The sequence below is a fragment of the Crinia signifera genome, chromosome 1, assembly GCF_055691185.1.
Source record: "Crinia signifera chromosome 1, ASM5569118v1, whole genome shotgun sequence".
NCBI lineage: Eukaryota > Metazoa > Chordata > Amphibia > Anura > Myobatrachidae > Crinia > Crinia signifera.
In genome coordinates this window covers 264404017-264548195 of record NC_139217.1, presented here as the reverse complement: position 1 = coordinate 264548195, position 144179 = coordinate 264404017, and the positions used below count along the sequence as shown (strand labels likewise).

The window sequence follows — 144179 nt, the reverse complement described above, 5'->3', positions numbered from 1 at the left end:
GTGGTCCGAAGATATGGGAGTCACATGGGGAGATATTGGGGCTGTATGGAGGATGTTTCAGGACCTCCCATTGAAATTTTGCCAGCAGGCTAAGGGTCTTATTGGCCACATGTCACCTAGCGTTGTCCTTGGGCATCACTATCCCTTTTGAGAGCTTGCCTCTGCGCTTGTTTTTAATAGCCTGTTTCAGCCTCAGCAATTGTCCTGCAGTACCATACTATTGTTAATACGGTACTGTGACAGCAGGCCGTAAAGTGTAAACGGTTGTCACAACTGAAGGGCTGGATGAAGTCGTGTGGTGTGTAGCAACCGGAGAAGGACCAGAGGAGGAAGGATTAAATCGTGCAGGTTTAATAATAGAATTCATAAATGGAACAATACACACTTGAATACTTTCTTTAAGTGGCAGTTAGTGATAAATAATAATTGAGCCAGCACGGCACTTTGAAAGAAGAAAAGTTCATTTAAATAATGACAGTTCAAGGCACTGAGGACGGCAGGCTAGGGTCTTGAAGAATGAGAGGATCCGGAAAGAGAATGTACTTGATGGTATGAAGGATCCTTGAAGACTGAAAGAAGATGGATGATGACTGAAGAATGAAGAATTTGCTTGGAAGCAGAAGACTTGAAGAGCGAGGCCAGGGAGCTCAGGGATGCAGGCAGGAACCAGACTGTGGAGAGAACTGGCAGCGATGGGGTTAAGCAGAACCTGGATCAACCACAGAGCACTGGAAGCAAGGCACCAAGTCAGGAGAGGTGAGTCAGAGAGCCGGAGTCAGCTGGGAGCTGTGAACGCCTCTGGAGACTCTTTGCACTGACACTGAACAGGCCTAGGCAGATCCCCTATATCCCTAGAGGGCGGCTGCCATTGGCTGTCAGGTCAGTATGGGCGGAAACCTCAGACATGAGCCAATCTGCTATTTGCCCTTAACCAAGATGGCGGCGCCGGCCTCCCGGCGCCCCTACAGCACACACCGCTACACTTGCCGGCGTCCCACGCTGCCTGCTGCCCACCAGACTGCCGCTGCCTGCTGCCGCTGACCTGGAGACCACTACACGCTAGCCGACGGCGGGCGCGGACGGGTGAGTAGTATGCCCGCCGCGCACCACCGCGGCTGCGTGTGACAGTACCCCCCCCCCCTTTCTGGGTGACCCCAGGGCACCTACGCACCTTGTGTGGATTCCTTTGAAAGAATTGTCTCACCAGACGGGGAGCATGGAGGTCTGCAGCATCAACCCAGGAATTCTCTTCAGGACCGAATCCAAGCCACTCTACCAGATACTGAAGATGGGTATTGCGACAACATGAGTCGATAATGCGCCTCACCTCGAACTCTGTCTCTCTCTCTGAGCCAATCTTGGGCGGCTTAGGCACCTTCTTCTGATATAAGTTCAATCTCAAAGGCTTCAGAAGAGACACATGGAAAGAATTCGATATCTTCAAGGAAGAAGGGAGCTGTAGTCTGTAGGCCACCGGATTAATCACTTGAGTGATTGGGTATGGCCCGATGAACAGGGGAGCCAGCTTCATGGAGGGTAACCGAAGGCTTATATGGCGGGTAGACAGCCATACTCGATCTCCAACCTTCAATCTAGGAGCCGCTCTTCTTTTTCTGTCCGCCATCCTTTTATATCGAGCGGATGCTTTGAGGAGAGCGGTATGAACGTCTGACCAGATTTTTGCAAACCGTTGTAGAGAAGAAGCAGCTGCAGGGACATCGGACAACGATAAATCTGAGAACTCTGGAGATCGGGGATGTTTGCCAAAGACAGTAAAAAGGGAGTGGTGCCGGAGGATGAATGATAGGAATTGTTGTGCGCAAATTCCGCCCAAGGCAGAAGGTCTACCCAGTCGTCTTGAGAGGAAGAGATGAACAAATGAATGAAGGCTTCCAAGTCCTGGTTGACACGTTCTGTCTGTCCGTTGGTTTGTGGGTGGAAAGCAGTGGAGAACTTGAGCTTGACTTGTACAGCGGAACAGAGGGCCCTCCAAAACTTTGCGACGAACTGTACTCCACGATCGGATATAATCTCTTTGGGCAACCCATGGAGTTTGAAGATGGTGGAAATGAAGAGCTGAGCCAAAACTGGAGCGGATGGAAGGCCTTTCAATGGGAAGAAGTGCACCATTTTAGAAAACCGGTCAACTACCACCCAGATTGTCACGATCCGAGCTGTCAGACAGACTTTCCTACCGGCTAAGTGCCTCCGCAGGTTCAGCTTGCGGTCCAGACGTCATCCCTGCCAGCGTCCTGTCTCCCAGTGACAGTCCCCAGTGCACGGCAATCCACCTGTCCGCCGCCATTGCTCCCAGTATCCAGCATGGTGTGCACAAACACACTTTCCCGCCATAGCAGACATGGGGGCTGCCAAGTTATTCCCAGTCACATGTCTGTGTTGTCCAATCCTGTTGGTTCTGATCTCCCTGTCATACTTCCTCGGCCAATCCTGGCCACCCAGTGGGGATAAGTATGCTGGGAGCTCTCAGAACCATTGCTAGTGCTTCAGTTGTCTCCAGTGTATGGTCAGCTGTCCTTGTCTCCGTGCAAGTGTATTTATCTGCTGGTGTTGTCTTCCAGGCTGCAGTGTGTTCCAGGTTGTTCCATCTCCTGTGAAGTCCAGGTTATTCCACCGCCTGTGATCCTGCCTCTCAGCCCAGCGACCAAGCCTAGCTCCGGGACTCTGGTCCTTCCGATGCTCCAGCATCATCCACCATCGATGTTGCATCGCTAATCCGATATTCCGGATCTCCTGCTTCCGTCCGTCATTCCGGACCCACAGTCATCTCCCGTCCGTCAATCCTGGACCCACAGTCATCTCCTGTCCGTCATTCCGGACCCACAGTCATCTCCATATCCGATATCCGGATCCGATGTTCCACCATCGATACCATTCATCATATCTGTAAAGTATTGCAATCTGCATGAACTGTCATTATTCCTGCATACTTTACTGTCTGTCATTATTACAACCATCTGCAAATAAACTCCGGTTGTATTTTACCTCTGACTGCTTATTGGCTCTGGGTGCACTGTCGCGCACTCCATGCGCAAGGGTCCTCTCCAACCTTCCCGGTTCAGGTACCGGTCCAGGTCCCCACCGGAGGTCTCAGTCTCGTCGACTAAGCCCCCTGGTGTGACAGTAAGCACTAGTCAAATGGATCCAGCCGCAAACCAAGCTTCTCCACCCAGCCCTGTACAGCAACTGGCTGTTCGCTTGGATCAGCAAGAGGCTGCGCAGAGCCAAGTGATTCATTGTCTGCAAGATCTGTCTTCCCGGCTGGATAAGCTACAGACCACTCTCAGTGGCCCTGAGCCTGTCAGAGAACTTTCAAGTCCAGTTCATCCTCCTGTAGTGGCTGCTGCACCTCGCCTTCATCTGTCTGTCCCCACCAAGTATGATGGGAACCCCAAGACCTGTCGAGGTTTTCTCAATCAGTGTGAGATTCACTTCGAGCTGCAACACAGCAACTTCCCTACTGAAAGGGTCAAGATCGCCTATATCATCTCCCTCCTGTGTGGAGCAGCGTTAGAGTGGGCGTCTCCCTTATGGGAAAGATCTGATGCCATCCTGTCCAATTACAAGGACTTCGTGTCAACATTCCGGCGTATCTTCGATGAGCCTGGGCGATCAGCATCTGCCTCCACTGAACTCCTCCGTCTCAGACAGGGATCCCGCTCCGTCGGGCAATATCTGGTCCAGTTCCAGATTCTGGCGTCTGAACTCTCCTGGTGTGATGGGTCCTTATACGCAGCTTTCTGGCATGGCCTATCCGATCGTATCAAGGATGAACTCGCTACCAGAGACTTACCCTCAGGTCTAAGTGACCTTATTTCATTGTGTATCAAAGTAGACCTACGCTTCCGAGAAAGGGCTGTAGAACGTCACAAGAGCGCTCCAGTTAAAGTGCCAACTCCTCCGCCTTCTTTACCCACTGCTCCTGCGGTCCATTCCAAAGAAGAACCAATGGAGATAAACCGCTTCCAGGAGAACGTCGACGGTTGGCACAGCTCTGCCTGTATTGTGCCGATCCTGCACATCAAATTTCTGCATGCCCAAAGCGTCAAGGAGAACTCCTCCTCCTAGCCCGTCAAGGAGAGGGTAGGCTAGGAGTAATTAAGTCCTCTCCATCAGCAACTGATTGTGTCCTTCCAGTTTCCCTACAAGTTGGTCAGCATTTCAAGACTGTCTCCGCACTTCTTGATTCCGGTGCCGCTGGCAACTTCGTTACTGCAGAACTGGTCCGCAAGTGGGGGTTGCCCACTGAAAGTCTTTCCAAGACTGTCTTCCTTACTGCTGTGGATGGCAGTAGGATTCCTGATGCGACAGTCTCCCGCAGAACTTTGCCACTTACAGTAAAAGTGGGAGTCCTGCACACTGAACTTTTGTCCTTCCTGGTTTTACCCCGAGCCACTCATGCTCTGGTTCTGGGTTTACCCTGGCTCCGTCTTCACAATCCTCGTCTTGATTGGAAGACATCGGAAATCCTTTCCTGGGATCCTTCCTGCTCCGGTACCTGTCTCCAAAAGGTACTCCCAGCTCGTCATTCTTCAGCCGATGCAGCAGACCTTCCGCCTCTTACCTACCAAGAGTACTCAGATGTATTCAGCAAGTCTGGCGCTGATGTCCTACCTCCTCACAGACCGTGGGATTGCCCTATCGAACTTATCCCAGGCAAAGAACCACCCAGAGGTAGAACCTATCCTCTCTCTCTTCCAGAGACTCAAGCCATGACCAATTACATCAAGGAAAATCTGGCAAAGGGATTCATCCGTCCTTCGACTTCTCCTGCTGGCGCAGGATTCTTCTTCGTCAAGAAGAAGGATGGAGGCCTACGTCCCTGCATTGATTATCGCGGCCTCAATGACATTACAGTAAAGAACCGATATCCGTTGCCCCTCATCACCGAGCTGTTTGACCGTGTCAGCGGTGCAACCATCTTTACGAAACTCGATCTGAGGGGTGCATACAATCTCATCCGCATACGAGAGGGCGACGAGTGGAAGATGGCGTTTAATACCAGAGACGGCCACTATGAGTACCTCGTCATGCCCTTTGGGCTCAGCAATGCCCCAGCTGTGTTCCAGCACTATGTCAATGAGATTTTTCGGGACATTCTGTATCGTCATGTAGTTGTATATCTCGATGACATTTTAATCTACGCCAATAACATCACAGAACATCGTTATTGGGTCAAAGAGGTTCTGTCCCGGCTGCGAGCTAATCATCTCTACTGTAAACTGGAGAAGTGTGTCTTCGAGGTGAAGTCTATACCCTTCCTAGGGTACATTGTCTCCGGTTCCGGTCTTCAAATGGATCCAGGAAAACTGCAGGCCATCCAAGATTGGCCAATTCCCTCTTCGCTGAAAGGTATTCAACGTTTCCTGGGTTTTGCCAATTACTACAGAAAATTCATTCGTAACTTCTCTTCTATTGTGGCTCCCATCACTGCCTTGACTAAAAAGGGGTCTAATCCAGCGAAGTGGCCGGCAGAAGCCATCGAAGCCTTCCATCTGTTGAAACAGAGGTTCACTTCCGCTCCTGTTTTAAGACAACCTGATACCACCTTGCCCTTTATTCTCGAGGTTGATGCCTCCTCCGTGGGTGTCGGGGCAGTCCTCTCGCAGAAAGCGCCCGATGGTCATCTTCATCCCTGTGGGTTCTACTCCCGTAAGTTCCTGCCTGCAGAGCGTAACTATGCCATCGGCGATCAAGAGCTCCTCGCCATCAAGTTGGCATTAGAAGAATGGAGATATCTTCTAGAGGGCGCTGTTCATGAGATCACAATTATCACAGACCACAAGAATCTTCTGTATCTCAAGTCTGCTCAATGTTTAAATCCCCGTCAAGCCAGATGGACACTTTTCTTTTCCAGGTTCCGTTTCAAGCTGTCGTTCTGTCCAGGGACACAAAACCGAAAAGCTGATGCCCTTTCCCGCTCATGGGAGCAAGAAAGTGAGTCTAAGTCCACACATCAACACTTTATTATTGATCCAGTGGCCTTCTCCGCAACGAGAGTTTCAAATCTCACGCCCCCTACAGGGAAAAGATATGTAAAGCCAGCTCTAAGAAAGAAGTTGCTCTGTTGGGCACATTCTTCAAAATTCGCTGGCCATGCAGGCATTCAGAAAACTTACGAGTTTATCACCAGGTCCTACTGGTGGCCGTCCCTCAAACAGGATGTACAGGACTTTGTCTCCTCTTGTGCTAAATGTGCTCAGCACAAGACCAGCCGTCAGTCTCCTCCTGGGCAATTGATGCCACTGTCAGTGCCACATCGTCCTTGGACGCATATCTCTATGGACTTTGTAACTGATCTTCCAGAGTCTGACAAGTTCACCACCATCTGGGTGATTGTTGACCGGTTCACCAAGATGGCTCACTTCGTTCCCCTCACCGGCCTTCCGTCAGCTTCCAAGCTGTCCCAGCTCTTCATCAAAGAGATATTCAAGCTTCATGGGCTGCCTCTTGAAATCATCTCCGATAGAGGAGTCCAATTCGTAGCCAAGTTCTGGCGAAGCCTGTGCTCCCTGCTTCAAATCAAGTTAAAGTTTTCCACAGCCTACCACCCTCAAACCAATGGCCAAACGGAGAGGGTGAATCAGGACCTTGAAGCATTTCTCCGCACATATGTCTCTTCTTCCCAAGATGACTGGGCTCAACTCCTTCCATGGGCAGAGTTCTGCCATAATAACCAATATCATTCTTCATCAAATGTCACTCCATTCCTTGCCAATTATGGGTTTCATCCTCGAGTTCCTGACTTCAGTCTGCAACCTGTGTCCTCTGTTCCAGCGGTCGACACGACCATCCGGCAATTCGTCAAATCCTGGAAGCTCATTCGTTCTTCACTTCTGAAGGCTTCAAGCAGGTACAAAAAATTTGCCGACAGGAAACGCAGAGTGTGCCAGCCCTCCGTCCAGGAGATCGTGTCTGGTTGTCAACTAAGAATCTTCGATTGAGAGTGCCATCGATGAAGTTCGCTCCCCGATATATTGGTCCTTTCCCAGTTGAGCGAGTCGTCAATCCAGTAGCTTACAAGCTCAAGTTGCCGCCCTATTTGAAAGTGCCAGCTACATTCCACATTTCGCTGCTCAAGCCGCTGGTCTTGAATCGCTTTCATTCCAAGCTCCCCAAGGCTCCTAAGGTTTGCACCCAGCGTGGAACAGAATATGAGGTCAGTAAGATCTTGGACTCTCGCATCCGATATGGTCGTCTGCAATATCTGATCGATTGGAAGGGCTACGGCCCCGAAGAGCGATCATGGACCAATGCCATCGATGTCCATGCTCCCAGACTCATCCGGGCGTTCCACTCCAAGTTTCCCCGCAAGCCTAAAAGGTGTCCTGGGGCCACCCTTAAAGGGGGGGGTGCTGTCACGATCCGAGCTGTCAGACAGACTTTCCTACCGGCTAAGTGCCTCCGCAGGTTCAGCTTGCGGTCCAGACGTCATCCCTGCCGGCGTCCTGTCTCCCAGTGACAGTCCCCAGTGCACGGCAATCCACCTGTCCGCCGCCATTGCTCCCAGTATCCAGCATGGTGTGCACAAACACACTTTCCCGCCATAGCAGACATGGGGGCTGCCAAGTTCTTCCCAGTCACATGTCTGTGCTGTCCAATCCTGTTGGTTCTGATCTCCCTGTCATACTTCCTCGGCCAATCCTGGCCACCCAGTGGGGATAAGTATGCTGGGAGCTCTCAGAACCATTGCTAGTGCTTCAGTTGTCTCCAGTGTATGGTCAGCTGTCCTTGTCTCCGTGCAAGTGTATTTATCTGCTGGTGTTGTCTTCCAGGCTGCAGTGTGTTCCAGGTTGTTCCATCTCCTGTGAAGTCCAGGTTATTCCACCGCCTGTGATCCTGCCTCTCAGCCCAGCGACCAAGCCTAGCTCCGGGACTCTGGTCCTTCCGATGCTCCAGCATCATCCACCATCGATGTTGCATCGCTAATCCGATATTCCGGATCTCCTGCTTCCGTCCGTCATTCCGGACCCACAGTCATCTCCCGTCCGTCATTCCGGACCCACAGTCATCTCCCGTCCGTCATTCCGGACCCACAGTCATCTCCATATCCGATATCCGGATCCGATGTTCCACCATCGATACCATTCATCATATCTGTAAAGTATTGCAATCTGCATGAACTGTCATTATTCCTGCATACTTTACTGTCTGTCATTATTACAACCATCTGCAAATAAACTCCGGTTGTATTTTACCTCTGACTGCTTATTGGCTCTGGGTGCACTGTCGCGCACTCCATGCGCAAGGGTCCTCTCCAACCTTCCCGGTCCAGGTCCCCACCAGAGGTCTCAGTCTCGTCGACTAAGCCCCCTGGTGTGACACAGATTACCGTATGCCCTTTGGAGGGAGGAAGTTCGCAGATAAAGTCCATAGACAGGTGGGACCATGGTTCTGTTGGTATGGCTAGAGGTAGAAGAGGACCGGCAGGGGACGTTCTGGAGGACTTATGCTGAGCGCATTTTACACAGGAGGCAACAAAGCTGGTTACATCGCAACGAATGGTAAGCCACCAGTATGAACGCAACAGGAACATTAAGGTCTTTTGTGCCCCCGTATGCCCTGCAAAACGGGAAGCGTGTGCCCAGGACAGCACTCTCTTGCGGAGATTGAGAGGAACGAAGGTCTTGCCTGGTGGGGGTGAAGGCTGGACTGTTACTTGAGCAAAGACCAGCGGATCGAGGATTGGTCGAGGCGGAGTCTCAAGGTCTGCTGGGGTTTCGAAAGAGCGTGAAAGAGCATCGGCCTTGGCATTCATCGTCCCGGGTCTGAATCTGATTTGAAAATTGAAACGTTCGAAGAACATGGCCCAGCGGGCTTGACGAGCTGTAAGACATTGGGCGTGCTTGAGGAATGAGAGATTCTTATGGTCGGAATATACAGTGATTTTATGTCGTGCCCCCTCCAGGAGGTACCGCCACTCCTCCAATGCTGATTTGACTGCCAGTAACTCCTGCTCCCCAATGGGGTAATTCTTTTCCGCTGGAAGAAACTTCTTGGAGAAGAAGGCACATGGGTGAAGTTCCTGGTCCTCCCCTCTCTGCGACAAGATTGCCCCTACCCCTTCTGAGGATGCGTCCACCTCGAGAATGAAGGGTTTGTCTAGGTTTGGCTGGAGAAGGATTGGGGCGGAGATAAAAGCATTCTTTAGTTGCTGGAAGGCTTGAGAGGCCTCAGGTGACCACTGACTTGGATCTGACCCCTTACGGGTTAGAGCAGTAAGAGGTGCAGCAAGGGTGGAGAAGTTCCGGATGAAGCGACGATAATAATTTGAAAAGCCCAGGAACCTCTGGATGCCTTTGAGCGTGGTGGGGGCTGTCCAGTCTAGGATGGCTTTTACTTTTTCTGGATCCATCTCTATCCCAGTGCTGGAGAGGATGTGGCCGAGGAATGAAATGGAGGTGACCTCAAAGACGCACTTGTCTAGCTTGCAGTATAGTTTATTTTGGCGAAGACGCCGCAGGACTTCAGATACTGTTTGACGATGGAGATGGAGGTTAGACGAGAAGATGAGGATGTCATTGAGATACACCACAATGGAATGATACAGCAAATCTCGAAATATGTCGTTTACAAATTGTTGGAAGACGGCTGGAGCGTTGCAAAGACCAAATGGCATCACCAGGTATTCGTAGTGGCCGTCTCGGGTGTTGAAAGCCGTCTTCCACTCATCTCCAGAACGGATCCGGATCAAGTTGTACGCCCCTCTTAGATCCAGTTTAGTAAAAATAGAAGCCCCTCGGATCTTGTCAAAAAGTTCGGTGATAAGGGGTAAAGGATAGCGGTTCTTGATCGTGATATCGTTCAGACCCCTGTAGTCGATACACGGCCGGAGAGTTCCATCTTTTTACTTCGCCGCTCCGGCTGGCGAAGTAGATGGGCGAATGAACCCTTTATTCAAGTTCTCACGAATGTAGTCAGACATAACCTTGGTCTCAGGTAGAGACAAGGGGTAGATGCGGCCCCGAGGTGGACACTTCCCAGGCATCAACTCAATCGGACAGTCCCAGGGACGATGAGGCGGCAGGGTATCGGCACCTCCCTTGCTGAAGACGTCAGAAAAAGAAGAATATGGTGTGGGTATCGACAAGGGTGAAGCTGGTGAAGACGAAAGACTGGGGCCTCCCTCTTCTTGAGGATTAGTTTGATGGAGTGGAATGACACGAGGCATGCAAGTAGTTAGGCAGTTCGTACCCCAGGCTTTGATCTCCATACTGGACCAATCAATATGAGGATTGTGTTTAGCAAGCCATGGTAGGCCCAGGACTACCTGGTGTGACGACTGAGGAAGGACCAAAAACTCTAGAGTCTCTTGATGTAAAGCACCCACGAGAACCGTCACAGGATTGGTTTGAAGAGTGATTTGCCCACTGCTGATGCGACTCCCATCTACTGCAGTGAGGACCAAGGGATGGGCCAAAGGTTGCACCGCCAAGGAATGTTGAAAGACGAAAGAAGAAGAAAGGAAGTTTCCAGCCGCTCCGGAATCTAGTAAGGCCTGAATCTTGATTTTCCCCTGAGGGCACACAAGGGTAACCGGAATGGTGGAAACCGTTGAGGAGGGAGATGAAAGCAGGACTCCTAACCTGACCTCCCTCGGGGAGGTTAGGAGCGGTCGTTTCCCGGACGCAGTGGACAGGAAGACAGCAGATGAGCGGAAGAACCGCAGTACATGCAAAGATTCTCTCGACGTCTACGGGATTTTTCTTCTAAGGAGAGCCGGGAGCGGTTGATCTGCATGGGTTCATCTGGGGGTGTAGTTGTGGAGGAACCTGGTCTAGGAACAGGAACAGCGTTGGTGGTGAAACGAGAGCGGAGACGATCGGAGCGATTTCTCTCTAGTTGACGCTCCTGCATCCGTAGATCTACTTTGTTGCACAAGGAGATGAGTTCAACCAAAGTAGCAGGAGAGTCACGGGTAGTTAATTCGTCCTTGATACGACCTGCCAGCCCATTCCAGAAGGCGGAGACGAGAGCCTCTTCGTTCCATTTTAATTCCGAAGCCAGAGTCTGGAACTGCACAACATATTGTCCCACTGATCGACTACCCTGGCGAATCCTCAGGATCTCAGTAGCGGCAGAAGACACTCTGCCAGGTTCGTCGAAGATGCGACGGAAAGAGGTAATGAAAGCTTCATAGTCATTGAGCAGGGGATCAGCGCGTTCCCAGAGAGGGGACACCCAGTCCAGAGCTGACCCTGCCAGGAGAGACACAATATATGCCACTTTTGCCTTGGAGGTAGGGAAGTGAGATGACTGTAAGGTGAAATGAACATCGCATTGGTTCAGAAACCCACGGCATCCCTTCGGTGAACCATCATATTTGCTGGGGGTTGATAATTGCATATGATGAGGAACTACGGGTCCAGGTATAGGAACAGGAACTGGAACCTCTGGTGCTGCAGTCACAGAAACTGAGGGAGCCGCCTGGGGCGGAGACAAGGCCTGAAGAAATTGAGCCACTTGGCGTTGGGTAGCCTCTACTTGCTCCAGACGAGCCACGATGCTGTGAAATGCGTCCGCCATGGAAGCCTGTTCTTCACCCGACTCCATCGGGTCAGTACAAACTGTCACAACTGAAGGGCTGGATGAAGTCGTGTGGTGTGTAGCAACCGGAGACGGACCAGAGGAGGAATGATTAAATAGTGCAGGTTTAATAATAGAATTCATAAATGGAACAATACACACTTGAATACTTTCTTTAAGTGGCAGTTAGTGATAAATAATAATTGAGCCAGCACGGCACTTTGAAAGAAGAAAGTTCATTTAAATAATGACAGTTCAAGGCACTGAGGACGGCAGGCTAGGGTCTTGAAGAATGAGAGGATCCGGAAAGAGAATGTACTTGATGGTATGAAGGATCCTTGAAGACTGAAAGAAGATGGATGATGACTGAAGAATGAAGAATTTGCTTGGAAGCAGAAGACTTGAAGAGCGAGGCCAGGGAGCTCAGGGATGCAGGCAGGAACCAGACTGTGGAGAGAACTGGCAGCGATGGGGTTAAGTAAAACCTGGATCAACCACAGAGCACTGGAAGCAAGGCACCAAGTCAGGAGAGGTGAGTCAGAGAGCCGGAGTCAGCTGGGAGCTGTGAACGCCTCTGGAGACTCTTTGTACTGACACTGAACAGGCCTAGGCAGATCCCCTATATCCCTAGAGGGCGGCTGCCATTGGCTGTCAGGTCAGTATGGGCGGAAACCTCAGACATGAGCCAATCTGCTATTTGCCCTTAACCAAGATGGCGGCGCCGGCCTCCCTACAGCACACACCGCTACACTTGCCGGCGTCCCACGCTGCCTGCTGCCCACCAGACTGCCGCTGCCTGCTGCCGCTGACCTGGAGACCACTACACGCTAGCCGACGGCGGGCGCGGACGGGTGAGTAGTATGCCCGCCGCGCACCACCGCGGCTGCGTGTGACAACGGTACTGTGACCAGGGCCGGTGCTAGGGTGTCCGGCGCCCCCCTGCAAACTATATATTTGCGCCCTCCCATATTCAATAAAGGGACAGTGCACACAAATAAAGGGTGCAGTATCCTAAGGAAGGGTCATAGATGCACTATAGTACCACCAATTTAATTACACCATAAAGTAGCACAATTTAAATTCACACATGGTGCCTCTGATTCACAATACACCACACAGTAGTGTACTGGGCAGGGATAGGGGGCAGATCCTGGGCAAGGATAGGGGGCAGATACTGGGAAGGAGGGGGGGGACAGGTGCTGAGCAGGGAGATGGGGGGGGGGACAGATACTGGGCAGGGATGGGGAGACAGATGCTGGGAATTGAGAGGGAGGACAAATGCTGGGCAGGGAGAGGGGGAGGTACTGGCTAGGGAGAGGGGGACAGATGAGGAGAGAGAGGCTGCAGAGAGGCAGGAGCTACAGAGACAGAGGAGGCAAGGTGCTGAGTGCAGTAACTTACAGAGGAAGCCATGTTCTGTGGGATCCTCATGCTGCTTTCACACCGCAAAACCTGCTCAGACCAGGTATTTTAAATGGTTTTTGAAACGGGTCAGAACAAGTTTAACCCCTTTCACACCGCATGTAAATAAAAAAGAGGGGGTATACAGCGCTGGGTTATTCTGAATGATGACCAAACACAGTTTATATAGTAAAATACAAATACATTTATTTCACATACAACAAATAAAGAGAGTACTCTCTAAGAAAAAAAATATAGAATACATATACTTAAAAAATATATATTGCGCAATGAATAAAAAAAAAGGGGGGGGGGGGGGGTTCAAATATAGTCAATGCCAGCACTTAGCTCCAGAAAGTGAATGAGGTAGTTCATGGGCCAATAAATTGGTATGTAGTTACCACCATTAATGGTCAAAACATCAGGGTCTCATCTGGGGACCTGGAGATGGTTCCGGTTAAATTCCCGGCTTGTCGGTCCAATGTGCCTCGGGTGGAATAGAGCAGGAGTGGTGGGTGGATGATGGAATGACCACCGCCGTGAATCACTGCCAAAGGAGGTGTGGACCTGTGCCTCAGGTGGAATAGAGCAGGAATGGTGGGTGGATGATGGAATAACCACCGTCGTGAATCACTGCCAAAGGAGGTGTGGACCTGTGAGGCCCAGGATGGTGGAAGCTGGCTCCGGGATGAGTTCACTGCTGTGGAGCCTGGTGCAAGGTGGTGTTAGGCTCTCGATTAGGGCCCAGGTGGAAGGTAGGGCTTCAGTTAGTGTCAGGGTCTTTGATATGGCTCAACGCGTTTCGACGTATCAGCACGTCTTCATCAGGAGCAGTAATGTAGTAACAGTAACACCACATGTAAATACCTGGTCTAAAGCAGGTTTGCGGTGTGAAAGCAATACAGTGAAAAGCGGTAAAGCCGGAGAGACAGTCCGACACAGGCAGCAGCAGCAGCTACCAGCCAATCCCTTGTCCCCCTATACCGCAGCCCCTCTCTGCCAGCCAATCCCCTGTCCCGCTATACCGCAGCCCTTCTCTGCCAACCAATCCTGATGTGCTGATGTTGAGAGGGACGGCAGCGGTGCAGCTGATGGAGAGCGGGCAGGGGGGCGCATGGTGAGGTGATTGGGGGCATCACCTCACCATGCGCCCCCCTGCCCGCTCTCCATCAGCTGCACCGCTGGCTGCTCTCCGTCCCTCTAATCATCAGCACACCCTGCGCTGCTGCCTGTGTCGGACTGTCTCAGCGCCGTCTCTCCCACCAGCACAGAGGGCGAGGAGGCAGCGGGACATCCACGTCATGCTCCCGCTGCCCGCACTCCGCTGCTGCCGCGCTCCGGAACCGGTGAGTCAGGGCAGACAGCCGCCCGCCCCCCAGCCCGAGCCGCCTGTCCCGCTCACCTCCTCGGCGCAGGACTGCGCCGTCAGCAGTAGGTGCAGCCCCTGCTCTCACCCCGGGAAGGGCAGGACACAGTGCCCCAGCGGACACTTGCAGGGACCCCCTGCCCCCAGCGCAACCATTCCCTTCCCTGCGCTGGGGGGGGTAAGAGTACCGTTTCAGACACGTTCTAGACACCAAATAAACGGGTCTGAAATGGGTAGGACCCTCCATATTTACCGTTTCAAAAAAACTTTTTTTTTGGAAACGGTAAAATCACTCAGCACCTTTCAGACCGCACACATTACCGTTTTGAAACGGTAAAAAAACGGCAATATAACGGTTAATATGTGCGGTCTGAAAGGGGCATCAGTGTTCCAGGGGTCAGTGGAGAATGATAGGCTCCACCAATCAGGGGTTTTCTTCTAATCGGTATGTGCCAAGCTCCTCCAATCACTGCTCGGCACATGCTGTCCCGACCCTGATGCAGAGATCAGGGGGATCAATGCCCACATAAGTAGTGCCCCTTAAATGTAATGCCAACAGCGCTGCCACTTAAAACACTCACAGTAGTATTGCCCCTTATACATAACTCCCAGTAGTGTTAGTTAGTGCAGATGGGCATCTGATGGGCAAAAAGAGGGGGACAGATCTGAAGAGAGAGGGGCAGATGCTAGGGAGAGAGAGGGGGGTTTAGATGTGGGGAGATGGGGTACAGATGCTGGGCAGGGAGAGGGGGGCAGATACTGTGCAGGAGGGGGGCAGAGGCTGGGCAGGGAGAGGGGGCAGATACTGGGCAGGGAGAGGGATGACAGATGTTGGACAGGGAGAGGGTGGCAGATACTGGGTGGGAGGGGGGACAGATGCTGGGAAGGGAGATGGGGGACAGATACTGGGCAGGAGTGGGGACAGGTTCTGAGCAGGGAGAGGAAGGCAGATACTGGGCAGGGATAGGGGGGCAGATACTGGGCAGGGATAGGGAGTCAGATCCTGGGCAGGGATAGGGGGGCAGATACTGGGAAGGAGGGGGGACAGGTGCTGAGCAGGGAGAGGGGGGACAGGTACTGGGTAGGAGTGGGGACAGGTGCTGAGCAGGGAGATGGGGGGGACAGATACTGGGCAGGGATGGGGAGACAGATTCTGGGCATTGAGAGGGGGACAAATGCTGGGCAGGGAGGGGGGGAGGTACTGGCTAGGGAAAGGGGGACAGATGCTGGGTAAGGAAGGGGTAGTACAGATGAGGAGGGAGAGAGAGAGAGGCTGCAGAGAGGCAGGAGCTACAGAGACAGAGGAGGCAAGGTGCCTAGATGCAGTAACTTACAGAGGAAGCCATGTGCTGTGGGATCCTCTGTGTTCCAGGGGTCAGTGGAGAATGATTGGCTCCACCAATCAGGGGGAGGGGTTTAGCACCGCAGTGAGGAAAAATGGTGCAGACCAGGACTTCCCCTGCTGGTGCTGCTGTCCTCCTGAGTGTCCCAACCCCACTGCTGCTGCTTCTCTCATCCCTCTCTCCCCTCTGCTGCCAGCACTGCTGCCTGGCTGTCACACACTGTGACAGGCTATTTTCGGAAAAAGTGCAATTTCGTCCATTTTATTGGGGGGAAAAAATCACCCAAAAAATATTGCATCCTATTAAATGTCACCCATATTGTATAATTAAAATGGTATGTTACATTACAAACAAACTAAAGCTAAACTAATTTGTACAATATTGTGCTTACTATCTTCTGCCTTCTCTTCAAAGGCATCCTCATTGGCATCTATGGGGGTGTTCTCCATTTCTGGATGGATGCTGGCTGGTTCCAGATTGAGAGGTGAAGGGCTCCTCCATGGCTTGGAGGATGGGGGACAGGTCTTTGAAGAGGGATAGAGGTGGAATGGGGGATGGAGTTTGGTTTTGGAGGTGGGGGGGGGGGGGTATCCCAGTTGGATGGATATAGAACACATGTATTCTGTTGCACTTTACATAGAGTATTTGGCCATTTACATCAATTCCTGCCCATGGGGAGCTTTCAATTTCCATCCCTACTACATGTACACACATGTACATTCTCGTTAGGATTGATTTTGTTTGGAGCTAATTAATCTACCAGTATATATTTGGGTTGTGAAAGGAAACCGAAGAACCCAGAGAAAACCCACGCAAGTGCAGGGAGAATATACAAACCACACATTTAGGTCCTGCCCTGCGTAATGTGAATAAACAGCAATACAGAGTGCTATTATATGAATAAGGAGCAATAGAATGTTGTATAATGTGAATAATGAGCAGGAGAATGAGGTGTAATGTGAATAAGCAGCCATACAGTGGCCACACCCATATTTGGGCCCTAGAGCCTACAGCAGAGGTGGGCAACAGGTGGCCCGCGGGTCGGATGCGGCCCGCGAGATGCTTAGGTCTGGCCCGCCGCACTGACATATATTACTATGACAAGCGGCCGGACTATAGCCGCTTGTCAGCGCCAGGAAAGACCTAACATAAGCTTTGCATTATGATTACTTTTTCACTGCTGCCGCCGCCGCCGTTAGTGCCTGCCACGCACAGCATTACTGGGAGCGTGGGAGGGGACGTGATGACGTGGCAGCCGCCTCCTCGCCATTGGTTGGCACGGCCGCGTCACCGTGTCCCCTCCCACGCTCCCAGAAATGCTGTGCGCGGCAATCACAGACGGGCATTAACAGCGGCGGCGGCAGCAGCAGTGACAAAGTAAGCATACTGCAAAGCTTATGATGTCTAGACCTCATCAATAGAGAGGCAGGGGGAGGCTGGATGTTTCACACGATGAGGGCACATTAAATCTCCCACCACCCGTCTCCACTCTGATTCCCCCTACTTGTTGCCTTTATACAGTGCAGCACAACTTCCTGTGGTAAAACATCTCCACCTATGGCCATTTATTGATTTTTCCTTTGAGCTATAATGATGATTTTGTGAAAAACATATTTGCCGGTGTGAGGTGTTGGTTGTGTATTTGAACTTCAGTGTCAATGTGCCGCCGCCCTCACCACAAAACTAAAACACGTACAATGTTCTCCATTGGTTTACTTTTGGTTGGGTGCTGTCATGGCCAGAGTGGTCTATTGCACTTGCCTATGTTTATGTAACTGCAGTCTGTTTTCCAGGTGTAGCATGAGGAGTGCCAAAGCTCTCGCCTTTTGGGGAGAGCTGCGGTCCCCCCGAGGACGACCCCGAGCCGCAAGGCGGAGGGAAGTCCACTGCGGGTCTCTCCAAACCATGGGGTGCGGAGGACCCACCGTCCTAACCCTTTCGGGGGTTGAGGAATGAGGGTCTCTCTAAGCTTCGGCGAAGAGGACCCACCGTTCCCTATTTTCCCCTCTTCGGCCTTATGGTTGAGAGGGGTTAGGGGAAAAACGGGGCCCGTCTCCTCCGGGAGATAAGCCCACTCGAACGCACGGCCCCCTTTGCACGTGTTTAGGCACAGCACTGGTGGTAGGGAGCACACCTCGGGCTCCTGAGTTTTTTCAAACTCATGAGGACAGTTCTACTGGTTTGCTCAAACAGCACAGTTACAGAATTAGCTGAGGTATGAGGCTTACCTCATACAACTTATGGGCAGCAGCCTGTGTGCCCTGTCAGTGACTATGGAGTAAAGCTTCTAAAAATTAAAAGAGGTAATGTTGCAAACCATAGCAACCAGATCCTATAATGTCTTATTGCATCCTAGAAAATGGTAGGTGATGTTGCCAATAGCAACCATTAAAATTGTCTCTTAATTTTTCGAAGCTTAGGTAAATCTACCCCTATGAGGCATGTATTTGCGTAAATCGTTCTGGTAGGTCAGTATTTCAGTATGTATAGATGTATGTATAGAGGTGTATATATATATATACACACCAGTAAATATTCGAGGGCCGCACACATAATATTATATATATATATAAATATATATATATTTATTATGTGTGCGGCCCCCCAGCCAAAATAGTTGCCCACCCCTGGCCTACAGTGTGCATTTTACCTATTTAAAATATTGGAGTGGGAGTCCAATTCTTTTGTTGGCAAGGAACAAAAAATATTGGATTTTTCTTGGCTGAGGGGTGTTGCTGTCTGCTGCTGTGATCTATGCTGCATGATGGGGGCTGTGCTGGGAGAGGAGTGCTTGGTCAGTGGTGAAAATAGTGGTGGTGTTAGGGGGTACCAGCCAAGGGCATCAAATTGGTTAGGGACAGGTCTGCTGAGCAGTGATGACAAGATGTTGTGAACAGCCTTATTAATATTTTTCGCAGAAACATTCATGCCCCATGACTTCGTTTGTGCGAGGGAATCCCTACTTAAAAGGTCCTGGATGTTGGGAGGTATGTTGTACATCTATGAATCAGGCCTTTGAACATTTGTAAACTTGGCTTCTTCACAACTGTGTTGTGTTACGATCACCTTCTAGCAACAGACGCACATAATATATAACACTCATATATTATATATAACACACAAATGTATATATTATTTATAACACTTACTTACACATATCATCCAATACAGACCTGATTGCAGGGCACATTTTGTTTGCAATTGAACAAAAACACGTGCATTGCAAGTAGGAATGGATATCGTTGCCATCGATGGTTGCCATCAATGGCAATAGTGCAACTGGCCATCAATAGCACTAAACTGCAATGGATGACCATCAATATTTTTACCTATCGATGGTCATCCATTGTGTTTGACTGACTGGCCTGTGGGCCAATCAAAACACAGGGGCGGAGCTTCACGGGGTCGGGGGTGGAGCTATGCTCCGTACCCCGGCACTTTAAAAACAAACCAAAAAAACCCAGCAAAACAAACGTGTTACTGTGCCATCGATGGAGGGAAACCATCTGGTTCTCCCCCATCGATGGCAAAAGTATTCAACATCACCCATAATCCATCGATGATTTTGAATCATCGATGGTCGATGGCCATCCCTAACTGCAAGTTGTAGAGAGAGAGAGTTAAGGGGTATATACACATTGAGATGTATGCTAAACATTTGTGCTGAGCAATTAGGGTGTTCGATTTTCTGGAGACTAGATCGCCCATAGACATGCAGCAATCTGTGCTATGTGATTTTTCTAAGCAAATTAGCTATGCTGTTGTCACTCCTGGGGTCTGAGTTGAGATGACGAAGACCTCAGGCATAGGCTCAGACCGATGAATTAATCGGGGAGGCTTGATTAGGCTTTTGTACATGAACCCATGGTATGACACGGAGTAAGCCCAGATGCAGGATCAGCATGGAGGAGACAATTGATAAAAGTACAATCACTTTATTAAAGCTCAGAAGATGGTAACAGCAGTGAAGATTGTACTCAGCAACTTGCAAAAGGTAACGTACTGTAGGCACACAAGCAGTTATTGGCAAGACAATGACTGTAATGCAGCAATGATGTTAAAGGTGCAGTGTACTGATGCAGTTGTTGGTTACAGATAGAGCCAATAAACATAACAGGTGCAGAGAGTACATTACTCGGGGTTGCTCTAGAGCAGCGGTTCTCAAACTGTGGGTCCTGACCCCAAAGTGGGTCCCGACTTTCTCAGCATGGGGTCGCGACTCCATGTTGCTGACCATCAGGCTGATGACTTTTCTAATCTCAGCCAGTGATTCAAGGAGTCTGAAAGATCTGTTGAATTGTCTGTTATTTTGGCAAAACGAGGGCAGCATAGGCCAGAGTGCAGTTAAGAGCCCGGGGATTTGGGGGTTAAACATAGAAGCAATGCAGCACCGTGCAGTGTGATGATTCACAGGCAGGTTAGCATGTGGGGTAGCTGGGCCAATCAGCAGCAAAAGGGGAGGCAGCTTATGCAGGGTATTTAGGGTCCAGCTCTGGGGGTAGGAACTTCCTCTTGGAATCCGGATCTGACTGGGAAGCCTGCAGGGACCGAAGCTAAGTACCGCTGTCATAGTGCATTTATTCCCTCGCAGCCTTACCATGTCCGGCCGCCCCAAGAGGTCTGCGCCACCTCCCCTGGTGGTTAGCAGACGCCTCCCACCCGCTGGTCACAGTGCCAGCGCGCAGCGGCGGGAGGGGAACTAGCAGGACGGCCGCGACCGCGTCATCGCGGGTGCGCGCGCCGCCTCCTGCAGCCATGGAGCACGGGGGACAGGCTTTCCCCGTTCCCGGAGGCAGCTCCGCGGCCCAGCAGGGCTCTGCTGCAGGCGGGGAGCAAGCTGCTTCCACCGCGCACCGCGTGTGCCCAGCCGCGAGCAGCGCGGCTGGGGACAGCCTTGTGGCGCCATCTGGTGGCATGCCGGCGGCTGTGCCGGCTGTCCACAGTATGGACGGCACCCCGCGCACCTCAGACAGCGGGGAGAGCTTTAGTGGGGATCATCATGGGGGCTCCCCAGGGCCGGTGGGCGGTCACTTACACGGAGGGGGGATGGGGGGATCCCTCCTAGGACTAGTACCCCACAGACACAGGGGCAGGGTAGCCCGCTACAAGTGATCACCGGGGGCCCTGCGTGGAGCCCTCTGCCAGTGCCCATGGGGGGTCAGCGGGTCACAGGTCAGGGGGCACTGGCATCCCTAGCAACCATCATAGCCCCGGTGGGGGGGTCGCTCCGTCCCTTGGGCTGGGACGGTGGCCACGCAGGCGCGTTCGTCGGCATCCGGCTAGAGGGCGGTGCCGCGCCCTTTCAGGACTGGCAGGCCCCGCAGCAGCAATGGCAGCAGGGCCAGCCACCCTTCCATATGGCCCCTCAGGGCTTCGTCGGGGCTCCGGCGGGTCACGGGGGCCCAAGGGTTCGGTCACGCTGGGTTTTGGGCGGGCCCGCAAGCCTATATGCACCCCCCCTTCCAGCAGCAGCAGCAGTGGGCATTTCCCGCCCCAAATGCAGGGGGTTACCCTGGGTATCCCATGCCAAATCCACAGTATGGGCCCTACGCTGGGAGTCAGCCGGCCCCTTTCCCTTATTTCCCCCAAGCAGCAGGGCTTGCGGGGGGGTTTCCTGGGGGGTATTTCGGGGGGACATGGCAGGGCGCTAGTGCCCCAATCAACAGGTCCCAGGAGGGCAACAGCAGTCGTTTCAAGGGGGGGCATACACGCACCCCAGCATGTACCATCAGGCTCCCCAGGTCAACCAGGTTTACGCGACTGGGGGCTCGGGGAGTCCAAGTACAACAGCAGGGGGGACGGGAAGGGTGACGGGTTCAGGAACTGGTCCTAACGTTGCCCATTTGTCTCCCGAGGTATCCGCAGCTGGAGGGACGAGTGTCGTGTTCGGAGGGTCGTCTCAGGAGGACGACACAGAACGGCCCAGGAGGGCGGCGGAATCTCGGCCAGCAATGCCAGTGGTGGCACCAGCCCCAGGCAGGGGCTCAGCACCCGCTGCCTCGAGGGACGAGCACCCGGCTTCAACGTCCAGGCCAGAAGCATCTACTTCTGCAAGGCCGGTGGCCACACTGCGGGCAGACCCCGTGGTCCAAGGCGAGGCTTCAGGTGACGGTGAGCATGATGATTCTTCTGAGTGTGCATCCTCCTCCTCCCACTCGTCTGCTAGCAGTGACGAGTCCGGGTCCCCCAAGCGTCCGCGCAAATTAGCAAAAATGGTTGCGCGTGCGGTGGCTAAGAAAGTGGGGGGCACTAAGCGCGCTAGGAAGGATGCAGAGCAGGAAATAGTTCCCCCGGCAGGCGATATGGTCCATTGCACCAATACCGCCGTGTCACGGGGCCTGCGTAAGGGGGTGAAAGACAAAATCAAGAGGGGAAAGTTTGTCGACTTTTTCACGCTAACTGTCGACATGAAAAAAGATTTTGAAGCAGCCAAGAAGGCGGGGAGCAGTAGTGAGGCGGCCTTCAAAGGGTTCCACAATTGGCTTAAGCGTTTCCTGGTTTTCTCCTCCTGTTACTTAAGCACCCGGCCAGGAGAGCACGTGAACGTCTTGCGTTACCTGTTTCTGGTAAACGAGACGTTCATGGACTACAAGAGTCACGCGTGGCGGAATTATGATGAGAAATTCCGCCTCGCCCACGCGGGGTCCAGGGTCATGCCCATGGGCTGTAAGCACGTGGAGATCTGGCTTGAAGTCATAGGGAAGGGGCAACATAGTTCCGACCGCTCAGACAGGAAGCCATTTCCAGCGTCAAAACCCGGTTCCAAGACCGGCGGCAAAGGGAAGTGCTTTTCTTTCAATGAAGGCAAATGTGACAGGGGCACCAAGTGCCGCTTCCGTCACGAATGCAGGGGGCACCCGTCCAAATCTTGCAGGTCGGCCGGCAAGGGCGGTGACCAGGGTGACGCCGGCGCTGGGGGAAAGTAAGGCCCCGTCCCCAATTGTGGTAGAAGCGCTAGCCCGCAAGTTAATGGGTTACCCCAACAGGGCAGACGCAAAGTTTTTATTAGATGGTTTTAGTTTCGGTTTCCCCCTTCCCATCCCCGAGGGTGTCAGAGTTTCCGCTAGCAGGAATCTCAAATCCGCCAGGGATTTCCTCAAGGTGGTCCGCCAGAAGGTGCAGGCGGAGGTGGCCCTGGGCAGGATGGCGGGCCCCTTCCAAGGGGACCCTCTTCCAGGCATGTGTTTTTCCCCTCTCGGGGTAGTCCCTAAGAAGACCCCGGGAAAATACAGGCTGATACAGCACCTGTCGCACCCCCACGGCGAGTCGATAAACGACGCCATCCCAGACGAATTTTGTAGTGTACAATACCAATTATTTGACGAGGTGCTAGGCATAGTCCGGGTTTTCGGCCAGGGAGCCCTTATGGCCAAATTAGACATCGAGTCCGCTTTTAGGCTCCTGACCTTGCACTCGCATTTGTCTGGGGCCATTACATAAGGGGCAGGTCAAAGTCGGCTATGGCGGCGGCTTTGGCGGGGATCGCTTTCCACGCCCGTCTGAGAGGCGAGCGCGATCCAACAGGGTCATTTATTCTAGCGAAAGCCTTAAGGGGCTGGGCGAAACAACGGCCAGTGCCTCCTGACACTCGTCGGCCGATAGATGAGCGCATGCTGGGGGATTTAGTGGCCTGTTTAGGAAAAGTGGCCGATAACGCTTTTGAGGCCGCGCTTTTAAAGGTTGCTTTTTCTTTCGCCTTCTTTGGGGCATTCAGGATTAGCGAGTTGGTAGCCGCTAGCAAAACTGCCCAGTCGGGTCTGCGGTCTGAAGATGTGGTTTTCCACGAAGACCATGTTATGTGTAGGATTCCAAGATCCAAAACCGACCAGTTGGTGAGGGGCAGTTGGGCCACACTGCGAGCCAGCGTGGACCAAGCCATATGTCCTGTAGCATTAAGCAGAGATTATGTGTCCCGCAGGCCGGTTTCAGCCATGCAGTTTTCGGTTCACGCAGATGGCGTGCCCCTCACCCGATTTCAGTTCGGGGCTGTATTTCGGCGGTGTTTAACCGATTTAGGCCTGCGGGCACAAGACTACGGGACACACTCATTTTGCATAGGGGCTGCAACATGCGCAGCGGCGGCGGGGCTTCCGCCTTCTGCCATACAGAGAGTCGGGAGGTGGAAGTCCTCGGCTTATAAAAAATATGTAAGATTAGATAAGATAGATAAGGTAGATAAGTTGTAGTATGCGCCTGTTGCGCCAGCCGAAAAACGTCAGTTTACAATCGGTTCTGGAACGGCTAGCGTTCTGGAATCGACGGTGTGAAGTGAATTTTTTACTTTTTTCCTTCGAGGTAGAACTAATTCAATTTGGCTGTCACCAAAGTTCACCGGAGGTTTTTTAAGTTTTTCACCTTCCCTTGGGCTGTATTTTTGCATTCTGGTTGTGTTTACAGTATAGTTTATAATGATGTTAACGTTAGGTTTCTTCTTTTTCAGCCCCCTCCCTTTCCTCACTGCCTCGGGGGATAGTTTGGTTCGTGGGTCACTCCTATATTTTTTAAGCGACCAGGCATCCCATGGCCGCCAAGGCTTCAGGCCTCCTGCGAGCTGACTCAGTTCAGTGGTTTGGGGTTAGGGGACTCCAATGGGGTGGGCTTTACAACCTCCTGGTCACCAAGGCCCGCAGCTCAGGGCGCCCCGACATGCTGATCATACACCTAGGGGGCAACGACCTGGTTAAGACTACGGGGCTCTCCCTCATTTGCAACATAACAGCAGACCTAGAGCGTATTGCGGCTCTTTGGCCAGGGTTGCAGATAGTGTGGTCCGACATTGTCCCCCGTTTTCATTGGCGGGGCTGCAGGAATGCAGTTGCCATGGATAGGGCAAGTTGAAAGGTTAACCATGCTGTTTCTCGTAGGGTACACGCCATGGGAGGTAGAGCAGTACGGCACCCCACGATAGTCAGGGAGTCGGCCCATTTGTTCAGGTCAGACGGGGTTCACCTGTCTGACGCGGGCATGGAGGTTTTCCTGGGGGACATCTTTTCTCGTCTAACTCAGCAATAGGGCAGGCATGTAGGTCTAGTTTGAGGGGTGGCGGGCCTCGGCCCCGGGCGACCTTGTGTTAGTGTCTTGGGAACCTCGGCAGTGGCGAGAAGGCGCTCTCGACCTGCAGTCGGGTGAGGTGTCAGGTGGTCACCGTGCGGTATTACCCCCCCCTTGCCAGGACGGTGGGCGAGTCCCGATTTGAGCGGGGACGGTGGGCACTTCCTTGAGGTGTCCGCGCCCTACCTTAGAGGGGGCGGGGAGCCGTCACGGTGCAGGCTGTACCTTACGTAAGGGGTGTGTTTGTTAGATTGGAGCGATGCAGTTGCTGCCATTGGCATACACCTCTGACTGGTGCTGGTCTCAAGTGCTTTTTTGGCCATCCCTTTGATAGACAAACAAGGGTCATACCACCTAAATAAATAACTTGACCATTTTAAACTTATGCCATGGTTGTCTGAGTCTTATTTTTAGGTAAGGTGTCCGTGTGAATTATTTATAGGCATTTAAGGTAGAGGTAACAACACAAGGCAACCAACATAATCCCTTGGGCACCTTAGGCACCTTAGGCAAAACGAGGGCAGCATAGGCCAGAGTGCAGTTAAGAGCCCGGGGATTTGGGGGTTAAACATAGAAGCAATGCAGCACCGTGCAATGTGATGATTCACAGGCAGGTTAGCATGTGGGGTAGCTGGGCCAATCAGCAGCAAAAGGGGAGGCAGCTTAAGCAGGGTATTTAGGGTCCAGCTCTGGGGGTAGGAACTTCCTCTTGGAATCCGGATCCCCACCCTCCCTTCCCTTTTCTCTTCCTTCTCTCTGGTGCGCATTGCCTACGGGCTGTCCAAACAATTGGTAAATTTAGTTTTAGTTTAAAAATCGGCGAGAAGGCGCTCTCGACCAGAAGTCGGGTGAGGTGTCACTTCGGTGGGCACTTCCTTGAGGTGTCCGCGCCCTACCTTAGAGGGGGCGGGGAGCCGTCACGGTGCAGGCTGTACCTTACGTAAGGGGTGTGTTTGTTAGATTGGAGCGATGCAGTCGCTGCCATTGGCATACACCTCTGACCCATGGATGAGAGATGCTTTTATTTTCACATGGCCTCTTTAAAATGGAGGAGAATGCCATTTATTGAAACGTGCAGAACTGGCGTCCAGGCTCCATGGGCCCTCCATTTACCTGCATTGGTGGTCTGTATCGCAGCTCTGGGGCCCTTCATTTCCCCCCAAGGGTGAAGAGACTCCTGGTGGCCCTTAAATTCTTCCATCTATGTCGTCCCTGAGGAGGGAGGCTTTAGTGCGACCCCTGGGCTCCTCCTTTCCCACATTGGCGGTGAATGTGTGGTGTCGGTGCTCCGGCACCCCTGCGATTTGCGGTATCCGTGATGGGGGGGGTGCGGAGGTGGCAGGACTCCGGGGGTACCACTAGTGGTGGCATCCCATACGTCCTGTGCTACTATACCCCCCCATCGGCGGCGTGGTGACGGAGCTCCTGGTGAACTGCCACCTGTGGCACCCATGCGGGGGGAGCTGCGGCGGGGCTCCAGGACCCTCTTTTTTTTGGGGGGGGGGGGGAGTCGGCGGCCGGACTCCTCCTTTCACCCATCAGCAGTGGAGCTCTGGGTGGCCAGTGATCCGCGGCGTCCCAGATGGTGGTGCAGCAACAGGGAAGTAGTGCCCATATCTGTAAGTGCCCATACATCACCTCAATCGATTGTCATTTCAGCTGTCACTTCTTAATTTATATATTCATAATTTAATAGAAGAAGAATACGAGAATGGGACGCCCACACATATAAAAAATAACTGCAGATAATTACAGATTTTTAAACATGTTTAAAAATCTGATTCTGCAATCCCAGTCAGTTTTTGACCGGGATCGCCAGAAGGGGGAGCCCACACATTAAAAATTAATTGTGACAATCATCTCCAGGACAGAGGATTGTCACAATTAATTGCTGATGTATGGGGCCCATAACTCTCTTTATTACATTTGCCCCAACTGCACAGCGGGCGATCATCAATACACTGCACATGGGTCTGGGTTTGCCAGCGATTAAATCCTGCAGCTTTTTACCTTTACTAGCCGTCTGCAAAGTGATTGACAGGAATAGGGTTACCACCTTTCCCCTTTAATTCCGGACACATATTAATTACACAGGTTCTGTGGAAGTTTAAAACCAGGTGAAATGGAGTCTTGAAGTCAGCCAGCCACAGAACCTGTGTAATTAATATGTGTCCGGAATTAAAGGGACTAGGTGGTAACCCTAGACAGGAATCATCCAGTATCTGGTGGTGGTAACCGACCATTTAGTGGGAGTGGTAACAAAAACACAGGTATGACAGAAAAAACATTAGCCTAAGGAAATGCAGGCGTGCCCAAGCATTTTAGTGGAGGGTGTGTGACAGCTCCCACCTTGATCAGGCTGATTTCATTGCAGCTGAATAAGTCCCTGGCTACTACTAGCTTGCCATGAGTAGTGACCAGTGGAAAAATCATTAGAGCATTTTACGAGTGGTTTTGGACATTTTCACTCAGTTGCGAATTCTTCACTAGCCGTATACATCTATTCGCACAGCGTGAACATCAATTTGTAAGGCAGGATTTCACCTGATCGCTGTCCTCTGCTAATTCATTCAGCAGCGATCAGGACTGAATTGAGACCCATGTTTCTTACTTTTGTAAAGTGACTTTGAGTCGGTTGTGACCTATTAGATAAACAGTGTCTAGATAGATAGTCAATAGGTCTACCCCAAAAAGGTTGACAGGGTCAAAAGGTTGAAAGAGTCTAAAGGTTGACAAAGTCAAAATGCTGACATGGAAAAGGTTGACACCGAAAAGGTCGACAGGGTCAAAAGGTAGACATGATTTTTTCACATATTTTCTGTGTCAATGTCGACAACTGTCTATATGGAACCCAAATGAGTGCAACGCATACCATCGCATGACTTGCTTCGCTCGCCTAGTTTCGGGCTCTGTGCCTCGCTACGCTCAGCACTACTGAATTCTCCCTCTGTGTATCATGGATGGTGAAGGAAGTACAAACCAGTTAAAAAAAAATCCTGAAACACTCATGTCGACCTTGTTATGAGTCATTATGACCCCTTCAACCTTTTGACCCTGTCGACCTATTGCATGTCGACCTTTTGGGTAAGACCTATTGACTGTCTGTCTAGGCACTGTAGATCAGTGATTTTCAACCTTTTCAAACTCGTGGCACACTAAACAAGATTTCTAAATTGCCAGGGCACGCCATCATAAATTGTAAAACTAGCACACCAAATGGTAGCAGCTACATCCCCTTTGCTGGGAGCAGGGGCGTAACTACCATAGGTGCAGGGGGTGCAGCTGCTATGGGGCCCAGAGCTGAGGGGGGCCCACTTTGCCTGTCAAAGTATCATATGATGTATAAATTTTTCAGTATTAGGTGATAAATAGGGGTCCATACAAACTTTTGCTATGGGGCCCACATGTATCTAGTTACGCCACTGGCTGGGAGGACATTTCCCATCATGAATTGGGTCCACGTCTTCTTGGAGGGGGAAAGCGAGCCACCATGCTCAAAGCATAAACCCTGTAAGGGCATCAATCAGCATCCACCATCACCTGACATCACAAATAGGTCTTTTCGGCAAAGGGAAATTAGTCACAAACCATATCAAGCAGCAAGAACCCAAAAACAGACAGTATTATTATAGCTGATACACTGCAGAGACTCAAAATATAAGTCATCTGTGCGTTTTGTAGTAACACAATGAATAAATAAATACAGTATTACCATGGAACCAGTGGTCGAAGTGGGGCGGTATACGGGGGTATGGCATACCCCCACTTTAATCTGAAGATAAAAAAAAAAAGTTTTTTTTCCCCCTCAGGATGCTCTCTGATCACTCAGCAGCACATATTGTGCTTTTGTAATACCCCTGTACAACGGGGCAGTCTGGCAGGGGACGTTGATGGACAGGGGGGTGTCCGAAGGTGCGCACTATATTCACTCTTTACTTTTCCATACCCCCACTTCAAAATTTCCATACCCCCACTTCAAAATTTCCACTTCGACCACTGCATGGAACCATATAATACAAAGTTCTATACAGTCCAGAAAGATCGCCATGCAAATCTGAAATCAGGAGACGTGCATTGTGGCTAACTCAAAAGTGGAGTCTCCGTGTTGGGCTGCGTAAACTTTATAGCTGGACAACATTGACATACCTGCTTGTTGGATGAGCAGGGGTGGATGGAGGAGCGTGGATCCACCTAGCGCTACAGCAGCTGCCCCACAAGTCATGCAACAGAAGGGCGGCAGCGGCTGATTCCACTGACAGCGGTGGTAGCTGCACACAAAATTTATGTGGCGGGCAGCTTTCCACATTTGTTTACCAAAACAGGTGTTTTTCAAATTTTACTATACACATAGGGGGTTATTCTGATTCACTCGCAAAGGCACAATCACTCTCTAATGGACAAAACCATATGAACTGCAGGTGGGGCTGATAACATGTGCAGAGAAAGTTAGATTTGGGTGGGAGTGTACTTCAAACTGATATCCTAGATTGCAGTGTAAAAATAAAGCAGCCAGTATTTACCCTGCACAGAAACAATAGAACACCCAAATCTAACTCTCTTTGCACATGTTACATCAGCCCAACCTGCAGTGCACATGGTTTTGTCCATTAGAGGGTGATTGGGGTGCCGGGCGGCTCCCCGACAGTCTGGATTCCGACAGTCATTCCTCCAATGTCGGAATCCCGACTGCTCCCTCGTGGGGGTCCACGACCCCCATAGAGGGAGAATAAAATAGTTGGCGAGCGCAGCTCGCCACCGTGCCCGCAGCGGGGCGAGCCTGCAAGGGGCTTCATTGCGCTCCCCGCGCTGTGCAGTCGGGATTCCGAACATCTGACTAATGACTGTCGGAACCCCGACCGTCGGGCTAATATACCACACCCGGGTTATTGTGCCTTTGGGCCTTATTCTAGTTCACTCTTTCTGACAAAATCCTTCTTAGATGGACAAAACCATGTGCACTGAAGGGGGGCAGATGTAACATGTGCAGAGAGAATTAGATTTGGGTGAGTTATTTTGTTTCTGTGCAGGGTAAATACTGGCTGCCTTATTTTTACACTGCAATATAGATCTCACTTTGAAGTAAAACCCCACCCAAATCTAATTCTCTCTACACAAGTAACATCTGCCCCCCTGCAGTGCACATGGTTTTGTCCATCTAAGAAGGATTTTGTCAGAAAGAGTGAACTAGAATAAGGCCCTTTGCCAGTGAACTAGAATAACCCCCATAGTGAGGCACCGTGCCCAAGGCATGGTGAGCGAAGCGGTACACTTATACAGTATTCATGTCGACATAGACATCAAAAGAACGGTATAAACTCACGTCGAACTGTTCCATGTTCACCTTTTCCATGTCGACTTATTGCTTGTGTCGGCCGTTCGACCCTGTTGGTCTATTGGACTGTCGACCAATAGTGGTCGACCTAATGACTGTTGACCTTTTTATTATTGACCCTATGACCCATACTCATTGGGCGGTATTCAATGAGAATACCTGCGAGATGCAGCGAATCCTTCTTTGGATTCGCTGCACATTCGCCATGTTCCGGAGCCTCGCAGGCTCCGGTATTCAACGTGTCAGGGGCTCGCTGCCCCTGACTGGTGAATATGAGCGAATGCGGCAGGGAGCCTGAGGACGGTGGCAGGCAGAGAGAAGTCTCTCTGCCTGCCCCAGAACGTTTGTGGGGGGAGGTGGGCTCCCCGGGTGCCAGGCAGCACAGGCTGCCCCCGGGGGTGCCAGCAGGGGACCGTATATTCACTATACCCGATCGTAACGATCGGGTGCAGTGAATATATGAATATGTATATATATGAATATGTAATGAGCGGCTCGGCTCTGGCGCCCCCTGCTGGCTGCTGTGTAAAAAAAAAACAAAAAAAAACTATTTTTTTTAACCCCTTCCCGACATTTGACGTATATATACGTCATGACTTTAAACTGTCCCCGCGTCTATAGACGCGGTGACAGTTTAAACATGTCTGCTGTCCCTGACAGCAGACATGTCCCAGCATGTCCAGGGGGGGCGGCGATGCCTCCCCCCCGTCGGCAATCGCTGTGATTGGCTGTTCAATGTGAACAGCCAATCGCAGCGTTTTCCTGTGTTACCGGCGAATATGACGCTCGGTAACACAGGTGTCAATCACCGCCGCGTGTGAGGGGGCGTGAGGGGGTCACCGGTGATGACCACACCTCACCCCACCTGCCCCCAAGGCTGTGATTGGTCCGTCGGACCGACGGACCAATCACAGCCATAGCGCGTTATTTAAACTAATGGGGACTGCTCTGCAGACGCCATTCCGGTCTGGAATTGCGTGCAGAGCGGTCACCGGCCAATCTGTCGTGATATACATACCTGATCCTTGCCTGATCCTTGCTGATACTTACCTGATCACCGCTGGTAGCGTGCTGCCAGCAGCTGGATGCTTCCTGGATCTTGTCACTTCCTGTGTGCTGCTGCTGCAGTGTCATAGAGTGACAGATAGTGAGAGATAGTGAGAGATAGTGAGAAATAGTGACAGAGAGTGATAGAGAGTGCTATATTTTGTGTCTGCTGCACCCCCTTTTGTGCTGATCAGTATATCTGTGCTGATCAGCAACTTTTTGGGGGTGCAGGGGTTATTTTTTTTATATATATACCTGTCAGTTGCACCAAAGCTTGTGCTGCCTGTGCAACTGACTGCTGCCCCCCTGCTGCCCCCCCCTTTTGTGCTGATCAGTATAAATTAACTGATCAGCAACTTTTTGGGGGTCCAGGTTTTTTTTTTTTAATATATACCCTGTCAGGTTGCACCCACAGTTGTGTGCCTGCTGCCCCTCACTGCTGAGTGCTGTGGTTTATTCTTTTTAAATTGTTATTACACCCACGTTGCTTTTGTGGGTGTCCTGTGGCCGCTGAGCGCTGATCAGTGACGTACATCACTGAACAGCATTTTTGGCACAGGGTTGATATAATTTTTTTTCTGCAGATTTTTTAAATTGTTTTTTTTTTTGGAGAGTGCTGTGGTTTATTCTTTTTAAATTGTTTTTACACCCACGTTGCTTTTGTGGGTGTCCTGTGGCCGCTGAGCGCTGATCAGTGACGTACATCACTGAACAGCATTTTTGGCACAGGGTTGATATAATTTTTATTTTTTTGGATCAAATTCCTGTTGCCTTTGAGCGCTGTTCAGTGACGGACGTTACTGACCAACATCTGTGCTCAATTTTTGGCGCAGGACCTTTTTTTTTTTTTTTTAACCCCTTCAATTTTTTTTTATTATTGGGATCAAATTCCTGTATAAAGTATTTTTTTTTCTGCACTACATACACACTACACACTACATACCCCCTGTGTTGAAATAAAGTTTGTACCCCCCCTACACTATACACGTGTTGAAACATTACACTTACAGAAACACAAAAATAAAAATGTCATCCCAAATGTCATCCCAGTCATCCAGAAGAATGTATTCAGCGGAGGAGGCATATGCCATGCTTGCCTCTGACTCTGACACAGCCAGTGATGCAAGCGGGGAATTTGAAGGATTCGTCTTAAGCTCCTCTTCCTCCTCTAGTGATGAGGGACCCCCTCAAAGACGCCCCCGTAGAGCAGCTAAACCCCCCCCCCAAATGATTGATCCCGTATGGACCCCACCACCAGACAATTTTGAGCCCCAGGTTCCTGAGTTTTTGGCCATCCCAGGAATCCAATTTGATTCAACAGGTTTTAGAGAAATTGACTTTTTCAAATTATTTTTCTCTGATGATTTAATAAATTTAATGGTGGACCAAAGTAATTTATATGCCCAGCAGTTTATTGCTCAAAACCCCACGTCATCATTTGCTAGGTGGACCCCTGTAGATGCAGTAGAGATGATGACGTTTTGGGGTCTGGTGTTACATATGGGCATAGTAAAAAAGCCAGAAATTAGGCAATATTGGAGTACAGATGTTCTGTACAGCACCCCACTTTACCGTATGGCCATGACTCGGACTCGTTTTGAGACAATCCTTAAATTTTTACATTACACCGATAATGCACAGTGCCCACCCAGAGATGATCCCACCTGTGACCGGCTATTCAAAGTCAGGCCGGTCATTGATCATTTCAGTGCCAAATTTGCAGAGATGTACATCCCTGAAAAATTTATTTGTATCGACGAGTCCCTTATACATTTTAAAGGAAGGGTTAAATTCCGCCAGTACCTTCCCAATAAGAGGGCAAGGTATGGCATAAAAATGTATAAGCTGTGTGAAAGCACCTCAGGGTACACCCACAGGTTTAGGGTATATGAAGGGAAGGACTCAAGAATTGAACCGCCAGAATGCCCCCCCTCCCTCGTAGGTGTTAGTGGAAAAATTGTCTGGGATTTAGTGCACCCCTTCCTGGATAAAGGTTATCACCTCTATGTGGATAACTTTTACACTAGCATCCCCCTGTTTAAGGCCCTTGGTTCAAGAGGTACAGCAGCTTGCGGTACTGTGCGCAAGAACCAAAGAGGCCTCCCAAAAACGCACATTGCCCAAGTACTGAGAAGGGGTGAAAGCAGGGCACAATCCACCGAAAATATGTTGTTGGTCAAATATAAGGACAAGAGGGATGTCCTTATACTGACAACAATTCATGGAGACAGTACCACCTCCGTCCCTGTACGAGGTACCAGTACCCACACCTCAAAACCTAATTGTATCCTAGATTACAATAAGTACATGGGCGGAGTGGATCTTTCAGATCAGGTACTGAAGCCGTACAGTCCCCTGCGGAAAACAAAAATCTGGTACAAGAAGCTGGCCGTGTATATCATCCAGATGGCACTATATAACGCTTACGTGCTATTCCGTTCTACCAGCCAGAGGGGGACATTTATGCACTTTCAAGAGGAAGTCATAAAGGGCCTAATATTTGGGAACCAGCAGGCAGAGGGCCCCAGTACTTCTAGTACTGGCCCCCGTATTGTACCAGGGCAGCATTTTCCTAACGAAATCCCCTCCACTGCAAAAAAGGGCAGGACACAAAAAAGGTGCAAAGTTTGCTATAAAAAGGGAATAAGAAAGGATACTATTTTCCACTGTGAAACTTCCCCCGACAAACCCGGCCTATGTATAAAGGAGTGTTTTAAAATATACCACACATCTATGGATTATTAGGTTCATCATTTCACCGTGCTTCGGGGGTCTTGCTAATGCCACATAGCACCCACCATTCATTCCACCAGAATCTGAGCTGCAAAATCCAAAAATCACTCCTTCCCTTCTGAGTCCTGCCATGCACCCAACTGGTATTTTTTGGTCACATATGAGGCATTGCCATACTCGGGAGAAATTGGGGCACAGATATTGGGGTGCTTTTTCTCCTTCATACCTTATGAAAATGAAAAATTTTGAGCCAGAACTGCATTTTTGTGTAAAAAAATTTAATTTTTCATTTGCACAACCCAGTTGTATCAAAATTGGTGAAACCCCTGGGGGTTTGAAATGTACACTATACCCCTAGATGAATTCCCTGAGGGGTGTAGTTTGCAAAATGGGGTCACTTGTGGGGGGGTTCTACTGTATTGGTGCTTTGGGGGTCTTGCTAATGCGACATAGCACCCACCAACATTCCACCAGAATCTGTGCTGCAAAATCCAAATATCACTCCTTCCCTTCTGAGTCCTGCCATTTTTTGGTCACACATGAGGCATTGCCGTACTCGGGAGAAATTGGGGCACAGATATTGGGGTGCTTTTTCTCCTTCATACCTTATGAAAATGAAAAATTTTGAGCCAGAACTGCATTTTTGTGTAAAAAAATGTAATTTTTCATTTGCACAACACAGTTGTATCAAAATTGGTGAAACCCCTGGGGGTTTGAAATGTACACTATACCCCTAGATGAATTCCCTGAGGGGTGTAGTTTGCAAAATGGGGTCACTTGTGGGGGGGTTCCACTGTATTGGTGCTTTGGGGGTCTTGCTAATGCGACATAGCACCCACCAACATTCCACCAGAATCTGTGCTGCAAAATCCAAATATCACTCCTTCCCTTCTGAGTCCTGCCATTTTTTGGTCACACATGAGGCATTGCCGTACTCGGGAGAAATTGGGGCACAGATTTTGGGGTGCTTTGTCTCCTTCATTCCTTGTGAAAATGAAAAATTTTGAGCCAGAACTGCATTTTTGTGTAAAAAATTAAATTTTTCATTTTCACTGCCCAGTTGTACCACAATTGGTGAAACCCCTGGGGGTTTGAAATGTACACTATACCCCTAGATGAATTCCCTGAGGGGTGTAGTTTGCAAAATGGGATCACTTGTGGGGGGGTTCCACTGTATTGGTGCTTCGGGGGTCTTGCTAATGCCACATAGCACCCACCATTCATTCCACCAGAATCTGAGCTGCAAAATCCAAAAATCACTCCTTCCCTTCTGAGTCCTGCCATGCACCCAAATGCTATTTTTTGGTCACATGTGAGGCATTGCCGTACTCGGGAGAAATTGGGGCACAGATTTTGGGGTGCTTTGTCTCCTTCATTCCTTGTGAAAATGAAAAATTTTGAGCCAGAACTGCATTTTTGTGTAAAAAAATGTAATTTTTCATTTGCACAGCCCAGTTGTATCAAAATTGGTGAAACCCCTGGGGGTTTGAAATGTACACTATACCCCTAGATGAATTCCCTGAGGGGTGTAGTTTGCAAAATGGGGTCACTTGTGGGGGGGTTCCACTGTATTGGTGCTTCGGGAGTCTTGCTAATGCGACATAGCACCCACCAACATTCCACCAGAATCTGAGCTGCAAAATCCAAAAATCACTCCTTCCCTTCTGAGTCCTGCCATGTACCCAAATGGTATTTTTTGAAACACATGTGAGGCATTGCCGTACTCATGAGAAATTGGGGCACAGATTTTGGGGTGCTTTTTCTCCTTCATACCTTATGAAAATGAAAAATTTTGAGCCAGAACTGCATTTTTGTGTAAAAAAATGTAATTTTTCATTTGCACAGCCCAGTTGTATCAAAATTGGTGAAACCCCTGGGGGTTTGAAATGTACACTATACCCCTAGATGAATTCCCTGAGGGGTGTAGTTTGCAAAATGGGATCACTTGTGGGGGGGTTCCACTGTATTGGTGCTTCGGGGGTCTTGCTATTGCGACATAGCACCCACCAACATTCCACCAGAATATGAGCTGCAAAATCTAAAAATCACTCCTTCCCTTCTGAGTCCTGCCATGCACCCAAATGGTATTTTTTGGTCACATGTGAGGCATTGCCGTACTCGGGAGAAATTGTGGCACAGATTTTGGGGTGCTTTGTCTCCTTCATTCCTTGTGAAAATGAAAAATTTTGAGCCAGAACTGCATTTTTGTGTAAAAAATGTAATTTTTCATTTTCACTGCCCAGTTGTACCACAATTGGTGAAACCCCTGGGGGTTTGAAATGTACACTATACCCCTAGATGAATTCCCTGAGGGGTGTAGTTTGCAAAATGGGGTCACTTGTGGGGGGGTTCCTAACTTTTAGCATCTTATGGTGCCTAGAAACCTACATGGTGCCTAAAAAATAATCTCATAAAAAGGAGGCTCCAAAATCAAGTAGGTGCTCCTTCTATTATGAAGCCTGTGGTTTGGTCAACGTGCACACTAGGGCCACATATAGGATATTTATGAAAACAAAAGAATTGGGGGAATCAATTTTTAGTCACATTTCTCTAGTAAAATCTACTGTTTTCCTTAGAAAAATGTATTAAAATTGAAAATCTGCAAAAAAAATGAAATTTTGAAATTTCACCTACACTTTGTTTTAATTCCTGAGAAACACCTAAAGGGTTAACAAACTTCCAAAATGCTGTTTTGAATACTGTGAGGGGTGCAGTTTTTGAAATGGCATCATTTATGGGGGTGTCTCACATACAAGTCCCTCAAAGTCACATCAGAACTGAACTGGTCCCTAAAAAAATCAGTGTTTGAAATTTTCTTGAAAATTTGAGAATTTGCTATTCATATTTTAAGCCTCCTAGTGTCCAAAAAAATTAAAAGGAGGTTGAAATAATGATGAAAACATAAAGTAGACATATGGTCTATGTTAGTTATTAACTATTTTGAGTGGTATGATTATTTGTCTCACAAGCAGAAAATTTAACATTTTGAAAATTGCTAAATTTTCCATTTTTTTACAACATTTTGGTATTTTTCACAAAAAAACACAGACTGTATCGACCCAAATTTACCACTAATTTGAAGTACAATGTGTCACGAGAAAACAATCTCAAAATCACTGGGATAAGTAAAAGCAAAAAAAAGTAATCCCCACTTAAGTGATACATGTCAGATTTGAAAAAAAGGGCTCTGTCAGGAAGGCAAAAACAGGCTGCGGCGGGAAGGGGTTAAATTAAATATATATTCATGTGCTTACAGCACATTAATAAAAATAGCATGCCCCTCTTTAGAATAAAATTCCTGATTTTTTGACACCAAATGTAAAAAACAAAACACTTTATTTTAAAAGTTCACATTCCACTTCTCCATAAAAAGATAGCGATTGCTACTCGGTGAATCATGGCAAAAAAAACCTTCAAATGTATTCGCCATGTGGTCATTGAATAGGGTGATTCACCGTTTTTGTCAAAAATTCGCCAAACTGCACAAATTCGCCATAAAAACATGGCGAATCAGGCTCATTGAATACTGCCCTTTGAGTCCTAGTGCAGAAAAGTGCTATTTCAATCAAATGATTAGGAGTATTACTATTATTATAATTAATAACCTTCCAAACTGCAACATAACATCTTCGGTACTCCGGAGGACCACTTGGAAGTATTTTGCAAGGGTTTTTAATTAGCCACCAAATATGCACGCCATTTAATTCCTTTGTTTGTCACTGTCAGATCAGATGAAACACTACTGCTGATTATACAATGACTGCATCTTTGCAAAATGAGGAAATTGGCTGTTGGAAGGTTTGGGGAAATCCACACTGATTTATGAGGAAGTGACTTAGCTACTGAGTATGTCAAAAGTGCGACTGAAGGTTGATCTGCAAGATCGAATGTGACATTCTGATAATTTAATTTCAATATTTTTTCCTATTTAAAAAAACCATGGTAGTGATGATGGATCAGAGTCTGGCTCGCAAAAGCAAATTCTCTTTCTAATGGACATGTGCGCTGCAGGTGGGGCATATGTAACATGTGCAGTGAGAGTTACATTTGGGTGGGGTTTGTGTGCCATATAATTCCAGAGTTGCCACCATGTGAGCCGTATAATTCCAGGGGCATCACCATGTGTGCCGCATCAGTCCAGGGGTGCTGCCATGTGTGCCGCATCAGTCCAGGGGTGCTGCCCTTTTTTTTTTTTAAAGGGAAAAAAAGTGGGTACTCTTTACCTAGAACGGCGCCCACGATGTCCATCGCGGTCATCGGGGGTAAAAAATCGCGGCCATCGCATGCAGTAAAAAGTCGGGTGCGATGCGACGGCCGCGATGCCCGCGATTTCCCATAGGGATCAATGTTAAAATTTTCAATGGACGCGATTTTTCACTTCAATGCCTCAATGGATGCGATTTCGCCATAGGAAACAATGTTAAATGGGCCACAGAGCCCAAATAGGCACCCTGTACAGTGAAATGGCCCCCAAAATTGTTAACGACACCCGCACGATCAACGCGAACCCGAAGCGTGGCGAGCGCAGCGAGACCGCGAGGGGCGGCGGTACGCGTCCTCCGACCTTTTCATACCCCCACTATCCACGTCGGCGTGGAGTTGAGAATAGAATAGTGTGGCGAGCGCAGCGAGCCACCAAGCCCGAAGCGTGGCGCGCGCAGCGAGCCCCGCGAGGGGACGCGGATACCTGTGAAGTCCGCGAAGGGACGCGTTTACCTGTGAAGGTATCCGCGTCCGCTCACCGCGCTTCGGGCTCGATGGCTCGCTGCGCTCGCCACACTATTCTATTCTCAACTCCACGCCGACGTGGATAGTGGGGGTATGAAAAGGTCGGAGGACGCGTACCGCCGACCCTCGCGGGCTCGCTACGCTCGCCACGCTTCGGGTTCGCGTTGATCGTGCGGGTGTCGTTACCAATTTTGGGGGCCATTTCACTGTACAGGGTGCCTATTTGGGCTCTGTGGCCCATTTAACATTGGTTCCTATGGCAAAATCGCGTCCATTGAGGCATTGAAGTGAAAAATCGCGTCCATTGAAAAATGTAACATTGATCCCTATGGGAAATCGCGGGCATCGCGGCCGTCGCATCGCACCCGTTACTGTAGTGCATGCGATGGCCGCGATGCCCGCAATGGGCGCCGTGCTAGGTAAAGAGTACCAAAAAGTGTTTTTTTTTCTTTTACTGCAAGGGTGCTGTAACAGTGGCGTAACTCCCGGAGGCAATGGAGACATTTGCCGCCGGGCGTTAGCCTTGAGGGGGGCACATAGAGCAGCTCACGCAGCTGAGCTTGCAGCGGCAGGGAGGGCTATAGGTGGAGCGGGTGCAGGGCAGCTGGCTGCACATAAAGATGCCGCTCCAATCGGGCGGCAGGTGGCTGTGCTGCTCACACAGCTGAGCCTGCCGTTGGAGGATACGCTGAGTGCAGAAGCACTCCTCACAGCAGTAAACACCAGACGCCGAGAGAGGCTGCCGCTGCTGCGGATCTACGCCTCACAGGGGGAGGAGACATGCCTTGGATCCGCTCACCATCACTCAATCGCAGGAGGCTGGGAATCAGAGGCAGTGGGCGGGTAGGCACTGGCAGCTGGACTTCAGCAACAGTCACCCCAGTTCCTGCTGCCTGCACTTCAGTGTCATCAGACTGGCTCCAAGAAGGCAGTCACAGAGGATTAGGGAGTCAGACCAGCATCTGGGACTGCAGCAGGGTAATTACTTCAGTATGGCCCCCCGTCCTTAGCCATTACTGTGTGTCTTCCCTTTCCTAAATTGTTATAGCCTGTCCTTGTCACACCCCCTCTGATGAGGCATTCATTCTCCTTATAGTGTATTCCCTATTCCTGCCCAGACAGCACTTTGGGCAGGCCACTCCTCTTAAGGCCCCCATACACTGTGCTGATTTGGGCTGATTTAGACCAATTGAGCCATCAAATCGGCCCAAATCGGGTCATTTTGATATCTCCCCAGGTCCAATGCATGGTCCCGTGAATATGGAACCTCAGTCCGTGGTTGGACCTGCTGGCCGTCTGACCACCCGACCTGGGACCTCCCTCCCAGTGGCAAGCTGGGCGGCAAACAGGGACGCATGCGATGCAGGGTATGTGGGGGGTGACCGTACACTGCTGTGAGACATCGCAGCCATGTATGGCCACCTTTAGTGTCTGTGGGTCTCACACCCGGCTTTTTAACCTTCCTTGCATTGGCACAGGTCTAGCCTGTATCCTGCCTTGGCTAGAAGCACCTACCTCTTCCATTTATTGCAGATGCCCCTTGTCTTGGTGATGCAGGTGTGTGCCACCCCCTTGTCACTGGTGATGCAGGTTCTAGCCTCCTCTCTCAGACCCTGAGAGGTGCTGGGGCTGAATAAAACTTTATTTATTCGATTGAAGGATATATATCATATATGGTGGCCACAAATGCAGTGTGCCAGTGTGTGGGTTGGAGGGGGGGGGGGGGGGGGAAAACTTTTGATATCGCCTCCGGGCTCCCCTTATGAACTTACGCCCCTGTGCTGTAACATGCGCTGCATCAGTCCAGGGGTGCCACCATCTGTTTTTGTTACTCTGGCAGATCACTGTCCATGTCCCTCAGCAGTTACATGCCGCTTCCCCAGCAGCTTCCCCATCTCTGAGTCCCTCCACTCCCCTTTCAGCCTGTCAGAGGAGCAGGCTCTGTGCACAGAGCCTGCTCCTCTTAGTGGCTCTTCTTCACTTCAGCGGCGGTGATGGTGTGACTTCACATACGTCGTGCTGGAAGAAGAAGCCATTGGGACCAGGCTTTTCTGATGGAATTACTAAACACAAAAATAAATCTCCACTGTGCTGTTCCCAGGATAAGACCAACAATCCTTTCCATGAGGAGACTAAGGGGCCCATTTATCAAGCAATATTTGCGGCTAAATCCCCGAAAACATCTGTTTTCGGGGGTTAACCGCAAATATTAAGTATCACTGAAATGTATTAAAGGGGGACCACAGCAGGAATCTCCGATCCCTGCTGCGATCTCCCCTGCAGCACCGCCGGCCGCATCCCCCATAGGTTTCTATGGGGGATGCGAAGCTGCCCGATGTATCAACATCGGGCAGCCCGGCTTCGCACCCCTGGGCTATTGCCATTCTGATATGGCGATAGCCCATTGTAGCCTATGGCTACACATCGCACTGCCCGTGCGGCAGTGCGGTCAGCGGGGTCGTGGGGGGGGGGGGGGTCATGCGCAGACCCCCCGGCTTCAGGCTTCGGGTATCGCAGGGACGGGCTCCTTTCGGAGCCCTGTCCCTGCGCCCTCAAACTTCATACATTCAGGTGATATGATCGCATTTTACAATGCGATCCTGGGCGGTAATATTCCGCCCAGATCGCATTGTAAATGCGATCTTGATAAATGTGCCCCATAGTCCTCCAGCTCTCCAACCATAAAGGGACAAAAGAAGATTTTTGTGTTAGACAGGATCAACCTCCAGCCTCCTCACCGGAATGAAAAGAACATTGGGTGAGGAGACTGGAGGTTGATCCGGTGTATTGTGTCTAGGGAAGCCAATCCCGGGGCATTTTTTCAATCCCGGGATTCGGGATTGAAAAATGCTCAATCCCGGGATTCCCGGGATCCCGGGATTGGCTTCCCTAATTTGAAAAAAAAAACACCCCGGCCACCCTGCACATTCACAGAATTTACATTTGCGGGTGCTGGGTGGGTGGGCGAGCGTGCAGATATTGCTGGGAGCCGGGTGGGCTGCAGGTATGTCCGCTGGGCGGGTGGGCAGCTTCAGCTGGGCGGGCGGGTGTACAGCTTCGGGTGGGCAGCTTCAGCTGGGCGGGTGGACAGCTTCAGCTGGGCGGCTGGGTAGCTGTTCGGGTGGTCGCGTAGCTTGGTGGGTGGGTGGGCGGGCGTGTGCTGATAAGCCGGGTTGCTGGGTGTGTGGGTGGCTCCTCTGTGTGGCCTGCGCAGCGTGACAGCTGACCTCATCACGCTGCGCAGGCCGCACGCCGGGTATGGGAGAAGCCGGGCAGCGTCTGAGCGGGTGCTCAGACGCTGCCCGGCATTAGACTGCACATGTGCAGTCTAATCCCGAAATCCCGGGATTGGAATCTCCAATCCCGGGATTGAAATCCCGGCATTTTGGAGGCCAAATCCCAGGATCCCGCCGATCCCGATCCCGGGATTGGTCACCCTAATTGTGTCCAAATTTTATGAAGTTTTAGAATAAACTTGCCGTGCCTTTTTTGTTACTCTTTAAAATCTGGAAGTTTTTTTTTGTGCCAAACCCTATCTATTTGTCTAGCTACATTATGTATGTATGTATGTATGTATCTATCTATCAATCTATCTATTGGTGGCACTTCTAATCATGCCACACCACAGACCCTGGCAGTTTTAGAAAATGACAGCAGTGGTTCGGTATGTTTTGTCAACTGTTAGAATGCCAACATTCATTGAGTCAACATGGTTAGAATTTTGACGTGTAATCAGTATAACAACCCAGTTGTTCCCAGACTGGGTCCTCAAGGAGCACTAATAGGCTAAATTTTCACGATACAGGTGCACTGCTTAGTCCCAAATTGTCACATTTTAAAATCCACAGGTGTCCTGGAAAACATGAACTTTGAGTCAGGGGCGGGCTGGGCCGGGGGGGGGGGGGGGGGGCAGGGTGCCATGTGCCCCCCAGGTCAATCTAACATGAGTGCTCAGGGCTGCGGCCGCCTTACCTCTTCCTCCACTGTCGGTGGCCATGTTCCTGTAGGCTTTTAAAACATGTCCGCGGCTACAGGAACATGGCCTCCGGCCTCCAGGGCTACCTTTTTTAATAAAAAAGTCAGAGATCATCTGGATTCCCTCACTTTCAACAAGCTCAGAACCTATTATATTTCAGATGTTTCTTCATTATAGTGTTGTATTCTTTTGTTTTTATAATATGATTGTCCAACTGTTATCAGAAGCCACTGGTCTGAAATTCTGTTATTTTCGGTGTTGATAAAATGATAGGTCAGGGGTGGCCAACCGGTCAGAAGTAAAGAGCCGTAAAATATCTGTAGTCAAGCTAAAGAGCCAACAACATGCCCGCGCCTTCGACGCGCATGCCAAAAAAGGGGCATGGTCTATTTGGACCCCTTGGGTGGGTGTGATACACATATGCCTCCAATAGTGCAGTGCCATATGTACATATGCCCCCAATAGTGCCTGATACACATATGCTCCCACGGTGCCAGGTATGCCCCCCACGGTGCTGGGTATGCCCCACGGTGCCACGAACTGCTATGCCCCCACAGTGCCAAAAAGCTGGTATGCCCCCACAGTGCCAAAAAGCTGGTATGCCCCCACAGTGCCTCAAACTGCTATGCCCCCACAGTGCCACAAACTGCTATGCCCCCACAGTGCCACAAACTGCTATGCCCCCACAGTGCCACAATCTGCTATGCCCCCACAGTGCTAATTTCCCAGCAGCAGCACTCACCGTTGTTGCTGCTGCTGCCGGGCATGGAGAGGACAGTCTGGTGTCCCCCTGCAGTCCTGTCATGTCACCGAGGGGAGGAGAGCACAGCACACCGCGCGTCTCCTTCCCCCCCCTCACTTCCTTGTGACTGGGCCATCCACCAATCAAAGCTCGTGGGCCGGCTTCTGATTGGCTGCCGGCCCGCGAGCTCTGATTGGCGGATGACCCAGTCACAAGGATGCACAGTGAGGGGTAGGAGAGATAAGCGATGCGTGCTCTCCTCCCCTGAGAAGGAGAAGGGATTCGAGGAACCGGCAGCAGGTGCTGGGGACGGGGACAGACAGTGGGCGGCGGGCAGCAGTGGGAGCAGGAGCCACACTTTAACAAGGGGAGAGCCACATGCGGCTCTAGTGCCACAGGTTGGTCACCCCTGTGATAGGTGATTACACTTTAAGAAATATGGAGGGCACCAAACCAAAAACCAAAGGGAAAGGAGGTGCTCCCACTTTGGCTTGGCCACTATTGACGTACAAGCTCTCTATACGAGTATTCCCCATGAAAAGGGCATCTTGGCTGTGGAACATCGTCTTGGTAAAGACCCTTATATATTGATGGGCAGGAAAATGTTTATTTGTGACTGTCTATGATTTGTACTACAGTTTAATTATTGCAAATTTCTGGGAGAATGGTTTCTCAGATATGTGGCACAGTGATGGGCACAATCTGTGCCCCAAGCCTTGTAAATTTGTACATGGCTGAGTGGGAGACCGACACCTTCAAAGATGAGCTGAGTGCCAATCTCATTTTCATAAAGAGATACATTGATGATATTATCATTTTATGGAAGGGTGATCAGGATTAATTTGATAATTTTGTCGACAGGCTAAATGTCAACACTTATAACCTAAGGTTTACGTCGTCTTTTCATAAAACCAAAATTGAAATTTTTGACATTGTACTGGATGTTGGAGGATTTCCTGCCGAGAAAAAAAATCCAGACATCCACTTTCTTCAAGCGTGTGGACGCAAACAGTTATCTCGAATATTCCAGCTGCCATTTAGGATCATGGAAAGATAACATCCCTAATTCGCAGTCTCTGCGTTTAAGGAGGAACTGTTCGAGCCTTACACTCTTTGATAAACATGCTTCAGTATATGTTAACAGATTTAGCGAGAAAGGTTACCCCCAGGGTTTGATTGAAGGGGCCCTTAAACGAGCACGTAATCTGGATAGAAGTAAGCTTTTTCAACCAAAAAAATTATGCCGGCAGCAACACCGCATACCGATAATTCCAGTGACACTATGTTTATCACACAGTATAGTGCATATGAGAAAGAGCTGCGGTATATGTTTAGAAAACATTGGGGAGTCCTTAAATTGGATCCTGTGTTATCGGCTCACATTCCTGATATACCTAAAATGGTCTTCCGATAACACTTAAATCTATGGTTTCAAAAAGCCAAATTGAAAAGGTTAATGTAAAACCACAGACAGAAACATTTTTAAGTATTAAGGGTTGTTTCCCATGTAATCACTGTAAAGCGTGTCCTTATATGAAAAAAGGTCCCATAATTGAGGAAACCCATTTGAAGGTGTCTGATTTTATCAATTGTAATTCAATCTCGGTGATTTACCTTTTAACATGTGGATGTGGGTTAAACTACATCGGTAAAACTAAGAGGTGTCTCAAGATCAGAATTCTTGAGCACCTCCGGAACATCAAACACGGGGTAATAAATCATAGTGTATCTAAACACTTTGAGGAGAGACACAATTGTGACCCCAGATCTTTAACGTTTAAGGGTATTGAGCTGGTACAGTATAGTAAAAGAGGTGGAGACCATAATAAATTCCTTTTAAAACGTGAAACCTCATGGATCCTCTTCAACACCTTCGTTCAGAGTGGCCTCAACGAGGTTTATGAAATAACCCCATTTATCAACTAGGTTGTCCTTCTATTTTTACTCTTTATTAAAATTTGGTCATATTGAGTGTATTAACCATCTTTGGTCTCGTTACCTATTATGTCTCTGAATAACAAAAAAACTTTTATATCGGGCGCTATGTGGGGCCGTTGTCACTCATAAAGAACTATGCTCATAAAAAAATTATGCATGTATGTTTGAATATTAGATCGTACATGGTTAATGGGTGTTAATGTAGTTTGTAACATACTGTCTGGAATTTGTTCAAAATGTTTAAAGAGTTTTATCAAAACATGATGCTGACTAGTCTATGCCGATATATAATGTAGTCCTAGCCCAGTGCTTTAATTGTGTGCTGCAGTTTGGCAGGTATACGCGAAATAACCATAGACTATACTTATTTATAAACATGAGTGTTGCAATCTATGCTCTTTAGATACATTGTGCCATAAGCATGTACGTCTTTCTCAAAAATTGTTCTTTCTTGCCTTATGCTTTTATACTATATCTTGTGGTACCCAGTCCACAGCGGTTTTATTTATGGTACGAGTCTTACATAATTTGTATTTGGAAATTGTACCTAAATAAATTTTACACATTCGTTACTGCACTATGGAGCGCCTTTTCTCTGCCTTCTAATATAATATATTTTTCTAGACTGCAGCATACACTGAAGAATCCAGCAGGCTATGCCATCTACAATGGTTAGCCAAGTCCCATTGGGCCCCTACCACTGCATTGCCCTGCTTGGCCCTTCATGCCCCAGTCTGACACTGGTAACTAGGAATAATAGGTTCTAATATCAGACCTATTTATATGCTCTTTGTTGGCATTAGCAATGCAAGTACAACGCATGTTAAAATATGCCAGTGGGTCTAATGCCTAAGTGTGAATAATTATTGGTTATTTTGCATATAAGTAATTTTTATTTATATAGCTCAATTTCTCCAACAGGACTCAAGGAGCTTTACAGGCATAAAAAATAACAATGCACATACTGTAATACAAAGGGTTATCAGTACAAGGAACAAGCAACAATGGCAGTACAGGTATACATCACACATGCAGATATGCACTAGACGCATTCTAATAAGGGACACATACATGGGGAACTTATTTACTGAGCTGTGCAGCACCCAGGCAGCCATTCAGCGGTGCCACATGGTGATTGCACCAGCCAGATAGGTAGACAAGTAAAACAGTACCGATATAGGACACATGCATATATATATACTAGATGTACTCTAATGAGGGACACGGACATGGGGAACATATATTTACTGAGCTGTGCAGCATCCAGGCAGCCATTCAGCGGCACCACATGGTGATTGCACCAGCCAGATAGGTAGAACAGTACAGATATAGGACACGTACAGATGTGCGATGAGATGCGCATATCCCATTGCACAGCTCAAAAATTATGTGCTGCACATGCTTTTTTAACTAGATTGAATCTTGCAGTTGAGTAAATAACAGATCAAATAATTGTACCATGTATGGGCACCCTTACTGTGCATGGAGTGAGCATGTGTTTATTTTTCCACTTTCAAATATATTTTTTTCCCCTTTTGTTTATTTTGTTTCTGCATGATGAGTTGATAAGGCAGCACTAACACGCACCTAAACAAGGGATGCTTTTTGTTCACTATCTTAAAAAGGCTGCAGATTTGTGAGTGGGAGGACCAGTCACAAGTTTCAATGTTTGTAATTACAGTTTATGTAAGAACATTTCATGGGAAAATTCATTAGAGAAAGAATGTATGCATTATACAGCTCCACTGAGTCCAATGTGGTGGTCTGCAATGCTTTTGGTGGTAGTGCAGCTTTAAAGTTACGTAACTTAAAGATATTTGGTTTCCATAACACAACGTTTATTTCAGGCTGCTGGTGTACCTCAAAAAAGTCATAACGAAGAGGATATGGCTAGCCAAAGTGGTTGTTCAAACCTTCCAGAAGTGTTATATGAGAAGGAAGTAGATGTAGAAGCCAATGTTACAGATATGGAAGTTTTCCCTGAAAGCAACTATGAACTCAGTTTTCATCTACAGTCACACAGTCCTTTCCAGGAGGACTATAGGAGCCTTACTGAAGCAGAAGTCATCACAGAAGAGAGCCCAGAGTTGGACGTGGTTGAAAAACCTACTAGCCTGACATCTGTGCTTTCTCCACCAAGCTCTATTGCAGAAAAAATTGCTTTTGTTGACCAACAACCTTGCCAAGCAACTTCCACGTATTGTGACGTAGTTGAAAAATCTACTGGCCTGTCATTTGTGCTTTCTCCACCAAGCTCTACTGCAGAAAAAAAATGTTTTTTTGTTTACCAAAACCCTTACCAGCCAACTTCCATGGATTGTGACAACATTCCATTTAAGGAGGCAGGTATTTATAATAGTTAAAAACAAAACGGAGACTATGTTAGGCGCTCTTGGCTCACATTTCAGGTTAAAAATCGTAAGATAGAATAATTTTTTTGCAGCGTATGCATTGCTTTTTCAGATGCTACGTCACCATTTGTCAGTGGTTGTAAAAATTTCAGACACTGCCATCAAGCAGTAAATAAGGATCAATCCTCAAAAAGCCATTGTGATGCTGCTAATGCATACCTTATTGTAAAGAATACCAAAGGCATTGATACACTGATAAATAAAGATCATGCCATAAATTGACACAAATCAATATGACAAAATATCGAAGTCATGAAGAGCATATTTGAGGTTGAAAAATTTCTAGGGAAGCAAGGCTTGCCGTTTCGTGCCCATGGGATGAATGCATCCCTGTACAGGGGCAAACGCAGGATTTTCAGAAGGGGGTTTCCAGAGGGGTGGAGCAAAGCACGGAGATGGGCACTTAGGTGACCCAGTATATGCCGTGTCATTGGGGCACCTACCGATCCTCCAGGGGTGGGGGAAGCTTTGATGTCCCGCAGGTGGTTGGGGGTATTATATCAACAGCTCAGCATGTAAAGCTTGGATCAGTAATTTCCACTAATTACCCCTTTACTGCACAGATGGTGGGAGATGAGGTGGGAGAAGGGGGCATTGGGCTGAATGAAGGGGCCCTGATACATAACTTCCAGGATGGTAGAGGATGTTTAAGGAGGGGTGTATAGTGGAGTGGGCTTATTATTCATACTTTTCTGGTGGGAGGACAGCTTGCTTTACTGCAGATATCTCCAGTTCCCAGAAATAGATTTCTTAGGAATTAAAAACTAGAGTATCCCCCCTACCAAATGGTATTGGGTACTAGGGGATCAGAGTTCAGGAGGCAGAGCAATCTGCCAATGAGAATATAAAACTACATACCAGGAGTGTGGAGCTGGAGCAGTAACCAGCTGCTGGAAGGCTGATATATCTGGTTCTGGGCACAGTAGAAACAAGCTACTAGTGTCTATCAAAGGGGGGGGGGGGGGGGGGGAGTCCCAGCTTTTGGACTATACCCTCAGAAAAACTCTAAGTAAGAAAGTACCTGAAATATCTGACTGGGAAGAGCAATTAACAGGCTTAGATGAGGACCACTGATTTGTAGTCAGATATCTCCGGTTCCCAAGGGCCGATTTTTAAAATTCTTGTACCCATGGAAAGAGGGGACGCTCAGCTTTCAGCCTAGGACCATTAGACTCCTGGGGAGGTTTCTGGCTACTCAGAAACCCCCCCTGCGTGCACTACTGCTGTACAATCTTAATAACAGTGAGATTAACATAGGAATTTTTTCAAATTATTTTACTTTTATCCCATTATGATGTCTCGTTGAAAAATCATCTTGAAAAATGCATTCGAGAGAGTGAAAAAAGAAGAAAACTTTTGCAAGAAAGAGGAAAAGCTGGAAAACAAGCAGTTGGCCGAGGAAGTCTAGTGAATCTTTTATCACACAAGACTAAATAAAATATTAAATGATTATGGCAATTGTTCCATCATGAATATCCAGCTCCATTGGTGTTCCACCATCGATACTCTCCATCGGTGTTCCATCATCGATATCCACCTCCATCGGTGATCCACCATCGATATTCATCATTGGTGCTTCTACATCTGGACAACGCACCAACTATATCTTTCAAGTCCATCAGGGTCAGAACCACTTCTATTCAGCCATCATATCCTGATTGAGTCGGATGGCTGTGTGTGTGGCCAGCCGATGTTTTGTGTTTGCACATGGGCAGAGGCGTGGTGAATTCCGTTCAGAAAACGATTGTAAGGAATTATTCGAGCAGGGGGCGGAGAGGGTCGTGAAGGGCTGTTTGTGCTCATTACCATATGGGTGCATCCCGTGTTTCATGGGCATTCCCATGAAAATGCTGGGCGTACATATGGTAATCCGGCCGTGACGCTCCGTGGGGGAGGGGGGCGGACAGCTGACATAGCCAGATGTCAGCTGCCCGCCCACATACCTGCTTTCACATGGAAAAATCTCAGAGTGATCTGGAGCACTCGGGGCTGCCTGACCACTCGGTCCATCATTTGATGGTCGGCGACCATCAGAGAATGGGGGAGGTGTTCACATGAAACATCCAGTTGCGGTCCACACGCTTGGTGTCTTACCGCATTCGGACGGCTTGAGCGATCCGTACGGTAGACGGGGTTAAGAACACTCTGTGTCCGTCCGAAATGCGCATCCGTACGATTCTACCAGAATAAGGCCCTAAGTGCATTGCATCCTCATAGACTCCATCAACGTTTCTACGCTGCACCTATTGTCTTCCGTCTGCAATACCCAGTGGTACTTGATCTCCAGTTACACGTCTTACCATTTCATTTCCCTGTATCATCTGTGGGCTTAATAAAGACTTGTGCTTTTATTCCTGTGGTCCTTCTTCTAGCCTAACTGTCCGGGGTGCGTCTTGATTATGTGCACTAGCCTTATTAAGGCACATCAGTTTATCTACCAGTCAGCCCCTACGCCTGTGGTTATTTTCAGCCAGGATCTGACCACAGGCGTGACAGCGTATACTACATACATTGTTGTCTCTAAAGAAACAATCATTTGAATTCATCTGGCAACTTTGAAAAATCACCTCTATATCACTGTTTTCATGGAATGACCCATTTCCAAGCCGCTCACCATCTATTGATCTTTTTGCAGTGTGCAGTCTGTGCGTACCCTAGGACTTACTGGACGGCTGCAATAGAAACAGGCTGAATGGGCCTTACCCTCAAATGCCTGAGCACACCAGTGTTTTCCTTGACACTCCCATAAAATGGACAGCTACCACCCCCAAATGCCGACTTTCTGGGCGATTCAGGCCAGTTCTTTCGTGTCCAAATTTGATCCCTTCCCCGATGTTTGGGGATTGCACATGCACGATCATACGCAAACCATGGCGTCAGCGCCTGTCCTGAATTTGGAGAACAGCAGCCTTCCGAAAGAAAGTATTGACTTACTTTTCAGACTGAAGGCTGCAGAAATCAATTGATGATCAGTGACCATCAAATGATTTCTCCTCCATTCGGCTGCATGCGAGGGGATGCGTAAGCATACACATCAGCTTCTTTGCAAATGCAGGAATTCATGTGGCAGGGGTGCGAGCATTTGGCTGGGTGTTAGCAGCATTTACTTGTTTGCTAGGCTGCGAACATATTCTAGGCTTTACCACCCGTCCAGGATTACTTCGGACAGTCTGGCAATTATGCCCATGTCCAGAGACTGGACAGGTGGTGTTCCCAGACCATACATTGGGGCAGATGTATTAAACCAGGCGAAGAGATAAACTGGAGATAAAGTGGAAGGAGATAACGCACCAGCCAATCAGCTGTGTTTGAAATATGACAGTTCGGAGCTGATTGGCTGGTGCGTTATCTCCTTCCACTTTATCTCCAGTTTATCTCCTCGGCTGGCTTAATACATCTGCCCCATTGTCCGGGAACAGCGCCGTCACTTAGTGGTTGAGAGGAGATACCCCTGGAATTGAAGAGATAGCCGCTGCGCAGACTTGCTCGTTGGACCTGTAATTTCAAATCTTGTGCCTCCTCAAGCACCAGTCTTATCTCGCAGACCGGTGGCAGCCAATATGGAGCCACCACTGCCACTCCTGATTGGATGACTGGACCACGTGCTCCAAGTGGTTATGAGATACCTGACCTGACGAGTAGGTCCGCGCAGTGGTTATCTTCTCCCGGACAATAAAGTTATCTCCGCCTGTCTGCAGGATCACAAGCTCCCTCCTGCCCTGCTCCAAGAGGGCAGGAGGGAGGACTGCAGGACCACTGTCTTCATGTCCCTTCCTGTATATACACACACATATACAGTATATATGTATTATGTGTGAGTGACATTACGGTATAGTGTAAGTGGCATTATGGTGCATGGCATATAGTGTAGCCACACGGTATGGTGTGGGGTATAATATGTAATGGGTATCATGGTGTGTGGTATAATATGTAATGGGTATCATGGTGTGTTGCATAATATGTAATAGACATCACGGTGTGTGGCATAATGTGTAATGGGCATCATGGTGTGTGGCATAATGTGTAATGGGCAACACTTTTTTTGCATAATGTGTAATGGGCAACACGGTGTGTCGCATAATGTATAATGGGTATCGCGGTGTGTCGCATAATGTGTAATGGGCATCATGGTGTGAGGCATAATGTGTAATGGTCATTACGATGTGTGTGATGTAATGTGTATTGGGTATCATGTTGTGAGGAATAACATGTATTGGGCATCACGGTGCGGGGTGTAACATTATGGTGTTTGGGATAAAGTGTGATGGCATGTGTGGTATTCTATGTAATGGACGTGTAATAGGCATTACAGCACCTTTGGCGAGCACTGTCCCTGTTATCCCTATGTAAAAAAAAAAAATTGTCAAGCCCTGGCAAAACATGTGATGAACATTATGGCATGTGGTATGTGTAATGGGTGTGTGACGTGTAATAGGCATTATGGTTGAAGTTTTTGGTGCGTGTATTCGGCACGCACTCTCCATATTGTCCTTATTTTTTTATTAAATGGCGAGTCCTGGCATAGGCCCTTATGCTGGGTACACACCAAAACGATTTGGATTGGATGCAAATCGTATGCAAATCGTGCGATCCGATTTGCATACGATCCGATCGCAATCCGATCCCATCTGTATTTAGATGAATGGATCTTATACAGATCCTACCTGCAGCAGGTAGGATCGGAATCGGATCCAACTCAAACGATTTTGACCCAATCTGCATCCAATCGGTCTGAATTGGATCTAGATTGATGGGATTGTGCCCAAATCGTTTTGGTGTGTACCCAGCATTATTCTAGTTGATTCGGACAGATGCGTATTTCGGACAGGAACCGAGTGTTCTTAGCCCCGCCTACCATACGGATCGCTCACACCATCCAATGCGCTAAGACACTGAGCGTACGGACCGCGAGTGGATGTTTCATGTGAACACCTCCTCCATCTGTGGGAACCTCCATCGAATGATGGACGGAGCGGTCAGGCAGCCCCGAATGCTCCAGACCACTCGGACATTTTTCCGTATGAAAGTAGGGATATTGGCCGGCAGCTGACATCCGGCTATGTCAGTTTTCCACCCCCCACACGTTCGTCACGGACGCATTACCATATATATGCCCAGTGTTTTCATGGGAACGCCCATGAAACGCAGGATGTACGTATATGGCAATGAGCCCAAACAGCCCTTCATGCCCCTCTCCACCCGCTGCTCGGATGGTTCCGTACGACCTCACTCCGTGGTCTGACGTGCGAGGCATTCGCACATGCGCAGATACACCTCTGCACATGCGCAAATACCAAACATCGGCCTTCCGACCGCACATGGAGCCGTCCGACTCAATCAGAATAAGGACCATAATGTGTAAGAATAAAATTGAAGCAAAGGTTAAAAAAAATCAAGGGGCAGGTCAATGGGTGCGCTGTGGGTGTGTCAAGGCATACCTCCCAACTGTCCCACTTTTCGCGGGAACGCCCCATTTTTTTTTACATTCCCGCATCCCGCATTGGGGTGGGGGGCAGTTGGGAGTACCCCCTGTCACTCATGAATAGATGCTGTGGTGCATGCGCACAATGCTTATTCCTGCAGCCAGATGGGCTGTGGGCATAGCCAGCAGGGCATGCCCCCACAGCGGCGGAAACAGGCCTGACAGTAACATAGCGCGTATATACCATGCCCCTTCCCGCTAGGCTATGTCCGAAACATTTTGCACACTGTCCCTCCCTCCTCGCTTCAATCAAAAGTTGGGAGGTATGGTCAAGGGGTGGGCCACTGTCCAGGAATCTTTCAACACGGATGGTGTAGTGGTTAGCATTACTGCCTCACAGCGGTGAGGTCATGGGTTCGATCCCCACCATGGCTCTAACTGTGCGGAGTTTGTATATTCTCCCCGTGCTTGCGTGGGTTTACTCCAGTTACTCTGGTTTCCTCCCACAATCCAAAAATATACATATAGGTTAATTGGCTTCTAACAAAAATTACCCCTAGAATGTCTGTGTGTGCCTGTGCGTGTACATGTGATAGGCAATATAGATTGTAAGCTCCACTGGGGCAGGGACTGATGTGAATGTTCAAATATTCTCTGTAAAGCGCTGCGTAATATGTATGCGCTATATAAGAAACTGTTAATAAATAAACACAAAGGTGGTAACCCTAAGCCTAGCGAACAGGTCTGAATCAGGCCCTTAGTACACTCCTTCCTCTATTGGAAGAAGTTCCATTTGGCCAAAGGCATACTTGCCTACCTGACCCTCTCCATGAGGGAGAAAATGCTCTGTTCCTGGGCTTCCCAGGTCAGAGGCGTAACTAGAACTGTCAGGGCTCCATAGCAAACTTTTGAAAGGGCCCCCCCTTGTAGTATGAGAGGACGCACAGGGTGACAAAAAAAATATCAGGTAGTGTGGGGTGAAAGGTGTCACAAAAACAATCACACAGGGGTAGGGGGGGTCACACACAGGGATAGTGGGTGTAAACAATGTCATACAAGGGGGTACAGAGTGTCTCACACAGGAGAAAGAATGTAGGGGACAAGATTTCACTCACACAGGGGTAGGGGTTACAGGGGGGGCATACACACATGAATGGGGTACAGGAGTTCACAGACTGGGGTTAAGGTGATAGGGGGGAGAAGGTGTCACACACACAGGGGCTGTGTGGAACAGGGAGTCACACACGCACACAGAGGAAGGGTTACAGGGGGTAACACAGGGGATTAGGATGGTAGAGGGAGTTACACACAGATGGGTAGGGGTGATATATTTTCACACATATGCAAACAAGGGGGAAGGTGTGTACAGGGGTCTCTGGCACTTACTGAAAGCTGCAGCCTGAAGAGTGTCAGTAGATCTTGGCACAGGACGAAGGGGGAGGGCAGTGAAATGGGAATCCGAACTGGACACAGAGTGGACCTATGCACTGCATGGAAGCAGGAGGCAGCGCAGCAAGCCTAGCCCTAGCGCAGCTTCCCTGGCTCATGGTCGGCGCAGGTGCGGCTGCTGGAGGTCATCGCCGGCTCTATTGGGCGGGGGAAGAGGATGGTGTCCCCTCAAGTTCGGTGCAGGGCGGCAGGTGTGTGCGGCTGCTGGAGGAGGTCGGCGACGGCTCTGCTGGGCGGGCAGAGAGGACGGCTTCTCCTGAAGTTTAGTGCAGGGCTGCAGGCGCGGCTGTTGGAGGAGGGAGGCGCCATGGAGAGGCGGTGCGCTGAGGTTCCTGCAACCCAGGGGGACTGTGATTTTAGAGAGATCCTGTCCATCGCTAGGGCGCTGACTGCGGCTGACGTTCATGCCCTTATTTGCCTAAACTTTTAGTGTAACTGGGTGCAGGGGGAGCTGCGGGCCCTAGGAACAGCACGGGCCCCGTAGCAGCTGCACCCCCTGCACCTTCGGTAGTTACGCCACTGTCCCAGGTAATATAGGATTGCCATCAGAAGAGGTTTTTTGGAGGTGACTGGTCGCACAGAAGATATATGAGAGTATTTCAAATGGCCCCCTAATAGGCAATTGGTAATCAATCAAACATTTATCGGTTAGGGGTGTGCTACCACTGGACACGGCAGGGTTACAAGAGAATGGAAAGAAAGAGTGTCTCTGTGTGGTGCACCTACAGAGCTTAATAAAATATAACCTTTATTAATTCAATTTCTAAAACGCTGCGAAATATACAACACAGAAACATATATGACATAGACAGTGAGATTAAAAGGAATAATCCTCACACCGTGAGGCACCGGGACAATAGACATAAATTTGGGATACTGCCTGAACATTAGTGAATATCACTTAAAAGACCTATTGCCCTCATTAACTAATAGGAGAATTCTCCTTCATTTTATGGTATAAAGATACTGTTGCAAGCTACCACATGTCTCAAATGTCACATGTGCAGTTAAAAATGCAACATTGTTACAATTGTTTACAAGCTCCACTACAGAAAGATCCAGATAATAAAAGAGGGGACACAGATCCTGGGGGCCTCACGGTGTGAGGATTATTCCTTTTAATCTCACTGTCTATGTCAAATATGTTTTTGTGTTGTATATTTCGCAGCGTTTTAGAAATTTAATTAATAAAGGTTATATTTTATTAAACTCTGTAGGTGCACCACACAGAGACACTTTTATTTTCCATTCTCTAGGATTGCCATCACCCCATACCTCCCAACAGTCCTGATTTTATCGAGACAGTCCCGATTGTCAGGGCCTGTCCCGCTGTCCCACCCGCGGGCGGCAGTGTCCCACGGTGTGGGGGGGCTGTTGGGAGTCCCCCCTGTCGGCTGCTAAGCAGCGGAGAATAAACGCTGTGCGCATGCGCACAGCGTCTATTCCCGCAGCCAGGGGGCTGGGGGCATGGCTAGAGGCTCACAGAGCCTCTGGGTCATGCCCCCATAGCGGCAAAATGGGGGCGAGGACTCGCGGGAGAGCCGCGAGTATAGACCACGCCCCCAAATTAGGCCACATCCCCGAAAATTTCAGCACGCCTTCGGCGCGCGGCAGCAGCGTCCCGCCTCCTGAGCTACCGAAGTTGGGAGGTATGTCACCCATGGTGAGCTAGTTAGTTGATAAGAAAAGTGTTTCACCACAGGTGATGGCGATCCTACATTAACAGGGAAGTCCATGAACAGAGCATTTTCTCCCTCATGGAGAGGGTCAGGTAGGTAAGTATGGGGCCAAAGGCCGTGTGAGCTTCCCTTCTTTAAGATACCACTAGGAAATAGGATGAGGGACAGACAGTGCTTCCTACTGCTGATTACTGTAATGGCCGCTACCTACTCTGACCACTAGAGGGAGATAAATGTGTCGCCGGACAATAAAGCGATCCCACCCGGATTCCACATATGTGACTTAAACTAAACACTGAATTAATCGGGCATACGTTGAGCAATCGGACTAAAATAACAGAAATGCAAATAGTGCCATATTACGCTGACATGACGTCACGCCTCCTGAGATACCCCGCGTTACCATGGTGAAAAGCGTCACACCCAGTGATGTAAAACAACCGGAAGTTCGTGTAAATCTAAAATGGCGACGGGAAGAAGGAAGTGACAGCGAGGAGGAGCGGAAATCTGGGAACACGGCTGCACAGACCGGAAGTGTTAGTAAAAAAAGAAGAGTTGTAAACAAATACACCGGGAGTTCCACCGCTCTCATAGGAAAAGTATTTCGTAAAAGAAGCGGTCTGGTGAGGCGGAGTCCACACTCCGTGAGGCAGGGAGCTCAGGAGCCGCCGGTGTCCCGGAAGCAGAGGGAGCCACGACACCCATGGTGAGATCTGTGGGCTGAAACTCGTCCAATGTAGCCGGAGGGGAATTATGGGACCCGGCAGGGTTTCAGGTTGTGCCCTCGAAGAGCAGCAGCCAGTATCGCTCTAGCTTTCGTGGGACTTGTAAAAGCAGCAACCTATTGCAGGGCATGCTGTTACTTGTAGTACCATAGCCGCTAGATGACCATAGGCTAGCTACCTCAGCGTGGTGCAGAGTATAATGATTGTGGTGGCAAGTGGATAAATGAAGATGTGGTGGGTTGCTGGGCATGTTAGAGCAGGTCATGTGGTATGAGGAAGTGGCTGAACTACTTAGAGCTGCAGTAATTGCTGATAAGTTTGGTTGTCCCTTTGATAACATTTTAGTGGAAGGTCAGTCGAGTATATGGATTATATATGCATCATTTATGAATATAGCCTAGGCTGGGTACACACTATGCCATATATTTGTAAAGTCGACAAATTATGTATTGCTAAGTGCATCAGCTAGTGTGTACAGGTGATATGTCTGTGAACTTTATCATTTGAATAATATATCATGATGCCTATCTGAGTATGGGTATCAGTACCCATGTTCTGGTCAAGGGAGTCACTAATGGTTCCTGCGGCCAGGCATGTTGGGTGTCTGATTGTGAAGGGTGTATATGTAATGCATTTATGCGGAACACTTAATAAATGACTGGATGGGGCTGGCCGATGCATTGTTCAGGTCTGTACCCCAGCTTACTCTGCATTCATGTACAATTTATGGGGAGCGTATAACTCTCCTTGAGCACCTTGAGCTGGCGTGCTGTTTCACGTCACTGCGAGTAAGAATCTGTTGCTGATTCCTTGCACTACTTATTTTGGAGTAAAGATAGGTACCCACTGAATGGCGTGTGTTGGGGGGGCGGGTTGACAGCATTGGCAAGTGCATATACACGTGCTAGAGGAGAGAGGCATAGCTCTTGATAGCTATATGTTCCATCCTGTACAGATGATGTACAGCAGTGGTTCTCAACCTTGGTCCTCAAGGACCCCCAACAGTGCACATTTTCCAGGTCTCCACACAGAATCACAGGTGAATTAATAAGCTCCACCTGTGATCTTTTAAAATGTGTCTTTGAATAATGAGTGCACCTGCCAGGAGACCTGGAAAACGTGCACTGTTTGGGTTCCTTGAGGACCGAGGTTGAGAACCACTGATGATGTACAGGATGACACGTGGGAGAGTGCATCATCAGTGACATTGCATGTACACACTGGATGACATTAAGATTTTGTTGGTCTGACCCATGGGTACACACTGGGTGATATTTTTAAATGATCTAGCTAATTCCGAGGGATCATCTATTTTCAGTATGTATGTAGCGCCTGGCTATTCAGTAGACTGCCCGGTGTTATTCAGTTGACTGCATCACGTGAGTTATGTCTGTTTCCTAGTTGTGCAAGAAGCAGAAATTAACTAATTATAGAGATGTTCGGATTTACTTGGTTCTCAAAGCTGGATCGTATTGGCTATCGGCTGTCGTTTTGGATAGCCAATACAATCCCAATTTGAGAACCAAGTAAAAACAATCCTGCACATGTCTAGTTTAAAGTGCATGCATTTAATTCAGGAGCTACTTCCCAAAAAGACAATTTAATTCCCCACAAAGAGTCAGCTAACAGCAAGAGACTGAGAGAGGAGGTTACATAGAGTAGCTTGGAGTCACAAGGAGAATGTTGAATTTGAATATGTATATTGAATTCAGCCATTATTATTGTTTGTGTTCCAGGATAAGAAATAAGGGTACTTATGTAGTACCCGGGCGCCCACTAAGCAATTTGCTTACTGGGCTATTCTGTGTAAGGAAATCGCACTGCATGACCCGTTTTAGTGGCGTGCGATGCGATGCTATCTTATTAAGTAATTTATTCACTGCTCTATTGCCATGGGCTCATCGCATCGCATGCCATTGTACCTCATGCAATTTTTTTTTTTTTAAGGGTGCGATGGCATTAACTGTACTACAATTTTTAGCCCCCCCCCCACTATCCACGCCATCCCAAATCGTTACGAGCCTCCACTATCCACACCACACCAAAGCGTGGCGTTGGCATCGGAACATGTCCTCCCGACCTTTTCATACCCCCACTATCCACGTCGGCATGGTGTTGATCTTATATAGTGTGGCGAGTGCAGCGAGCCACCGAGCCCAAAGCGTGGCGCGGAAAACATGTAAAGTAAACCGCGTCCCCTCGCAGGGCTCGCTGTGCTCGCCACGCTTCGGGCTCGGTGGCTTGCTGCGCTCGCCGCACTATATAAAATCAACTCCACGCCGACGTGGATAGTGGGGGTATGAAAAGGTCGGGAGGACGCGTTCTGCCGACTTTAACGTTGCTCGCTGCATTTGCCACGCTTCGGGGTAGCGTGGATAGTGGGGGAATTTTAGGAACACATTCATACCAGCCATACAATACATCTGACACAGTAATGAGGACATGTTAACTGTAAATTTACTTGGTAAAGATTAATCAGTGAAAGACAAAATATTAATGATGTATAAACGATAATCAATATAAATAACAATAATAAATATAATGAAAGGTGAAAGAAAAAAAAAAAAATAACCGTCACTGCGAAGCCACTGAATTGCAGGCCCCCACAGCCGCTCTATGTTTTGGGTGTGTACTCCTGAGTCTGGATTGACAAAGTTGTATCTATGATTGACCCTGGCATGTTCATAACCTGCCTGCTGTAATTGGTCTGAATTGTATTCCCTCCAGCAATCGGTATAAATGACAGACCCGGGAGCCACTTGTAAGTTGATTGCAGCCATCAGCGTAGTGGTGTCTCTCCTTTCCACTGCAGTTAGAAAGCAGGCGCCTGTCTCCCTGCAGATACCGCCGAACACCCATTGCTGAGGCAGCATCCTCCCAACATAGTATTTTCTCTTGAAGAAGAGGCTCTCGTCAACCTCCACCACCATGCCAGGTCCGCCAATTTGCCTCTGCGGCTGGGACAGCAAATCCATGGCACATGCCTCCCTCATCATACTGTTGTACTGCACAATTGTTTTTATCGACATCTGTAGCTCCCTTTCGCAGTACAGTACACTGGTCATCTCCTCTGTCCAGGAGTATATGAAGCAGACCAGGGTCACGAAGGGTAACCGGCACCCCGGGAACCAGTGGTCCGCTTTGCATGACTTTGTGGCAGCACCACGTGCTTTCCTTCATGGACATACGCATTGGATTTCTGGTCATGCAGTTCTGCCTAACGGGCAGCAGCTGGTATCGCTGGAAAAAGAGCACAGCATCCTCTTCAGAATTAGGCAAGGTGAACATGGTTAGTTGTTCACCTGCCAGGCCTGTCACCTCTGTCACATTCTAGGCACTGACTGAAGCAGCCATCTCTGTCAGCTAATCACCTCAGCATGATTCTGACAGGGACCGGGAACACTTATGCAAGTTCTGACTGACTACGCTATTTCCGTAGCTTAAGCTTATTTTGAAAGCATAGCTACGGTAACTGACAAACGTCCATCCATATAAACTACTGAGATTGCATCGCATGGATCGCACGGCACTAAAATGGGAAATGCGATGCGATTTCCTTGCGCAAGCGTACGTATGTTAATTGAGCGCCCGGCTACTACATAAGTACCGAAATAAGGGAACCATGTAGAGATATGTTCAATAAATTGTGGTCCAGGGGTATAGCCTCATAAAAAAGAATTGGTTAAAAATCTTGGCAGCATATTCTACAAAAAAAGTGAATGTGAGGGTTGGAGTGTTTTAGAGAACTGTGGTAAATGTATCAAGCAGTGAAATGCGCCAAGGCAACCAATCATCTTAGTTAGTAACATGAATTATCAAGTGCATTATTTAAGAGTATATGTAGCATCTGATTGTTTGCCATATCACACTCTTCTCATTTATTAATCTACAAAGAGTATATTGAAATGGCTATTTTTATTGCATTCATTAAACTAATGGGTGCGATGTCAAAATCCTGTGTGCGTGCTGAAACAGGTGACTTGGGGCAATTCAGTCGCACAATCCAATAGTGTGGCGAGCGCAGCGAGCCACTGAGCCCGAAGCGTGGTGAGCGGATGCGGAAAACTAAGCAAATAGCTTAGTGGGCGCCCAACTAACATATAAGTATCAGTATTAATGAACTGTTGCTCTGATCAAATGCCCATTAGCTGTGGCAGACACACTACATCTCGCACCCCCTGGAGTTGTCAAGCTGTAAAGTGTGAAAAGACAGCTATTTGAGCGCTCAACGCTGAGCGATTTAAGCCAGATCTATGCTTCCATTTCAGCCTGAAACCACATATCTGGCTGATATCGGGTCAGTGTGTCCCAACTCTAGAAACCTGAAATTTGACTCCATATAAAAACCATATGGTCCATTTAGCCTGCCCCATATGTATCTTATACATGCAAACACTGATAGGGTTAAGGTGGGTACACACGGAACGATGTCTGAAGCGTTCCGACATCGTTAAAGAGTGTATCAAATCGTTCATCGTGTGTACACATGGAACGATTGGATACACTTGACAAAAGATTTGTCTATGATCTTCCTGCATGCAGGAAAGATCATAGACCATCGTTAACGATTCACGGGTACACGCATCGTTAAGGATGCACGGAACGATTGGTCATTCCCACCGATCGGGAACGCCCCACATCGGGCTTCAAATCTATCCGTGTGTACCCAGCTTTAGTTTGTCACAAGCCAGTTAACCTACCAGTAGATTTTTGGCATCAATCTCTAGATTGTCAGGACAAGACCTACCCCAGAGCCTCACCTTTTTCTTGCCTTATATTGGGCTGCAAGCAGTCTGGCATTTACTGTAAGTTGGCTTTGAGGACTGCATTTGGGAAACACTGCTTAACACAGTTCACACAAAACATACACATTATTATTATACAACTAGTTACCAGCCCCTCAAAATGCTAGAACAACATAATTGCGAGGTCAGTGCCGTTAGCTGGGCACTTCTGACTGGAGTAACCCTTAAATTGCTCTGTCATATGTAATTTAGTGGCTGCCTGTGTGCACAACACTTGAATTCCCTCCGTAGAGTTGAGGAGTGTTAGCCTTTTAATATATAGGATTAAAAAAATATCTTCTGACCAAAAAACAATGCTTTTTGTCTTGGTTATATGGCTCATCTAAGCATTTATTCTCCTATATTCTTCCTGCATATTGTTCATGTTTTTTGTTTTTAGCAGAACTTTGTTTTCTTGATCCCAACACCTATGTTTAACTGTGTGAGTAGCTCTAGATTAGGCCAGGCCAACCTTTGGCTCTGCAGCTGTTGTAAAACTACACATCCCAGCATGCCGTGCCACGGTTTTAGCATGCCCTAATAGCGATAATGTGGCAAGGTATAAAATGGGTTGTGTAGTTTCAAAACAGCTGGAGAGACATGTTGTCCAGGCCTGGTCTAGAGCATGGGTCTTCAACCTATGGCCCTCCCAGATGTTGTGAAACTACATGTTCCAACATGCATTGCCACATTTTTTTCCTATAACAGCATGCCAAAACTGTCAGGACATGCTGGGACATGTAGTTCCACAACATCTGGAGGGCCACAGGTTGAAGACCTGTGGTCTAGAGCCTCTTTACACTCTTCGCCACTAGTGAGACTTTCATCCATCTCAGATACCCTAGTGCTTCTACCTGCTCCAACAAAAATATTTAATTCATCTAAATCTTAATTGTGCTATAATAATGTAAATATTTGGCTCTCAACTAGAGTTGGATGTATGACAATTTGTGTGGCAAAGTGGAGAGAATTCAGTTGTTTGTGGGTATGATGCGTGACCAACCAGAAGCTAGTGCTCTATGCCATGCTGCTGACTATATCATGGCTTGCTATATAATGCCGTCGTCCCCTGCATGATGCAACTGTGTACACACTTACCGATGGTGTTAGAGCCTCTAATTCAGAGCTGAAACTATTTAGAGCCACATGCCAGTAATGAAATTTGATGCTCCCCAATGCCTGACTTATAATCAATTTAACCTAAAATATGAATTGTCCACCCATTTTTAGATTTTGCCATGTTATAACCTTTAGCAATGACTTTCAAGTGGAACATACTAGAAGATTTACTGTTCTTCTACCTTTTGGTAGGTATCATAGGAGTTCCATAAAATGGAACTGGTTTACTATCACTGTATTTGGTAAGCAGTATAGTGGTGATAGCTGGGAGGCACAACTCCGAACAATTTTCCTATTGTTCTGTAACTTTATGCTCTGTCCTTGTGTGTGATTTTTGTTGTGGTATTGCAAGTTCTACAGGAGTGGGTAGAATGTGCCTTCTAGTGTTTAACCCTTTTGAGTGCCAAGGGAATTTGTCAAAATAGGTGTGAAAATTGGCAAGAAAAAACGTTTTATTAACCCTTTGAGTGTCAACGATGCTGTGAGATCCTCAAAATATCTGTTAAAAATGCTGGCGTCACTCACAGCGACTTTTTTTTTTTGGGTGCAATATTTAACTAAACTTCAATGAATTAACTTGGCTGTGTTTGTATTTATTTATACTAAAAGAACAGTCGCTGTGAGCGATGCTGGCATTTTTAGCAGATATTTTGAGGCTCGCTCTCTTTGGCACTCAAAGGATTAACATCCATTACTTTAATCTAGTTCTTTACTTTCTGTTTCTATATTGCAGCACCGCACCCAGACATGGTATTTTACATTCCACAGAATATTTGCTGCAGTCATTCCAAACAGCAAGCCATGTCGTGTGAGAATCTTCTAGCTTTGTTTCTTTTTTTTGCCAATGCGTCTTATTCGCAATGCAATGTGATTAGGACACATGAGGATTTGATATGGCATTTGAATCTAATCTGTACACAAAGTACTGCAGCTTTTTTGGTACTTGTTTCCTAGCACGGCCACAATCGCATTGATCTTGTGCCCTTAATAGTGGTATGCGATGGCCCCCGACGCGATGGACCCGATTTCCCATTGAAATGCATTGAAAAGTAAAAAAATCGCGTCGGTCGCGTCGCATGCGGCTAAATAAGCATGAAATGGTCCCGACGCGATGCCCCCGATTTCCCATAGGGAACAATGTTAAATGGCTCAATTTACCCAAATCAACAGGGAACAATGTTAAATGGTCCAGAAACCCCCAAAAACACCCCTGAACAGTGAAATGGCCCCCCAAAATTAGTTAACGCCACCCCACGATCAACGTGAATCCGAAGCGTGGCGAGCGGCGGCGGTACGCGTCCTTCGACCTTTTGATACCCCCACTATCCACGTCGGCGTGGAGTTGAGAATAGAATAGTGTGGCGAGCCCGAAGCGTGGCGAGCAGACGCGTATAACTGTGAAGGTATCCGCGTCCCCTCGCGGGGCTCGCTGCGCTCGCCACGCTTCGGGCTCGGTGGCTCGCTGAGCTCGCCACACTATTCTATTCTCAACTCCACGCCGACGTGGATAGTGGGGGTATCAAAGGTCGGAGGACGTGTACCGCCGCCCCTCGCAGGCTCGCTGCGCTCGCCACGCTTCGGGTTCACGTTGATCGTGGGGTGGCGTTAACTAATTTTGGGGGACCATTTCACTGTTCTGGGGTGTTTTTGGGGTTTCTGGACCATTTAACATTGTTCCCTGTTCATTTGGGTAAATTGAGGCATTTAACATTGTTCCCTATGGAAAATCGGGGGCATCGCGTCGGGACCATCGCATGCGATTTTTTAGCACGCATGCGATGCGACCGATGAGATTTTTTTACCTGCGATGCCCCAGATTAGAATCGGTGTGGCCGTGCTAGGAAACAAGTACCGCTTTTTTCCAATAGACGTCCTGTTCTGCTCCGAATACAGACTCCGTCACACACCATATACAAGTGTCATATCAGATTAAGCAACGCAGTCTCCTTGTGTGTCCTACGATAGCAAAGCTGCATGGGACCCGGCTGCTCATTCACGCCAAGCATCTCACATTGCATGTCATATTCAGGTTAGATGTAGGTGGACACCTCTGCTACCTTGCCAGTTCCAGGCAATTAGGGCTGTATTCACGAAGAAGTGAAAACCTCTTTTTTAATGACCATAGTGCTCCTGGTTCGGTTCTCCATTTTATCTCTTCCTCTGTAGATGGTGAAATGAGCTGAAGTGCTTCATTCAAGTGAGAGCACAGCAGTGAAGTTCACTGCTCCTCTTCCTCTAGTGTCCTGTGACATGGGAACTGGAATGCAAGGCACTGCCGGGGCACGCGCTGTGTGAAGACTCCCGATATGTCAGTCGTTGCACTGCTTGCCGAGATCATGTAGGGACCATTTATTAGAGGATGTCACAAAGATTGGTAAATTTTTCTGAATGAGTACAAAACAATATTATAGTGTTCATTCTTGCACCCGCTATCTTTGAAAACCCATGCAGTTCCTCTTCCCTGCCTGAGGTGTCGCTGTCTTCTGTAGTGCTTCTAGCTGTGGGGTCTGTATATCAGCACTGATATGCAAACCAGACCTGTGCTAGATACACCACTGCAGACAGCGACACTGCATGGGTTTTCAAAGATAGCGGGTGCTAGAATGAACACTATATTAGGATAGTTATTGAATAGACATGTCGTGATCTATTCTTGCATCCATTTCACTTTGAATGTGGAGCCCTTAGAGGGGTTTCCTGCAATACTTTTATGTCTATAGTCATTCTCCAATTATAGGCTGTTTTATCATCAAAGGACGGGAGGTTTCCAATCTCATGTGTTATAGAAGCCCTGAGGGTTACTTATCATGGATTTTATCTAACATTGATATCTATCAATGCTTAAATCTCCTTCTAATAAATCTAATCTGTTCTTTTGGAGTTTATGTTGTATTTATGTCCTCCTCACAAGTAAATATCCTAAGTGTATTATCTGCACATCAGTATACTTTTGTGCTGTGGGTGCAGGGCACCACACAGGTTTTGTACTGAGAGATCATTCAAGAACAGTATCCTAGTAGAAAAAAACAGAAACAAACTACTTCATAACAAATAAAATGACAGTTGATTGGGGGCCTATAAGGGAAGCACACAGTTACGTGCATGTAGCAGCTATTCATACTCTTTATTAGTTTCCCAGGACAGCGCGTGTGTTTTAAATGTGTGCTTTTCATGCTATAAGAATCCAGTGAGTGAGGTGCCAATGGGATTCGGTATGAAATCCCGACGGTCAAAATCCCGACGGTCATAATACCGACAGCAATTGACAGAAAGTCAAAATCCCGACATGGTCAAAATCCCGACATTTAAAATCCCGACATGGTCAAAATACCGACAAGGTCAAAATACCGACATTTAAAATCCCGACAAGTTCAAAATACCGACACATAGAATGTAGACAGGTGAAAAAGTCAACATGACTTTCGGGCGACAGCTCGCGAGGTCGATATGGGCTTTTCACAGTTTTTTTACCTGAATGTCGACACAGTCGACATGGACACAGTTGGAAGTCAACCGCAGCCCCTCGCATAGCTCGCTGCGCTCGCAATGCTTCGGGCACGGTGCCTCGCTACGCTCGGCACACTATTTTATTCTCCCACCACGCCCTAGTGGATGGTAGGGCATGAAATACCGCCTGTCGGCACATGTCGGGTCAAGAAACAGTGAAAAACCCATGTCGACCTCGCGACCTGTCGCCCGAAAGTCATGTTGACTTTTTCACCTGTCTACATTCTATGTGTCGGTATTTTGAACTTGTCGGGATTTTAAATGTCGGTATTTTGACCTTGTCGGTATTTTGACCATGTCGGGATTTTAAATGTCGGGATTTTGACCATGTCGGGATTTTGACTTTCTGTCAATTGCTGTCGGTATTTTGACCGTCGGGATTTTGACCGTCGGGATTTTGACTGCATCCCGTGCCAATGTAATGGTCTTCTTTGCAAATGTCCACATATCTAGGGGATTATTCTGGTTCACTCCTTCTGGCAAATTCCTTCTTAGAGGGACAAAACCATGTGCACTGCAGGTGGGGTAGATGTTACTTGTGCAGAGAGAATTAGATTTGTGTGGGGTTTTACTTCAAAGGGAGATCTATATTGCAGTGTCAAAATAAAGCAGTCAGTATTTTCCCTGCACAGGAACAAAATAACTCGCCCAAATCTAATTCTTTCTGCACATGTTACATCTGACCCCCTGCAGTGCACATGGTTTTGTCCATCTAAAAAGGAATTTGCCAGAAGGAGTGAACCAGAATAATCCCCATAGTCTTTTTTTAGGAAGTGATGTATATCCATATTGCCCGTAGGTCAATATGTCGATTTTGTCATACTTGACTTTATTTCTGATGCTATCCAAAGTGTTTTGTATGCTGATAAGTCCTCCTTACCTGAGGCAGCCATACAAGACCTAGATAGACTGACTGTAGTATTATGTTCTGTTAAAGAAAAGCTTGAGCTCTAGTACATTTACCCCTGTGGTTTATCTGCTAAACCAGAAATATCATTTTTTGTTGTTCTGTTCTATACACACAGGCCATTTAGACCATTTATAAAGGAGAAAAATGGCAAGGGCAGTGAAAGGTTTACTATGGAATAACCAAGGGGGGGAAGCCTTTTATTTGGAGAACTAGCTGCCAAAACCTTACAGATAAGTGCCCACACACGGATAGATATCTGGGCTATCCAATTTCCTTTGAAATCGAGAACACCCCTGAGCATGACCACACACAGAAAGATTGAGTAAAGGATCAGAGGGTTTATTCAGTCGATCCGTGTGGCCATGATCAGGGGTGTTTGAGGTCTGCCGCTCTGCATGAGATTTAAAATGAATAGGGTGGTCGCCGAGAGAGCTAAATGAAATCTCTTGCCCAGGGCGCAAAAAAAGCCCACGATGGAGAAAGCACCTGTTGGTCGGGATCCTAACTGTCAGGTAGTTGAATTATTCTATTCAGGGAACCTCAGACACTCATAGATGAGAGAATCCCCTCTTTCTAATCTCATGAGGCTTGAGTGGTTTACCCTTGGGATCATGGGTGTGGTATGACTGGCCGACAATCTGGATTCTGATGGGGGGGGGGTGGGGTTTAAAAAAAAAAAAAAAGTCCATGACTGAGGAAAGCCCATGTTGGTAGTGATCCCAACTGTCGGGCAGTTGAAAAGTTGGGGTTTCGGTGAGTCATCCTGCCCCTGGGAACGACATGGTCAATTGTAAAGACACAGGCTATTGGTCAAGCTCATTATATAATTTGTTTACAGTATGAATGATATATTAGAAAGTGTGTCCCCAGCATTAGCTTTGTCTTAAAAAGAAACAAATACAAATCTGCTAGCCTGCCACATTGCATGTTACTATATATAGTTGGGCATGAAGTGCAAGTTTTATTTTATTTATTTATTTATTTATTATGTTTATACTAATGATGACCTTGCATGTTCTCTGCAAATTACACAATTGATAGAGCCATTTACTATTTTATGAAATTGGTGATCATGCACAGGAGTGAGAGAGAAAAACACTTGAGTTACTTTTCTTTACTGGAACAATTTTATGGTACTATTGCTGCTTTCACTTTCTGAATGACCAGCATCCACTTCCAAGTTCTCATTCTCTAAATATATGCTATTGGCCTCTTTCCAAATCACAGTCTGTTGCTGCATTGGAACAACTATGAAGGGCTTGAATTAACTAAAGGTCCATACACACTGGGCGGCTATGCTCAGCGTTAATGGACAGCGATGATTGCGTTCATCGCTGGGGGGAAAGCCACTCAGTGCATACACACTGAGCGGCTTTCCCCCTGCCCGGCACCAACGGAGGGGAGAGAATGGCTTAGCATAGCACAGAGCTATGGTATTAACAGCAGATGAGCGGCTTTCCCAGCGATGCTGTGGGATCGAGCAGCAGCGCTCACAGTTTATCGCCGGGGCATACATACTGGGCGGCTTTGAGCTGAAAGCTGCTCAAACATGCTGTTTTGAGCGACTTTCAGCTCAAAGTCGCCCAGTGTGTATGTCCCTTAAAAGTCCCCCTTAGTTGTATGAAGCTTGATGATGTCATTGCTCTAGTTACAAAGTTGGAATTAAACCCCACCTTTATAGATAAAACACTGTATACATTTTCTTTCAAACAAGGAATTATTCTATTCTTTCACCCTCAGACTCATAGGTGAGAGAGTCCCCTCTTTCTAGTCTTGTGATTCTTGAGTAGTTTACCCCTTTTTTTTTTACGTGTTTGTGTGTGTGGTGGTTGGGGACCAAACTCTATCACAAAAAGTAAGCGGCAGCCCATTGTGTACCGTACCCTCCCCTCCCACTTAAGGGGAGTGTAGACAGATGAGGATTGAACCATGTCACAGGAGGTTAGCAGCAAATCATATTGTACCCTTCTCCCTACTCACTCTGCATCTCCTTTAGGGTTTGATGGGCTCCGGGTAGACCTCCTTTGACATAGTTCAGTACTCCTCTGTCTACAATCCCCTTAGGTGGGAAGGGAGGGTACACAATGGGCTGCTGCTTAGTTTTTTGGCATAGATCACAGCACACATAGGGCCTTATTTTAGTTCACTCTTACTGACAAAATCCTTCTTAGATGGACAAAACCATGTGCACTGCAGGGGAGCAGATGTAATTTGTGCAGAGAGAATTAGATTTGGGCGGGGTTTTACACCTGCCTCACCTGCAGTGCACATGGTTTTGTCCATTTAAGAAATATTTTGTCAGAGTGAACTAGAATAAGGGCCTCAGTTCCTGCTGGAGCCTGCTGAAAAATAGCCCTGGTTTTGTCCATCTAAGAAGGATTTTGTCAGAGTGAACGAGAATAAGGCCCATAAACACAAGGGTAAACTACTCAAGAATCACAATATTAGAAAGAGGAGACTCTCACCTATGGGTAGTGTTCAATGAAAATTTTCACCATGTGCAGTGAATCCAGGATTCGCTGCACATTTGCCAGCATTCGGAGGACTGGAGGATTCTCCTGGCGCTGAATTTTTACCCCCCCCCCCCCCCCCCTGTGAATGCTGCCGGGGGGACGGTGGAAGGCAGGGATATGGCAGCCTCCCTGTCTGCGCCTGACGCTGCACACAGCAGCAGGGGGGAGTAGGAGGGCTGGCGGGGACACAGGCAGGAGGGGAGGTGGAGGGAGTGCTGCAATAAAATCTGGGGTAACTATCTCTTCTGTTGCTAGAGCTCTTAAGATTATGATGCTCACCTTTGCAAGATGATTACAAGAAATCGTGTCTTGGGATCGTTTATGTAAGAATCTTTCACCCATTCAGACAGTGGTGAATTATGTTTGCAAAGCTTCACTAGACGTTCTAGATTTTTATACTAAATCCATTACTGCTGGTATCTTGGCCAGAAGGGCTTAGGCATCTGATTCCTGTTCTACTAGTTGGCTTACCACGTTGCCTATGTGGGCTCTTTTATATTCGTGAGCAAGCTGGACTCCCTGATCCAGAGAATGTTTGGAGGAAAATCTGTGATATTGTCTCAAGACAAACGTGGTAGATTTATGGATGTGTTCTAGACAATAATTCAGACAGGCAAGGTCAGGCATGTCCAAACTGTGGCCCTCCAGCTGTTGTGAAACTACATATCCCAGCATGCCTTGCCATAGTTTTAGCATTCCCTAATAGCAAAACTGTGGCAAGGCATGATGGAACTTGTAGTTTCACAACAGTTGGAGAGCCATAGTTTGGACATGCCTGGGCTAGGTCATATAGGCCTTGTCATCCATCTAAAGAAAGATTTCTTTGAAATCTGTTTAGATCTTCCTTTTGTTAATCCAATAAAACAGGACAGAGGTAGGGAGGCCAATCCCGGGACATTTTTTCAATCCCGGGATTCGGGTTTGAAAAACTGTCGATCCCGGGATTGGCCTCCTGATATGCCCAATAATTGATAAAATACCTCTAAGCATAGAGGAAATGCGTGTGAATCGGTGTGTGGCTGCGCAGCGTGATGTGGTCTCTCACATCACGCTGCGCAGCCACACAACCTTGTTGCCAGGCAGCGCAGCGTGATGTTGGAGGTCACTCTGCGCAACCACAGTGTTCAAACACCGCCGCGTCTGCCCGGAGTTTAAGTTTACCGCCTCCTCCCCGGCCCGCTCAGCGGTACACCTAAGAAGGGGATCAAATGCGCATGTGCATTTGGATCCCGTAATACCGGGATTGGAGCCGCCAATCCCGGGATTCAAATCCGAGCCAAATATGCCCTTAATCCCGGGATCCCGCCAATCCCGGGATTGGCATCCCTAGACAGAGGCAATGACTACCTGCAGCCTCCAGTAGTTTCACGGGTGGTAGGAACAATCTTTAAATTCAGGGAACTCTGGATAAAAAACATTCAAGACAAATTAGTTCTGAATATAGTCGCCAAAGGTTATCAGTTTTTCAAAAATCCAAGAATAGACAAATTTGTAAATTTCTAAACAAATTTGTAAATAGAAGTCTCTGCATAGTGAATTAATCAACTCTGGGGCAGTAGAATGAGTTCCAGAGTAGAAGAAAAAATATGTTTTGGTGGCGTCAATAGATCCGCAGGATGCATATTCCAATCAAGAAGGCCGACAGAAAATTCCTAAGATTTTGCATGAAAGTAATGCGTTATCAGTTCACCCTTGTGATGTTTTCAAGGCAGGTACACCACAGATTCTGCAGTTTCTATGTGAAGGGATTGATAAGGGTCTAGCAGTATCCACCCTTAAAGTTCAAATAGCAGCCCTTAAAGCCCTCATACACTAGTAAGGTTTGGGCTGATTTCACCCGATCCTAACAGGGGTGTGGTACGGGACTCCGACAGTCGGGATCCAGACAGTCATTATCCCGACGTCGGGATCGCGACTGCCCGGAGTCAGACTGCATGGCGAGTGCAAATAAGCTCCTTGCGGGCTCGGTGGCTCGCTACGCGAGCCACCTATTCTATTCTGCGTCTATGGGGGTCGTGGACCCCAACGAGGGAGAATGGCGGGTGGCCATCGGGCACCCTACTGTCGGGAACCTGTCCGGCACCCCCTAACAGATGGGGCCGAGAAATTGCTGCCACACACCTGTGCAGAGGTGGGTAATGGTGGGATCCGAGCAGTGGCGTGGAGCTGGTAGCGGCAGCAGCAGAATTTAAAAAATATATATTTTCAAAAGACTTTCTGGCGGCTGATTGGTTGAGAGAATTTTCAAAGCCAATCAGCTGGGTGGCCAGTTTTTCGCTATTTTACTCTTGTTTTCCAGTATGTCCATCATTAACAGAGTGCCTGAACTTTTTATATCCCATGTTGGCTTCTGCAGTTAATGTATTGGTTATTTACCTTTTCACTTATCAGCTTGTATATTCTTTTGTGGTGTGGTTTTGTATTTCTTTTGGCTATGCATTTCTACCACTCAGCCATCCATTTCTCTTTCTCTGCCTTGTTTGTTCCCTGCCTTTTTGTTTTCAGTTGCTCATTTCAACTGTTATTTCTTTCTCTTCCAGATCCACTGACGCCATGCAAACTCAAGGACCCTAATGCCCTGCACACTCTCTGTGATGGACGGCGGGGGGAGATACCCACAGCCTGAGCCACAACACGCAGCCAACGGAATGTGCTCAACAGCCACCATGCAATACCAGCCTGCACTCTCTGAGATTGAAGTGAGACTTTTACAGCAATGTTTGCATTTTGGGGTGTTAAATATAATGCTGTACATGTATGAAATCTCATACACTGGTATCTGTGCCAAAAGCTGCTTCTACTTTGAGCAGCCTAGCCTCTAGGACTATTTACAAAGTTCAAATCCACTTTGATGGTCAAGTATGCGTTTCTGTACTTGCATTTTTATGCACAGTTAGGTATTCGCTAGGTTTTATATTTGTCTCCTAGTTACAGTAACATCACTGGGTGCTGCTTTAAATGCAGTATGTTGCGGCCTTGCTTAGATAGAAAGATAGCAGTCTGTACTTTGCCTAAAATGAAGCTTGTGATCAAAGGTGGGGTACAGAATATAGGGAAACCTGTATGATGCATTGAAAAGAGTGTCAAAGTTGTTCATAGCAAAAACTCAGCTTTGAAGTAGCATTCAAGTGCATTCTATGAAATCGGTTTCCATGGGCAACTTTTTCACTTACTACTTTCAATGGGATATGGTCATTGGGTTACCACCAAGTAGGTCGACAAGCGTTTGGGTGAACAGGGTCATTGGGACGATATTGGTCATTAGGAGGACATTGGTGTTTTTTTTTGTTTTTTTTGAGCTGACATGTGCTGACAGGCGATATTTCATGCCCTACCATCCAGTAGGGCGTGGTGGGAGAATAGAATAGTGTTCCAAGCGTAGCGATGCACTGTGCCTGAAGCATGGCGAGCGCAGAGAGCGATGCGTGGGGACACGGTGGTACGTTTTGGTGTTTATGTTGACTGTGTCGACATAAGGGTAAAAAACATGTAGACTTTTTCACTGTTGCCCTTACCCATGTCGATCTAATGACCCTGTCGATCTTACTCACGTCAACCTAATGACCCTGTCGATCTTACCCACGAAGACCTAATGACCCTGTCGGTCTTACCCACGTCTATCTAATGACCCTGGTCGACCTAGACTCAGGTCGACCTAATGACTGTCTTAACAACTTGCTGGTGACCAACTGATCCACACCCCTTTCAATGCATCTAACCCATAGTCTTTCATTGGTCATTGTGCAGCTATATTTAAAGCTGGTGTGAGTGAATTATAATGCATGTTTTTAAAAGATAACCTGGACAAGGCCATCAGTGAATATGGAGGAGGCTATGTTACAGTTGATTTTTTTTCAGGCAATAGTGAAGCATAATTATGCTGAAATGGAATGTAAAAATACAAGTTGTTCCACTATATAGAGGCATCATGTAACAATGTAAAAGTTCCCATAGCTGAACATTTTCAAATGCCATATAGCACGATAGTGAAGTAGATATTGTAATGTTCAATTTTAGGCTCAATGCCATCTCAACTGTTACGTGCAGGGCATTGTCTCCTGCTGTCATGCTTTCCAGCAGTAGTATATGAATAGATACAGTGCAAACTTACCCCCCCCCCCCCCCCCCCCCCCCCCCCCCTTCTTATTGAAACCTGCACTGTTTGGAGCTTTGTGATAGAAATGTAAAACGCCCTCCTCCTTTTGATAATCCTCTGCAGTGAAAAGTATTAAGAATATGTAAACAACTTTTTTATTTTCAATATTTCTTAGTATTTGTACTTAAGATGATTATCTTTCTTGGCATTGTATTGAAGTGGCAGTTGGTCTGAGGCTAAAATAATGGGTCTTACCAATAGGTGTATTAACAAGCTGCATTCTGCTCTGTATGGTCAGCACCTCATTAGGTTGCTCATGTATGTGTAGTCTGCACTGGGCAGCAGAAAAAGTGGCTTTTCTTTTTTTGCATATTTTCAGGTAGCCCTGAGAATGAAAGGTATAGAAATAATAGAGCCATACTAGTGATGTCATTGTTCTTATAGCTTGCAGAAGAATAATAGGGATGGGTATGATTGATTTTTGATGCAACTTTGCTGTGATTTCAGACCCCGGCGCTGGCTGGTACCCAGTGGACACATTTCTCATATTCACCTGCTCATTGCTTGCCCCATGCTCCTCTCACCAGCCTAGATCCGTAAGTTCCGCCTCTCCCTCTTCACTTTCTGCTTGCCAAAATGTGTTGCTTATATCCAGCATGTAGCTTGTGGTGTAGCCATGTCCTATTAAGGTAAGCTAAGCCTTTGAACGCAGCTGTGTGGGGAATACAATTCCCAATATTGGTGTTATGTGCCATTCCAGATAGGCACATTGTATACTGCCATTATCGCAAGTTTTCTCTTGCACTTCATAGAAGTGCAACAGATAATTTGCAGTGTTGGCACGTCTGTATTTGACCCATATATGAATGCAGCTTGGCTTATCATGCCAAATAGAATCCCCCCCCCCAAAAGGTGTTTCAGCCATGTTATTTAATCACTGACACTTGCAACATCATATACCATTCAGTCACTGTCCACTCTAGATTTCTGGTTTTGCTTTCTTATATCCCGTAGTCCTAGTTTTTGCTTTTTACATTTAGCCAGCACTGTAATATCTCACACTATGTCTATCCCAGTTATTTCCCTGGCATGCTTTTTTCATCTCCTCCTGTTTATTCAATGGTTGTGTGCAATATTCATCTGCCTGCTTGGACCCTCCGCATGCCTATCTTTAGGCTTTGCTCAGTTTATGCCAGCCTCTTAGGTGCTTTCTGCCAGTTATGTTTTACCTGCTGAGAGCCATCTGGCACACATTAAATGCACACTTGGGCCAATACAGCCCATAGTAAAAACTCACAATTTTAGTTTGTGAGTTAGACTGCCAATTCTCCAATGTGTACCTTTGGAGTTGACACCCAGTAACATATGACCCTTCACCCTTGCTCTTCCAAATGCCCTTATTTTCTCTTAGTTTTTTGCAGGTTCTGTCACTTCCTGTGCCAACATCTTTTTTGCTGGCCATCTGCAAACACACACCACTGTCTCCACTCAACCAGTTTCTTCATTTATTCTAGGTCTTCAGGTTTTCTCTGCCTATGGATCGTGCTTTCTGTGTGCTTTTTTTTTCTTTCTTTTTTTATATTGCATTTCTTTAATCTCCACAGGTCAAATTATAATGGTCCATCAGAGTATTACAGTCGGAACTTCCCAACGCAATTCCCTAATTTCTTTCCTGACAGTCAGACCTTCACACAGGTGAGATGTTTCAACATGCAGTTTGTGTTCTTTAAATGTTTGCTCATCAGATAGACCCACCAGCACTTTTAAGCTCTTTACGACATCAACATCTCCTGATAAGAATCTTTTAGTTATCTTCTATTTGCTAAAACATGCTTCCCTCAATTACGTATCATACATGCCCTACCTGCGTACCCCATTTCCCCTGCATGTATTCTACATTTCCTTCCGCATTTTGTGTGCTATGCATTTCCCATTGGATCCACCTTTTTATTTTTTTTTCTTGATTTGTCACGCTAAAGCAGAAAATCAACATAATGATGTGCCAAGTGTTACTTCATGTTCTTACCATTTGAACGGGTGTTCCATCTGGTTATTTTTACTTGCCACCTGGCACTATTCTGCTCTAAACATCTGACGGACAGAATTATCCCACTCGCATGCATCAGTCATACTGGGCAGGTGCTGTGATGGTCTTGTGAAGTAGAGAGTACTTATTTACAGTAATCATAATGTATACAGTAATCAGAACACATCAATATAACTTCATATTTAAAAAATGGCATTCACTGCGCTGGACATTGATTGCAATATGGAACATTAAACATAAATGTCATTTTTTTTAATTTTTTTTTATAAAATATGTATGTAAATACACTATAAGCATAATATTGCATCTCAAGGACTTGTATAATATTGATTGTCCAAATATGAAACGCCTATATAATCTCCACATTTAGTTAAAACACATATAGTTGTTAGTAGATCGTAAACTTGCTAGCAGGACCTTCCTACCTCTGTCGGTTTGTTACTACCCAGTTTGTTTTGTCATGGTGTCCAGTTGTAAAGGCAGATGGTCGGAGGAGCAGCCTCAGGACTAGGTTATGCAGTGGAAGGGTACGCTTTGAGGAATAGGTGGGTTTTCAGTGCCCATTTGAAGCTTTGCGAGGTCAGGGAGAGTCTAATGGAGTGAGGGAATGTGTTCCACTGAAGGGGTGCAGCACGAGCAAAGTCCTGAACTCTAGTGTAGGAAGCAGTGATCAGGAAGGAGGAGAGACGACAGTATTCGGCCGACCGGCGGGAGGGTGTATGAATGGAGATATATGGAGCTATGGAATTAGAGATGGTCCTGTATGTGAGTGTGAGATGTTTTGAAGAGAATTCTGTAGTTCAGGGATGGGGAACCTTTGGCCCTCCAGCTGCTGAACTGCACATCCCAGCATGCTTTGCAACAGTTTTACCATGGCCAAATAGCAAAACGGTAGCAGGGCATGCTGGGGCATGTAGTTCAACAACATATGTAGGGCCAAAGGTTCCCCATCTCTGCGGTAGGGGAATAAGAGCCAGTGCAGATTTTGTTGAAGGGGAGTGGTAGAAGTGGAGCAATGCGAGAGGAAGATAAGCCTGGCTGCAGCTAGAATACTACCTTACGTTCAAGAATGTAAGCTCTGCGGCTGGAGCTGACGTAATCGTTCCTTCCATCCTATGGCGTGATCCATCTGCATTTTCCCGACACCCTGAAAATGGCCGGGTGCCACCAACAAACGCCGTTGGGCTGTCAATCACCTTGCATATGGCGAGCAGTGAAAAGTAGTTGCCGGTTTTCATCTCAGGATGGCTTTGCGCATGCGCACTATGATGCAAGCACATGTATGGTCATTCAATAATCGTTAGAGCTGTGAATTGTCAGCCCTGCAAGCCGGTCTGAATCAGGCTGTTAGTCCCATGTTATTACCAGTGATGAGCTCCTGCTTGAGGCACCATGCACCTCCGATGTATGGATAAGCAACCAGGATCTGAGATGAAAGTCAACCAATGAGAAACACTCACATGACTCGTTCAATAGCACATAAATGGCTGGTTGGGTCCCTGGTGATATTTCCATCCAGCGGAAATATCATAATTAGGTATTCAAACCCGGCTGAAAACAGCCAGGACTCACCTATGCATAATCTAATTTGTTAAGAAATACCCCAAATTATCGAATCTGCAGCAGTTTTTAACGATCAGCAGCCATTTTCGCTGATGCTCTAAGTTTCTGGATGTCAAAATCTTTTCCAAACCTCAGAAAATGATTTACCTATTTTTGGCGAAAACAGCAAGATTTCCACCTAACGCAGGCATAGGCAACCTGGTGCTCTCCAGTTGTGAAGCTACAAGCCCCTGCATACCTTGCCACAGCGTTGCTATTAGGGAGTGCTAAAACTGTGATACGGCATGCTGGGACTTGTAGCTTCACAACAGCTGAAGAGCCCCAGGTTTCCTACGCCTGTCCTAACAGAAATATTGTCTGATAGTGAATACTCCCATAGATTTAAGCAGTTTATGCTTTTATATTTTTAAATATCCATATCATTAAAGTCAATCATCTCATTGAAAGCTTCAAGGTAAAGGCTGTGCGATTTGTAAATCCCGGAGGTTTTACTAACATACAGTTTTTCATACACGTTTCTCACATTAACCTGCTTTATTCTGTAAGGCTTATAATCCATTTTAACTTTTTACTCCTTTCTCACTCTGTCTATCCTGCTATGTTATTTTGAGATCTGTACCTTTTCATCTGTCCCTTTGTTCCTCTCTATTTTCCCCTTGATCTCTTACTTGTGTCCCTACTGCTTTGTTTCCCTTCCCCTCCCATCTACTGACCCTTTTACTGTCTGGCGACCCATGGAGAGTATTGCGTAATGTTGTGCAATGGTATTTCCAGTAATATATGTGTGATCAGACCGAGCTGCAGCAGACAAGAGATGCATTATTTTCTCGTATCTTTGTAACGGCATTTTGTCTGACTGAGCCTTTTTATTTGTGTTAAGAGTACATGTAAAATCTTCCTAAATTTCCAGGCTTCTTTATGTGGAAAATCCCAGAAAGGTGTGTGTGTGTGTGTTGTGTGCAAGTGTAACAGGAACTGTTCTTCTTAACCTTTGCATTGTCTGTTCTGTGTTCACCTGCTGTGAACTGAATACTAAAGTATTGCTTGCTAATAAAGATAAGCTTTTATTTGTCTATATTTGGCCCCGACGCATGCCAACTCTGCTGATCAAGGCAACAGCTAAGCAAAAGGATTATGAATGCATTTTGACTATATACATATAGCAGTACTTTTTGAGTCCACACACAGCCATATTGGACCAATTGCCCTCTTACTGTACCTACTTTTCTGTATGTTAATGCCCGGTCCCTTTTTGTTATGGGTGTACAGTGCTATGGAATACATTTGCTGAAAGCTGACTTATTGACCTCCAGGGTTGTTAGAACTTTTTGTGTGCTTTTTGCCTTTTCTCTTAAGGACCTTGAAGACCATTGCAGTTCTCCAAGACATAACCTGGAATTTCCTTTAGGAAGTGAATCATTTTGCTGTCCGCTTTTACCAAAGACTAGTCACTATTGCCTTGGTGTAGTCACTCTTTGTCTGTCTATTTAGTTGGTATAAGTTGCTAGAACTGTTTTGTGCTGACAGCATTGTCTTAATATCGGGCAGATTGAAATCAGAATAGACTGTTGTTCTAAATGTCAGTTATACCCCTTTTACACCACCAACAAAAATTGGGGTCAGCAGCGTCCATTTACACAGGTCCTCTACCCAGGTCCTGACCTGGGTAGAACACGGTTAGGACCCGTGTAGAGGCCGGTGTAAATGGTCCCGCTGCGGGTTGAGGCAGCAGCGGGTCCGTGCACGACGTGGGGAGGTAAGCTGTCAGGCTGCTGAGGGGGGGGGGGGGGGGGGGGAGGGGCGAAGGGGATGGCTGCTGCAGGGATCCTGCGCACTGACAGCCAATCTGCCGCAGGGACCCCACGGCTGCATACATAGCCCCCGTCTGTGGATAACGTTGTGCTGCTGACAGGCTCCTCTACAGCACCGCTCGGATACCTGTCTTTTGCCTAGCTGCTGTAGTACTACAAGCCGCAGCAATACTGGGAACAGCAGATGCACAACAGTGAGCCCTCTCCGTGTACAGCCAGTGTTCTTATGCACATCTGGCATCATTGCTCTATATCAGTGTCAGTACAGCAGCTGCACATATAGTATCATTGCTCTGTGTCAGTGTGACAGCTGCACCTGTATCATCGATGCTCTGTGTCAGTACACAGCTGCACCTATAGGATTCTTGTGTTGGTGTCAGTACTACACCTACAGTATAGCATCATTGTTCTGTGTCATTGTGACAGCTGCACCTATAGCATTATTGATCGGTGTCAGTACGGCAGTTGCACCTGGAGCATCATTGCTCTGTGTCGGTGTCCGTGCGGCATCTGCCCCTATAGCATCAGTGAAACAAGTTGTGTGTGCTACAATATATAGTCTGTAATGTTGGCTCATCACTTAAATGAGGCCAGGACCGCACTGTTACAGCAAGAACAGCCTCCGTGCTGATGATCTGTGTCATAAGGACCTAACTATTCAAATCTCAGGAGAATATATGTCCATACCTCCCAACTTTGCCGGACCAGGTGGTCTATACACGCAGCTCTCCCGCGAGGCCACGCCCGCATTTTTACCATATGGGGGCAAGACCCAGAGGCTCTGTAAGCCTCTAGCCATGCCCCCAGCCCCCTGGCTGCGGGAATAGATGCTGTGCGCATGCGCACAGCGTTTATTCCCCGCTGCTTAGCAGCCGACAGGGGGGACTCCCAACAGCCCCCCCTCTCCGCGGGACACTGCCGGCCGCGGGAGGGACAGCGGGACAGGCCCTGATAATCGGGACTGTCCCGCTAAAATCAGAACTGTTGGGAGGTATGTATGTCATGCCTGTGTGTTGCTATACACAAGTGTCATGTACAGTATACTGCAGACAAAGATGCAGAGATAACGGGCAAGTGTTTGTGTGACAAAAGCATAATCCTCTCATTGCCCGGCCTGTAATGAATTCTAGAGAACGACATTTATTCCAAATGGTTCCCTTGGCGATAACAATGGCCAAGCCGGGCTTTTCACTTTTGAGGTGTTTATAGCACCTGGCACGGAGAACAAAAATGGTCATTTTTAATGACATCCACAAGGAAAGACAGGGCCGACCCAGGTCCAGTGTAAACGGTGCAGACCCAGGTCGAAGTGCTGTGTAATACCCCTTTTTACACCGCCGAAAAATCCGGGTCAGGTGTAAATGGGGTGAAGCCGTGTCCATTTACACGGGTCCTCTACCCAGGTCCTGACCTGGGTAGAACACGGTCAGGACCCGTGTAGAAACCGGTGTAAATGGTCGCTGCGGGTTGAGGCACCAGCAGCGGGTCCTTCCACGGCGTGCAGCGCTGTCCCCTCTGCTGCAGGAGGAGGGGGTTGTCTACTGCTGCTGAGGGGGGAGACGGAGGCAGTGCTGGCGGCAGCTGCTGTAACTCTTAACTCTCCCCTGCAGCCGCAAGGTCCCTGCGGCGAATGGGATGTCAGTGGCGGGGGTCCCTGAGGCGAGGCGAATAGGAAATAGTAGTTTACATCCGCCACAGGGACTCTGCCAATGACAGCCCATTCGATGCGGGGAACCCGCGGCTGCAGGGGGGAGTTGCAGCAGCCGCAGCCAGCATCCCCTCCATATAAATACCTTAAGAAAGGGCGCCAGTTCCTCCTTCATTGACCCGGTCAGCTGGTGCCTACGGTGGGGTCAGCGGTGTCTGACAGCCGCGCTGTGCGGGGTTGCCGTCATGTAAGGTGACGTCAGCGGGGGGTATCCCCTGTAACTCAATGTATGTGCGCGGCTATCTAATGTTAAGTGAACGGAGTAGAAGCTCCGGTCTGTGCAGCACAGCATGGGCAGGTGTTGTGTATGCAAATTGTTTGTATGCTCTGTGCAACTTGGAGAAAACGAGAATACTAGTGTCTGCTGATGTTAAAGTGAAGCTGCATGTCCAATAAGCAGAGACACTTGTTGCTGATAATGTAACATATAGACATCAATTGGTCTGGATGAGCGGTATATTTTGTAAATAAAGGGTGTAAATGTAACGTTGCTATCAATATTGAAACTCAGATTCAAAGTGCAAGGGTTACAGGGGATACCCTGCTGGCGTAACCTTACATGACGGCAACCCCGGCATGGCTGTCAGTCACCGCTGACCCCGCTGCAGGCACCAGCTGACAGGGTCAATGAAGGAGGGACTGGCGCCCTTTCTTAAGGTATTTATATGGATAACTCCTACTATGTGTTACCCCTGATGAAAACCAGGACCCCCTGGTTGAAACAGCTGTTGGGCCGGCTCTCTGCATTGTTTTTCTAACATGCCTGTATTGTAAATACAAATCGGAATCTTTTCAATTGAACCGAGTGCTGGTCCTTGATGAGCAATTTCAAGCATTTTTAATGACATCCACAAGAAAAAGCAGGGCTGACCCAGGTCCAGTGTAAATGGTGCAGACCCAGGTCGAAGTGCTGTGTAAATGGGGTATAAAGCAGGGTCAGATCCTGGAAACTCCAGTGTTAAAAGACCAGGGTTTTTGGTGTAAAAGGGGTATTAATATGCTCTGAAGGTGCCTGTATATGACCCCTATCAGCCCGGTGTATGAGCCCAGTGAAGCTCGAGGGAGTACTGCTGTTTGGCACTAGTGGGGAGCTGCTGCTGCATCTTGTCTAATTTTCACACATACTTGAAGGTAAATTAAACACTTATCTTGATTGTGGTATGGAGTGACCAGGTATTAATCTATTTCATCAGCATTTACCCTTTTCAATGTTGTGTCGGCTCTGAAGGTGCCCATACACGGTGCGATGAATTCCATGCTTTTATTACTATATCTAAATTGTATTACTGTATCTAGTACAAAAAGCATACAATGTGCTACAGCAGCATGCTTTTTGTACTAGATACGATGCAATCTAGTACTAAAAGCACGGGCTGCACAGACTGTATGTGCTGTGCGATGGGATGTGCATGGTAGAGCGCATCTCATCGCACTGCCCTGTCCCACAGTGTATGGACATCTTCAGGATTTTTTAAAAATTACTGTTTGTGTATACCAGGGAAAACCAGAATGCCAGTCTTAGTCAGGGGGCAGATTCAATAAATGGTGAGGCTTCTAATGGTATTCAATGCCCATTTATCGGCACATAGAAGTGCCGAAAACTCGCCATCAGGGTATTCAATACTCACCTTCTGCCTTCTTGCCTGTTCCCCGAGGCGAATGTGGTAAAATGGTCACATAATTTGATGGACTCGCACATTTGCGGCGAACTTGGCTGTGTAAGGGGGATCCTCGCTGGCCGCTCACGGCAAGGATCCGGCCCATCGTATAGAACGAGGGGGTTTCACCGTGAGGACGGTGAGGAAAAGCTATCCTCGCTGTACAAACTTCCTCGCCAGCAGCATTGAATACTGCTATTTTTTGGAACTTCACAGGATAATATAACATCAGAATAGCTCACTCAATTGTGCTTGCCCCTCATTGAGGCGCATGCAGAATCAAGCGCAATTTTCCCTATATTTGAAAAGCATGTAGTGCAGAACCTCATGCTTAATTGAATCTGCCACAGTTTGGGATTCATTGAAATGTTCTTTTGTACATAATTGAGACACACTCTACATTTGTATATATTTTTAGTGTTAAATATTTCAGGTGATTTGCATGTTATGAATTATTTTGGGTCCCTGCTATTATCCCCAGGATAATAGTTACAGTGCAGTGGTACCTTCAGAGATCCTGCGGTGTGTGTTTTTGTAGGGGTGGGTGAGATCACTGTTACAGGCGTCACACTGGTGCTGGATGTGCATACATCTTTGTGATGCAATAGTGTATAACTTGATTATTATACATTTATGTGAGGAGTGGGGGCATGTACAGCCTGTTTTGGAGAGGTCTTTATCTTTGGTTCCTGTAGCTGGTGCTAAAGTTAATGTGGATTCACTGTCTGCTGTAAATATTAAAGTTCCTGGAATCCATACCACTCCCCTCAACTCAATTGCTCCCTTGAGGGGTGTGTGTCTGTGGGATGGGGTGGGGGAGCAGAGGATTTGACGTGAGAATGATCTGTTCTTAAGAATAGATAGTCTTGAAGTGAAGGGGTTAATGAGAGGACACATGACATTTCTACAGCAAGGAAGGGGTTAATGAGATAATGTGACAACCGACTTGTCTTGCAGCAACAGAGTTGCTATCTGGGTTCTAGAAGGGGAAGGGTTAAATTAGCAGCAATTGGCAAGTTGTGATTGGTTTGCGTTGCAGGTACAGGTATATAAGGGGTGGAGCTTACTGCCAGGCACAGTAAGTGTTGTGACTGCCAGGAATCCTCGCATAGAATCATTTCCTGAAAGTCAGAAGAGCATTGAGAGGAAGTGGGATCAGGGGCTGGCCATGCATGCCCTGGGGGGAGGGAGGGAGGGTAGTATGGGGAGGAGAGCGAACAGCAGAAAAGTAAGCATAAGGGGGCAGATCCCAGGAGGACAGACCGAAGGGAGGAGGGGGCCCCCAGCTGTTGTGATGTTCTGCTGTCATGTGTAAGTCTCTGTGCCGTCAGCCCATCGTTCGCTTTCCAGCTCCTGTTCTGTTGGCATGTCACAACTGCATTTCTGGCTGAAGGTTTCCTCAGTGAACAAGGTATTCTTCCTTATTCCGATACCCCACTAGCACATAGGGTCACAGTTTCTTTATTCTGGGTGAATGTGTTGTTACAGAAGTTTCTGTGAAGTTTTATGTGTGAATGTGAATATGTTTTGTTCATGTTATCGCAATGTCCACTCAGAAACACACAGATTTAGTTTCACTTCCTGTAAAAGAAAGAAAGATTGTAATTTGCAAGTCACTATAAAGATAGGGCTGTGCAAACCTTTTTATATCTGGTTTCTTCCTCCTTTATCAGACTTGGGAATGTCCCTAACCACCCAGATAATGAAAGGTAATGTGTTATGGGCAAGAAGTTGTTGGGTATGAAAATAGAAGTCCGGCAAATCGGTGGCATACTATAGTTGGCACATTTAGGTTGTGACAGCTGGAGTACGGCAAGTGGATGTCTAAAGCCAAGTTATCGGGGGGTTCTGTCTTTCCATCTTCACTATTACGATGTGCTTGTCCTCTTTCTGTGCACCATAGGGGATGCGGTCATTTGGTCTACAGCTTGATGGTCGACAGTCATTAGGTCGACGTGGGAAAATGTCGACATGGTTCTAGGTCGAAAGGCCATTAGTTCGCCAGGCCATTAGTTCGACAATGTCTAGGTCGACAGTCAAAAGGTCGACATGGGGTTTTTCACTGTTTTTTGTGCCGAATAAAATAGTGTGCCGAGCACAGCGGTGCACTTGAAACTGTGTCCATGTCAACTGTGTTGACATTCAGGTAAAAAAAACAGTGAAAACCCCATGTCGACCTTTTGACTGTCGACATAGACATTGTCGAACTAATGACCTTTCGACCTAGAACCATGTCGACCTAATAACTGTCGACCATCATGCTTTAGAGTTCTTGTTGTCCTAAATAGAACATAAATACAAAAAGAAAACCTGTAAAAGTTTTATCTTTTCTGCCCTTATCCCATTTAAATCATGCCATCTATGACTTTTTTTATTTTGTTAAGTCTTTTTACGGACTAAATAAAAGCCGGGACCGGACGGGATCCAGCACGCCGGGCAGGCTCAATTTATTTAATTGTGCCATTCCGCAGCTTTTAGTGTCTGGTACAGGGGGTGTCCCGTCCAGGGGGGCCTTTGACACCTGTCACTGGGAAGATGGGAAAGGACCATTTACCGCATCCCCATATGGTCCGGATCAGACTTTTTTTTTTTTACACCCGAACCATACAGGGAGGCTGTAAGCTCTCCAAACCTGTAGCAGGCACACACACTGGACAGGCACCACACAGACAGCCCCCACGCCCCTGGTACGGACACTACCTGCTCTGGAATGGCAGTTTCATGAGTGGAGCCTGTCCGGTCTGGCATTCCAGGGTCCATTCCGGTTTTAAGACCTTCCCGATTTTGTAATATCCGCATATAGTGAGGCAGTAGTCTTTCAGGTGCCACCACTCTTTTAGTTGCTACTTTTCCTTTTAAATGACATGGGTCATCAGAATTCTAGAAGAGATTGTAGATGTGATCATATATATCCTGTGTGTTGTACATGAGTAATTTAATTCCTGCTTGTTCCTGCTTGATGATCGGCTGAAGCTGAGTAGCACCAGTGACCTGGTAAAACTCCCAAACTCTCCTCACGAGCAAATGATCTGGGTCAGATGACTTTTAGCTCAAACCTCAATCTTGCAACATGTATTCTTTTCATCTTCGTAATCTTAAATAAATGGTATTGTTTGCAATAAATTACTAGTATAAATATGATTTTAACCTGTAAGTACTGTACTCATGGGGATGGTACAAAGTGTCTCTTAATGTTTGGGATAGTTGAGTTATGCCATTTGATTGGGGTATGTTGGTCCATATGAAGGTTAGCATACTAATTGTTGATAATATGATGTAGTGGCATGTGGTGGTGGGGGGAGTAAATTGAATATTGAGGCTGCTTCTCGGCATTATCAATGATGGGGGATTCTCACTTTTCCAGTAATATTAGGAACAAGGGCTCTTTCTGGCAGTAAAATAAGGGAGGGTTCTCTCTGCCAATAATGTCTGTGGGCAGGATCTTGCTCTTCCAGTAATATCTAGATTAAGGAGGTGTTTCTGAATAAAACATGGATGTATCTCACAATAAATATGATATAGTATTGTAAACTGCATTTATGTAAATGAGTTATCTACCAGCTTCTTCCTGGCAGGAAGGGTGGGGGTTGGGGTGAGCTATATAAACAAGTATCTCAATCTAGATTACCCAGGTGGTATGTCTGATGATCATCTGATTATTTTTTGGGGGGAGGGGGGTGTCTAATTTATTTTTTATACACCATGAATGCAATGGAATGCTTGAATCAGTATTTGTCACCTAGTTTTGTTTGTTTGTTGTAATACAATCTGTATAATTCTTGACGTAAAGTACTTTTTAAAAGTTACATCTGAATATAAATGGGCACAAACTCTCCCAGTAACATGGTAATGAAGTCCCAAGTGCTGTGGAATACTGTGGGTATTCCAGATATTCAGTATTTTGGTCCGTAATATAGTATAATGGAGATTGTTGGCATACAGTGTACACATTTAAGTGTTTAGTAGTTGTATAGGAAATATGGCTGCAATTAAGAATTAGTAAACCAGAATAACCTGCCTGGTTTTATTCCTGAATCTGCCTACCATATTTACCTTTTTTAGTTAATTAAATTATTGGTAATGGTTTTATTTTCATCCAGCATTTTTTTTTTTAAGTGCTCAGCAAGGGCTTCCATGCACTATTGCAGCAGTTGTCCCCCTCTGAACTTGCCAATCTTATCATATGGGTATGTATGTATGCCCCCATTGTCTGTCCACGATTTCTAGTAAGGTGTTTTATTTTCTTTTGGAATACATTTTAGAAATTACCCTTTAGTTACCCTTTTTATTGGCTGCCTCTGCAATAGAGGTCGCTAGAAGAGAAAGTGATAATTAGGTTTGGTGTGTTGGACATCTGTTACCAATATTCAATACTCCTATAATAAGGTGCCGGTACATTAGTAAGATTTATCTTCAGATCTGGCTGGTTGGAACCAAAACATGGTTATGGATGAGTGACAGTTTGTCAGTTTTCCAGCATTTCCAAGAAATGGTCAACTGTCATTTGCTCTCATCCATAACCATGTTTTTGTTCCAACCAGACAGATCTGAAGATAAATCTGCGTGTGTATGGCCACCTTATCTCTGTGCACTTCCTATGTTTGCTAATGTTCATTCCCCTAACTATAATGTCACATTAGTTGAATCCATGGATCTGTGTGTATGATTATATAGATGTATAGATATGAAGGATCAGAACAAAAATGTATAGCTTAGATTAAGGCTGAAATGGATACGTCAGGGTGTGTGTTGTTAGTTAATTGTTTTTTTTTTTTTTTTTTTTATGAACCTAGTTGCCACATTTAAATATATTTTATTTTATCATAACAATGTCATTCAGGTATAATCCACTCCTGTTTAATTGCAGCTTTTGTGGTGCCCCAATTAGACTGCTAGTAAATTTCGGGCTACTGCATATACAACACTTACTAGTCTTTTTAGGCAATTTAGCATACAGTTGGTCAGACCACATACATACTGTGGCTTCGGTTGCACCAAATAGCCCCTTTTGGTGTGAGAGGTCTCTGGCACCTCAGCCGTGCTTATGCCTGTCTGTATTTGTCTATCTGCCTGTAAATATATATCTAGTTAATAGAATAATTATGATGTTTTAGCATGAATGTAACACCTACTGTATACATTATTCCAATTGTGAAGCGCAACGGAATATGCTGCGCTATATAAGAAACTGTAAATCAAATTAAATAATTATTATTACATTGTACAATGCCATATTACCCCACATTTTCCCCCACATTGGTTGGTGCTTTTATAGCTGCATAATGAAAACGCCCTCTGGCACAGTTTGTGATTAGTAGGCATTTAGAACAATGGATTGGAGTGGGGTTTTGTCACCCTTTTTATGGTTATTTTTGTTTTCTTTTTTACTAGTTCAAATAATTTTGAGGTGAATATATGTGGACTGTTTTAAACTGGTTTCCAGGAAGAACACGCAGGACACAAAGTACACTTTTTTTTTTTTGCAGTATCATAAGGGAGGGTTTCTTTTATTATATTAACAGAAGCTCTTTATGTCTAGTAGCCTTTTAGTTACATTTCTGACCCTGCTTAATAAGTTCTTGAAACTCCATCTTTGTGAGATAAGGCGATACTCATTTATGCTTCACCACTTTCAAAGCAGCGCTGCGTGAACTCTTGTAAACATTTTAAGGTGATCTATTCTACTAAAGGCTGAAATTTGTTCAAGTCTGGTATAAGCTTGTATGAATAACAAAATTGCAAGGTCATTTCGTCTGATACATTTTGGCTAATCCTAAAGTAGCCCAAGACAATTGTACTTGCAGTCGCGCAGCGAGTACCTGTATTGTTATGAGATAGTGTTCATCTTTCTGCATTGCACAAAGTGACAACTGTTAAGTTCTATTGTCTTCACTAACCAAAAAAAAAAAAAATGGACTAGATACAATGGTTTGAAGTTTTTTTTGTTTGTTTTTGTTTCTCTCTAGGTAGTGTTGAACGTTTGCTTTAGCAGCTTATGGCATTCATATTTGTTCTTACCAGAATATTGTGGCTTTCTTTTTGTTTTTAAAGGAGTCTCCAGCTTTCTTTAATGAATTATCCAACCACTCCATCCTCTCTTCCCCGGATTCACTATCCGACATCACGGACACCCAGGATTTTCTACCTATTGACAGTCTTACCCATGTACCGACAATATGGGATGTCAACACACCTGCTCAGGACACCAGCACTACATCAGTGAGTGATAGAGCCAGATTGGCTGGCTGTTTTCTTGTCGCGGTTACATGTTTTACTTGTGCTCTCCCAATTTTATTTTTCTTTGCACTTTATGTTCAATTGAGAACTTTACCAGGTGTGATATTGGGGCAGATGTATTAAGGCTTAACAAGAGATAAATGCTAGGGTGATAAAGAGATAAACGTCCAGCCAATCACCTGCTAACTGCCATGTTACAGGCTGTGTTTAAAAAAAGTCAGTAAGCTAATTGGCTGGACGTTTATCTCTTTATCACCCTTGCATTTATCTCTTGTTAAGGATTAATACATCTGCCCCATTGTTAGTGAGTAGTCTAATACAGTGGTTCTCAAACTTGGTCCTCAGCTTATTATTTCACTTGATTCTGAGAAGACCTGCAAAACATGCACTCCGTCCTGAGGACTGAGTTTGAGAACCACTGGTCTAATGTCTGTTTCGATTCTTCTGTGTGAGTTTATTATTATCTTTGTCTACATCCAACCTTGCTCTTGTGTAAAGCCAGGTTTACACTGGGCAATATGCCGTCGGTCGGACGGATCTGACCGGCATGTTGCACAGTGTGTATGCTTGCTACCCCAGTCGCTTGATATGCTGCTGTGTTGCTGTGCTGCACATCACACCTAGCGACAATATGCATATTAATGAAGGACTGAACAGTGATTGTTCCATTCTTATTTAACATTGTTCCACTGTCAGAACAACTCCCTGTTTCTCCAGTGTGTATACAGCTTAACTCTGTGTTTTGTATGAAAGATTTTCCATATGTTCACGTGTGCCTGTTGTTCTTTAGAAGTGTGCTCCATAGTGAGTTCAATGTACTTGGGTTCATTGTAAAAAAAATCACTCCTATATATTTTTTTTTGCACACACAAAATTATGCACTGCATGTAAAGTTTATTTTTAGTATTTGGTTTGTGCGCAGCTTAAGACTATTTTGTTTTTAAGCTGTGATGCTTTTAATTTTTTAATAAATGTAATAACATTTCAGTGTTTTCTAAATGATCTTATGCCCATCCCGACATCGTGTGTGAGGTCACCAGCAAGACATTATTATCTCGAAAGTTTCATGAAAAGCTATCTGTAGAACCCTGCTTTTTACTAGCTATTAAAAATACCAATAAATAAATACATAGTTTAAGTTCACATTATTGCTATTTCAATTAACCTAAAAAAAAAATATTTTTAAATAAATGTTTGTTTAAATGCATTGCAGATAATTTACTTATACATTATGGGGGGGATTCAGAGTTGTATGCAATTTGCATCTCTGGATATAGCAGTGACTTTGTGTGTGTGTGTGTGTGTGTGTGTGTGTGTACAGGTTGGTTATCCATTATTCAAGATGCTCGGGACCAGAAGTATTTTGGATAACTGATTATTCCGTATTTCTGAATATTTTTAGATTTCACTGAGGTATTTTGAATTTGTGTTGTGTAAACACATCAAACACATGAAATGGACACACATCTATTTTATTTGCGCATGAAACAAGGTTATCTCGGGCACTGTATTTGAATGCTAAGCAATCATTTTCTTGCACATATTTAGTAAAAAAGTACTTTCTGCAGATTGTGATTTTTTTTTTTTGAATAACCGATATTTGGTTAAAGGATACTCGTATTTGTATGTATATATAGGACTTGAAAAAAGTTGTCTAATACAGCTGAAATGTTGTCAATCAGTACCTTGTCGTCAGAATTTATGAATCTGGTGCTGGCTCAGAATGAAATGATATAAGAATGCTTGAGTGGCCGCACTCATGAGACTTTGCTCACCATACTCCAAATTAACACGCAGGAGCCGTGTCTCTTAGCAACGTTTCGGGAAAATTTATTCTCCCGTCCTCAGGTTTAAACATGTTACACTTTGTTTAAACCTGAGGACGGGAGAATAAATTTTCCCGAAACGTTGCTAAGAGACACGGCTCCTGCGTGTTAATTTGGAGTATGGTGAGTAATGTCCCATGAGTGCGGCCACTCAAGTATATATATCTATATCTATATCTATATCTATATCTATATATATATATATATATATATACTATATATATATATATATATATATATATATATCTATCTATATATATATATATATATATATATATATATATACTATATATATATATATATATACTATATATATATATATATACCATATATATCCATATATATATATATGTATATATATATATATATACCATATATATATATATATATATATATATATATATACCATATATATATATATATATATATATATATATACCATATATATATATATATATATATACCATATATATATATACCATATCTATATATACCATATCTATATATATACCATATCTATATATATACCATATCTATATATATACCATATCTATATATATACCATATCTATATATATACCATATATATATATATACCATATATATATATATATACCATATCTATCTATCTATCTATCTATCTATCTATCTATCTATCTATCTATCTATCTATCTATCTATCACTCCAGGGTCTTGGTAAGAAAGCAGTGTATTCACAGCAGGTGATAAACAATATAAATATATATATATATATATATATATATATATATATATATATATATATATATATGGTATATATATATATATATATATATTTTAATAATTTTTTTTTTTTTCATATAGGTGCTGCATCTGATCACAATTGTAACCATTGTTTTTGCCGTCGACCAATTGAGTAAGCCTCAGGCTTCTCAGAATTGGCATCAGTTCTTTCCAGCTAGCGACACTGGCCTCAGTACTCACATGGAAGCTAACCCTGACACCACCCTCAAAATGCCACAGTTTGTCAGGCATGCTTGGTCTTAGGGGGCTCTGTCTGTGATCTTGCATACAGTATGCACAGTGTTGCCTTTCTCACCATTGTAGTTGTATGCAAACAATCAGCTTTGGATACAACTCTAAATGATGCCAAATTGGAATTGTGACAACACAAATAGTACCAAATTAGGTTCAGCACAGGGGTGACACAAGCCTTAACAGCAAAGGCTTTGACAATCCTGAGAGCCCTGAAAATAAGACCACCTGAAAGGGAGCAGACCATCTATATACACAGATGGTACATACAACCAGTGAAGTACTATGCAATAATTGATGGCTGGAGGTAGTTTGTACCGTATTAATTGGAACACTTTTTGCATTTGCATTTTAATTGTGATTTTGGCTCACTGGGACGGGGGGGGGGGGGGGGGGGGGGAGCAAATTTCCAACTTTAAATTAATACCTTTATATGGTAACGTTGAATTTAATTATTTACTGATTGTGATTGAGTTACTTTTCCCCTGGCACTCGCAACCAGCAACAAAACCCTACTTTACACAGATGTCTGCTCGCATCCCAGGGGGTTGTCAGCAGAAATATTGGCTATTTAGACTGTGGAGTGCCGTATTGTCTTTATTCCGGGACTAAATGGTGTGTGTGTGTGTGTGTGTGTGTGTGTGTGTGTGTGTGTGTACCAGCACTAAGATCCACAAATTTTCAGTAAGTGCTCAGGTGCCATCCAAAGCAATCAAGTTGCTGCAATATGTAAGAGGGCAAGCTGCACTCACACGTCTTGGTAGCAAAGTAAGGAGCAGGAACGCCAAAGCTAAATTAATGTTTGTTTGATCACAAAATTTCGCCAGGATATATAAGCACAAAATATACTACACACCTTTTTATAGTCACCCAGTGTAGAACCTCCTCATGCAGCTCAGCCACCCGAAGTGAGGCATGACATCATTACCACGCTAAAACATGTTCAAGCCCTGCGCTGTGCGCAGTGCCGGCAATGAAGTCATTCCTCACTGCGGACAGCTGTGCTGCTACAATGACCCCTTTCTAAGTGCTCAACCCTGCCTTACTGCAGCCTAACCCTAACTCCCCCCTGCAGCCTCACCTGGCTGCTGCTTTGATCTGTGCTGCTGGGTTATGGGTGCTGGGCAGTAAGAGAGCTGCTGGGTCATCAGTGCTAGGGGGCACCTGCCAATATTTTGCCTAGGGCATGAAATTGGCTAGGGCCGGCTCTGGCGCCACTTGTAGGCAGTATCCTCACTTGAATTTTTCTAAATGGGTAAAACAAGAAAAACAAAGTGTATTTTCAAATGGGGCGCTCCATGGAGTAATCCTAGCCTCATCCTATATAATAAAAGGCTAAAGATGCTCCTCAGTCGGGTGTTCTTCAAATGTTTTCCACTAGACGGCATCCACAAAGCAATGATATTGTTGCTCCATACGCGCGGGCATATCCTGCATATCCATTACTGTTATGTTCTGTCATTTTGACAGGCTGGTAACTAGTACAGTTATAATTTCCCAAAGGAAAAATCTTCCTAGGGATCTGACCACTCAGAATTCAATTTTAAATATTAATATTAACCATAAACGGTTAAAGACCTGCAAAAAGACATTGATGTCCTTCTTTTAATATATTTGATGTAAATTATGGCTTAAATTGAACTAAATGGTTCTATGTAATTTATATATAGAAGTCGCATAGTGCTGATTTAATAGAAAGATTTGTTTGTTTAATTTACAGCAACATGATATTTATCTCCACATTGCTTCTCTCCCTTTAGCTTTTTCCATCTAGTCGTTCGTTTCTGGGACTGGATAGGTTTGAGGATTTGCAGGCTATAATTAATACAGCACCAGTACAGCAGCGGGTAAGACAGTGGCTGTGTTAATGATTTAAAGAGGGCTTGCCTGTTTATACTCCTTAAATGAAACTCTCTAATACCTCTCTCATCAGGCTCCAAACCCAGTAGAAGAAGAGGTGGAGGATGAAGACACTGACGAGCTGGGACACACAGAAACCTACGCAGACTATGTGCCTTCTAAATGTGAGCAATTCACAGATGTAACAGGCATAAATAATGGGTACTGGATGGCGCTCCAACAGTCGCGATTCCGACGGTCATTAGTTCGACATCGGGATTATGTCTGTTAAATGACAGACAGTTGGGATCCCAACTGATTGGCTATTCGCCCTCATGGGGGTCACAACCACATAGAGGAAAGAATAGAACCTTTGATAAGCCCAACATGTCACCGAGCCCGCAGCGTGACGAGTGCAGCGAGCCCGCAAGGGGCTTCAGAGAGCTCGAACCCCGGTTGTAGTCACAGCAGTCGGCATACCGATGTTGGGCTAATCCTAACTGTCTGAGCGTCATAACACACCCAAAATAATCTGATTGTTAACTGCGTTTAACAGTTTAATCTAGACAGTAACATAATTGAACCATGAAACCGTGACCATGTAAAGAAAAACAGTATTCTCTTTTGAGATTATTCATTGTACAATGATTTTGAAATTGCAACTCTAAATATTATGCCATTTTACTGCCCCTGGATCATACACGTTTCCTTACTTGCACTTTCTGTTTCTAATTGACAAAAAATAACTGTAAGCATAATCACATACTGCCATTTCTTTTTTCACATGTGCAGTTTCTAAATCGTGACACAGTGCACTTTTGGTGTGCCTTGAGGACCGTGGTTGGGAATGCCTGTCCTAAGCTCTCAGCTAGTTAATGATGTGCTCAGATTAATAAAATGTGCTTACCATTGCACCTTTCTCACTAAAGTAACTCTGTAACACACCTGAAGATTCTCTGTTCAACCAGTATACTAGTTACTTATTTGGAATAAAAATCTGTTTATGGGAGAAAACGACAATCACACATTTTGCTTCTAAGCGTCAGAAAATAAATGAAAATGGTTGTCCAGGCAAGGTGGTAAAATACCTTTTCAGTCATCTTCTTGCATTTGACAGCAAGTGCCCTATTGTCATTTGTCTTAGACTGCAGTTATACTGCATGTATAGAACACATTGAGATTAGTGTGTTTCAAAGAACAGCATGTGGCATTACCTTAGCACATATAAGAAGAGTAGTGGACACATGTAAGCCCCTTGTGACCATAATAAACACAGAACCATATCCTTTTTCATTCGATTTTGTTTTTTGTGCCTGGAAACCGAATTGCATGTGAGTACATGATCAAATACAGTGATTTGATATGTAACTGCACCAAATTTTAAAGCTTGGGGTGCATTGGACCTGTGTTAACTGATGATGTATGATTATTTTTTTTGTCCTATCTCCTATCAGCTAAACTGGGTATACAGCACCCTGACAGAGTAGTAGAGACTAGCACCCTGTCCAGCGTCCCTCCTCCAGATATCAGCTACACTCTCTCCCTACCCAGCTCTATTGTTGATAAGGGCCTGCTGTCTGCTTTGCAGCTTGAAGCTATAGTGTACGCCTGTCAGGTGAGTGCTGGAACTAACTAGACCGTTTAGCTGTTGTGACTGAATATATGGTTTTATGTGTACTCTGTTCTTATACAGCAACATGAAGTTATCCTTCCAAGCGGACAAAGGGCTGGATTTCTAATAGGAGATGGAGCTGGTGTGGGAAAGGGGCGGACAGTTTCTGGAATTATACTAGAAAACTTCTTGAAGGACAGGAAAAAAGCTCTTTGGTAAGAACCAATTTATTTATGTCTTGTTTGAATAATTTGCCATTACATGATTTGTGCAGAGAAGTAATCTAAATGTACACTATATATATATATATATATATATATTTCTGCTTTCTTGTAAGTTAAGAAGCCACCAGGTAAGTATTTGGTGAAGTGTCCATTTTCAAGGACCTCCTATTTCTTCCCTGTGCATACTGTACCATACTGTAAAATAGGAGATCTAAGGAAGACTATCAGCAGTACAGACTGCCCTGCCTCCAAAATAGAACATAGTGATTCCTATTGTGATAAGTATTTTTTCTTTAAAATGTTAATGTAACTGAATAAAAAATTACTATTCAAGAAAAGTAACTATTTATGTACGAGTTACAAAAAAATAGAATGATATTGAATAGAGTATTTGGCCACGACAATGCCCTTTTACCTTTTAATGGAGGATGTTACTCTAAATAAATTGCCATCAATCTGTAGACTGGTACCGATTTCTGTTTCTCACAATGTTGCACTGCCGCCTTGCAAACGTTTGCAGTATTTCAGTGAGTTGTTTTATCTGTTCCTAGTGTGCCCTTCAAGTGTGTATTTTCCCACAGGTTTAGTGTATCCAATGATCTGCGCTGTGATGCAGAGCGAGATTTGAGAGACATTGAGGCGAGCTGTATTCCAGTGCATGCTCTCAGCAAGGTCAGTATGTATTACTGCATTGGGTACTTGTGAGTTATCCGGGCTGCCGATTTTGTCCTTAAGTTTGGTTAACTTAAGGACACCCGACCGACGCGATGCCCACGATTTAGCTCCAAATCGGGGGCATCGCGTCGGTCGTGGCCGTTATAAGGGGCCGCGACGCGATGCCCCCGATTTCCCATAGACAGTAATGTTAAAAGACACGATATCGGGGGCATCGCGTCGGTCGTGGCCGTTATAAGGGGCCGCGACGCGATGCCCACGATTTCCCATAGACAGTAATGTTAAAAGACACGATGGACCCGATTTCCCATAGACAGTAATGTTAAAAGACGCGATGGACCCGATTTCCCATAGACAGCAATGTTAAAATAAAATTACAATGTGAAATTGGGCAATATGTTTTTAAAAAAAATGTTTCATGGCCCCCCACCACCGTTAACGCCACCCCGCTATTGACGCCAACCCGAAGCGTGGCGAGCGCAGCGAGCCCGCGAGGGGCGGCGGTACGCGTCCTCCGACCTTTTCATGCCCTACTATCCACTAGGGCGTGGAGTGAGAATAGAATAGTGTGGCGAGCGCAGCGAGCCCCGCGAGGGGACGCGGACACCTGTGAAGCCCGCAAGGGCACGCGGATACCTGTGAAGGTGTCCGCGTCCCCTCGCGGGGCTCGCTGCGCTCGCCACGCTTCGGGCTCGGTGGCTCGCTGCGCTTGCCACACTATTCTATTCTCACTCCACGCCCTAGTGGATAGTAGGGCATGAAAAGGTCGGAGGACGCGTATCGCCGCCCCTCGCGGGCTCGCTGCGCTCGCCACGCTTCGGGTTGGCGTCAATAGCGGGGTGGCGTTAACGGTGGTGGGGGGCCATGAAACATTTTTTTTAAAAACATATTGGCCAATTTCACATTGTAATTTTATTTTAACATTGCTGTCTATGGGAAATCGGGTCCATCGCGTCTTTTAACATTACTGTCTATGGGAAATCGGGTCCATCGTGTCTTTTAACATTACTGTCTATGGGAAATCGTGGGCATCGCGTCGCGGCTCCTTATAACGGCCACGACCGACGCGATGCCCACGATTTCGGGCGCGATGAAAAAATCGGCAGCCCGGATAACTCACAAGTACCCTGCATTGTCTTCCATTCATTACTTACCTCATCGCTTAACTGCACCATCAAATTATCTTTTTCCTGCACCCATCAACCTAGGCAAGTATGAACAAACATTGCACCCACGAATCATCCCTACTTCATATGTCTATTGGTGACCTCTCTCTCAACCATGGATCTTGTACAAACCGCACTATCTGCTCTTGTGCCTCATTCCACCTCCAAATTTCCTATCCACCTCATACTTTCAGGCCTCCTAAACTTACCACTGGAACCATGCCTCTCCCGCTCCAAACCACTTGCCTATTCACCCCCCCCCCCCCCTTTATTTTCTACATGTTATAGTCCTAGCTCCAGCCACTAAATAAAATCTCCGACAATCCATACCTTAACAATGTCATACCAAAAAGTCTTCCACCTGCAAAAGTTAATCTTCACTTCTGCGATCCACTTGAGTAATCTTACCCCTAAGAAATTCATCCTTTAATCTTACAACCTTCCCCCTTAAAGTTCCAGGCTAATGTACTTCACTTCTCTAATATCCACCCTGTGTTATACACACTGATTCTTTTCTGCCCATTTGTAGCCTATGATTTTGCCACCTGCTCCATTCAACAGGATATTTCCACTGCCCTATAACACATGCCTGCCCAAGGTTTACACTCACACATCCACTCAGTTCAGTTATTCCTAGAAACTGAAAGCAAGGTTTCTGTACACAAATATGTGCAAGAGGTGTTATATAATACGGTATGTTGACAAGAACATTGTCCACCACACAACAGCTGCCACATCGTTTAAAAGAGAAGACTTTCACTTTCATTTGTGGGTATGCTATTTGTACATGTGGTTATGGGCATGATAAGACCTCTAGGGGCCAGATGGATTATACCTTGACAAGAGATAATGTGGAGGGTGATAGAGTGATAAACATCCAGCCAATCAGCTCCTAAATGCCATATTACATGCCAGGTTTGCAGTAAAGAGCTGATTGGCTGAACGTTTATCACTCTTCATCACCCTCCACTTTCTCTTGTTAAGGCTTTAATACATCACTTTGATTCACCAATATTTTATTATCAGGCTTTCGATTTAGATCTCCCGAATATTAAAAAGTACATTTTCTCAGAAAGCTGTATGTGTTCGGCTCTCGCTGATTAATTTTCGGTTGATATTGGGGCTGCATTTTGGGGATCTAGCTTAACTTGCCAGAAACATTGACTAAAAGCTTGTATAGTGAGATGATGTAAATCTCTGCAATTCCTACATGGGGCGTTATTCAACGTGGCCGGCGAGGGGGTTTGTACGGCGAGGATTGTTTTTCCATGCCGAAAACAAGCCAACCTTGCCGTAGTCAATGTAACGGACAAATCCTCACCATGAGGACACGAGGATCCCCTTAAATGGCGTGGTTTGCCGCAAATGTAGCAAGTTAGCTGCTTTTTGTGGCAAGCCCCGCCATTATAATGGCCACACTTGCCATTTCCACCTTGCCTCAGGTAACAGCGAGTGAAGGGGAGGGAGTTGCATACGGACGGCAAGCTATCAGCATTGAATACCCATGACGGGCAACCCCTGTGTTATAAAAATAAAACACTTGTAACGAAACTAGCAAAAGTCAGTTATTGGTTAAGTGAAACGTTCTAAAATATTGGATCAGTTGTGATGAATGTTTGTTCTGTTACGATGCGTATTAATATGAATAGAAGGCAATACTGTCCCTTTTTTGGTTAGTGTTAAATCTTTCTTGGCTGACACAGTGCATTCTGCTTTTATAATATGGTCAACCATCTGTGTTTGTAACCAGGAGCTCTGCGTAGTATTTGTCTTATTAAGAATTCATTCCCACCACATGAAAAATTCAACTTGCAAATTATTCACTTTATATGTTTTCTTTTGAATAAAAAGAAGAAAAAAGTTATCACTTTTTTTTCCTAAATAACTTATGTGTTACGCTGGAGAGTTCAGTTGCCCTAAAAATCTCATGTGAAGAAAAGGGTATTTGATATGTAGTTCACATGCCGTACACTGGACACATTTGCAGGTTTTTTGCAATATACAGTAGCAATTAGTCCAGAGCCCTATCACTTTTCCAGTTAATTTCAGTGGGGTTTCCATTATGTGCTTTTATTGAAATATTTGAGAAGCCCCCTTCCCATCTCCGGTTCCTTTTACCAGCCCCGCGATAAACAGCCAAGCTTGGTGATAATTGGTGAGTCCCTTTAGAAAGCCTAAAGGTGCCCACACACTAGAAAGATCTGCGATCATAAGATGTGCGCATAAATTAGCCTTCAAATTTTTTGCCTGTCCTGGACAAAAGATTTCAGGCAAGCGCACATCTTTACCAAAGATTTCTCTTAAGATTCCATGTGCGTTCCTATGGATCTTTTGTTAAATCTTCTGATCTTTCATGCAGCACGTAAGATCAGAAGATTTAGCAAAAGATCCACGGGAGTGCGCATCGGACCGAAATCGACCGTTTTTGACCGATTATCGGTAAACATCGGCCGATTTATCGTCAATCGGTCAAAAAATCATTCTAGTGTGTGGGCACCTTTAGCTGGTTCTTATTAACAGGAAAATATTCAATTTGAGGTTATACATTTTAAGTGTCCAAATATTTTTTTTAACTGAGGTAAGAAAGGATACTTCATTTACAGTTCGATCCTTACACCGTAAAGGCTCACAGGCAACTGCCGCTGATGGAAATGTGTAGGGGAGACACCCCATCACCCATCCCGTCCTAAAGCGCCATGTGCCTGTTCTGTGTGGTGTGAAAAAATTAGTCTCCTTACTTTCCGGACAGACCCTGTATGCACAGAATTGCAGTAGTGATAGAAATGCACTGTTCAAATGTATTGTGTATTCCTGGCATTGACTGGATGGTGCCTGGTCATATTCACTCTAATGGGAGCCTTGCGTTAATCTCCTGCAGTGGTGTGCCATTCACAATTGTTGTGTCTAAAGGCACAGAAAATGAGTGACTTGCACATTCACATGCACGTGTGTTCAGCAGGGAAGGGCTTTTACACTTCTGTAGCATTAACATGACTCTGGCAAATAACGCTAAAGCCCGAGCATGTAACTTTGAATCAATACTAGTGAGTTCAGGGCTCCATTGACAAGCACATTACTTGTACTTAATAATGTGGCACCAGTACATTACTGTTTACATCACACCCTGATTGCTGCAGGCATTTTTTGTCCTTTTATATTCTCCTGTACAAGTAGGTCACACTGTTGCTTTTTACTAAGATTGGAAAGAAATAGTGCACGCATACAATCAGCGCTCAAAGGGTAACCAGAACAGTGATAACAAATATTAAAAGACTAGGTAATTCATCGCGCCCTACGGGCGCTCTTCACGCACTCATACTCCCGCAACTGCCCCTCACTCAACCGATGCACCCCACCAACCCACACCACCCACAGGAGACACCTATTTCAGATTTCTACTGCAGAACATCGCTTTAAATCTGTAAAAGCTGCTATTGTGGTTTTATCTGTGCTATGTGAAGAACTTAGAAATATTGGGATAGTGCTACTGCTCTTAAGGCCCCCATACATTATGCGATTTGGGCCTGATTTCACCAGATTCGGATGAATTGGGCCGTGAAATTGTCCCAAATAGCATGTTTTTGACACCCTGTCCGACCCAATGCGCACCGGGATCGGAGTCGGGCAGTCGCACTGGCTGCACATAAGATTTCCTATATCTTATGTGCAGTCTCCGGGCAGGGTCAGCAAACGGGGAACTGCATGGAGCCGGGCAAGTTGAGCTGACAAATAGTCAGCAGGCTGGGACGCCGGTGAGCCGGGCATGGGGAGAGGCTGGCAGGGGCAGCGGACACATAGGCAGAGGTCGTCGGCGCTGGTGAACCGTCGAGGGGGAACAGCTCACGTGCTGGGCAGGAGGACCAGGCAGCCGCAGCTGCAAGGAAGAAAAACCCAATACAAATGAATGGGGAGGCAGTGATTGGCTGAGAGCTCTCTCAGCCAATCATCAATTGGCTGAGAGAGCTCTCAGCCAATCACTGGCTCCCCATTCTTTGTATTGGGTTTTACTTCCTTGCAGCTGCGGCTGCCTGGTCCTCCTGCCCAGCACGTGAGCTGTTCCATTCACCGGCGTCCCCCCGCCCGCTGCGGTGATTGACTATTCTATCGCCAGGAGCAGCGCCATTGAGAGCTGCTCCATCTGAAGCTATTCCGAGGTCTTCTGCTGAACTCGCCTCTCACTGATCGCATTGTAATGTACCAAGGATTGCTTTTCAACTGTCCATAATTGCTTATCTAACTGTAAGGGTTTAACTCCTCACCAAGCTATAGATAAAAACATTTAATGATTTATATCCCATAAATGTACATTTATTCTAAAGCTTTGCAATCGTTAACAAGAAAAAAATAGTACATACGCTTGCAGCAAGATGTAAAATCATTTATTTAGAATAAATGTGAAAGCTACTGTATTAGTATTTGAGACAAAGAGCAATGTATGTCTGGTCATTATGAAGTTTCTCTTTTCTTGGCCTTTGTTCTTTTAAGAAAAGAGATGTTCTGTTTTTTTGTTTTACAGTAGTACCTATGATCGCATAGTGGGGTATGATCTACATGGCATTGACATAAACTTTTATATAAATTTTTCTCCCATACCGTATTGATATTTCAATACGTAAGTATTAACAGACTAAAGTTTTCTTCTCTGTTTTATAGATAAAATATGGGGACACATCTGCATCAAAAGGTGTCTTGTTTGCAACTTATTCAGCACTGATTGGAGAGAGTCAGGCTGGAGGTCAACATCGGACCCGGATTAAACAGATCATAGACTGGTGTGGGGAAAACTTTGATGGAGTTGTATCCTTTATTCAAAATTAGTATATACAGTTTATTGAATGGTGATATAATTAAAAAAAACTAATAGTATAGTAGTATACCATAGTCTACATCAGTTGAGATAGCTGTACAAGAGTGTTTGCAAAACATTAACAGTGTGTAATATAATTCTTTTAAAAATGTCATTACATGTACTTTGACTATACTGTATTTTCACAATTACCCTACAACAGTGATGGCTAACCTTGACACTCCAGCTGTTGAACTACACATCCCAGCATGCCCTGCATCCGTTTTAGCATGGCCAAAATAGTAAAACTTTTGCAGGGCATGCTGGGATGTGTAGTTAAACAACAGCTGGAGTGTCAAGGTTAGCCATCACTGCCCTACAATGTGCTATAGATGTATATGTTCAGAAAATGCACCCTATTTGTATATCTTTTGGATGTTAGAAGTACGTATTTGTGACTCTTTTTTTTTTTTTTAAATAAAATGTAATCTAGACATAAGAAGATGCAGAGTAATTTGAAGATGTGTGAAAATTGTGGACAACCTACCTGATATACGGATCTTTTATGTGTTTCTTATTATATGTGTGTAAGAACAGTCTACTCTGTGGGAAGTAAATGGGCACTGTCCTTATAATCTGCTGACTGGTGTTCTCCTGAGTATGTACAGTACAATCTACCCTAGTGTACAATCCACCCTAGTATACAGTGTATATGATGAGTATCCCAGTAGCTGTTTGGTGAAAGAGTAACATGAAAAAATAATATTCTATATATACAATTCACTCTGCTTACTGCACCACTGAGGATCCAGTGTTCCCAGCTATGTATTTACTTTTCTTGCCTCACATAATTATAGCTATTATTGAATCAAATGCAATTAACTGCATCTCTTTAACTTTGTTTCTGCTGGCCTTAAGGGTGTGTGACAATGCAGGAAGAATACATGCTTTTATTCCACTTTGTTTTCTCACCCTGCCTCGTGCATGAAAACAGGATTTATCAGACCAGTTTATAATAATTTACTGTCCTGTCCGGTGTTCCGATTGCAGCAGAGGGCAATGGCATGTGGACAGGCTTTATGCTTCTGTAGCCCATGCAATGTAATGTGTGGCATAATTTGGTGCACTGTGCCCTGTCTGAGGTACTGAAAAAGTCTGTCTATAGTTTTTGTTTGCAGTCCAATCCCATCCTTAAATAATACACCAATGCAGTCATTTAGCTACACGTGTGTGTGTGTGTGTGTGTGTGTGTGTGTCTGTGTCTGTATATGTATCTGCAGGAGAAGATATGAGGAGATGCAGACCAGAGAGATATTCTGGTTTGCTATAATTTACCATGCGAATTGAGAGGCCTATTGCCTATTCCAACTGTCATGCTGATTACAGCAGACAGAAGCATAAGTATAATACAGAGCCTCTATCCCTAGAATTTGTCCCAATCTCCCATTTTAAAAGGATAATTGATATATCTAAAGGTGTGTACACAGGGTGAAATTTTGGCTTAATATCTCTCAGCGATATATTGGTCAGTGCACAGTTTTCATCAGCGACCAGCAATTTGGGCATGAAAATTGCAAGCAATTCTGTCTTTCTGTCGCTACCTCTTTTTGACTAGAAATTGCTGGTTGCTGGGGCACAGTGTATTGTGCACCAGCGACCAACAATTTTTAGCCATAATTGCAGGAGCATGCAACTGTGACCAGTGAAATTAAGGGCTGGCTGCGGAAGCGCGCTCCTAGTGATTTATCTCTCACGACACAAAAAACCGCTTAGGCAATATGGTCCCTCAGCCAGCAATAATGGCTTAAATCACCCCGTGTGTACAGGGCTTAAGTGTATCCGATTGATCAGGTAACCTGATGAAGTCATTTATAAGAAGAAACGCGTCTGGTATTTGAATCCATGACTACATTGCAAAAATGTCAGATAATATATTGGTATGGGAAATTTAATGCTTTTACAGAAAGAATTGTTAAATTTGGATAGTTTTGATTGTTTTATGTGTGAAGTAAAAGGTTAACAGGTGTTTTTTAAATGGAAATTCTCTACAACGGCATGAAAATTCCCCAATAAATTTGAAACCGTGGGTAGAACAAAGCGGTATTTTAAAGTGCCATCCCAATACCCATACAACATATGCAATTTGTCTCTGTCCACCTAACAGTGGACAGTTATCTGGTACCAGTTATCTGTAAAAAGGGTGCACCACCAGGTTTGTTGCTGGAGATCTACTGTTTTGTATGCTATTTCCTTGACCTTTTACAAGATCGTGTTTGATGAGTGTCACAAAGCCAAGAATGCTTCATGCACCAAAATGGGTCGTGCAGTACTGGAACTACAGAACAACCTGCCTTTGGCACGAGTGGTGTATGCCAGTGCCACCGGTGAGTTTAATTTTAGCGCGGTTTAGTGCTTTGCTAGACCCTTCTCCTGTCCACTCTCACAGGTGCAGTCTCTCACTTTTGTCAGGGCCAAATAATTCACCATCTAGCTTCAGTTTCCTTCTCATTCAATCACAGGTGCATCTGAGCCCAAGAACATGATCTATATGAGTCGGCTGGGTATCTGGGGAGAGGGCACGTCTTTTGGCACTTTTGATGAGTTCTTGCACGCTATTGAAAAGAGGTACTTCTTCCATAGTGTAGGGACAAGTGGTTTCATCACGGGTGTCATGGAAAGGACTATGGCAGGGGACTCAGTGGCAGAACTGTGTATGTTTTGGCTCAAAGTAGTGTGGGATCCAGAAAAAATCCTTCATCATTGTCTTCAAAAAATGTTTTCTATTCCCCTTTAATCTGCATTCCTTTGATTTTTTTTTTTTTTTGTTTCAAATTCCCTTTACTTGTACAGGGGGGTAGGTGCTATGGAGATTGTTGCCATGGATATGAAGGTGAGCGGGATGTACATTGCAAGGCAGCTAAGCTTCACTGGTGTTAACTTCCGGATAGAAGAAATTCCTCTGGATGAACCGTTTAAACAGATGTACAATAGGGCTGCACAACTGGTGAGAACATACATTATTTTTGGGGGGAGCAAATGCACAATGAACTTGAAATATAGTAAGCAATGAAGGACATCACATAAGTGACTTAAGGACTGGATTGAGATATGATCAGTAAAGTTGCAGATGAGTGTGTGCGATCACCCAAAGCAAACCAGCCCTGGGCAAATCTGCAAATTAATTGTGAACAGATCGCTAGTCACAAATGCACACGTAATTCATGAACCATTGAATGATGTGTAAATGTAAGCCTGACCCTTCCACAACTTGGCGACAGAGACAGACTGTTGGAGGCTAGTGCCGACACTCTCCTATAAAAAGTCCAGGCACATCTGTATTTTTTCGGATACTCCCAGAAAACTGCAGGTTATCACCCCCCAAATGAAGGCTTCCTGTCCGTTAAATTGTGTAGGGATTGCGATGACGATCCTTCTGGAATTTCTGTTGCTATTTCCCCTAGCGCAATGCTTATGGTACGCATGCGCAGTCATTCGATAATCACTCGATCTGTGAATTTGCAGATCAGCAGTCCCCTCTAAATCAGGCCCTAGAATGCATCCTGACTATGCCCAGCATGTGCTGTAGCCAGTCCAAAGTTACAGCATTTTAAATGGACTTGTAGTTGTAGGCATCTGTACCTTTTTCCTTTTATTGTTGAATCAGCATTTGTAATAGCTCCTGGAGAAAGCCTTGGGGACAGGTAGGGGTGTGTGCTTGTTGAGGCAGGCCATGTGGGGGGGGGGGATTGGCAATTGTAATTGCTCATGGAGGAAGACTATGGGACAGGTAAGGGTCTTTACTTGTGGTGGCAGCCCACTAAGGGGGACGGGGATCAGCATTTGTAATTGCTTGTGGAGGCAGCATAGGGGACTGGGATGGGGGGGGGGGGGGGTCTGCACGTGGCGTGTAGACATTCATTTATGGTGGCAAACATGTCGAGCGAAGAGAGGTCTTGTTCTGGTGCACAAGTCTTGAGTATATTTTAGTAGTGCATTGAATATGGATCGTAGGAGCAAATATAAGATGACAAGATTTAGATTTTTCATTTTACACAATGTTACCTTATTATTTTCTACACTTAGTGGGCTGAAGCACTGGCTGTGTTCCAGAAGGCAGCAGATTGTTTAGGGTTGGAGACTCGCAAATCATTATGGGGTCAGTTCTGGTCAGCACATCAACGTTTCTTCAAGTACTTGTGTATTGCGGCAAAAGTTCAACGGCTGGTTACTTTGGCTAACCAAGAGCTGTCCAAGGGCAAGGTAAGTTTTGACCATGGACAAATTACTGAAGTGGGTGTACATGATACTAAGAAGTATTTGAAAGATTATATTATGAAAGCTACAAAGAAATTTAATTGACAGATTGACCAGAATTCTTATCCCTCACACATTTATACCAATATAAGGTAAAATAGCAAGTGCCCACTCATTCAATGCCCATGAATGTTTTAGACAATTCGCTCCATGAGTGATATCGTCAACGTTTCCCGCGGAATTCTCTAATGTGAACGCTACAGTTCATACACACTGATCGCTATAGTTAACAATATCATTTAGTGATCCCCCGGCTCCCACTTGAACATGCAGTCGTTGATGGTACAAATAACATTGACCTTCATATACAGTAATGTCATTAACGACTCACTGAAGCATGCATTGTTAATGATATATAGCATACAGGCGGGAGAGGATGAAGATGAATGCTACTGAATGTCGTTAACAATATCATTCATATAATTATCATATAATTATCGATCTATCCTATGGGGCTTTAAGGGGGGTATTTAATCTGTGCCGATAGTTTCCGACAAGGGAAATATCGACATTCACCTATTCAATGCTGCTGTTAACGAATACATTGAAGGGTGTCATATGCAACTGTTTAGTCGGAAATGGCTAACAATCCGCGTCAGTTTCTGACAATTTGCAGACTTTAACACTCGTACATTGGATACCAACTGGTTATGTACTGTCTGATGAGAAGAAAAACAGCCAGGTTTCCGACGGTTGGGATATTCCGACAGTCGGAATCTCGGTATTGAATACCCTCTTAGTGTGTTAATGAATACTGCTTCTATGGGTCGTAAACAATAATTTCCGGTTTCTTTTTAAACTAATAAGTGCAAAACATTTTGAGCATATAAAGACTTACTATGCATTGTGTGCTTGTTGTTGTGGAGTTGGTTATATTGCGTGAATAAAAGGGTCCGTGGACATCTCACATTGTGTAATTTTTGGGAGGTGGCATTGTGGCAATAACCAAATGTATTTTTTGCAGTGTGTGGTTATTGGTTTGCAATCTACTGGAGAAGCTCGAACGCGTGAGGTGATGGATGAAAATGATGGACATCTTGACCACTTTGTATCTGCTGCAGAGTGAGTGTGAGAACACAACCACACACAGCATTATCTGTTGTTCAGCTAGTTGTTATATAATGATATTTGCATTGGCAGAAAGTGGAATTCTCACAGTAAACCATTTTAATATTTCAGGGGTGTATTCAAGTCTCTGATCCGGAAACACTTTCCATCAAGCAAGAGGAAACGTGAGAAGGGTTTGCTGAAAAGGAAAAGTGCGTGGCCTTTTGTGTGAAATTTTCTACCTTCCATAAATTAATAATAAACCCATCTGTCTGAGTGTTTTGCTGTGTACCCAGGGTTCGATTCAGTGTAATTTTCTATTCGATTTGGACTATATAGTCCAAATCGACTTGAAAATTAAACTAAATTGAACAGTGTTAGCTGCATTTGGTCCCAGTGCACGGCTTCGCGGCATCGAAAACGATGCTCAATGCTGCATCCTCCCACCCCCGCGTGCTGTCTGTCCCTCCCTCCCACCTGGTTGGGCCATGTGTATACAGCATATTAGTCTTATCCCTTCCTATTGTACGCCTATTGTCCTCCTATCCAACTGATAAGTGGAGTGGTTTTAGGTTGGCAGTTAATATGTCTACACCATATGGTAGACATCGTCAATAGGTCACTGACCCAAAGGCTCCTTGCTGAAAGGGGAACCATAGTGGAATACTCTGCAGTTACATACGGTTTGATGTTAAAAATGACACCCTAAAGACAAAAGTGTCTACCATTTTGGTGTTGACCTTTTGTACCTGTTGACATTGTGTATTTTTTTACACGTCAAGTTATTGACTGTCTGTCTAATACTGGTTGACCCAATGAACCCCATCCTGTTGTCCTGTAACCCCTTTCTGTACTATGAAACTTTCTGTTTACACCCCACAGGACGTGGAAAGGCACGCAGTGGGAAAACATCTCGGCTAGATCTCGGATTAATTCGTATCAGTGAAGAGAGCAGCTCAGATTCTGAAGGAGTGCTGGACAGTGATTTCAACTCTTCCCCCGAGTCTTTACAGGACAATGATGATGTTATCTTTGTAGAACACACATTAAATGGGCTGATACTGCCTGACTATGGTGAGCATTGTGCAGCATAAACTTGACTGTTTTTTTTTTTTTTTTTACAATATGATACAGTTATAAACTTCTTTCTAGCTTTTACAACCCATGAGGTCAATAAAACCCAACCAAAAATGTTAAATCACACCTTAGGGAGCATCTTCTATAGCAATCCGTACATAACATTTGTTGACATTAGAAATATGAAAATTAGATTAACACAGATATATCATTTTTATTTTATCATGGTATCATCACAGACCATCGATTATCATTAGCTCATATTCTTAAGAAATATTGACCACAAAGTGCTTCAAACTGCTTGAAATTAAAGCTGGATACTCATGTGCATGTCACTTTAAATTCTAAATGCTGTGTACAAAGGAGAGTGCAATTCAGCAGTAGGACAGAGACACAATGCTCCACTCTGGTGTACCAGTGTTAGCGGAACTGCGGCTGTATACTGTTGTAAAGGGACTTTAAGGGACATAGGAGAAAAACTAAAATCAGGCGCAGCAAATGAATCCGATGAAAAACAGTATGCATGTATGTGTAGCCTAATTATCACTAATCAGCCCAATCAATTTATATAAAACACCTATGTGATTATTAAACAGCAGTTTTCACGTAGTTTACTGTTCGGTTATAGGCTGAACATAGTTCCGGCCTTTCAACAAGCGGATAGGTGACCTCACCATATGCCAAGTTTATGGGCTTCATGCATGGTGACTACTTCCTATATATAGACCATGCAGTAGTATGCTATAAATATTTTGTGAATGTCTATTTATTACGTTACTTACATAGTACCAGCACTATTAGGTTGTGCACAACAGTAATAAAATGAGACTGGCTGCTAATCACACACACACACACGCACACACGTGAAAGGGGCCTGCTTGCACACTTACACCCCTATATGGCATATAAAGACCAAGATTAGCGCAGCATATTGTTTCTTGGTGGGTTGTATGATCCACTAAAACAGCAATGTTGGGCTACATTCAGGGGAATGGGTGAGTGAAGCTACAGAAAATAATATGTAAAGTTCTGTGTTGACTGTAAAGAGAGTATAAATCTAAAACTTCTATTGGGTAGTAAAGCTAATAATAGAGGCTATGTGGGTGGCTCTGGAATTTGAGAAGTTTGCCCGAAGAAGTGAGCTTTCAGGAAATGCTTGAAGGTTTGGATACTAGAGGAGATTCTTATTGTGAGTGGGAGGTCATACCATAGAGTGCAGTCTAAAAAAAATTCTATAACCAAAAATTAGAGCAGGTAATGCGTGTGGATGGGAGACACAGATCTCATGTCAGGCAGAGTGATTGACTTGGGAGATATTTTAATATAAGCCAAGACATGAATTTTGATGTAGTTGGGTTTGTATCCTTACTTGTGTAAAACTATTTTCTGTGAAATGTGGTCAAATACAGTTAACCAATGAAGGGACTGAGAGAGGAGCGAGAAAGATTACCTTCCACACTCCAGGAGAATTGGTTTTAGTGGTGAAAAGTAGTGAGGAGAGTATAAGTAGATTTGAGTAATGTATCTTCTACATGGGTATGAATCTGAAAGCTGGTAAATTTGACGAGTTGTGGTTTAGCTTGAAAAAAGTGGGGACCGGAAACTGAACCGTGCAGGATTCCAGATGATGGAAGATGCAAACATGAAAGCACATTAGGCTACCTTAGCCAGAGCTCTGTCTGCAGAGTTATGTAATAGTCTGACTGAAGTGGGCCTAGTAAGTTGTGTGACTATAGATACTTCATCTTAATTAGTGCCTTGGGGTTAGCAGCTAGAGCAGAGATGACGTTGGAATTGGTTGTTTGGCAGTGTCCAGAGCCTTATGATAAAGTAGTAGATGGCCATATATGTGAGGAAATCACTTGAAGTAAGAGATTTATGCCAATGACGTTCTACTTTTATGTGAGCGATTTTCCAGCGATGTTTTGAGGTTATTCTGATTAACTCGGAAAGGCACAACTCTCTAATGGCCAAAACCATATACGCTGCAGATGGGGCTGATGTAACATGTGCAGAGAGAGTTAGATTTGGGTGGGGGGTGTACTTCAAACGGATATATATATTGCAGTGTAAAACAGCCAGTATTTACCCTGCACAGAAACAATAAAACACCCAAATCTAACACTCTCTGCACATATTACATCTACCCCACCTGCAGTGTATAGGGTTTTGTCCATTAGAGAGTGATTGTGCCTTTCCGAGTGAATCAGAATAACCCCCTTTGTTCATTTAGAATTTTATGGTTGACCTAACTATATGTCTAGTGTGATAGGTAGTGAAGCCACTTTATTGCAGATAGTGCGACTTGTAGAGGATAAGAAGTGAGGAAGCCAGGCAGAAAATTTGTTGTAGCTTTTTAAAAAAAATCTAAAACACATTTATATGCAAGATAAAAATATAAACATTTTAGTTGTACCCTTGACATTGCTAACTTATTTTGTCTCAAATTGTGAAGCTCAGCAGAATTCTGTCTTCTCATAACAATGTATCAATCCAAATTAGGGTTAAAATATTTGGTTATTTAAGTCTACTTTCATTTCAAATTGGAAGGTATTTCAGGAGCACCATAAACGAGTAGGAGTTAACCTTTGTTTTTGTTTTTTTCTCTTAGGCCCAGAACATGTGGAACACATGAAAAGTGATCTGTTGGCCAAGGTCGAGGAATTAGGAAAGGTGCTACCTCTCAATACACTAGATGTGCTTATAGACCAGCTTGGCGGTCCAGAAAAGGTGGCTGAGGTATGGTTCTATATAATACAGCTTTCTCTATGTTTGATTTCTACGAATAGTCATGGGGACCTCTTTTTTTCCAGATGACTGGCAGGAAAGGTCGAATGATTCGTCGCAGTGATGGATCGGTGGGGTTTGAATCTCGAGCTGAGCAAAACTTATCCATAGATAATGTTAACTTACGGGAGAAGGAACGTTTTATGAATGGAAGCAAGGTGAGGTCTTGGTACCTATGTATCATTTTACACGCTTGCAACACTTCCTATGTCTTTACACTGGACTTTTTTGGAGAATTATCAAACTGACCCTGTTATTTATATACAGTGTACACACACACACACTCAAATTTAGTAATAAACTTGCACGTTTTGTAGAACTCATAAATGTGATCGGATATTTTGCAAACTCAAATGTTTTTTGGATAATTCGCAATGGTCAAACCACATCTAGATATTTTCCTATGGTAAATATACATCTTGGCCAATGTAATAGGCATGTGTTCTAAACTTGTACCAGAAACTTACCTAAAAATAGGTAAGCTTTTGATGGACAAGTTTGACAAATATTTAGAGGACAGCTAAATCTGTGCACACTTCTGTTTCTAAAATTAAGAAATAATTAAAAATATTATAAAATATAAATAAATGGTGTTGGGTAGGGAATCCCTGTGGCATAACGAGCCCCAGACACTTTAAGCCTGTTCCTGTTCAAAACATACAAATTAAAAATGTGGGGTTCCCCTGTACTTGATGAACTTGGCCCATTCCTTAGTCTAAAAATACAGGGAACAAAGTGAATAGGGTCAAAAAGTATTTTTTAGTAAAAACAGCTTGCTTTGCTAGCAGTGGTAATGGCATAAATGGTAAACAATGGGCTGTATTCAATGTTGCCGGCTAGGGGGTTGCTGCGGTGTGGGTGGCTTGTTTTCGCCGAGGATCGCTGAAAACAACCCATCCTCACCATTTAACTACATCGCTGGCTGCTCGTCCTATTCTATGTTCTGGGGGGATCCTCTCTATCAGAGAGTGGCAAATATTCCCCCGAACGGTGAGGGTCGCCATTTTGACAGCCGCACTCAGTGTTTCCACCTCGCGCAGCGAGGTGGAAAATGGCGAGTGCAGGGGGGTCGGTTGAATACTGACCCGTGAGCTGTGGCGGCAAGCTTTCGGCACTATTTGCTGTCACCGCTCGCCATGCGGCATTGAATATACCCTTGTGTCTAGGTCAACAGTCACTATGACACCCATTAATGGTCAACATTGACTAGGTCGACACGGTGAAATGCAGGGAGAAGTAATGCCACAGCAAGGAGACATGCTTCTATTGGTCCCCACAGCAGAGCATTAATCCTCCTAACTAGTTAGTCCAGGCCAAGGATTCCTGGGGTAGACCCCCCCCCCCCCCTTCCCCATTAAAGGGTCATCCTTCCAATTGCACCCAAGGCATTCCCTTTAGTTAGTCACATCCACTTGTCCATGTAAAACTCATACCCTATTACATTTGGCCTATGATGTTTTGGGATTGTTGGAGAAACCAGGAGAAACTCCTGCAAACATTTGATGAGCATAAAAAAATACTCCACTTGAAATGTGTGTACTGAAGAAAGCCAACCATTGCACCACCGTGGTATCACTCCATGTATTTTGGGGGTTGTAGATTTGTTGAATGCCGGACATTGGGGTGTGATGTCTGTGTCAAGTATACCGTAACCACTTGCCTGGCATGGTGCATCAGATGCAACCACACCAGGCTGTGCTTTCCATAACATGGTACTATCTGAGGCAACCTGTCAGAGGGCTCACTGTGCTGATCTGAGGGACCTTTGTTCCCTCTGTTTCCTGGTTTTCTTCTCCTCCCTAATGCCTACAATACTGCCAATCACTCTTGATTGGTCAGCCTGGAAGCACCCAGCGGCTGCAGACAAATATATCCAAAATAGCACTCTTTCCCTGTGGAGCTCCCTGATGTTGTAGACTCAGGTGCTGGGAAACTAAAGTTGTGCTGGTCCCGATGTTCTGTTTGATGTTTCGACCATCAATGCTTGTACAGATGCTTATTTAAAAATATATATATTTTTTTAACCCTTTGAGTGCCGAGTGAATTTGTCAAAATGTGAAAATTGTCATGCAAACATTTTTATTCCTCAGAATGACCTGTAATGATTTCCTTTATATAGGAAATGTAATCTTTTTTTTTTTTTTTTACACAACATTTTTTATTTGAATTTATATAACAAATGTGAGATGCTGGCATTTTTTGCAGATATTTTGAACATCTCACATAGATGATGGCACTCAAAGGGTTAAATAAATTGTATTGTGAATATTCTTAACCTAATTTAAAAAAAAATTCAATGATCCTTTCTGAGCTTTTTTGAGGGTGAACGTTTTTTAAGTGGTTTAAAGTGCACTGGTGCTATAGCTAGCTAGAGCAATTATGTATACCTCCAATAGATATGTCCAAAATCTCCTACTTAAGCAGTGTTATTGCTTTTACAATTCTGTCTTCATTGTACTTTTGTTTTTCCCTTCCCTAATCACAACTTACCCCTCTCCCGTATATAAATAATTTTCCAGCTGGTGGCGATCATTTCTGAGGCATCGAGTTCAGGAATTTCTCTACAGGCTGATCGACGAGTACCAAATCAGTGCAGACGAGTACACATGACATTGGAACTGCCCTGGAGTGCGGACAGAGCCATCCAACAGTTTGGTAAGTACCCATGTGCTTTTTAGACTTCTGTTATAGCTTTCTGATTAGGTCTTTGACATGTACTCATAAGAACCTGTTCTCCTCAGTTATGAATACTTTAATATCACTCTGCTGACATGACATTTAATGTAAAAACACTTTGTTCCCTGCAGGTCGTACGCACCGGTCTAACCAGGTCTCTGCTCCAGAATATGTTTTCCTCATCTCAGAGCTTGCGGGGGAGAGGAGATTTGCTTCGATTGTAGCCAAGAGACTGGAGAGCCTGGTGAGTGGACATTTTATTCTAGCCAAAATAAAGTTGTCGTTTTTTTTTCCTGCAAGTACCAAATTATTAAGACTGTCTCCACACAAACAGGGTGCACTTACTCATGGGGACAGGAGAGCTACAGAATCCAGAGATCTCAGCAAGTACAACTTTGAGAACAAGGTAAGAATGGCTGCCATTCTGAAGGGCGAGTGTGCTTTTAATTTCCAGCTGGTGGAGTAGATGATACGTGTTTATCTTTTGGTTGTATGTTCTGTAGTAGTCTGCAGCTTTGCTTGCAGGGAAGTAGATATTAGTAAGTATTCTTTTTCCCTCTGTATAGTATGGTTCAAGATCACTGGAACAGATCTTATCTGCGATACTAAACCAGACACAAAGGGATGTGCCTCCCCCACTTGGGTACCCAGGAGGACCTTCTGCCTTCTTCCATGGTGAGTAGTTTTACCAACGGAGGCACCTATATGGTATTGTAAAGTCTTGCCATCTCACACGTCATATGTACTGTACAAACAGTGCTGTGTAAGAATTATCTGTTTATTATCTTCACATTGGAAACGGCTTAATTAGGTACACAGTGTCCTGCCTACTCAGCTTATTGGAAATGGTGATGAAACGGGTGCAATAGCAATACAAGTAGCAGCAGCTTTCTGGGGATTCAGTCCTTCAGCAATATGGTGTGTACATGTTCATGCAACATATTCAGGCCTGGCACAGCTAAAACATTCTAGCTGCTATGGGAATAGGAAGAAGTGGGCAGTGCTCACTGCGTGCAAATGTCAGCAGTGGCATGCAGAGAATGTGAAAAGCTGTTTTACCATATGGAATGCAGAGATCCAGTTGATGCACACCCTGGGGCAGATGTATTAAGCCTTAATGAGATAAATTCAAGGGTGATAAAGAGAGATAAACGTCCAGCCAATCACATCCTAATTGCCATGTTAGTAAGGTCAGTAAGAGCTGATTGGCTGGACGTTTATCTCTCTTTGGGCAGTATTCAATGAAAAAGTTCTCCGTGCATGGAGAGCGTTTTATTTAGCTCTCCATGCACTCTCCGTGTTCCGGAGGGCTCGCTGCCACTCCTGCTCCCTCTATTCAATGTGGTTAAGACTCGCCGCCACTCGCGGCGAGTCTTAACCCCTGCAGGGAGCAGGGAGCTTTCAGGGAGCCGGAAGCAGCCAGAGAGATTAAAGTCTCCCTGGCTGCTCCAGAGGACTGTGGAGGGGAGGGGGGCTCTCCAGGACCCAGGCTGCACCCCCCTATAGCCAGCGGGGGACCCAGTATTCACTGCACCGTTCGTGCATAGTTACGTTCGGCTGCAGTGAATATATGAATATCTAATGAGCGGCTCGGGCCCCCTGCTGGCTGCACTGTGTAAAAAAAAAAAAGAAAAAAAAATATTTTTTTTTTAAATTAAATATATATTCATGTGCTATAAGCACATGAATAAAAATAACATGCCCCTTCACAGGAAAAAAAACCTGATTTTTTGACACCAAAATTTAAAAAAAAAACCTTTACGTTCAAAAGTTCACATTCCAGCTCTCCATCAAAAGATGGAGAATTGCTACACGGAGAGAGACGGAGAAAATCACTTAAAAAGACGGAGAATATTTCACATTGAATAGGGTAGCTCGCTTTTGGAGAGCAAAATGCTCCATCCAAGGCGAACAAAGCACAAGTTCTCCACAAAACACGGAGAACTTTTCTCATTGAATACTGCCCTCTATCACCCTTGCATTTATCTCTTGTTATGACTGAATACATCTTCCCCATTGTGTGATTGGTGAACTCCACTAGTCTTTGTATCGCTGATGCATCATCTCAAGGGATAGGAAGCTAAAACAATTTGTAGAGTCTGTGTTCACCAATTTGGGGATTTTCATTCACACACCCTCCCCCTTCACTTTGTCTAGATCCCCAAAACTATCTGCAGCTGAGCAGACTCCTTGGACAAGGGCCTCTGTTAGGGTGCTCACTGCTTGCTCTAATCTCCTCTTGATTGTGGATAACATCAGTGAGGCTAGTCCATACTTGGATGAGGCCGCCCTGAAAACTGACACCCTACCCTCATTTTCGCTTTATTCAGCGTCTGCAAGGAGATCATTATGGCTGCACTCTTGCCATGTTAATAATGACTCCAAAAAAGGCACTGGGCACATAAGAACAGCTTTCTTGCCCTTGGCTGCTCCAAAGGTTAAAAAGTCTTACTTTTGCTTTCGTGCAAGTCCAGATGTCAAACCCTACTCTGGAGTTCAGGCTCCTTTCTCCATCCAAACCTCGTGGGCAGCCCGCTGTGCGGCCTCCTCCAAATACTTAAAATTTAAGAAACAGCAGTTCTGATGCTGTTGCCTGCAGGCCCCTGAAACCAGGTCAAAAACCAGCGGTATCACATGGCAGGTCCCCATATTCAAAAACCCCAGGGTAGGAAGCCGACTTCTTTTTGACATTGTGTGTTGGAAAACACATGTGACTCATGGGTCTGGTTTCCTGGGGATACTCCCTCACCTTTCAGACCAGCTGCTTGTATGGTTCTTTTCCCGCCGATCTTTCAATCAACTTCAGAGAAGAAGCTGCCCTTCCGGCCATGCCACCTCTCTTCTGAAAGCAGTCATAGTGGTCCTAGTTTCCTTCCTTTAGAGAGGGACAGGGTTTACTTCACCCTGTTTCTAGTTCAAAAGTTTCTCAAAATCCTCAGTTTCAGGATGGAGCAGCTGTGATCCATCATGCAGTTGTGTCCTGAAACCTGGAAGACAACAAAACCTCCTAGGATATTCAGACAAATACTTGCATACTCCCATTTGCAAGGATTATCTAGGGTTCCTTTTTTATTTTATTTTATGCCATTCGGACAATTCGTTTCAGGACTTACCTTTTCAGACTCTTGGCCAGCACCGAAGGTGTTTATATAAAAAAAAAAAACGCACCGTAGGACCACCTGTATGTTTAGGGTGGCACCATGGTTATGATTTTTCTAAACCCCTTATGGTTATTAGTATATTCTTGTAACTCTTTTGTGTCCTGTTCTATATCCCACTGTCCCAGTGTCCACCGTGGATTCAGAACAAAAAGACATTTAACAGGAGACATAAATGCAGTTTTTTTTTTCTATCTACAATGGGGCTTGTGAGCAATGACAGCAGTAAGCAAATCACTATGCTATGAATGGAGAGAAATCTGTCCTTGTTCAGCAGCCGCCTCGGCCTTTCCTACTTAGTGCCCCCCCCCCAGTGCATCCACTGTCTCTGGTAGTTAAGCCACTTCCTCTTTCCTCCTTTGTCTGTCTGTTACCTAGTCTTATTTTAATACTCTTTTTGTTAACAATTGTAAAGTGCAAGAGCGTCATATAAGTAACAATTAATAAATAAATGAAGTACAAAAATTATTGCTAGACTTTTTGACAGTATGATTTTTTAGAAAAAAAATCTTTAGGAGTTTGTTCTACTTTGATATATATCTTTTGGTGTGTACACACGGTGAGATGTGCCATGCGATGCGATCCCTGATGCCATCGCTTCGCACGGCATGCATGCGATGGCATACAATTTTGACTGTATAGTGCAGATCTGCACTATATAGTCAAGGCAGCCAAGTCTTTCTGCCATGCGATACGGGAGCGTGCGTGCAATACCGATGCGATTCTGACTATATAGTCAGAATCGCAGGGTGATTGTACCCGTGTGTACACACCATTAGAGGCGATATCCAGTTTCAAATATTTATCTTGCATACTTGCTAACAATTGACCGTTTCTGGCTTTGCCACATTCTTTTGGATGCTGGAATGTGGGACTGTTCCCACCAATATCTGGGCTGTTTATGGGTAGATGTAAGTCTGCATCTCTCCCTTGTGTGTATCAGGCTGGTTAAAAAAAACTGTGAATGGCCCCTGTATGCAATGCAATGTTCCTGTTGGGCATTGTGAGCTTTATTCTAGTTCACTCTTTCTGACAAAATCCTTCTTAGATGAACAAAACCATGTGTGCTGCAGGGGGGCAGATGTTACTTGTGCAGTGAGAATTAGATTTGGGTGGGGTTTTACTTCAAAGTGAGATCTATATTGCAGTGTAAAAATAAAGCAGCCAGTATTTACCCTGCACAGAAACAAAATAACTCACCCAAATCTAATTCTCTCTGCACATTTTACATCTGCCCCACCTGCAGTGCACATGGTTTTGTCCATCTAAGAAGGATTTTGTCAGAAGAGTGAACTAGAATAAGGCCCTGTGTGCTTTGTGTACCTGCTTCACAAACTATTTGCTTCAAATCTAGTGTTGTAAATATGGTACGCAACATAACCAGACACCTTATCAGAGCAAACAGAGAGCAATTTATAATTTAGTTATTGTACATGGAAAAAAGTTATGCTTTATTATTATTATTATTATTATTATTATTATTATAATTTTATTTATAAGGCGCCACAAGTGTTTCGCAGCGCCGTACAAAGGAACAATACAGGGAGACAAAACTTGGCATAACATTGAATAAATAACAAAAATACAGTACAAATAAAGAGCACCACAGTTCAATACACATTACAGCTTAAATGTAAGTAGTGAGGACCCAATCAACATACAACTAGAGGCTTGAGGCCAATGATGGAGATGAGTATGAAGATGGTCACTGAGTGTTGGAGTAAAGGAGAGCTGTGAGTGAAATGTGAAGAGAAGTGGGCTTTGACAACAGGAGGGAAGAGGGCTTTAGTTTTCTTACTCATATACTGTATGTCTGACATGGTTTTTGCTTTTTTCTTTTTTTTTTTTTCTCCTTAGATATTAAGCAAGGTCTACTATCAGTGGGTATTTGCTGTAGAGAGACAAAGTACAACGTCGTTGTTGATAAAGGTATGAAAACAATGATCAGAATTGCCATTTTATGGCACTGGCAGACATTTTGTGATTAAGACAGTATCCTTCAGAATGCAGTTATTTCTAGCAATATCATTAGTGTTCTCCCCAGAAAATTTTCAGAGCCGGGTGGCAGTAAGAAGTAGCCAGGTGGGGGTCTTTGCAATAAAAAAAATTGGGGAGCTGCATGGTCAGAGGGGTGTGTTTAGCACCACCTACTGGCACTCATTGCAGTTAAAAAGTCTCTCAGCCCACACTCAAACACACACTAAATTTACACTGTAATGCCTACTCGTCACACACCCATTACATGCCGTAATGCCCATTACACGTTATGCCACATAACTGCCGCTTACCTATATGCTCCTTGCTATGGGTTGCAGGCTCTATACCAGGGGGGATTACCCCTCCTCCCCACACCAGAGAGGAGGAGCCCTGGCCAAGTGAGACGGGAGACAGTGCACCAGTGAGTGGGAGCCAGGCAGTGCGGTGGACAACGCACCCAGCAGGTCAGCGGCTATTTCAAAACTTGTGCAGGCTTGCGAGCCAATCAGGAGCCACCACTGTCGCTCTTGATTAGCTGCAGGACCGCAAGCTCCAATTGGCTCGTGAGTGAGCCAGCACGCTTTTTGAAATAGCCGTGGACCTGCCGGCTGGGTTGTCCACTACTCTGCTCAGCCAGGGGAATGCTGGGCGGAGCGTCCGAAAAAACAGCACTGGGATGAACACTGCATTATGTGATGCACTTTCTGTTGTAGTCCCTTCTATCACTTTCTCTCTTTTATTTTTCTGCTCTCCTATCAGAGTGTTCTGTGACAAAGTTTCTGAATCGAATGCTCGGCCTGGAAGTCCACAAACAAAACAGCCTGTTTCAGTTTTTCTCCGATACCTTTGACTATCTCATTGAGAAGGACAAGAAAGATGGAAAATATGACATGGGTATATTAGGTAAGGCATGCATGGGCCCATACGTATATTTGATGCTTTAGTTTGGAATCTCTAAATGTTCATTTGCATTATGGCTTCCCTGAAATGACTGCATGAAACTCTTAATTTCTTCAGATCTGGCTCCTGGAGTGGATGAGATCTACCAAGAAAGTAAGGAGATTTTTATGACACCTGGGCATCCTCAGGATGGACAAGTTGTGTTCTACAAGGTAATTGTTCTGCTGCTGTGTGTAACTTGTGAGTTATTTTTTGTTTGTGCAATCCTCTGAAACACTACATCTATCAAATGCCTTTTACAGATTAGCGTGGACCGTGGTATGAGTTGGGATAAAGCTTTGGAGAATTCCCAGCATCTCCAAGCTCCAAATGAAGGCTTCTATCTGTCTTATAAGGTGTGTGGAGGTTATTCCTTTTACGGAGTCCGTTTCATTTTCATTTGTTTACTATGTTGCAATTTGTTCGTTTGCTTCATCCACAGGTCCGAGGTGACATGTATTCTGCCGTTTTGGCTGAGCATAGACATGGAAAGTCATTTAATCTGTATAAACCTAACATTGGGAAACAGAGCCAGCCAGAAACTCTAGATAGCCTGCTCAGCAAATATTGTAAGGTATGTCCACCTATGCATCATCAAGAAGCTTTCGCACTAACTGAAATACATTTCTTCAGGTGGTAGATTCCATTGCATCATGCGGTTAGCCAGTTATGGCCTATGTGTAAGCAGTGTGTGTGTGATATTTATTTTCACTTTGTCATGTTTTTGCCACAGTAATCTTGGCAGAGATTTGGAACATATATGGTTGTGCTTTATTTTAGCTTTACTTTAGCTTTGAGGGCAGCTCAGGCTCTTTTTTTTGTTGGGCACAATTTTTGTGTAATTGCTCCTGAATCTGTATTATGTATTATACATTAGATACATCTGCCTACTGAATCTTTATCTCGAGTGCCACCGCCATCGATCTATTTATTTATTGCTGCACTACACAGTTGCTTGTTGTGAATGTCAGTGGTCCTGAGGAAGGGGCGTAAGCCTCGAAACTGTAGACCACCTTTGACTGACATCGTTTTTCACCATGTTTTAATACAAGTCTTTTTCACTATTTGGAGAGTGCCGCCTCTTGCTTCCATCATTTGGAATCCGTATATATATATATATATACTTCGATGGTCTGGCACTCCAAATGATTAACACACAATGTCCCGGGTGCCCTCACAGAATAAACGTTATAGACATGCAGAGGTGCGGCACTCCTGGTATAAATAATGACTCATAGTCGGGAAGTTTCCACGACTATGAGTCATTATTTATACCAGGAGTGCCGCACCTCTGCATGTCTATATATATATATATATATATATATATATTTCTCGAACTTTCAATAGATCCTGCCCTGGGTGCGTTCAGTAAGCATTAGATAGATTTCACAAAAATCTGCGTCACTCCAAGGGTCTTTTAAACTTGTAGATGATTTTATTGCATTACAGCAATGTGAGCATAATCAAAATAGTGCGATAAATGGCCAGGCTTGACGGCTGACGTTTCAATGCCGGACTGGCATTTTTATCAAGGCCTGCTGGCTTACCTGCAACAGAAAATGTACATACTTTGAACCTTGGAGTGACGCAGATTTTTGTGAAAAAAAAAAAAATATATATATATATCGCGTAATGCAGCCTTACATATTATTTACACTGTGTTTGTGTCTGATCATTGGATTAATATTGGATTATTTTGGAGTGCACCAGGAAAGTTGTCGCTGATTGCAGGGTGCCGACATACAGTGGACTCTCTCTCTCTCGAGTGCCACCGCCATATTCTCTCTCTCGATATATCACACAAAGAGATGTGGCCCTTTGTGTTGCGCTATAAAAATGGCAGCACTTCTATGAAACCTCGCTGTTAATTGAGGATCAAGCAGATAGATAGAAAAGATACAGGTACAGAAGTGCTATATATAGATATAGATAGAGATAGAGATAGAGAGATATAGATATATATAGAGAGAGAGAGAGGAGCATAGTAGATGTAGATATTTCTGAGCAGGAATGTACCAGAAATGTGACCAATGGTTTAGAATATTATTGCATGTAACTGATAATATTTTCTGAATTGAATGCATATTTCAGGTAACGGCAGAGGAGGCTCAGCAACATTGGGAACGTCAGTATATTTTCTCCTTCAGCAATTGCACCCACACCATGTGGTGAGTTACTGTGGTGACGTGTATGTCTATTTTTCGTCTCTTAATGCTTGTCTAGACAAGTATTTTTTCAGAAAGCGTTAACGTTGTTTTCAAAATGGGAAGTATGCGGCCGGTAAGCTAGCTTAGAGGTCTACCGATCCATTATGCTATGCTACATATATTGTCCATATGGTAGCAATGAACAGTGAATTCTGCCCATGTAATAGATCCTTGGCCGATGTTCTACTTTCTGCTTGGTATGCAACACTAGCAGGCTGTGGAAGGTGCTCCGTTTCATATGACCAAACAGGGTTATATAATTGTTGTCTTTCTCTAATAGAGAGGCTCTAACATTAAAATGGAAAGGCTTCAAATAAGTGGTAAATTGTAATAGCCTGAGAGGTGTAGGCTGTGTGGGAGTTTGTGAGAGTGCCATTTACAATGCAAAACTGCCATTAAGTCACACACACAGCAGGCTATTACATTGGTCATATCAGAGCTGGTGAAGTACATTTTGAGTTGATTATTATTTTCAATTTGCTAGACCTCACAGTGCCAACATAACTGAGCAACAAATGTTAACTTACTATTGTATATTGTATTTGCTTCCAGTATACCTATTCAAATGAATGACTTTTGGCTTTATAACACATAAGTAGCGCAGTGTAATGGTTAGCATTACTGCCTCGCAGCGCTGAGGCCATGGGTTCGATTCCCACCATGGCCCTAACTGTGCGGAGTTTGTATATTCTCCCCATGATTGCGTGGGTTTACTCCGGGTACTCCGGTTTTCTCCCGCATTCCAAAAATATTCTGGTACGTTAATTGGCTCCCACAAAGTTAACCTTAGAATAAGTGTGTATGTATACATGTGATAGGGAATATACAGTGTAAGCGCTGCAGAATATGTGTGCGCTATATAAGAAACTGATAATAAATAAATAATAAATGATTCACCTCATTATATTCCTAATTTATTTTGTATTCGGATTTTGGGCTGCATTCTCTAAGCACAGGGTTTCAGAGGTGTTTGTTGGTGGTTCTTGATGCAGTATTTAAAAGGAAAATAAAATGAAATGCAAACCCATTGTGTTATACATTTTAATATTAAATTCTGCATCCAGAACCACAGACCTGCATCTTAAGGCCAACATTTTTTGTCAAACTTTTTGTTTATTTTTTAAATGTTTTTCTTACTTTCTTATTCCTCACTAGATAACCTCTTTTTTACGTTCTACTGACTTACACTTCTTGTTTGTTTTTGTATAGGAATGGGAACTGTAAGCTTGTGCAGCAGGGTAAGGAGTGTGTACAAGGACTACGTCTACGACATTACTACATGTTGTGTGGTTCTCTGCTGCGTGTCTGGAGTCGGATGGCATCTGTGATATCTGACATTACCAGCAGCAGTTACCTACAGATTGTACGTTTAAAAACCAAGGATAAACACAAACAAGTGGGTAAGTAGCTGGCAGCACGCCCATTACTTCTCCCAAGGCAGACCCTGAATCTTTCATCCGTCATCAGCTGGCATCACTGACTCTGCTGGGAATAAGAGTATACTGTGCCTCCATTATTTATTTCTCTCTCTCTCTCTCCCCATCAGGCATTAAGATTCCAGAATCGTGCGTTTATAAAGTGCAGGAGGAGCTGAAACAGATGGATTTGAATGTCAAGCGCAGACATGAGGAATCCCGAAAGAATGCTGAACGTCTCTCTTTGGTCTCCCTGCCCTCAGCAGCCCCTCCATTGGACCTCTCCTTACCTTTTTACCGTCCACCTCCTTTTCCAGTTTGTGATGTTTTGGACCTGACTTACAGCCCTCCACTGACAAGTGCACAGGAACAGCGTGGGTATACTTTCCCTGACAGTCTAGGGAACATTCTCTCTCCTAGTGACCCTAACCCCAGCCAGCAATTTAATGTTCGAGAAATTATAGAAGAGATGCTGCAAAAACTAAAAACTCCAGATCCAACTCCTACAGACCGTCAGAGTGTGATTCAATTTAGTGGAGAGCACAATGACTTCTGGGATACAGGCTAATGTTTGGACATTTACCCTTGATATCAGACCAGCAGACCTGCCCCACAGCACTGTTCCAGCAGTCTGACGCCATCATTTAATGCTGTGCTCTACAGAGAAAGGAAATCTAGATCTTCACAGCTCAAAGGAAGCAGTGCACTGTTCATCATATTCAGAGGACCAAGTGTCATGCAGATGTTTATCGTGGCATGCCCGTTTTCTTACAAACACATCCGTTACCCAGACTTTCTGACTAGCTGACGCATTAGGTGCTGCACACTGCAGTCTGTCCCTATTTTTTGGGACCTGAAATCTGCAGAATGCACACTGGGAACCCTGCACTTTGAGTTTCTGTCCTCAGTTCCTTTTTTCCAACCTAGGATAGGTATGGTATTTCTTTCCCAGTGTATATAGGTTCTCCTGTGTTCATGAGCTGACTCTTCACAGCGCTCAGCACTTTATCTTCTTCTCTGCAGAGCTTGCTGAAAAAGCCTTGGGCAGAGCAATTGCATGAATGAGCAGAGTAATACATGTATGGGAAGGGGCGGGAGAGAGACACACTTGGGTTTTCATTGTGTATTGTTATTTTAACCTTTGCTAATCTTTGCACTATTTGCTGCCTCATGACCACCTCCCTGTGGATAGAAGGGGCCTTGGTGTCTGCTCAGGGTATATTTGTGTATATATATATATTTATATCCATATCTGTATATCTCAGGCTGGTTACCGTTTGCCAGACAGCGGCAGACACTGTTTAAGTTTTATGCCAAAGAAATTTACTTTTCCTTCCCACCTTTTAATAAATATTAATATATTAATTGTCCATGTGGAAAATGTAGCTTGCCCAGTTCCCGGTGTCCGTGCATTTGTGCTTTCTGGTTGGTAGGTTATACTGCCAATAAATCAGCTATTCTATGTATTATATGAATTGTTAAAAGGGACAGCTGCATGATTGTAGTCAATAGCAGTACCATGCTGTACACAAATGCACCAGACATTGGGAAAATGGAAAGACACGTAAAGCAGTCTGCTGGCATACAGTGCTACACGTATATTACCTCTGTAAGAACGCATCAGATCCATTTAAATCCAGGCCTGCATTCAGGACATGCATTACATTATATATTGCATTGTAGGTTTTGTTGGATTTTATAGAGGAACCAAACTTGTATTGATATTATTATAGCGATACATACTCACTGTCTACTCTGTGCAATTTCTGGATTTTTTTCCTTGAGCCTTATGTACCAATATCACATTGTGAATAGATTTATTTTATTTATTGTTCTGTCCTTTTTGAGGGTGGAGTTTGGTCTGGAAATACAATTCTTGAATGTTATGTAATGATAAAGCTTTTGTCTGTTGGACTGTTAATACTTCTAGTACAAGTCCAGTTAGTGAATGGTCATTAAAATAGGCAACATAGGAATGCAAGCAATCCCCATTTTACAGCAATGAAGAGCTCTTGTGTACTCTTGTCAGTTTATATTTTAGGTTGCATTTCAGTGCTTTACATTTTCTATTTCCGCACAATGGTTTGCATTTCACAACACCAATGACAGTGATGCTTCAGCTGGGGTGCGGCTTGTTGTGCTGGCATGTCTCACTGACTCACTAGGTTTTCTTGGAACTTCTCGGTTTGCTCAGTTTCAGCACTGCCCTGCCTATACTGGCAGCTTTCCGAACTCCCCACACACATTGTGTAACCCCTCTGCCTGCCAGTGGGCTTCTAATTCCAGTTGTCTCTTCTACACATTGTACGCTGCATTAAAACCATCAACCAAAGATTAAAGTGTGTCTTGCATAGAAGCAAACTTCCACTCTGCCCCTTACTCGGAAGACATCCCTATCATTATGGCAGACACTTCAAAGCAATACGTATCATGAACACCGCTATAGTGAATCATTTTATGCAATGTCCTTCGATCAGTGCCTTGCTCTTCTTGTACATAAGTAGTTTGTGTACACCACTGCTGAATGCTGCACCTCTTATTTAATGTGTTTTATGTGTTTACTCAATGCCGAACTGTTTCTCAGGTATTTTTTACCCCTTTTACTGTCAGGGAATTCTGCGACACATTTCTCTGGAATTAGTGCATGCCCCTCTGGCAGTAAAGGGGTCAAGAGGAGCTGCTGCTGCTGCCCCCTCCATCTCGTCACGTTAATCTTCTGTGTACCCAGTAAGATCACTTCCCAGTGTCTGTGATGTTTGACAGGTTCTACAATTAAGTTATTATGGTGCGCGTGTGCTACTGACTCTGCATCCTGTCGCACATGGGTCTTAAACATATATTTATGTCTGTAAAAAAAAACAACCTAAAATATCTATATATGTATACAGTTTTATCTAGAAATATGTGCCTTCAACGAATTCCTACATTTTCTATTTGTAACTGAAGGCTGCGTTCACAGCTACTCAGTAAAGATTTCAATGTAAATACAAATCTCTGAGTCTCTTTGATCTGAAAGTGTTTTTTATTGTAATACTAACATTGTGTTACAGGCCTGTGCCACCACATCGCACTGTATTTGTATAGTGGTGTGTACTTAATGGTATCCCAATGGCTGATGGTGTCTTCATAGACAGTCAATAGGTCTACACCATATGGTCAACACGGATCCGGTTGACGCATGAAAAGGTCAACATGAGATTTTGGGGATTTTTTTTTTATACTTAACCATCCTTGTGGACTCTGAAGCATGGCGAGCAAGCTATGCAATGGGGGGCGGGGTATACTAATTTAAGGTTAAATGTGCTCAGGTGTCAACATTAACACCAAAGAAAGTGTTAAACTCTTACCGACCCTTTCATGTGTCAGTCTTGTGCATGGCAACCTTTTGGTGTTGACTAAGATGACATTGACCTAATATAGCTTACCTGTACTTACTTCTGTGGAGTGATATGTACTACCTTTTCTACCAAAATAGTGACTCTTATGCTGACCCTACATGCTTCTGTAATGCTATTTATTGCTTGTGTAATCCCACAAAGAGCCTGATTGATAATCCCATTAAAGTCGGTTTGCTTGTTAACAGGCATTTTAGTCAGTAAATCACAATTCTGACTGCACAGACAAGTCCATTAAAATTAAAGGAAACATCCAGCTGTTCAACTGTCCAGTTCATGCACAGTGACCAGATTTCATACTGTGTGTAGCCACATGGGACACTAGTTCTAAACTTGGCTGAACAATGGTTTCAGGCTGTGGGTGGCTGTTGTTAGAAATAACATTGCTCCACAAATTTAGCAGCGCATACAAAACCCCCTTGTACCGGTCTTCACTCGATGCAGGCAAGGCTGTTATGAACATTTATGCATAAGGTTGTAAGCTTGCAGCAGGGCTCTCCTACCTCCAAGTCTGTCTGTTGTAACCCAGTTTGTTTTATCACTGTCTACTATTATAAAGCGCAACGGAATCTGCTGCGCTATATAAGAAACTGTAAATAAATAAGGTGCCACTAGGGAACCATAGCGCTGTACACGGGGAAAGGGGAAGATTATACAAAGGTACTTGTTTCCTAGCACGGCGCCCATCGCATACCGTACTCAGTGGTGTGCGATTTAATATTCCCGCTAAATTAACAGGAGTGCTTGTACAATGAAATATCGCTTAGCATTGCATGCCAGCAAATGGCATGTGATGCGATTTTTAATTGTAGAAGCACCCTGAATGTTAAATGCACCCCCACTATCAACGCCAACCCGAAGCGTGGTGAGCGCAGCGGTGCACGTCCTCTGACCTTTTCCAGTGCTAGGAAACAAGTACCTATACAAATTAGCAATTCAATTTGCTGCGCTATATAAGAAACTGTTAATAAATACATTTTGTTCAGTGAAGGTTTTTTCTATCCACTGTGTTATTCTAATGGGGGCCTACACACGGTGAGGTTTTGCTGAGTGATCTGGGCAATGCAGATCACTCAGCAAGATTGCTCCGCACACAGTTATGAGCGATCTGTCAGGGCTAGTGCTCTCCGGTGAGAACACTGGTCCTGACCTGCAATCTAAATAGATTTTTCCAGCATGCTGTATATTAGCTTCGGCATCACTATGGCCCCTATACATGGAGAATGTATGGGCATTTCTAGGCAATTTAGTCAGCTTGTTTAGAAAATGCCCTGAAATCGCTCCGCGTGTAGGCCCCAAAAACACCTTCTAGCCTTGGTGAGACAGGATCATCGTTTTTGTTTAGGCTTTTGTCAGCTTTTTCTTAGTGTATGACCAATCAGATTGTCTTTGGGAATATGCTCAAGAATGTTAAAAACAAAAAAAACTGAATTCATGTTTAAATCCATAACTTTAAATCTTATATTCATACCGCTTTATTATGTAGATTGTTTAGCTTTCAGAAAATCATAAAGTATAATCCCTCCCCGTGTTATACTCATTGCATAACGTCAAAATAGGAGGGGTCTTTCTGTACTTCGCCAAGATGCGGGTTGTATTAACCAATAAAAGAGGAAAACAAATATAGGTACTTGTTTCCTAGCACGGCCACACCGATTTCCATCGGGGTGGTCGTGTCGGAAAAATCGCGTCCATCGCATGCGATTTGGTCGCATGCGATGCGATCGACGCGACCGACCCGATTTTTTAATTGAATCAAATGTGAATAGGGTCCCTGGGACCCGATTTTACATTGGATTCAATGTAAAATATTCCCTAGACCCCCAAATTTTATAACTTAAACCCCACCCCACGATAGACGCCAACCCGAAGCGTGGCGAGCGGCGGCGGTGCGTGTCCTCCGACCTTTTCATTCCCCTACTATCCACGTCGGCGTGGAGTTGAGAATATATAGTGCGGCGAGACCCGCGAGGGGAACGCGTATAACTTCACAGGTATACGCGTCCCCTCGCGGGGCTCGGTGGCTCGCTGCGCTCGCCACACTATATATTCTCAACTCCACGCCGACGTGGATAGTAGGGGAATTAAAAGGTCGGAGGACGCACACCGCCGCCCCTCGCGGGCTCGCCACGCTTCGGGTTGGCGTCTATCGTGGGGTGACGACGGGGCCATATATAATGTGAAATGGGTCATATTGGCCCATTTCACATTTTTCACATTTTTCACATTTTTCACTATGTGAGATGGACTTAATCAAGTCCATCTCATCTTGTGCCATTATAATGGCACAAGACCGACGCGATGCTCCCGATTTCAATGTTAAAAAATATTTTAACATTGAAGCCTATGGTAAAATCGGGGGCATTGCGTCGGTCGCATCGGGACCAATGTTAATGGTCCCGACCGACGCGATGCCCCCGATTTTTTTTTTTCTTTGCCGGTAAAATGGACCTGATTTCAAAGGAAATCGGGTCCATCGCGTGGATCGTGTACATTAACTTAAAGGTACACGATCCCAAAGATTGTGGCCGTGCTAGGAAACAAGTACCGATAGACTGACTAAATTATGTCATAGACTAGTTAGCCAAAATGTGGATACTACTCACTTGTGGGTTTTGTCCATATCAGGCATATCCCTTGTTAACAGTTGTCTAAATCAAACATACAGCCAGGCAAGCTCACAGAATGTTTGGTCATACTGAAGCACATGTCAGGTAAAATAAGTCTATTTTCACTTGCAGCATTTCCCAGCAAGTTCTAAACTGCCTCTGGAAGGAATGTCGCACAGGAACAACAGGTTGTGGTTGGTTTTCCATTGCTGACCAGCTGTACACAAGCCTCCACTTACCATGCAATGCCATCTACTGTCTGGAGTAGTAAATATGGGCTTGGTGGACGTTGACCATAAACCATTGAACATGATCTTTTAACTGTGAAGATGGGTGGAGGAGAATTACTTATCTGAGGCTTTATTTCATTGTTCGGCCTGGGTCCCTTATTTCCGGTGTTGCAGTTGTGATGGTAGAGTTTATAATAACATTGTGGGTTATCATATTAGCTTGATTTTTTTTTTTCTTTCTTTGTTCTGGCGATCCAGTTAGGATCGCCAATGAAAACAATAATTTTCACATGAAAAAAGACCGGTTCTGTAAAACCTGATTTTTGCAGGCCACTAATTTTGGGTGATTTTAACAAATCCCTGCTAAGCTGTGGCATGCACTGGCTTATCCGGGCAAATTGGATGACAAGGGACAAACCAATTGTTTCAGCTTTTGTGGCAAAAGTTAGGGGAAGTGTATGTTTCAGCATGAAAATACCCCAGTGCACAAAGCAAGGTGTAGTTGTGTTGAAAAACTTGGCCTTACTGTAAACCCCATTGCCCATCTGTGGAATGAATTGTATCTCTGACGGTGAGCCAAATTTACCTGCCAGCATCGTACACTAAAGCAGTGGTTCCCCAAACTCAGAGACCCCAAAAGTTCATGTTTTATACCCAGATGGTGCAATGTGTATCCCCAATTGTCAGTTCACCTGGAAACCTTGAAATGTTGGTGGTACTCTAGGACCAAATTTGGGGACCACTGATCTAACGACTGATTTGATGCATGTTCCTGAAGCCATGATGTAAAATAGTGGGGGCTGCTATAGTAGCAAAAGGGAGGTCAAATTTATATTAAATCATGAGTTTTTCAAATTCCAATATGAGCGGTAATGTTGTCTTTCCATTTTAGTGTTATGTGCTCTTTGTGGTGGTTTTGTTACTATTTTAAAGTGTATTAGTGTTTTCCCTTGACTATTCAGTACAACTTCTGGAAATGAAAGTACCAATATATATGATTTTTTTTTTTTTTTTTTATGTGACACTGTTAATAACAAGGCAGTGGTGTTGGATACAGTTGTGACATGAAGATGCTGCAAATGTCTTCCTCTTGCACAACATACTTCAGCTTCAAAAACGTATAGACTTACCTTCTCAGGTACATCCTTTTTTCCTGTGTATTGTTACTCTACACCCGAATTACTCCTTTTTTGTTATTAAACCACAGGTTCTCAAACTCGGTCCTCAGGACCCCACACAGTGCATGTTTTCCAGGTCTCCTCACACAATTACACAAGCTCCACCTGTGTTTTTTTTTTTTTTTTTTTTAAATGTGTCCGAGTAATGAGTGCACCTGCTGGGTACACACAAGACATCATTAACTATTGCCATTGAACTCCCGGGTGAATGATATAGCACAGATACACTGAATGATATAGCTAAGCATATGATTCAGTGATCCTGTCCCGCTCTGTACATCCAAATTAAGCTGCATGTACAGATGATGGAGGACATCATAAATGACCCACACAAGCTTGCATTGTAAGCTACATTGAGCATATACACTGGATGATATGACAAATGATATCTCTCAGAAGGGCCAAATTGACTGATATTGTTCTTAAACTGAGTATGTTATTAGAGATAACACTTGGCAGGCTTTTCCAGTTAAAGTGGTGGAAAAGCCTGCCAAGGTTACTATCCTAATAATCTTAAGTTAATAGTTTCCTTTTTCAAGCAGAAAGGAGGCCTAGTAGAAGGGCTGAGAGTTCATAGAAAATTATGCTCCAACTCTAGTTAAAATTGCCACTGATTTGTAGTATTTAATGAAGTTATTAAATAAACTAAACTATCAATGAGTAGTAGCAAATCACTAGTAGGCACTTTGTATAACCCTTTCAGTGCCAAGTGAAACTAGCCATGCAGTCATTTTTATTCATCATAATGATCTGTAATGTTTATCTTTTTTTATTTTTTTTATTTATAAAATAAATATGAGCAATGCTAGGATATTTAGTGGATATCTTGAACATCTCTCACAGATGTTAACACTCAAAGATTTAATACATTTTATTATGGTAACAACAAAACAATCTTCTAGGAGTTTTAACCTAAAGGAAATAGCAATGCATTTACCCTGAGTCTACTGTGAAATACAATACTGTACCCAAATCTGGTGGTATTATAATCTTCTATGGTCCTATAAAGCAATGGAAACCATTTTGCCAAATTCCTTGCAGTGCAGTCTAAACGTTGAGCCAAACAGATATGAAATTTATGCCTGAGATGTCAGCTGCTCCAGTGACCATCTCTGGCCTAATTGAAATTAAAGGAGACTCCTAAGTGACCGGCATAGACCTTTATAAAGAAGGTTAAAGGGCACTTATTCTGCACCAAATCTGTGACTTCTGTGCATCATTATATCTGCTTTTGTATATAATAGCGCTTAGGAAGACAGGGTTGTTGAAGGACAACTGATTTTTTTTTTTTTCATGAGTTTTAAATTCTTGCAGTTAGAAACTGCTATTGCAGCTATTAAAATGTCTTTCAGATGATTGATTGAAAATGGGCACAAAAAACTTAGGGGAGGAAGCAGTCTTAAGGTGCCCATACACACTCCGATCCCGGCAGTGCAATGTGTGCTTTGAGGTGTGCGCTCCCGCAGCACCTCATCGCACAGTACAAAAAGTATGTATCGCACAAGGCATGCAATGGATGCTATTTTAGCCCAGAACGCACACCGGGATCTGAGCGTGTATGGGCACCTTTAAGCCCCATACTCACTAGGCAATATTGTTCCCAATATTGCTCAGAAAGGGCTTTCTGTGTGTACACTCCATATTGTTAACGATGCTCGCTCCCACACCTCAGCATGACCATTGCTCCTTCCCCCGGCATTGGGAAATGTGAATGCACTTATGGATGCCTTTTTTCTGACTTTGCCAATATCGATGGGGGTGGGGACTTGTTTAGTTGTGTATGGGGCTTTAATGTAGAGGTGTGCACCAGATACTTCTCGCGCTTTGGTTTTGAATCTGGATTGGTTTTGCCAAAACCACCCATTTGTGTTTTGGATCTGTGTTTTATTTGTTTTTTTTTTTTGTAATTCATAGAAACAGCTAAAGTCACAGAATTATATTTTTTTCAATTTAACTCAATAGGCCAAAAGGTTGCATAGGGGTAGCTGGATGACTAAGCTAAGCAACACAAGTGGGCTTCACAAACCCGTGGCACTGCAGTGGCAGACAGGATAGCAATTGTAATGCAAAGAAAAGAGGTGCAAGTTGGAACTGTCCTTGGGCCCTTATTCATTGCAGTGATTGGGTTTGCCACATAATGAATTAATCGCTCTCTTCTTGCACAAACTGGATCTACAAAGGCAAGATGTCCTCTTTATCCTATGATTCTTCACCCCCTTCAATGTGTATATCCTCACATAGTATTAATTCGTACCTGCTGGATTCCACCATCACAGGTCCCTCTGTACTTTTCTGGAGGTAATTGCTGTTCTTCCTGGAGGAATTTATAATTCATTTTGATAAACATCCTCTTCACGTTTTGTGAAAGTAACCTGCAACGCCAATTGCTGACAAGGTTCTCAGCTGCACTAAAAACTTTTTCGGTGTACACACTGGAAGGGGGATAACTTGGGTAATATAAAGCCAGTCTGTGCAAGGGCCTCCAACTTGCTGCTTTTTCCTGCCAGTACAGGCACAGACTGTCTGACCTGTTTATTTGGATGCTGGCACCGATATAATCCTCCACCATTCTTTCAATGGGGACAGCATCGTATGCAATGATGGTAGGAAGCTTCTTCAGTCCAGACCAGATGTCCAAACTTGCTCCTGATTGCCCTGCATCACTGCCAGCTGTTCTGATTAAGGATGGCCATCGTTGCCATTTCTGCAACTGGCCATCGATAGTGCTTAACTATGCAATGGATGACCATCGATATTTTTACATATCGATGGTCATCCATCGTGTTTGATTGGCCTGTGGGCCATTTTATAGAAGAAGAGAAAAGGCTGTCATGAGTGTGGTGCACTCGGGAGAAAGAAAATTGTTTATCGTAAAAAATAACTTTTAATATTTAATTTTAAAATGGCGACATATAAAACACAACATACATGGGTAGAAATTGGGATAAGAATAAAAAGGAAAAATAAAGAAAGATTTTTCCTGCTTAGTGAACCCCGCTATCCCTTGATTCACTCTTTGAAGTGTACCGATTGGACTGGTGCACAGCGTGTGTCTTTTATTGTACTCACTATGGAGTTGACACGTGTGTGCGCTATCCTTATTGGTTGGTGTGGGTCCCCTTGAAATTTGGATCTAGTCTTATCAGGTGGATTGTGTGCAATGTCTCTTGGTGTGTACTAGGTGCTATTGCAATAAGTAGGTTATCATACAATTCTGGTGCTGACAAATATTTGCTCTCAAACTGCAGGGAGGTTTTAATGTTAAATAACAATTGTCATATAAGAGACGCATATGTTTGTAGGTCAAAATTCTCAGTTATTACGAGTATCCCTACAATGTGGGTTTCTCCAAAAACTGTCTATCTTGACCTCATGCGTCCTTTTGGTGACAGAAGCCGCTGCCCCAACAAGCCTGTTACATATCGATGGTCATCCATCGTGTTTGATTGGCCTGTGGGCCAATCAAAACACGGGGTTGGGGCTTCGCAGGTGTTGGGGGTGGAGCTATGCTCTGTGTCATGGCACTTTGGAAAAAGGAAAATATCGTTTGGCTATTCCATCGATGGAGGGAAATCATCTGGTTCGCCCCCATCGATGGCAAAAGTATTTGACATCGGCCATGAACCATCAATGATTTTGAATCATCGATGGTCGTTTTCTATCCCTAGTTCTGATTATGAAAATGCCATTTTTCCCTCATAGCCCCAGTTGCGGGAGAAATGAAGGAGCAGCTGTTGCCGTGTCATATTCTGTTTGAACTGACAATTTTCTCACCAGCAGGTCTTTGCACCTCTGCAGACTTGTGTCCGCCGGAAAGAGATACAATGTAGGCTCCCCAGGAGAGTCTAAGCGGGGTAAGTGGTTATGTGATGATATTTCTTTAAGACAGGCATGTCCAAACTGTGGCCCTCCAGCTGTTGTGAAACTACACATCCCAGCATGTCTTGCCATAGTTTTAGCACTACTTAATAACAAAATTGTGGCAAGACATGATTGGTTGTAGTTTCACAACAGCCGGAGGGCCATAGTTTGGACATGCCTCCTCTAAGAGATTTCCAGCGGTTTGCCTCAAGGAAACCGGTGATACACAGCATAGCCTGCCTAAGAATGAATTGGCATTTGTGAGATGCTGCTACTGGTGCCACTGCTATTATTGCTGCCTAAGGCAATACATCTGCCCAATGTGCTGTCACAGACATGTAGTCCTTAGTGGTCTCTGTTCCACTTGTCCATATGTCTGTGGTTAAGTGGACAGTGGGTACATCCTGCACTTTTCTTAGTACAGTCTGGGAATTGTTTGCCTAGTGAAGTGGAATCTAGATGGGATTTGGTTCTGGAGACACAGTATGTTTCTCTAACTCTAGTTTTTATGGCCTTAGTAACCTGCTTCATCTTCCTTGCAAAGGACTGTTGGGCAGGTAGTTGCTTAGTTAAAGTAGTAGAAATGGCCTTCCGATTTCCTCTCTGAGATGTAGGTCGATTCACAGCAGCGGCAGTAGTATGTGTAGCACTCAAGGATCTCTCACAGTAATCCCAGATAGGAGAAGAGTCCTTCATACCAGTGACATGTCTTGCAGAACTACTTCCGATCTTGACTAAGGAAAGAGCTGTTTATGTGGATTGTAGGCACTTGTATACAGCAGGAAAAAGTGATTGAGGGGTAACTGGACTGCTTACGTTCTTTGTGAAAGTTCTGAATTTTACAAGGACTTGTGATGAATGTGCTGCAGGTGACATATAAGGGAGGATGGTTAGCATCCTTTCCCCTATTTATTAAGCTTTTACCAAGACTACATGTGGCGACACAGTTGCTGTTGTTCGGATTTGGATATAAAGAATTCTAGACGGAAGAGGTGGATTTCGTGGGTCTTTTGTCCAGACATGACAATGGGCTTTTTCATTCCATGGCTAACAACTGTCTCCACCGGTGTCTGATTCAAACAAACCACATCACCATCTGAAACCTCATCGTCCACTTCCTCCAGTGCTAGATACACCAATAATGTCCTAATCTTGGTGCACTTTTACAGTGACCTCAATGTCCATATCAGCAACTGGTTTCAGGTGCTCCTCCCAGCACTTGCAGAGGGTTTGGGAAGGTCAGGCTTAGACACTTGGGGGGGGGGAGTTACTAAGATGGGAGTTCTATGTCACATGGAATGATGCTATGGGCAACCGATTAGATACTATTATCTTCTAGAAGGTGCTAAATAAATAATAGGTAGTTTCTTATTGGTTGCCCATGGCAACATCCCATGTGAAATAGAACTCCCATCTTAGTAAATTTCCACCTTGGACTTTTTACTTTTCCTAGTGGGAGCAGGGCTTCCAGCTTCATGAGAAGCTGAACCACCAGTCATGAACCTAGACCAAAGCCTTAACCTTTCCTCGCCACTTTGTGTTTGCAAAGGCATTTTGCCAATTTTAAATTTCTTATCAGATAGTTTAAATAGTTTTCTTTTTATTCATTTTAAGACTCTTGGATTTACATGCTCTTTATGACAATGAGCATTGATTTTGATGGAATTGCATTGTCAGTGTCATGATGAGTGGCAGCAGCTTCAGCACTAGAAAGTGTTTCCTGATCTTTAAATTGTGCGTCTTCCTCCATTTCTGTATCAACAGGCATCACCACTGCACTTATACGGCAGCACCTCTGGACTTATATACAGCACCTTTAAAAGCAATGGGACAGCAGCACCCATTTACAGCACAGGCCAGCGCCCCTTTATTTACTCAGCACATAGGGCAGTGCTGCTTTATTTTTTCAGGACAAAGTACAGTACCTTCCTTTTATTTACTCAGCACATAGGGTAGCACCGCTTTATTTTTACAGCACTCAGGGCAGTGCCCATTTACAGCAACAGCATACAGGTCAACAAGCATGTATTATTTCTATGGTGCACACAGGATAGTGCCCCATTATTTTTACAGCACACAGGGCAGTGTCCCAGTAAAGCACAGAATAGTGCAACACACAGCACAGGAGGACAACATCACTGTACAGCATAGGACTGCACTCCAATACACACAGAAGTCTGTTCTCTACCCTCTCCAATGCCAGTGTGAAGATGTGCAGATCGGTGGGGTCTTATATAGGATCCAAACCCCCGTGAGATTCCGACAGCAGGATGATGAATTTTTGCCTCAATCTGAGTCTGGCGGGAAAACCTGAGCTGGATTTTGATCCTGGCTCGGATCTTGGAGATCTGGACCTTCCTATTGGTACTTTATACAAAATAAAGTGACATTTTACACATGGAAATACTGGTATTGGATTTGCTATTTTGCCACCACAGGAATATATATATAAAAAAAAAGTCTAAGACCTTAACTCGATTGTTGAAATGCCATTTTTTCTTTACTATGATATGTATACCTGAGGTGATGTGTGATGAGGTTAATGAAGGGAAGGCATGATCTACTATCAGTGGGAGACTTACACATCTGGGTTCATTATACAATAAACCAAAGAAAATTATAAATTAGGCGCTCAACAGCCACACACACACACAGCAGCAGATAGCCGGACAGGCCTGTGGGTGTCAACAGTCCTCTCATGAGGAACTAAATAAATGAAAAGATATTGGCTTTCAGCACTTATTTACTGGTGATCATTAATACTTGCTGTCATGAATGAATCCACACACAAATTATTTAGAAAACTTCTTCAATGTTTATATATTGTAATTTTGTAATGACCGGTCATAGATTACATATTATAAAATGTTACACGTGAAATACATTCATATTTAAAGGAAAATATTAATGAAAATACAAAAACAATTATGAAAAATAATAAAATTTACAAATACTGTTAATACTAAAAGGTGGATTTTGTAACTGCGGTATAATCCCCAAATACAGAGCGCTCGCTCTCTCTCTCTCTCTCTCTCTCTCTCTCTCTCTCTCGTCCTTTTAGAGACGTGTACAAATCAGAGACAGGGCACTCACCAATTCTTTGCAATAAAAAGTGCTTTTATTCCTAACAAATGCTGCATATGCCCAACGTTTCGGTCCTAAACTTGAACCTTAGTCATGGTGCAGTCCATCACAAAAACTTCCAAGTCCAGGCAGTCATTCACTACTTAGAGTTTTTTGTGATGGACTGCACCATGACTAATACCCCTTTCACATCAGCCTAAATTCCGGGGTTGGGTCCGGGAACAACCCGGGACTAGCTCTGGTGTGAAAGGTTCCAGGGACAAATTCCTGGGTTAATTTACCGGCAATTCAACCCTGCTAGGTAGCAGGGTTGCTCCCGGGTCCTTCCAGGGTTACTGGCTGGTGTGAAAGGTGCAGGGACATGTCCCTGCTTCCCGTGCTGCCTCTGCTAGTGCTGATTTGCTAGCAGGGCAAATTCCAGTTGTGGTGGATGCTCACAGACACACCCAGAGACAGCATACAGCGTGCAGGGAGACACTGTGCATATTCTGTAGCACCACAGACCCCGGAAGTGCATTTTAACCCCTGAAAGCCTGCAATTTGTGCCATGTCTTGGACAAATGAGGAGGTGAGAGAGATATCAATCATTAGAGGGGAAGATGCTTTCATATGCCTTTTAATTTGTTTTATACAAGTAAACAAAGGCTGAAACACTACAAAATATTTTGTTTCTTTATTATTAATAATCAATAATCTAATGTGAGCCGAAAAAAGGCCAATTTCAATGCTATTCTCATAGAAATGCAGGGGCATCCCGGGTTCATTGTGAAAGGTGCCGACCCGGGTTTTCCCTGCTTCAAAAGCATGTGTGAATGGGTCCCAACCCAGGAATGTCCCTGGAATTTAATTCCCGGGTTTGTCTCTGCATTTCTGGTGTGAAAGGGGTATAAGGTCCAAGTTTAGGACCGAAACGTTGGGAATATGCAGCATTTGTGAGGAATAAAAGCACTTTTTATTGCAGAATTGGTGAGTGCCCTGTCTCTTATCATCATCAGCCAATCATCAGCCGCCCGGTCTTTTGATTTCTCACAACTCTCCCGCCGCGTCTCCGGCTCTCTTCTCCGCTGTAGAGACAGCACAGCATGCCCGCCCGGACTTTTAAATATTATTTCTGTCTACTCTCCCGCAGCGTCCCCGCTCTCTTGGGAACCCTGCGGGGTCCCTACAGAGCACTGCAATTAATTCAATATATTCACCTGCCTATATTGCGTGCCGGAGAGCTTTATTAAAGCAGCAGGGACCCAACGAAATAAAAAAAAATAGATGGGGGGGGGGGATTGGAGCAGTGCTCCGGGTGCTGCACAGAGTACAACCCAGCCTAGCTGCTCTGTATCCCACCTGCCGTCTACTGCAGCTGCATTCCACCCCCTTGCCCGCAGCCTCTCCTACCCTTTCCCCCGTCACGGTAGCTTCTTCCCCAGGCAGCCCTGTCACCCTGCCCGTGGCAGCCAATCCTGTCACCAAGCCTGTGACAGCTGCCCTGCTCTCCTGCCCGCAGCAGCCATCCCCCTGCCCGCAGCAGCTGCCCCGTCCCCTCGGTAGGCTGCATAATACTCCTTTTCACTTGTCTTTTTAATGAAAATCACCCCACCAGCTATTGGAGCTGGCAGGGGAGTTTGTGCAGCGGTGTGTAAAAGCCGCTGTCAGAGGGGTCCCTGCGGTGATGGGATTTCACTCGGCGGGGTCCCTTCAGTGCATTGGAATTAAGTAGCAGCGCTATCCACGCGGGAAGCGCGGCTGGGTTTAAAACCACTTGCTGCACGCTGATTGGCTGAGATTCAGCTAATCAGCGTGCGGCGAATGTTTTCAAACCCAGCCTTCCCATGCCGCCGCCGCTGCCCGGGGGACAGCGCTAGTTAATTCCAATGCACTGAAGGGACCCCGCCGAGTGAAATCACATCACCGCAGGGACCCCTCTGACAGCGGCTTTTACACACCGCTGCACAAACTCCCCTGCCAGCTCCAATAGCCGGTTGGGGTCTGAGTGGAATGACTAGTGTACATTGTACTGTACATACTAGTGTACATTACTGTATCCCACTCAGACAGCAGATCTCTAATTAAAAAAAAAAAAACTAATGCCAGCCTGGGGCTGGCGAAGTGAAACAACAGGCTTAACGTCTTGGAAGGCAATAATACATTGCCTGTGACGTTAAAGCTTATGGCTAAAAGCCAGAGGACAGCGCCTGAACGTTAGGTTCAGGGCTGCCTCAGGGGGACGTTAAAAGCCCCTTTCATACATTTCTTCAAAACGTAAAAAAGTCCCTTTACTAACGGTAAGTGCTACATAAGCACTTAACGTTGGTTAGTACATCTGCCCCATAATGTCTTGAAGAGGATGCCTGTGTAAAAAAACATTGGGGCAGATGTACTAACCCCCCCTTTGCGCTTCAGAAATAACGTCCCGCTTCTCCTGCATAACGAGGAGAAGCGGGCACTCGTTACTGGGGAGATGTATTAACATCCCCATGCCGATAAGGAGAGCCATTATCCCCAGCGTTAACGGCTCTCCTTATCGGCTCCCTCGCCGCCCCGCACATGCGCACTCGCCGTCTCCCCCCCTGCCCGGCTTACTGGGCATGCGCGAGATCTCCAGCGCAGCCCGAACCAGAAGCAGGGCTAGCGTTGTCCCCACAGTGGGGGATAGGACAACGCTAGCCCTGAGCTGGCGAAGCGGCCGGGGCGAATTAACGCCTTGAAGGGTGTTAATACATCGCCCCGGCCGCTAATCCCTGGGGGGATTGCAGGGACAGCCCCGCCGAGCGTAACTCGGCCGGCTGTCACTAGCGCACGTTAGGTGCCTTAGTAATACATTAGGGATAGACGTAATCCCCCCCAGTTAACCAGCGTTAAGTGCATTTTTGCACTTAATGCTGGTTGATACATCTGCCCCATTGTAACAACTCCAAAAAATCCAAAGTGAAAAAGTTCTTTAAACCTCTGCTGGGAAACAAAATGTGACATTCAGTGGTATTATAGTGACACCTAGTGAAAAATATAAAATTACATACGTTCATATAAAATTACTTGTCTAAGTTAACAAAATTAAATAAATATGTTATCGTCAATGATATTTCTAAAAACAAAACATATGTGCCAAAGATTTTTATAAAGGAAATAATCTGTGCCACAAACTGGTAACTTGTATAAGTAGAAGAGAAAAGGAAAAGGGAGCTGCCAGTATTTGCAGCAACCAAACAAGTTATTGAGTTTAATGTATTAATATCTAAAAAAAAAATATATATATATATATATATATTTTATTTTTTTACTTAAATTATGCAGACACTTACATATATTTTTTGTTTTTACTATTAGTCAGTGTAGTGTCTCTGTCAGGCAGCATAGTCAATGTAATGTCCTCAGGAGCTGCAGCTCTGTCCCCGGAGTCCCTGGCAAGCCTAGTGAGCACCTCTCACACATCAACGGTAACTGCCAGAGAGCTTCAGGGAGATGGTCAGGGTTAGGTTGCACGTGCGTCTCATGCATTATAATGTCTTTCCTGTGACTTAAATTGTCCAGGGCTATTCGCTCAGATGGAGACAGATTATAATGTACCTGGGGAGGCGGGTCTGGGAGTGCAGAATCAAGTAAATGATGGAAGGTCTTGATAGCCGGATTTGTTGATTGTGGTTCAAACCTGGATGTAAGTCCTAATTTTTGTTCTTTAGATGATAGTTCTTCTGGTCATGGTTCAGCATTCCGTTTGGAAACATTTTCTATAAATTTGAGGGAACGTTGGAATTTATGGGTGGTCACTTTCCATTTAAACCTGTCAGGTTTATGTGTTGGAACATATGAGAGGCCTTTACTCAACACACATTTCGGATTCAGTGAGCGGAGTGGACGACAGGTTGCACACTTATTCCTTTTCCCTTTTGGTGGTTTCTGTTTTCCCTTGGCACTTATGTTGACCACCTCGCCTGGTGGGTCTCGTGGTTTTGGTTTGCTTGCTTGCTGCACACAGCCCCCTTCCCCACAGCAGGGGCAAACAGCCACCATCCCTAAGGGCACACAGACCCTCTTCTCACGGCAGGGGAACACAGCCCCCATCTCCAAGGGTAATCAGCCCCTCTCCACACAAAAGAGATACACAAGCCCTCTCCCCATCAGCGTGAGCAAACAGGCCCTCTCCCCATAGCAGGGGCACACAGGCCCCATCCTCCTCAGAAGGGGCACAGATGTTTGCAGCATGAACAAGTACCTCCCTTGTCCACAGGGAAGACAGAGCGGATGCTGTGGACCGGAAAGGGAGCGCTGCAGCTAACACCCAGAAAGGAGGATCACCAGGGCAGCAAGGTCTCTAGGCAGTTAAGGAACTGAAAACTCCCCCTCACCTTTATTTCCACCCCTGCTGCAGTGTCTCATACCCAGCTCCCGACTGCTGCCTGTTCTGGTTGCCGCTCCTGCATATGTAATGAGCGGGGATCCGGCACAGTGCACAGTGCATATTGTATAAGCTGGGCGGTTTCCGTCTGTGCATATCTAATCAGCGGGGACCTGGAGCAGTGCATTTTGAATGAGCCACGTGGGTCCCTGCTCATTATATATGCACTGGCAGGGACCTGCTCATTCAATAGATATGCATGAGTGGGGACCCGCTCATATAAGGAGCAGTGATCAGGAGGTAATGGAACCAGTGCCACCTTTAAGGCAGGCGCCCGGCGGCAGATGACTCCATTGCCTCCCAGAGTTCTGCCACTGGAAAGACCTAAACATAAAGCACATAAATAAATGAAGAAAAAACAAAAGTGAATAGTGTGGGTTTTTTTTATCATTATAATGAGCTAACATTTCTCTTGAGATCCTGATTGTGCCTGAATGCAGCAACATTTGACAATGTAATATGAATGCTGTGGAGGGTGCAGCCATTTGCTTTGCGTAATGATTGTGTGTCTAGCTCATATAGATTGTATGCAAATGAAAAGCAATCTATTGATCCCTTGATGTGATTGTTTTTGGCATGGCCATCTGTTAAAGGAAATCCTTTTCCAGTGACTGCACTACATGTGTATCCTCGGTCATTAAGTATTCTGCAAATAATGACATAATATAAAGTGGACAAGGAAAGGCAAACCTTTATTATTGTCCTCATCAGGGCCGCCGACAGGGGGGTGCCAGGGGTACAGCTGTACCGGGCCCCGGCCTCTGGAGGGGCCCGGGCAGCTGCCCACAGTGGCACGGCACCCCCACTACCCTGCACAAATCCCCCCACCCGGCGCCAGCGGCCAGGATCGCACAATACACAGTGCAGCCTGCAGAGCGCCGAGCCTAGGATACAGAGGGGCTCAGCACTCTGCAGGCTGCACTGTGCAGTGAGTGCTCCGAGTCCTGAAGGGAGAAGATGCTGCTGCGCCGCCACTGCTGGTAAGTAATCGTAATTGGGGGGGGGGGGGGCGCTGGGGGCCGGGCTGAAGGTCAGTCCCGGGCCCCAACATTACTAGTGGCGGCCCTGCTCACAGGTACCCACTCCCACTTTCAAAGTAGATTTTTTTTCTCAGTCTTTTTTGACCTTGGCCCCATGCAAGTGGCTATTTTGATATGCAATACCATTCCATTTGTAGTTAACACCACTCATGCTGTTTCAGATGGCCATGGCATTTTATAATAGTGCTATCTGCTCTGAAACAATAAGCCGCCTCAATTAATGTACCTAAACATGTGAAAAGTCAATTTTTGTCTAAGCTGTTCCATCACATCGGCCACGTCCCACAAAGCTATTTGAATTTTGGGGGGTGAGTCCATCTGAAAAAAAATATATCAACCCATTCTTATATAAAGTTGGACTCCTATCATTCTTCTCTAACCTACATTCCTCATGGAACTCCCGTGTTCTCTTAGATTTTTCAATGACATGCTTTTTCGACACATGACACCTTAAACATTCTACTGCAAAAGAAAACACCCACTACATAACCAATGATTGTGTATATACCCCTTTATGATATGCTTCTCTAGTTGTTGGACTTACTATCAGATCTATTTACCTTATGGTAAAGTGCACTTACCTATATGAACACAACCGTCCCACTCAGTTTGCCCCAACTGTTGCTGGTCAGTACTTACTCCATTCCTGTACATGTGGAACCTGGTTATTTATGTAGAGTCAAGATTAGCTTACCATAGCTCCTTCTTAGCGCCTGAGACCAACCTTGGTTGGTATCTTTTCCTCACTTTTAAACATATTTGGAGGGCTTAAACTGATCCCTATTTGGAGGGCTGTTTTTGCATCTGAATGTTGAGT

At 45.3% G+C, this 144179-nt stretch overlaps 1 protein-coding gene across 2 annotated transcripts; it reads left to right on the top strand.

The window, feature by feature from the left end:
* Positions 1 to 56612: 56612 nt before the first annotated feature.
* SBNO2 (strawberry notch homolog 2) lies at positions 56613 to 125910 on the top strand. Of its 2 annotated transcripts, XM_083182399.1 has the most exons (32): positions 56613 to 56868; positions 72261 to 72419; positions 74324 to 74412; positions 75421 to 75511; positions 88655 to 88822; positions 93440 to 93526; positions 93613 to 93703; positions 94973 to 95133; positions 95212 to 95345; positions 95936 to 96026; positions 101849 to 101992; positions 104248 to 104365; positions 104501 to 104606; positions 104832 to 104985; positions 106065 to 106241; positions 107260 to 107357; positions 107475 to 107554; positions 108225 to 108416; positions 111031 to 111158; positions 111233 to 111364; positions 113726 to 113861; positions 114014 to 114126; positions 114217 to 114288; positions 114449 to 114557; positions 118898 to 118969; positions 119777 to 119920; positions 120035 to 120129; positions 120220 to 120312; positions 120399 to 120530; positions 122048 to 122124; positions 123373 to 123563; positions 123710 to 125910. In XM_083182399.1, the coding sequence occupies exons 2-32, from the start codon at positions 72294 to 72296 to the stop codon at positions 124144 to 124146; spliced, it is 4038 nt and encodes a 1345-aa protein (XP_083038525.1). In that variant the 5' UTR covers positions 56613 to 56868; positions 72261 to 72293; the 3' UTR covers positions 124147 to 125910. The 2 variants fall into 2 exon arrangements, with proteins under 2 accessions (XP_083038525.1, XP_083038534.1); XM_083182408.1 differs by lacking the exons at positions 56613 to 56868; positions 72261 to 72419; positions 74324 to 74412; positions 75421 to 75511 and adding an exon at positions 83863 to 84014.
* Positions 125911 to 144179: the final 18269 nt, after the last annotated feature.

What these genes read in the sequence shown, in the direction of transcription:
- SBNO2 (XM_083182399.1), top strand. Translation starts at nt 72,294, where the DNA reads ATGCCCTGCACACTCTCTGTGATGGACGGCGGGGGGAGATACCCACAG. An exon ending in AGGACACCAGCACTACATCA is followed by an intron (nt 88,823 to 93,439) that starts GTGAGTGATAGA and finishes CTCTCCCTTTAG; the next exon opens with CTTTTTCCATCTAGTCGTTC. An exon ending in GGATAAACACAAACAAGTGG is followed by an intron (nt 123,564 to 123,709) that starts GTAAGTAGCTGG and finishes TCTCCCCATCAG; the next exon opens with GCATTAAGATTCCAGAATCG.